The sequence below is a fragment of the Amborella trichopoda genome, chromosome 5 (assembly GCF_054954075.1).
Source record: "Amborella trichopoda isolate Santa Cruz 75 chromosome 5, AtrichopodaSantaCruz75HAP2 v2.0, whole genome shotgun sequence".
Lineage (NCBI taxonomy): Eukaryota > Viridiplantae > Streptophyta > Magnoliopsida > Amborellales > Amborellaceae > Amborella > Amborella trichopoda.
The window spans coordinates 24300514-24444692 of record NC_142340.1 but is presented as its reverse complement, the minus strand read 5'-3'; the positions used below and the strand labels follow the sequence as shown (position 1 = coordinate 24444692).

Genomic DNA, 144179 nt, shown 5'->3' with positions numbered 1-144179 from the left:
CAGCTAAAGATTAAAAGTGAAGATGTTCCCAAGATAGCTTTCAGAACAAGGTATGGCTATTATGAATTTTTAGTCATGCCTTTTGGATTAACCATTGCACCGGCTGCATTTATGGATTTGATGAATCGGATCTTTAAGCCCTTTTTGGATAAATTTATTGTGGTATTCATCGATGATATTTTAATTTATTCCAAGAATCAAAAGGAACATGAGCAGCATGTAAGAATGGTATTGCAAATATTAAGAGAAAATAAATTGTATGCCAAACTTAGTAAATGTGAATTTTGGTTTGAACAAGTGACATTTTTAGGACATGTCATATCAAAGGAAGGTCTATCAGTTGATCCTTCAAAGATTGAAGTCGTTGTTAAATAGAAACAACCAAGTAATGTGACTGAACTTCGAAGCTTTTTGGGATTGGCAGGATATTACAGAAAATTTTTAGAAGGATTTTCTCTAATCGCAACCCCATTGACTCAATTGACACAGAAAAATGTCAAATTTGAGTGGACAAGTGAATGTGAGGAGAGTTTTCAAAAATGAAAAGTTCGATTAACTTCAGCACCTATTTTAACTATTCCTGAGGGGAGTGGGGGATTTGTGATTTATAGTGATGCTTCACATAAAGGTTTGGGCTGTGTATTAATGCAATATGGGAAAGTAGTGGCATATGCATCCAGACAGTTGAAAGAATGTGAGAAAAAATATCCAATTCATGACTTGGAGCTAGCTGCAATAGTATTCGCTTTGAAAATATGGAGGCATTGTCTATATGGTGAGCAATTCGAAATATACATGGATCATAAGAGTCTGAAATACCGCTTCTCTCAGAAGGATTTAAATATGCGGCAGATAAGATGGATGGATTTCTTAAAAGATTATGATTGTACAATCCATTATCATTCAAAAAAAGTTAACGTTGTGGCCGATGCTCTACGTAGAAAGTCTACTGGAGTCTTAGCTCATCTAATGATCCAAGAAATGAGATTGTTAGAGGAAATAGTGGATTGGCATCCAACTACGTCCATTAATGGTGTGGTAAGTATGATTGCCAACATTAAGGCGGAACCCCAATTAATCCAATAGATTCGATTGGCACAAAAGAAAGACCATCAGCTTATAACAATTATAGAAGAGGTGAAGCAAGGAAAGAGAGATGAACTCTCTATATGTAGTGAGGATTTGTTAAGATTCAAAGGTCGGGTTTGTGTCTCGAATGATGAGAGTGTGAAGAAAGCTATCTTAGAAGAAGCACATCATTCTCATTATACGATACATCCCGGAAGTATTAAAATATATCAGGACCTAAAGAAAACCTTTTGGTGGAATAATATGAAAAAAGAGGTAGCACTATTTGTGTCTAAATGCCTAACATGCCAGCAAGTAAAAGCTGAACATCAAAGGCCCGCTGGGATGTTGCAGCCTTTACCCGTGCCATAATGGAAGTAGGAGCACATCTCTATGAATTTTGTCTCTGGCGTGCCTAGAACAAATTCAGGACATGATAGCATTTGGGTCATTGTGGACCGGTGACCAAAGCTGCCCACTTTCTATCCATTTGCACGACGTACACTTTGGATCGACTGACCCAGTTGTACATTAAGGAAATAGTGTGGTTGCATGGCGTTCCTGTCAATATTGTATCGGACAGGGATACTCAGTTTACTTCTAAATTTTGGGCTAGACTACAGTCGGCCATGGGGACAAGACTCACCTTTAGTACTGCCTTTCACCCCCAAACTGATGGACAATCGGAGAGGACCATCCAAACCTTGGAAGATATGTTGAGGGCCTGTGTTATTGACTTTACAGGAAGCTGGGATGACCATTTACCCCTGATTGAGTTTGCTTATAATAATAGCTTCCAAGCCAGTATTCAGATGGCACCATATGAAGCCCTGTATGGAAGGAAATGCAGGTCACCCATATGTTGGGACGAGGTTGATGAAAGAAAGCTTTTGGGGCCAGAAATTGTTCAGATAACCACAGATAAAATAGCATTAATTCGTGAAAGGCTCAAGACAGCTCAGTGTCGGCAAAAGAGTTATGCCGATAATCGAAGGAGAGATCTTGAATTTGAAGAAGGTGATCGAGTTTTCCTAAAAATCTCACCAATAAAGGGCATTATGAGATTCGGCAAGAAAGGAAAGTTGAGCCCACGTTACATTAAACCATTTGAAATCTTGGAAAGAATCGGAGGTGTAGCTTATAGACTTGCCTTACCACCCGAATTGGCAAACGTCTATAATGTCTTTCATGTATCTTCACTACGAAAATATCAGCCCGACCCATCCCATATCTTGAAATATGAACCTTTACCAATCAGGAAGGACCTATCCTTCATTGAGCAGTCAATTTTGATACTGGATAGAAGGGTGCAAGTGTTACACAAGAAGGAGATTCCTTTGGTCCGTGTAGTATGGCAGTACCATTCAAGACAAGAGTCGACTTGGGAACGAGAAGACGATATCAGAGAAAAATATCCCTATCTTTTTCAGTAATCAGGTACATAAATTTAGAGGACTAAATTTCTTTAAGGGGGGAAGAATGTAACAATCCTAAACTTTCAAAAATAAAAATAAAAAATAAAAAACTATTAATACATGACAATTCGTTTGAACATGATGGTCCTTAGGGACCATTGTTACTTTTAAAAGCTTTTGTTTTAAAAGCTTTGTGTTTCCTTGCTCTTGCCATGTCCACTAAAGGACGTGGGCTTTAAGTGTTTAAAGCGTAAACTAACGCTCACACCTGTAACGTAATAAAAGCTTTAGGTGTTTAAAGCGTAAACTAACGCTCACACCTGTAACGTAATAAAAGAATAAAAGAATATGTTAGTAGAATTTAAATTCAGAGAGGTGAAGACTCCTACCTTAGAAAACTTATGAGATTTTTCTCTCTGGTCGAAACACAGTGAACTCCTCTTTCGAGCCGAATTTTTATCGGAAGCTCCCTCTCAAATATTTGTATGTAAGTGACATCATCTTCTTGAAAAATAGTATGTTATTAATAAATAGTGATATTTCCATCCAGGATCTTTATTTTATAAGTATTGTGTGTAAGTGACCTCATTGTCTCGAAAAATAATCCATTCTTTTTAAAAATGAAATAAAATAATTATTTTTGCTTATTATCATGAATTTTAGGCGCGATAAATTTTATGCGCACGTGACCTCATTATCTTGAAAAATAATCTTTTTAATAAAAATTGTGATATTTTATCTATATTAGTAATTTTGAATGCTGTAAATTATGAAAAATAAATTTATTTTTTTTTCTTGTCTATTGTTAGAAATAAATGTGATATTTCTGCTTTTAGTAAAATTGTGATATTTCTTTCTACTGTTTTGAATATTTAGACATTGTAAAATTCATGTGCAAATGACTGCCTTATTGTTTAAAAATTGACATTTTTGCAATTGATTTATAGTATTGTTGTGAAATGTTTAATTGTGGATTGATATCCCATAAATTGTGATAATTCCGTATTCTTGAATTTCTATAAGAGTTTTTTTTATACATATTAAATTGGAAATTATGCTAGAATGCCTTTAAAAACTGCTACCTTTCTAAATTTGAGCCCAAAATATTTGATTGGTTATTTTTGAAATGTTATAGAGAGTGACTGTTATTAATGGTTTAAGTGAAATTCATATTAATGATTTCAGTGATATGTTGAGTACATGATATTGCTGCTTTCAAATGTTTAAAGAGATTTAGAAATAATTTAAGTATGCAAGTGGACTCATCTGGTTCGCCGGTGAGGTATAAGTGAACCTACCCGGGACGCCGGTAGGGATTAAGTGGACTCATCTGGTACGCCGGTGAGATATAAGTGGACCTGCAGGGATTAAGTGGACCTATCTGAGACACCGATAGGGATTAAGTGGACCCATCAGGACGCTGATGGGGTATATAGGTGACCTACTTGGGACGCCAGTAGGGTATTTTGTGAAATCCTTTGAATTATGCACTGCCCTTAAAGTGTTATGTGCATTTCAATTATTCGTATTATACTTAATTATGCATTTATTGAAAGTGAAATTATTGATGCATTTCTGTTAATAGATCTTCTTTTTGAAAATATTGATATCTTTTAACCATGATTATTTTTTAGGATTATGATGATCACTTACTGAGTAGCCAAACTCATCAAACGATAAACATTTTTTCAGGATAACTGCGGATTCATTTTGAGTGCTAGTCAAGATCAACCTTGGAAGATACTGTTGTTGTGCTAGCTTTCTTTATTTACTTTGTAAGACCTCGCCACTGTAAATTTGTCCTATCAATAGATGTATATATGTTTTGTCTGTCACATCTCAGGAATAACAGTATTGTAAATTCTTGGGGTGTGACAATACCCCCCAACATTTCCGCACCATTTCTCTTTATCCCTAGAGGCTCATCACGTCGAGGTGGAAACCCCACGGTCTCCACCCCTCACATACACCGCAAGGCTCATGGATTACCCACTCGAGCCACACCTCGGGGCAACCCTCCTATTACTTGGAGACCATGTCAAAGATCGAACCTTTTAAGGCCAGATCCTTCGCGCACTACTCATATGCAACGCACTGCTCAGGGCAACGCGATTGCCATGTCAACCCGAGTACACAGGAGACGACCTTCTCATCCTCCTACTCTGCACACACAAGCACACCCTGGAAGGGGCAGGCATCTACCTCTTCCCTTGTAGACACTTTCTCAAGCCCAGGTTGACCCCCAGGACTCTCGGAACCCTTCTTCAAGGGGCACACACCCGTCACCATCACAGATGCCCTCCCGCCATCGACTTAGGTCTCCTCATGAGTCAACCTTGCTCTGGCCTGCTCCTTATTCATCGAGCAAGCCCCTTCAGCCTTGGTACTCGAAGGTTTTCCCTAAGAGTACCATCCTGAACCAGCCCCGTCACTTTGGTTGTGTCTCTCGAGCCCACAAGAGACCTCGGGGCATCGGCTTGATGGAAGATCGAGTCCTTCATCCTCCCCGGTCCAAGATGATTCCAGTTCTTGGCCCTCATCTATTATCGCACTTGATGGAGACAGATCTCTCATGTGCAAGAAGAGCTGGCCAACCGCGACTTAGATCACAGTTTTAGTGCGAGGTCCATCAGAACCTCAAGGCTAAATGTGATAGGGGTCTATAAATTTTCACTAGTGAGGTGACCAAGGCAGTCAAAACAAATAATTCTAACGACCCGCTTTGCCTGATTCCCTTCTACCCCGTTCAGGCGATGAAACTTGAAGAAGAGCTCCATGAATCCTATGTTGTGGTTACTATTGTAGAAAAAGACCTAGCCGCTCAGTAGCCACGATCTCAAGACCATCGAGAACCAATCCAAACATGATTGGCATACAAGAGTCGAGTTCAGTCAAGGCATGCTGGCCCCCTGCTGATTGACCTACCACGTACAACCCATCAGGTTCACACGCCCTCTATAGTGAAACGGTCAATGCAATAGTCATAAGCGAGCCCGGTGATACGCAAGAAGAGCGAATGAACAAGTTCAAGGATATGGTGTGCACAATGATGGAAAAGATCGATCGTATCGATACTGCACGATAGTCGGCTAACCATGAGGCCAATTCCCATCACTTTGATGGTGCACCTCCAAGCCAGCCCCCTCCTTCTACCTCATAGGACAATTCTGCCCCCCATCCCGTCTCTCAGATAGACATTGATGCTATGGTCACCCATAGCCTAAAAAATAGACAAATCTCGAGGATACAGGGTGCAATGCCTTATCAAAGGCCATACCCCTCGTATATTGATCAGGTCATGTTTCCCTCAGATTATAAGAAAGGGAAGTTTCCTTTATTCAATGGAACCACGTCCCCGAACCAGCATATTGCCCACTACCAGGAAGCATGTTGAGAAACAGCGGCAGACGGGAGACTTATTCCCCGATAGTTCATTAAGACCCTCGATGGCCCAGCATTTCAATGGAATGCCTTACTCCCTCCAAACTCAGTTCATACGTGGGAGGAGATGGAGAAGTTGCTCTATCAACGCTTCTATGAGGTCTAGAGAGAGGTTCAAACCATCGAACTTCTCACCCTGACTCAAGACCTCGATGAGCTCGTGGATCAATTCATATCAAGATAGAGAAACTTGGCTTCCTACCATCCTAACCTATGCCTCAGAAGGAAGCAGTCCAAACTTGTGTGCGGAACATGTGACCTGAAATCGCTCTACATGTTGAGGCCTCTAATCCAACCTCCATTTCAGAGTTGATATCTAAATCAGTCCGCATAGAAAGTCTATCACGCCACCATGGTGCGACACAACAACCATCTACAAGTTCAGCAAACAACCGGGGCAATGGTAACTCTCAGAATAACACAAGGGGCAGCCAACAAAAAGGAGTAATCAGTGCGGCCGTACTGGTCACTGATTCAAAGAAGGCTCCCTCCGAAACTTTGGACCTCTCTAAAGGGGTAAGCACAGCGAAGAAAACACCAGAGGCTGGCAACCAACAACAATTGTACAATCGGGTACCCTCACCAACCAACTGTGATCGGGGTGATTATTTCACCAGGCACAGGAACAAGGTCTATCCCTTAGAGAAGGAATGGGTCCATGCGTTGTTCCGGTTATTATTAAAATAGAATATGATCCAGCTTCCAGAAACCAAATTCCCTGAGCATCCTGGCCTTGACACTTAGGCAAATTATTGTGCCTACCATCGAAGGATCAATCATCCTACAGATGACTGCTACACGCAGAAGGATATTATTGAGGCCCTGCTTCTGAAGGATATTATTGAGGCCCTGCTTCTGAAGGATATTATCGGGGCAGCCGAGACCTCTCATGTCGTAACCATCCAAGAGGAAGACGAAATGCTTGGTATCCTTTACACCTTCTTCATTATAATGCTTCGAGAAAGCATAATCACACTGAAGTAAGCAAGGCACCCTCGTCGCCTTGCTAAGGGGACTGAAGATCGTCGGTGCCCATACCATCAGATAAGAGGCCATTACCTATCAAAGTGCACAAACTTTCTTGATATATTCGAAAAGAAAATGCGGGACTGTTAGGATTTCTACAATCTCCTTGTAAGTGATCCCCAAGTCATTCCCCTATTGGGGCAAGAAGGTCTCACAGAGCAAGACCTTCCTATCAATGACTCGGACTCTGCGGAACACTCGATTCTCCAGCCATGGATAGTCTACCATGGTCAAAGCAGACTCAAGTCCTTAAGGCGAGAAGCACCATGCCATGCTAAGGTTGTTCGCCAGCCCAGCAAGATGAATCAAACATCACCCCAGAAAACCAGAAATATATGGGCACCAAGGGCTACTCGCCAAAGAAACAAGACAACTCAACCCACAGTTGAGCAAGAATTTCTCAAGCCCCTTCCTCCACTACCAACTTTACTATACTTCATCCCTAGCACAATCCTTCCTCCTCCTTCATCCTATCAAGAAAATGTCCATGTGCCATCTTCCACTTAGCATACGTCCAATGAGGGTGACGATGTTAAAAGCACTCACCAATGGGAAAGCACTCCCCAATGGTCTACACAAGGGCAAGACCTAAAAGACCCCTTGCATCTGTCCAACCCCGGTGATGACGTAAAAATCTACCCAGATCGGTCTGATGAGGGGAATGACCTTAAAATTCCCCCACCTTCTAACCCTTCTCCTCTTTCTTCGTCTCTTCTACAGGTACAACCTTTATATGCCCAGACTTCGAGGCTTGAACCGAGAACTTACAAAATCCAATATAAGTAGGACATAACAAAAACGATTGAGAAAGACCTTGGCATAGGCAGCAAGATTCCTAACAGTTGCCGATGCCCTGGCAGCTAAAGCCAAGGCAGAGCCACCTTCTCCAAAGAAGCACAAGAAGTTGAAGCCAAAGAAACCCCGATGGCCACCTTAGCTTGACTTTGAGCAGAGATTGAGAGAATCAAATGGGCAAAGCTCTTATTCTCAGGGAGCTTGCCACATGGTGCAAATTTCAGGAGCAATACCCACCATAGGGCAGATAAATCTCAGATCAAGGAGGACGCTGCCGCCTCCACTAAAGAAGTCGGGCACCTTGAACTACCACTGCCCCCTAATCCAAACCGGGGCTCCTTCCTAATCCTAATACTTCAAGCAGTCTACCTATTCTCCAATTTCCTGTGACTTCTTTTATCGCATACACCCAGTCTCTTCCAAAACCTCAAACTTCCATCAGTCAAATTAAGCCCGTTGTGCAATCAAGTCAGCCAGTCTGCCAAGATAAACCTTTTCTACTCAAAATTGCTCCTCAACCCAACATACCACCTAAATCAGTGGCAGGACCAGGAGCACAAGGTCTTGATTAGGAAAAGCTGAAATATGATGTGAAAGGGCATCTACGAAAGCTTACAGCCCTTCTCAGTGTCTACGATGCCCTCATGCTCTCTAAGGATTACCAGATGGCTTTGATTCAGGCTCTCTCTAACCTAGAAGTGTATGAAACCGAAGTAGAACCCATTGAGGTAGACCTGGCAATTCTACAAGGATGTATGACAATCACCTTTTAAGAGGACGATCTGCAACTAGGGGAAAATTTCCATAATCGCCCTCTCTTTGTTACTGGTGAATTACATGCATGTCCCATCAACGGAATTATGTTAGATGGAGGGTCAGCAGTCAACCTTATTCCAAGGAGGATCCTTACTCGATTAGGGTTGGGATCCGAAGATCTTACCTCGACCCACTTCATAGTTCAAGGGTTCAACCAATCAGGAGAGAAGCCAGCCGGCATAGTACGCCTTCGCTTTAAGATCAGTGAGCAGAACGATTACACCTAGTTTCATGTAATTGACACCGACACTTCTTACAATATTCTCCTCTGTTGGTCGTGGCTCCATGACCAGGGTTCTAGCAACATTGCATCAGTGCTTCAAATATAGTTGAGATGGGAGACAACATATGGTCTACACTAATAAGAGACCGTTCCCTGTGGCCGAAACTCACTATGCAGATGTTAAATATAATTTCATATATTTGGCCTCGCCTCAAAAACCGAATGATGAAGGTCACAAGTCTACGAGCAAGACTGCACCCTTATCTCATGAAGATGTTGAGGATGTTGGGAGGACGTTGGTGAACATGTTCAAAGAGAAAGAAAGGTAGGGTAGAATTTTACCCCTAACTATTCATTCTAACATCCCAACCATCATCCCTCAAGAAACTCCTTCTTCACCCGAAAAGGAGTCTTCGCTCTCTACCCCCAGTTCTGAGCCACCTTGGCCGAAAGATGAACCAGAGGTCATTCTTGAGATTGAGCAAGCCATGGGGATAGATTTCCTGGCTCCAAGGATCACCAATTCGCCAGACCAGCAGAAAGTCTTATATATCCCCATTGGGCTCTTGAGAGCCGAAGCGGCGAGATAACCGTCGCGAAATATTGTTCAAAATCCAGTTGTTATAAGTATAGAGGATACTCCTCAGATCGGTGACCAGCTAAAAGTGTTACTTCTCCACGACCTCTCAGGAGAGCAGTTCAATAAAGAGTAACTTTCTTCCCCTCAAGGGCAAGATCCCTTAGCAAACTTAAGAACCAAAGTCCACAGTCTCCAGAGTCAATTGGAGGTCAAGCGTATCTCTTCAAAGCATTACAAAGAGTTTGTGCCGAAGACTAAAAGCTATGATGAGCTTGAGAAAAACGTGCCACTAATGGAGGCCGAGGCCCCTCCTGACTGGACTATCTATAGTGACCAGGCTCACCAAATCATGAGAAAAATGAACTATAAGCCCTTGACCAATCAGGCATTAAAAAGAGAAAAAGCAACAACTCCCCATTTTGAAGCTATCCAAGCCGCGACAACCCATCATGAGGCTAGACAAGGCCTAGGGTATTAGCCTCTTAGTGCAATGAACGTGTCGAGAGACATTCAAACAATAAATCACATGAAGTGCAGTAAAACTAATAAGAGATTGAAATCATGTAGCAAAGTCAAAAGAGAGAAGCACTTTATTCATCAGCTTAAAATTTTTACAAAGTACTGGCAAGAGGAAATGACATGTTCAAAAACGATCAATCATCTTATTGATCTCTATGTTGTGCGTTGTAAGAGAGGTCTCGTTGCCCCGGATACGCTCCTTCAGTTCTGCCACCGTTTGAGTTCCCTCTGTCATCGCCACAGTTTTCGACTCAATTGTGCCAGCGTGTTCGAACAAATCTTCGATCAATGAGGCCTCCATGGCCTTCCTCTGAACCATCTTTATTTCGAGGCCCTTGAATTCCTGCTTCAGTATTTGCATCGCGTCTCGGATTTCAATCATTCACTTGAAGCTTCCTTGCGCCTCCCTCTTGAGGTCCTGCTAACGGTCAGTTATCATGGCCATCTTCTCGATGCAAGCATCTATTTTCTCGCGACGACACCAGATCGACTCTTCCAAAGAGGCTAGCCTGCCATTTTCCTCATCATGATGAAGCGCTCCCAACTGCTAACTCTCCAACTCGTTTAGAGTTGCATTGAAATGACCAAGCACTTCTGGGGCACTCCCAGCTGCATTAGTCATGGCGAACTCCCTCAATTTTGCCAAGACTTCTCCCATCTCATCAAGGGGCAGCTACCTCATGCCCTAAAGACCTGCTCTAAGCATGCATGCAATCATGCTAGAAACACCACTAAAAATAGGCCTAGATGGTGCTGTTGAGACCGCGACTATTGAAGAAACCTCGACTGCAGGGACCGGGCTTGTTGAAGTAATAGCCATAATACCAATCTCACTGGCTTGACCTTCTCTTATGGGGACCTCTACTTCTTCTTCATTCACCTGAACCATCGGCTAAGCATTATCAGGTTCAAGAACTGCCTCTTCTCTTTGGCCTTTGTTAGTCAATTCATCCCTAGCCACTGTGTCTTCCATTTGGCTTCTGCCTTCAGTAGCTAGAACCTCGGCTATGAAGAGTTCAATTCCCTCATCTTCATGACCTATGTCCAGGGGGGCAGCAACCTCTTGGTGCTCAGACACGTGATCAACTGCACACTCTTCTCCTTGAGTCATAGCCCCTGCCTCTGTTGGGGCGCTAAGCTCCTGAGGAGTGGAGGCCACATCAACATCATAGCCCCTATCTGGAGCAGTGGTGACAGCGCCTTCAACCTCATCAGTCTCCATCCAAGCTGCCTCTGACTCTAAAACTATCTTTGGACTCAAGGGCACCACCCCAAGATCCAGAGTCATCTCTCGATCAGAAGCAATAACAATAAGCTCATAATGGTCAGAATCGTCTGCCTCGGTTTCTGAAGATAAAGAAAACAATTCAAGAGAAGCAGAAGGTGGTCCAGAGAGCGCAGAAGGTGATATCGGAGTAGTTCCTAAAAGATCAGAAGAGAAAGAGCTACCTTCTAATTATGGCAGTCTTGTGCCTCCGAATATGCCCACTAACTGAAGGCAGGGCATGAGTATCGGCAGCAGTCGAGCTCTTTCTTTTCTTTCCCCCTCCTGAACTAAGAGCTGCAGCTTCAGTTCCACCTCCTTAAGAAGGCCCTCCAGCTAATTTTCTCTAGGGACCACTCCTAATGAGGGCATTCAAATCCTGTGGGGGATGCTAGTCATAACAAGGAACTCGTTGCCCGTCATCCTATTGGAAGATGGAACTGAGATTGTTGAAAATGCTCCCAGTCTTCGTCTTTATTGCAAGGAATTCTAGCGAGGCCACATCAGCTGTTATTTCACGCGGAAGCCCCAAAGCCAGCAAGTTGGAGGGATAATCCAAGACAAAGTCTCCTTTGCCTGGTATCCTACCACCAGTTACCGTTCACCCCTTTCCAGAGATGATCGTGATCCCAATATCCCCTACTGGTGATTCTCCACCAGTTTACATACCCTTCTGCCGAAGTGAGGTATGACGTACTTGCTGGTTTCTGTCATCTCTAAACACATGGACCAAGAGGTCTGTATATGCTCTGACAGCCAGCACTCACAGAAACTTCCCAAATCTTCCATCTTCCTGTTGATCACCTTACTCCGGCGAATACTGAGAAGGGGCAGCCTTGATCAAGCCCGTGCTGACAGGCGAAGCGATGAGGGAAATACCCTTCGAACCTGGCATTGTGCGGAGTCCGATAGGGTAAGACTCCCTCTCTAATACTCTGGATGAACATGAGTTCCTTAATAGTTATTGGAGCACCGTCTAGCTCCTTCCCCAACTCATCAATGAAAGTACGGTTGGTGAAGCTCCTGATCGAAAAATGGACCCAACCGAAAATAGACAAGATGCTTCAAACAAAAAAACGAGTTAAAAAAAGCCCATTACTAGGGAGGTTACAAGGCTCTTACATTTGAGGATAAGACAACAGTTTCAAACCAAAACTTGTACTTTCGCTCTTGCATCGGAGGATAAAAGAACGGTTATAGATCAAAACAAATGCCTGCCCCACGAAAAAGAAGCAAACCCACGAAAGAAGGGCTTTCCTCATGAAGAAGAAGCAAAACCACTTAGAGAGTTAGTTTTAATTCATCTGACGAGTAAGACGATGGTTACAGGCTAGAAGACAAAGCAGAGCCACTCCAAGGAGCTAGCCTCAGTCCACTTGACGTGTATGTCAAACATACAAGTCAGGTATCTCACTTGACTTGTACATCAAATATACAACGAAGGATTCATTCGACGCTTGTATCAAACATACAAAGCGGGCTGCCCTGACAAGGAACTGGCCTATGACGGAAAGCGTACTCTATTTACAGTGGATGCCCTCGCATAGAACAATATGGACCTCACTGTTGTGTTGAAGGATTTGGCTTCCAACAGGACCCACAAGCCACACCTTACCATCATTCACTACTTTTGCCCGGCCCATGAACATTGCCATATGTAGCTCATCACCGAGCGCCGCAAATCTTGCACATAACTTACTGTCATAAGCGAGCATCACTCTCCACACCATGATAAGCCACACGTGCTAATGAGAACTAGTTGTGTCCTCCAAAGGTCAGTGTCGGTTGTGCTCCTTACCCATACCGCCGATCGCCTTTCTTGAGGTTCAGTGCCGGTTGAGTCAACACTCCAAAGGTCAGCACCGGTTGCGCTCCTTACCCCTAGTACCAGTTGCCTTTCTTGAGGTCTAGCGCCGGTTGAGTCAGCACTCCAAATCATCAGCGTCGGTTGCCCCAACGCCGACTGCACTTCTGTTAGCGCTGGCCCTGTCGCACTATTTTGTTCTCTTCTTGAGACTCCTTGTTTTCAAAGCCTAAGTTTTCATACTTACATAATGGTCGCACAATTTTAGAAGGTAAGCGTACGCCTCCCCTGCGACATTCACCTCCTGCAAACTGTACACCTTTCACGACGGTCCACCTCCCGTAACTGTTGGTCTCCTGTCGAAACCTCTGCTACACGGCCGAAAAACCTACTGAAAAACTTTCCTGCCTATGTTTTTGGCCTGGACCGCACCAATACCTCACAAAAAATTTCTGCAAACTTCTTTAAGTTCCCGAAAACCTCTGCAACACTACTAACAGTGTCGGAAAGTGGGGACAATCCCCTGGAAATTACTTAAAAACACCTTGAAAAACTCCCAAAATGCACAAAAATGATCACAGTTTCACTTCTCGCCATTTCTATCAAAAAACCGCTACATCGAAACCTCTTCCCCTCATCGAAAAATTCTTGTGCTAAAAACCTTTCCCCGTAACTACACCAAATTCTTGGCAAAAACTTCGCCGAGAACCTTCCCTGCAAAAACCACCTGGAATCCCATTGTTGGCCGAAAACCTTCCCTACAGAACATTGCTGAAGTCCCACTGCGTGCCGGAACTTCAACCAAACACTCTCTCCTCATGGTTAAAGAAAACTTGTGCTTAATTTTTTTTGCCACTGGTGAAAAATGAGAGAAAATGGGATTTTACCCCCCTTATATAGCCTGCACTACCCTCGAATGCCCCTCACAAACTGCAAATTCTAATCGCATCTAATGGAAGCCAAGCAATGATGAGCCGAGTCGTGCTTTGGCTCGAGGGTCGAGGTAACTCTCATTGACCCAACCCTAGCGTCGGTTGACTTAGCACCGGGTACCTTTCAAACAACCCTAGCGCTAGTTAACTTAGCACCGGGTGTTTCTTCAAAACAATTCTAGCGCCGGTTGATATAGTGCTGCGTGTGTTTCCAAACGACCCCAGCATCGATTAACTTAGCGCCAGTTGTCTTCAAACGATATCACAGGTTGTTCACAGCGTCAGTTGAGTCATTAACAATCTAGCGCCGATTGTGTCTTTGAGAACTTAGCGCCGGTTGAAAATTCGCAAGAAGTCAGGCGACGGCCGTATTTCTAGTACCCTATTATCATATACTTCAGGTTGAAGTCTTGTGCGTCTTACCACTTATCCTTAGTGAGGTTGCACCCAAGCCGTGACCTGTCATCCCCAATGATGTTGTACGCAGTCTTGTGCACCCAAACTGTGACCTATCTTCCCTAATGGAGTTAAGAGCTATCCATCATCCCTATAGGAGTCACACCCATACTACAACCTATTATCCCCATTGTAGTTAAGGTCATTCTTACCTCTTCAATTCTCGGCAAGTCTGTTTCACACCAAACTATCTTATCCTCAGGGAGTAAGCTTGTCCCCCTAAGCCCTAGTGAAGGCTGCCTCTGTTGGCCATCCTTCACCAAGTTACCATTTCCATCTAAGCCCTCTACTTGTGTATGGCGTTAACCATTTTATCCCCAGACAGTCAGATTGTCATCCACGGACCTATTCCCCATAGAGCTCCACCTACATGGTGACCCACACAATGGTCTAGCTGCATGACCTTAAACAACATTACCGTGGTCCAAACTATATGACTTTAAACTGTAGCGGAGGTCTAGTTGCACGAACTTAAACTACATCGTCCTAGTTGTATGACTTTAAACTACATGACCACGGTCCAGCTGTATGACCTTAAACCATAGAACACATCCTACCCGTATAATGTTAAAAGGCTTAGCCCCAGGGTCTAAACTATATGATCTTAAACTGTAGCGATGGTCTAGTTGCACGACCTTAAACTGCATAGCTATGGTCCAAACTATATGACCTTAAACTGTAGCAGAGGTCTAGTTATACGACCTTAAACTGCACGATCTTAGTTGTATGACTTTAAACTACATAACCATTGGTCCAGCTATATGACCATAAACCATAGTGTGCGTCCTGGCCGCATGACGATAAACTGCTTTACATAGGTCCAGGAGGCATGACCATAAACTCGCCCCCACATACGTGCACATGCTTTTACGTGCACTTTCACGCATGCCTTCCCTAACCTACTTGTTAGTGTGCACGCACCACCTTCATTACTTCCCTAGTGAGTTCATTCACTTTATCACCACACCTCACTCCCCAGTGAGTCTCACCTGCGTCTCGCTATCCATATTCGTTGTAAGTTAGTGGATCACCATCATCCACTCACACTTCATACATCATAGGTAGCCTCGTGTCGTTTCCCCAAGTGAGTCAAACCACCACCATACTCATTCCAGGGCCTCCACAGACTGCCTTCCATCTTTATTGTGGTCTTAATTGCATGACCCTAAACTGCACAGCCATGGTCCGAACTATATGACCCTTAAACTGTAGCGGAGGTCTAGTTGAACGACCTTAAATTGTATGGTCCTAGTTGTATGACTTTAAACTGTATAACCGCGATCCAGTTGTATGACCTTAAACCATAATGCACGTCCAGGCCGCATGACATTAAACTGTTTCGCACAGGCACAAAAAGCATGACCTTAAATACAACTTCACATAAAAAAAATATGAAAAAAAAACGGCCATGGTGTATACCTGAATAAGGGAACACCATGAGTAAAAATGACAGACGGGCATGGTCATGAAACCATAAGTAAAAGAGTTCCGTGAATAAAAATCGGGCACGGTGAAAATCCGAAAGGGCATCGTGAGCAAACATGGATGAAAAGGGTGGACATAGCCGAAAGGTTATGGGTAAAAGAGCCCCAAAATAAAAAGAAGTTGGTGAAAACCATCACTGCGGTGCCGCTTCCCAAGTTCAAGTGAAAATCCACAGAGGACGCTTGGACTAATAAACAGGTTGATGCAGCACTCGTCTCAATAGGCGGCTTTAGCCCTCACTCAAAAGAAGAAAAATCCTTGATATCATAATACTGGGACTCCAAAAATTTGAGCTTCAAGGAAAAGATTCTGACAACCTGATTCTAGTTGCAAAAAGGACTCGAAAGATAGAAGACTCGCCAAGACGGCAAGACGAGTCTCATGAGGAAGAACATTATTCCCACGAGGTCACTTTAAAAACAAATACTCCAAAGGCAAGAGACAGGAGAACCTATCAGAGACGCCAGCTCGTCTAATCGGCACGACTAAACCTTCAGGATCAGCTAATAGAACCTGTCCTCGACTAGACTCGGTAGACGAGACCCATAGTGGTACTCTGAGCGTCAAAAAAAAATCTGGGGTAGCAACAAACAGTGCCAACCAAAGCAAACCAATGAACCCAGACCAAATGGGAACAATGCCCTTCTACATGGCTCTCAATTGCCAAACGGGCATGATTCTGACTGACAAGGTCCGTACAAAATCCTCACATTCAGAATCACAAATAGTCCACATGAGGGTGAGGACTTCGATAAGATCCTTCAAAAAAGTCTCTTCTCCCCCTAAAGTCTTCACGGCCGGACCCACGAACAATACATCCCTACTTCTGAGCAACCTAGTTCCACCATTACGTTGATCTCCTCGGCATTCACGTAGTCCTGTGGCTAGGAAGGAAAAAAGTAAAATTCGAACAAATTTTTCTGAATGATTGTCCTTCTCTCTTCTCTTGAAGAACAACATTCGGTGAGGCAAGTTGTTTGAGCGTATTTTTCAACACCTTAGTCCCTCGAAAGCAGGTCAATAAAGCCTACTAAAATAATGGAAATTCTCGACAATCTCAGAATGGCCTAGAACTGGTTAGGATCTTCATTAGCACTTCAAAAGGCCACCTACCGAGTTTCATCATAATCTGACATGTCTAAGGCAGTGAACACAAAAAACTAATTTCAGCAAAATCGGTCTATACTCTGAAATTGACCCAGTAACTAGAGCTATATTTTTGGTGTGTCAAACAGCTATGGGACCACCGTCATTAGATCTGACACGATCGAAAACCCCTATGGGCCAAGTTTCGGCTTAATCGGGCACTTCAAGACAAAGATATGGGTAAAATACTAAAAAGGGGTAGGCCACATACTGTTCACATGTGGCCTCACTACACCAAAACACCATTAAAGGTGGCTATTTTAAAAGTCATGGGTAGTCACTTTAAGAGCCTATAGCTCACGCGTCTCCAGTCGGATCATTCCCAAATTTGGTGAGCCTATTCGTCTTATCAAGACGAACAATTCAATATGTGGTGCGCCATGTGACGACACCCAAGCAGAGAGAAAAACTAAATGAAAGTCGTTGATCCATGAAGGAAGTTGCAAAAAATTCAGCAACAGCACACCTCATTCGAGCAGCAAGATCACGACGCTCGCTTACCCGATCGGCACAAAACGAATTGCATTATGTGCATGAGGTCCAACTATCTTTAGTACGAACCTCGCGTACGATGAATGGTTTGATTTCATACACGAAGTCATCAAAGATGCTATAAATTCCGACCACCAGACTTTAAGATTCCGGCTAAAAACTCGAGACGACAAAATCTTCATCCGGACATGAAATCAAGCTACGTTCGTTGCAACATGATCATGACGGAATGCTCAATGTGATTCAGCAAAGAAATCACAAAGAAACATCATGGAACGAGCTCACAATTGATCTGAAGTTTTCAAGATTCATCAAAGATTCAAGTCTCATGATCGTGCCTCAAAAACATGATTCATAGCTCGAAGTTGGTGGCAAAATGATAGTCATGCCGAGCCCTACAAGAAAACAATAATCTTTCGATCAAACAGGTATCAGAACGACCTCGGTTCAACCACGAAAGATCACACAAGTTCTCGTGCAGCAGCAGAGACTGTTCTGAAATTCCACACATTGTTAGGCAGGGGCCAAACAGTCCTTTTGCACCCATTTTTAGAATTTCTTTAAATTTAATTAAATTGTAATTATCTTCAATTCTAACTAGTTTTTTAGCGTACACCCATGTTTTAGCCCAATTCTATATAAACATGCAAGGCTAAATTGTAAGGGCCTTCAGTTCATTTTTTGATTGATTCAATAAAATTTCTATTCCTACTTGAGTTTGTGAGTACGTTTGGAGAGGAAGAGATGAGAGAGAAGAAAAGGGCCAATACCCTTTGAACATGTAACTTTCTCTCTCCTCCCCCCTTTCTCTCTCTTCTTTCTCTCTCCTCTCTTCTCATCTCTCTCTTTCTCTCTCCCCCTCTCGTCTCATCGTTATCTCCTTCTCATCTCTATATCTTTCGCTCTCCTTCTCTCTTTCTCTCTCCTTCTCTCTTTCTCTCTCCTCTCTTCTCATCTCTATCTCCTTCTCTTTCTTCTTCTCATATCTATCTCCATCTGTCCTCTTCTAATACAAACAGTGAGGCTTATCGCCAGTTGGTTTTCTCCTTCGGTCATAACTGACGAGATTTAGTGCTGGTTGGTTTTCTCTTATCACAACGGACAAGGCTTTGAGCCGGTTGGTTTTCTCCTTCCTCTATTAGTCGGTGAAACTTAATGTTGGTTGGTTTTCTCTCTCCTCTCCTGTTAGTCGAAGAAGCATCGCACCGACTGGTCTTCTCTCTACTCTTCGATCAGTCGACAAGACCTAGCACCAACTGGTTTTCTCTCTCCTCTCCTATCAATCGATGAAGCCTAGCATCGATTGGTCTTCTCTCTCCTCTTCTATCAGTCACTGAGACCTAATGTCGACTGGTTTTCTCTCTCCTTCTATTTGTCAGTCGGTGAGACCTAACGGTGATAGTTTTCTCTCTCTTCTTCTGCCAGTCGGTGAACCTAACACCGACTAGTCATCTCTCTCCTCTCCTATCAATCGGTGAGACCTAACGTCGATGGGTTTTCTCTCCCTTCCTCTATCAGTCGACGAGATCTAACACTAACTGGTTTTCTCTCTCTTCTTCTGTCAGTCGACGAGACCTAGCGCCGACTAGTTCTCTCTCTTCCTGTCAGTCGGTGAGACCTAGCACTGACTAGTTTCTCTCTTCGTCTGTCAATCGGCGAGATCAAGCACCGGCTGGTTTTCTCTTTCTTCTCCTGTCGGTCGGCAAAGCCTAGTGCCAACTGGATTTCTCTCACTTCCTTTTAAACACAGTCGGCAATGCTTAACCCCGACTGCACCTTCCTTCCCCCTCTCTCCTTTATTCTCTCGTCTTTCGTACTCTTCTCCTCCTTTCTTCCCCCTTCTTTCTTTCCCTTCTTCTCTTCTTATTCTCTCCTCGTATCCTTAATTCTACTACTCTTTCGTTCGACTAAGAGGGATTGAGATTAGCCTCTCATGGTAGTCTTGTTGTCTAACCGTAATGTTGTTGTGTAAGGGATACTTGGCCTCCGTTATTGCCATGACAGACTGACCATCGTGCCTAGCTAGTCGGTATTGGTAATGACATATAGTAGTAATCATGTGAGTCGGTGTTAGTTACCAACCCATTTTACTACCACGTCAGCCCAATTATCCATGTACCTAGTCACCGCTCTGATCCTCTTGCTTAATAAAATTCTTCTCTCCCATGTCTTTCTTCTCTTCTTCTTTTTGAATGCGCATGCTTGTATACGTTCATCAAACAGGAAAAGGGTGAGGTCTGACCCACCTGTTTTATAACTTTTTCCATATATGTGTTTGATTGCAAAACAACAGAAAATAAGAAGAATACAAGCCAAGGGAGGTGATTCCAAACCAGTTTTATTATTGGGGAGCTTTCTTCGTAATCTAAGAGGGCGCCCATGCGAGTCAGCACGAGTAAGTCCCGAACCCACATTTAAATTCCAAGTCCTGAACCCACATTTAAATTCCTCTCTCACAGGTTGGTAACACCTACCCCTGTTTTTGAACGAGGTTCCCGAGCGAGCGATGGCAAAAACGTCCCGGATCTTCTCTCGAAACCCGAGACGCATGTCACCCGATCCCAAAAGGATCTATAGGGTGAGATCGAGGCACCTAACCAGTCGGTAATTCTATGAGCCTTGCCATAAGCAACTTCTTCATGACATTGGTCATTGACTCATCAATAGGAGTGAATTCCCTTGGTCTAGAAGTTTGCATTCTCCATGTGGTAGAATGAATTTTAGTCTTTTCCTGTGAATAATTTGTAGGATTACTTCTCTTGATAATGTTCACTTCTCCTTCTTGACAGGGTTTTTCGACTGCGGCCTTATCTTCCTTGGCTCGCTCATACCACGATACTCTTTCAAGAATATCATTAAATGAGTAAGGGACTGCCCCCATACTGAAGAACGTGACATATTATGGAGTCATGTTCTCTAATGTCAGGCTTACCTTCGAGGCTTCAGGGGGTGGAGTTTCAATAACCCGCATAGCGGCCTCTCTGAATCTAGTTATAAACAGGGAAGGAGACTCACCCGACTTCTATTTGGTGGATGGTTAACTCACCAAGGGTGACGGGTCTTGGTCTTCCTTTGCTATAGTGGGAGGAAAATTGCCTAAACATTTCGTTAGGAGTTGCTTGAGGGTCATTCTTCATGAATCTTCGATGCCACATCATGGGTTCTTCTGATAAGCAATGCGAGAACATGACCTTAAGTTGGTTCGGTCGATCTCGCAGTGTGTGGACCATCAATAAGTAGGTGTTGATGTGTGCCTCAGGATCCTCTTTCCCTATAAATTTTTTTCTGAACTGTGGCATCACAAATCCCACTGGTAGATCTTTTAAGTGTCATAGAATTTATTGTACATAAGCTTTAGGAGATGAGAAAACCCATATTCCAAATTTCTCTAAAGAGTCTTGAAGGTGTTTCATACGAGCGAATTGAGTCGTCATTATGGCTGTGAGCTGGCTCAGTTGTATGGTCTGCTGAACCTGACTTTGTGGTATGTGGCTCGTATAAACTAGTTGTTGGGTCCATGTAGCTGGTTGCCCCAAGGACTGAGCCTGAGGTTGAACTTGAAGTGTCAATTGTCAGCTTGTAGACTCACTCAAGCTGAGTTGGGTTAGAGCATACCCATTAGTCCTAGGTTGCACAACTTGGCCACGCAAGGAGGCCTACGGGATAGGATCACAACTTAACTGGGATGCACGACTCAAGCTGCTATGACGATTAGACCTCTGACCTCAGGTGGCTAGGTATACTTGTCCCTGACCTTGATTGGATGATCTATCCCTAGGGTTAGGGTATTCTCTTGCCCTAACACTGGACTAAAAGAGTGAAGAGATGCCATAGCTACTGTCAGATGGAATCTGTCCTCTAGGTACTCTTGGCTCGAGTGATGATTATAACTAGACCTCTGGCCCATAGTGGATTGGATTGGCAGGCTAATAGCGTTAGGATTATCCTGGTTTAAGCCAAAATGTTGGACTTGGCCTAAGGCTTGAGCTTTTGACCTGACTTTCATGGATTTAGTGCGCTGGATGGTGTCTCCTCTATTGAGCAGGTCTTGAAAGTAAGCATGCACTTTAGGATTGTCTTTTTATCGAGTAAGGTCAAAACCCTGATCTTCACTAGTGATGGGTTGCTTGGGTAGACTTTCTCTAGTTGTATATGAACCCACTCGCCCACTAACTGGCTGATTGCCAATACTAAAATGTTGGGATGCTAATTGACCATCGGGGTTCACACGGCAGAGCTCGGCTAACTCAGAGATTTGGTTCGGGGCCTTGTTGCGCCGACTGGATTTGAGGTTAACCCCTATGTCTTAGAGGATTGCCCCTGGCCTGACCCCTTAACTATTCAGGGTATTACGATCCTTATCAACCTGTTGGCTCATGACTTGTAAAGAGTGGTCTTAAAGGTGGCTTAGACGGCTAGATTTGGTTCTATGTGGGTCGAGAGTCGGCTCACTGACATGAGTGCTATGGATGATTTATGAGGGAGCATTGTGATGGTGCCTCTCAGTCTGACTAGGTTTTCTGGATCTAGACTGAGCTAGGGCCATAGGATTAGACCTTGGTCTGCTATGATCTTGGGTCATGATTCCTAGACTCGGTGAGATTTAGACTTGACACCTCTGGGTAGACCTAGTCTGACTCTAGGGGCAAAAACCCTAACTAAGACCTAGGCTAAGACTAGACTGGAACCTAAATTTGCTAGACTCAATGGATTTTGGTTTAGGCTCTGAACTAGGGAAGCCTAGTCTAGCTCTAGAGGCAACTCTATGCATAGACCTATGCTAAAACCTAGACTAGATGGTGCACGAGTCTCGGCTCGGATCAAGAATGGGTCTAAGTTTGGAGGGGTAAACAACCCTAATGTATTTTTTTTATTATTTTAATATTTTTTTATCTTGTGAATATTGATGAAATATGCTAATTTAACCTTGTAAGAAGCAATAAATAAAAATATTTATCTTGAAATAAATTAAAATAAAGTAAAAACAGAAAGCCTAAATTGAATTGAAAAATATATATTTTTTGTATTTTAAAAATTTTATTTTGGACTAAAGGCTTTTGTACAGTCACAAAAGAGACCCTGGAACAGATCCACAAAGTTTCAGAGGTTTCTGAGACCTTTGAATTTGGACGACACTAGAAGTGTCGCCCAAAAAAAGCAGGGTTTTGGAGCACTGAAATCCTGGATTCTAGTCACAGACGGCTTTTTAGGATATTTTGTGACTGAAAACAGTGAAAAATAGTGAATAAAAATTGTATTTTGATGCTTGGATCAAGCTTGAAATAGCCCCCCTGTTGGCGCCAAACTATTTATGACCAAAATCTGATAGATCTTAAGATGAAGATTTGTCAAATTTTAACACCTTAAACTAATGAAATAGATAAAATAAAGTGGTAGAGAAAAGTGGGACTAATCAAATTCTGATTTGAGGTCAGATCTGCCCGAAAACGAGCAGATATACTCTCAAATCTGTGGCAGAGCAAACATGATCTAAAGCATTGAAATACGATTTTAAGACAAAGTTAACAAATCAAATTAAATAAAAACATAAATAAAACAATAAAAGAATAGAAAAGAGAGAGGAAAAAATAATACCAAACCAGGTCAGATGGCCCGGGGTTCCCCAAGCCTTCAAGGGCACGCCCGTATTAGAACCGGTCCTCTTTGCCTCTCTGATTTAGATGTTGACTAGCAGATCTCTGGTGTAGAAGGGTTAGGTCTAGAGTTTTTGTGCCCTAAGTCTAGTTTTAATCTAGGGTTGTTGTGTCCTAAGGCTAGGTTTTTTCAAGCTTGGGGGTTAGAGTCTCAAGAGGTTAGGGTTTCTGTCTTTCTGAAGCTTTAAGGTTTTAATCTCTATATATTTATCTATGTTTCTCTATCTGGAGGAGAATTTCCTTAGTTTTCTAAGAGTTTTGTGATCTCCAGAGGTTGAACATGAATTATTAAATTTTCTCTAATTTTTTGGGATTTTTCCTAAATTTTTAGGAATTTTCTAAGGGTTTTTCCTATTTTTGGTATTTTTGGGTAATTTTCATAATTTCGAGAATTTTTAGGGAATTTTTAAGGTTTTTTTTTGTCTCTTTTTCTCTCTTCTTTTGGGTTAGGGAGAGGGGGTATTTACAAAATTCAATTGATGATTTTTCCTTACTTTTTTGAAAAATTTTCAGAATTTTTTAGATTTATCTTGAAGTTTTAGCCTTATCTAATTAAAAAAAGCATGTTTGTTGCATCATCAGATGCGTTGATTGCATCAGCAGCCCGCGTCTGGGCCTGTCGGGCTCATTATAGCCCGGCCCGTGGCCCCACAGTTGGATCTTACAGGGACTAAATTGTTATTTGTTATATCTTTTTATTCGTAGGTCTGATTCAGACGATTCTTGGACCGTTGGAAAGCTCTTGGGCTCTAGTTTATATTAAGTAGGATTTGGGTAGTTTTGGATTAATTAAATAGGATCTACTAGGATAATATGGTCCTAAGGGTTCAGAAAACCATAGAATTTGTCATATTTAAAATCAGGTGTCTACACCATGCCACGTAGTTTAAGGTCTTGCAGCTTGGGCCCAATACCACACAGTTTAAGGTCTTGTGGCTTGAACCAATGCCACGTAGTTTAAGATCTTGCGGCTTAGACCAATGGTTATGGGTAATATTTCTTTAGAATCACTCATTAATTGGGGGTATGACTTCTTCTCCATTAAGATGAATCAGTATGTATGATCCATTGGGGACGACTTTCTTGACCCCAAATAGCCCATCCCATTTTGGTTGGAATTTTCCCTTCATGAGTCACAATGGAGCGTCTCATTGCCAAGACTGGCTCTCTCTGCGTAAACAAGTGTACTCGCATTACTTCGTGAAAGGCTCGTTGCATGTGGCCTTGGTGAATTTCAAGGCTTCGCTGAGCTCTGAATCTTCTTTCATTAAGGGCATCTTGCTCTTGATAGCAAAGTGTTGTTTGCGCCTTTATCAATCATCCCATGATGGATGGCTACATAGAGCAAGGAAAGTTGGATTTATAGAAGCAGGACTGCTTCGCTCCCATAGACCAAGGAGTATGGAGTTGCTTCGGTGGGACCATGCATGGTGGTGCGGTAGGCCCATAAAACTTCATGAAGTTTCTCATGTCAAATTTTCTTTGTTTTGGAGACTGACTTTAGCAAGGCAGTGCAGAGGGTCTTGTTGAAAGCCTTAGTTAGGTTGTTGACTCGAGGGTGGTACATTGTCGAATACTTCCAATCAAAGCCAAACTAATTGACCAAGCGGTCTATAAGATGGCTGCGAAATTGTGGACCATTATCTGAAGTGATCCAATCAGGGACACCAAATTTGTAGATGATGTGATGACAAACAAAGCTAGCCACTGTAGGTCCTGAGACTTGTTTAAGGGGGATACCTTTGTCCCACTTGGAGAAGTAATTAGTAGCAGTGATAATAAATACATGGCCCAAAGCAAATAGTGGGTCTATGGGTCCCACTATGTCATACCCCATTGTGAAAAGGGCCATGATGCCATTGTGGGGTGAAGAGGTTCAGGAGCCTAGTGGACGATGCTTGTATGTATTTTACAAACTTGGTACATTTTGGCATAGATAAGAGAATCCGCGATCATGGTCAACCAATGATAGCCTAAACTTAATATCTGATCATAAAGCTTGGGACCGAATTGATGCAACTCGTAGATTCGAGCATGAATCTCCTTGAGTACAGAATTTGCCCTCTTTGGTCAAAGCACCTAAGTAGTAAGTCATTAAAGAAGTGTCGGAATAGGATACCATCACGACATTCATATCTGGTGGTTGATCTTCATATCTTGTTTTGCTCGATATGATTGTCAGGGAGATGAGTATATGCGTCCGCTAATCCTTGACTTGCTCAATTTCGGCACACAATGGGGTCTGAGACTCCGGCTCTTCATCGTTTATCTCAGTTATGCAAGGCTCTTAAGAACTGATTGAGGCTTTAAGGGCATCCTTGGCTGTGGGTAATGCCTCGAATGGGTAGGGTGGACATTCTTGGAACATATGTCATTCATCGCTGCAATCAAGTTCATCTATGAGCTCGACATGCCTCCATTCGTCGACCCATATTGGTGTGGGCTCCTTCATCGGGATTTGGATGGTCACACCAAGTTTGGCGAGCGCATCGACTTGTGAATTGGGCTTTCACTAAATATGCTCGAGGGCGACCTCTTCGAGTTCTGGCAGTGTTATGGTAAGCTTTGAGGCCATCCTTCCTTACATCATACACCCCTTTGAGCTGTCATATCACTAGCTCAAAATATTCGAAGATGGCTAGGTATTTTAGGCTCACGTGAGAAGTAATTGCCAGTCCTATAATGAGTGCTTAGTACTCGAGCACATTATGGGACTCCACCCCTTGGAGATAAAAGGATAGGGGGACAAGACCATTCTTGGGGGTGGAAAATACCCCTCCATCAAAATTCATCTTCCAATCATGCTTCATATGGGAGGTCATCAGACAGGGGAGAATTTGCCTGGAGGGGATACGCAACCAAGAAGTATGCGAGTGCTTGTTTGACAGCTTTTTGGGGCACATTGGTTAATAGACAGGGGCATGTCATGAGAAACTTAATAGGGTCAACTCGTAAAATGAGCCAGACTGGGTGTGCCAACAAATAGTATTGAAGCTTTTATATTGCAAATATCAAGGCCTGACACATCTTTTCAATTAGAGAATAGTTCTATTCGACTACTTACATCCTTCAACTGTGGTAGTACAATGTTGTCTCCTTTTCCTCCTCAATATTTTGTGCGAACAAAGTACTAAGTGACTCACCAAGAGCCGTCACATAGAGAATGAGAGGCTTCCCAAGGGGTAGAGAGCATGGAGGGGTCCATGGTTAGGCAAGCTTGCATTGGAGAGATCTGATCTCTCGAAGATTCCTTAGAGATGGTATTTCTTAAATAACCTTGGTTTTGATAGGTTCAACTTCTAGGCCTCAATACCTGACAATGAATCCCATGAAGTTCCTCGACTGCGAGCCGCAGGCGCACTTTAGGGGATTCATCTTGAGTTGATGAAGGTGAAGCCGCTCGAAGACCTGCTCAAGATTCTGTATGTGGGTACTTCTTTCGCCTAATTTTACCACGAGATCATCCACGTAGCATTCCGCTTCTTCGTGCAACATGCGAAAATTTCATGATGTTCAGTCACCAACAACGTAATTTTCTATTTTAAAGAAAAAACTTGAAATTTGGAGTTTCAAAGTCTGAACATTTGATATTTTTGGATATTGAAATGCATAAAATTTAATTAATTCAATTACTCAAAATATGATAATTTGAATTCTTCGGTTATTGAAAAATTAAAAAGGGCAGTTCCATCATTTTTAAAAAGATTGTTATGAAGGTAAAAAGATGGGTATGGATGTAATAGTAGAAACTTTGTGGTATTTTTGTAATAATGCTAAAAATAATATATATATGGAAACGTCTTTCCAATGCCTATAGGAGAAAATGAATAGTGATTTCGCTTACCCTCATCATCGTCTAAATTTTATCACGCAATCACAATTGTCTGGTAGTATTTTATTTTTCATTTTTTTTTTCCAAATCAGAATGAGCTGAAATTTGGAGGGTGTGTACATCTTATTGAGGTGCATCTAATAAAAATACAAAAAAAATTTTCCGTGAAAAATAAATTGACTACAATACCCCCAAAATTTTTGGGGGTATTTTGGTCTAAGTTTTTCATGTAAATTTTTTTTTTATAATTTTCGAAGATTCCCCTATTTTTGATGATACACGTTCCAAATTTCAGGTCATTCTGATTTTTAGAAAAAAAATGAAAAATGAAACACTACAGGATAATCGTGACCGCACGATGAACTTTCGATGGTGATGGGAGGAGGCAAAATCACTGTTCATTTTCGCCTATAAGTGTTGCGTAGTGTTTTCCTATATATATATATATATATATATATATAGAGAGAGAGAGAGAGAGAAAGAGATAGAGAGAGATGGGTGAAGTTCTACAATACTTCATCGCCGTTCAATGAAGTTTATAGTACTTCACCTATACTTCATCACTGTTAAAAGTTTATTAAACAGTCACGGTTGTTTGATAGTATTTGAGTTTTATTAATTATTTTACAAATCATATTTATTTAAAATTTGAGACGTATTTACATATGACCAAGTCTCACCAAAATAAAATATTAAAAAATAGTATTTATAAAATAAAATGACAAAAATACCTATGAAATTTTATACGGGTATTTTATGTTATTTTTATCATCTAAATTATTTTTTTATATTTTATTCTGGTGCGTCTCACTAAGTCCTATATATCTATAAAATTTTAAATCATTATAATTTATAAAAAAAATTAAAAAATTAAAATTTAAATGTTATCAAATACTTACTTATGTGTGATGAACATTAGACCGTGACAAAGGCGCGGTGATAAAGCTGCTGATGAAATAATGGCGAACTTTATGTATAGAGGATTTGTAGTGTTTTTCTAATCAACCTTTTCCGTGGATCTTTTCAGTGCGCCTTGCTGGTCCACGGTCGACACCTAATGTAAACTCCACTAAAATGAATGAAGAGGCCCAATTAGCGACGCCATTCTGGGGTTGTCCCTTTGCTGTTGTTTCTTCCCAAATTAATTTGACTTGGAATCTGTTTCTCCCTCTTTTCCATATTCGAATGAATATTTTATCCGTGTCTAAAATTCATAGGCTTTAAACATCAAATGAGGAAAGAAAGTGCTTTGGCCAAAATCTTCATGATGCTTCGAATGAGAAGTTTCTTACGGCTGTTTATCTTGGGCGCAGTGATTATGTGGGCTTTCATGCCAGCTTTGTTCCCCATTCCCACTCTTTCTGCTTCCCCCCACCAACAATCCCTAGAGGTATTCTCTATTCTCCATTACGTATGACTTTTATCTCTTCTTCTTCTGTTTCACTGCTTAATTCTGATTCTCTGAATGAAATTCTATGAGCAAAATTGATACTATGTAATTACTAGCCTCTATTGTCCACTACATATGAATTTTATCTCTTCTTCTTCTGTTTCACAGCTTAATTCTGATTCTCTGAATGAAATTCTATGAGCAAAAGTGATACTATGTAATTACCCAACAAAAAAAAAAATTGATACTATGTCATTGTATTGTTGATCCGGTTTCCTCAAAAAAGAAATTGTAGATCTAGAAAATACATATCACATCACATTTATTGTCTCTGTCTATGAGAATTGTGATTGATTGTTTCTTGCTTTTAATTTTTTTTCTGTTGGTGTTTTTGAAATTCTGTGTGGGTTCTTAATGTTTGAAATTTTGAATGGTACAAGCGTGTAAATGGAGCAGCGTTTTTGGACTCAGGCCCAGTCGGGTCGGATTCTGTCGGTTAACTTGGCTTTGCCCTGGTGGCGAGGCACCTTGGGCAACTAAGTTGCTGGCCACCAAAAACTCCTGAAAATTATTCAATTAAAATATAGAAAAATAAGAAAACACCAATATATCGGTTAGAAATATTGTTTAGATGATTTTACTAGTTTTAAGATGATCTGGGAACTTTCGTATATATATATATATATATATATATATTTTAAATTCTTAGAAATATTCAGGGTATAAATCAAAATTTTCAATAGTCCATCTTTTATAGATTGTTTTTCATCTTCTTTAGTCTTCTAGTAATTTCTATTAACGCTTTCTTTTTCTATTTTTAAGTATTTGTTGGAAGTTTTTACTTTTTTTTTTTTGAATTTTTTGCATTTATTGGGTTGTATATAACTTGACCAAGTCCACTCAAACTCAGCCGAGTTACTCGCCTCGGCCAAGGGCCGTTCATCTTGGCCGAGGTGATCTTTAAAACATTGAAATGCAGTGATGGGTCTTTGTATTTAATTGATTTTATTATGGGGAAATTTCCAGTTAAACATTAAATAAAAGAAATGGTGGTTGTTTTTTCTTGTTATTTTTACTATTTCTGGTGGATAGCAGGTCAAATGTGATTTTGGAGGTTGGAAAAGAAATTGTTAAAACTGATATTTCTCCCTACTTTTATCAATTTTGATAGGTTTGTGCCCCTCACCCATTCAGCGGTTGGTCCTCATTGTGGGTTTGTTGATGAGGCAGGTCAACACTTGGTAGGCTTCCAAAAGCAAAGGGAGTCAAGCCAGGTTTGGACCCAAGTCTTGGCCTGTTTGGCTGGGCAGCCCTTGACCATAGGCTCAATTCATAACTAGCCTAGGCTCAGGCCTAACTGGCTTAGCACGTCAGAATCTAATATGGCTGGCCTGTCCCCCACCCCATTGAATTTCTTAATGAAGAATATCCTCTTTGAAAACAATGGCCAAAGGAAGAATTGGATGGTGGCTGGTTTATAAAAGTAATAACCAACAGATTAAATCCCACTGTATGCATTTAAATTGCCATGAATTTACATCCCCTAATACATTGGGATATTCTTCTTTTGGTAATTGACACCAATTTTTCTCCATTCCTTTTTTCTTATACTTTAAGAGGATCACCGGTAAAATTTTAAAAGTTCTAGAAAATGGAAAAATACAAATAGATTGAAAAAAGATAAATATAGAAGAAAGCCTGAAAAACTAGAAAAAAATTGAAAAATTTCGGAAAGTTATTATGAACAATAAGAAAATTAGAAGTTCATAAATGTACAGGACTAGAAGCAAAAATTACAAAATAGCACACCATTTCGCATAAAGCGCTCCATTAAGGCACTGATTCATTGAACATAAGTAATTAGAAAATGAATTTGAATGTATTGAGCTACAAAAATTATTTTTAAATAGTGAAGTTAATTATATCATAATGCTCATACCCATAATTAAGCATTATAGAGCCCCATGCTAGTACACTCTCATTCTCATTCTCATAAAGTCAGAAAGAGTCAAATACCTAAACCATGAAGATATAAAGCATAGAAGCACCCAAATGCCATAACTAGATCGTTACATAAATGATAGAAGTAATAAATCCGAGTCATATGTAATCTCCATCTTCTTCATCTTCATTGCTTTCTTCTTTCTATTCACTTCTACCTTCATCATCATCAGCATTGGTGTCCCCTCCACCGAACCCTCTATATCATGTGCTCCATGAGAAAAATTGTATATAACTAAGATACTATTTATTAACAAACCACTGGATCCTACAAATTTAAAGTCCTAAAATGTCCAAATTTCCAAATCAATTGCTTAGTTAAAACTGAAAACTTAATATTTACCTTCTTGTGGTGGTTCCATCTCCATCTAGTATGTAATTGCTCTTCAATGCTTTGAGAATTGGGTATTCTTGCTTCAAAACCTATTCTTCCTCAATATTAATCTTGTCTAAGTCATTTGGGTCTAAGCACCTGCATCTTTGAATGGTCCCACATTACACTAGCTTAGAACCTTGAGAAGCACAAACTGTACTTAGTATACTGTTTACAATTACGAACTAGAAAAATGGTATAAGCGTCTATTATCTTTGCCTCAACCTCAAGTTTTATTGCTCAAAGACTGTCCTTGAGGCTTTTATTCTCCAATCCATTTCACCTATCTGTACGGATGCATTGGAATATACTTCATTTCCTCTTGCAATCATTTGCATTGCAAGAATGCTAAAGGACACATGCGGTGAACTTTTGAAAGATAGGAGCATCCCCACCAAATCATTCCCACCATTCAATTAAAAATGAACAACAAATAAAATTAGAAAAGCACGAGATATTATACTTCATATTAAACTTTAAGAGGGTAAAAATAAAACGAGTTATTCAGGAAGATATCATCGCAAGTGGTCAATGCCATTTTTGCCCAAATCTCACTAGACCTTCGTGTACAAACTCATTTCCTTCCCACTCCTCACGTGCATATGCCTATCAGGATACAAGATCTCAATCATGTTTTCAAGCTCTTTGAAATCATAGGATGTGTTAGAAATGTGGCGCTGTTGTAGAAGAATTTTGGATTGAGTCAAAAAGCAATTGGATGTAAAAAATGATGCAATTTCCTATTCCATATCTATAATCTCCTAAAATGGCTTGTGCTTGGACTTCCTATACTTAAATGTTGCAGAAATATCCTATTTGGCCCCATCCATTGCATCGTAAATATTATCCACGACATGCCTAGTGTCGCTGCCATCAATTCTCTGTACTTTCACCAAGTGCTCTACTACTCTAATTACATTGGCACCTGCATTAAAAAGTTGACTACTCAAAATCAAGTCTACCATGTCCCTCTGACCTCTTTCTTGCCCATATAGAATCCAAACCACCCGACGTGATCATCTCTCTCAAGCCTTCCTTTTGATGCAACATATTTCGAAATGTGATAAAATTTGTGGCAAACTATGTCATTGTTGGCCTCACTAGCTGTCTTTTATTTATGTGCTTCCTCATTAGATTGAGGACAAATGAGTGGTTCTATGTACGTTTTGTAAGATTTTATTCACAACTAATGATACATTCTTCTTCTTTCCAATACCATCAAGCATTAAATATGTATATTGAATAGTACACGAAGTCCAAAAATGGTGGGGAAATACCCTTACAACAGCTGCATGCCAATGGAGTAGTTGGCTGATTATCAGATGTAAATTAGGCCACATTTCGTGACCTCACATTCTGTGACCCCACATTCTAACAGATGAAAGAGTATAAGAAAGATTAATATCTAGGAAGAGAGAGAAAGTTAGATAGAAAGATAGGTGAGATAGAGAGAGTCACATGAAGAAGAAAAGGAGAGAGGGGTCACGGTTTGGTCCCACTGCCCCCACCGCCTACTTATGTTCTTTTATATTAATAATTAGAAGTCAGTACAAAATTGCCCTTAAGGGACAAGACAAAAAAACTCCTTATGGAATACAAGAAGAAATTGATATAACCTTAGTCATTCACAACACTACTGATGCAGATAAAAATTTAGAAAGTTCGCATAGATAAGGTAGGGCATAAGTTTTAATAGGATTGGGGATATGGTTGTTTTAATATTGGGCAAAAGATTTTGTCTCTCCTATTTTGATGGATTTGGGAGATTTACTTAGAGATTTATAGGAGATTTAGATAGAGATGGATTTATGGGGAAGATAAAGATTGGAAAATTTTGGTGTGTGAGGATTTAGAAAAATAGGGAGGAGAGAGAAAATAAGGGGGAGAGAGAAAATAGGGAGGGAGAGGTGGCATATGAGGTTCAGAGAGAAGATAAGGGAAGTACGGATTTTTTAGAGAGCCTTATTTTATTTGGATTTTTTTTTTAGTTATTTATTTATTTTATTTGAAGTGTATTTAGAGGGAAGAGGTCCCTCATTGTAAACAGATCAGAGAATGAGAGTTGAATAAAGTTGATCTTGTGATAAGATCTTTTTGGGGTGGATTCCCTTATAGACCTTATTTTTCTGGTGGATTCTCTTGTTGATCTTGTTTTTAGGTTGTTGGGATGGATTCATTTGCAGGCCTTGTTTTTAGGTTGTTTTTAGGGTAGATTCCCTCGCAGACCTGAGAGAGGGTATATTCTCTTGTTGGGGTGGATTCCCTTGCAGACCCTTATAGAGAGAGTATATTCTCTCACCCTTTGTTTTATTTTTATTTAGTTGATTGTTTTTCTCTCTACAATTGAATAAAAATAAAACAAAGGGTGAGAGAATATACTCTCTCTCAGGGTCTGCGAGGGAATCCACCCCAAAAACAACCTAAAAACTAGCTCTGCACGGGAATCCACCCCAACAACCTAAAAACAAGGTTTGCAAGGGAATCCACTCCAAAAAGATCTTATAACAAGATCAACTTTATTCAACTCTCATTCTCTGATCTGTTTACAATGAGGGACCTCTTCCCTTTAAATACACTTCAAATAAAATAAATAAATAACTAAAAAAACTCAAAATAAAATAAAGCTCTCTAAAAAATCTGTACTTACCCTATCTTCTTTCTCTTAACCTCACTTGCCACCTCTCCCTCCCGATTTTCTCTCTCCCCTTATTTTCTCTATCCTCCCTATTTTCCTATATCCTCACGGACCAAAATTTCCCAATCTTTATCTTCCCTATAAATTCATCTCTATCAAAATCTCCTATAAATCTCTAGGTAAATCTCCCAAATCCATCAAAATAGGAGGCCTAAATCCTTTGCCCAATATTAACCATATCCCCGATCCTACTAATACTCACGCCCTACCTTATCTATGTGAACTTTCTAAATTTTTATCTGCATCAACTGCCCCTTAAGTTAGTGCATAGATATTTATCATTGCCCAACTTGCTTAAGATCATTTGTAGTTAATGTCTCCCTGCAGCCTTGGTAAGAATTTATGCTAGTTGGCCTTTTAATTTAACTATTGGCTATGTGGCCTTTCAAGGCCTTAAAGCCAAGATTCTTTCGCTCAGTTGGAGTTAGAGAGAGAGATTCAATCTGAGTGCTTTGCGAACTAGGACCCAGATTCATATACCCCTAGAACATCAGGCAATGAGTGTTTGTGTTTTGAGCAAGCAATCTTGCGGAGGTGTGAAGGTCACCGACGAGTCAAGGCTTTTTAGATTTAGGAATGCCTCATGATTTGTGTGAATGGCTAGGGTTAGGAGAACCAATCAAGTACATAAGAACCTGAGTAACTTCTTAGTATCGGCTTTGTATGAAATGATCATGACTTATGAGACATAAGTCCGTACCCTGACACGAGACCATTCCATGGCATGTGCATTTACATTCGCATGGGAAGCCACTCTTTTATAGTGAAATCTGACTTAAAAGGGTCAGTGCACATGTGCCTTGAGAGGACCCCTGTTTTAGAGCACTTACATGTCCCACGAGGGTGCACTTGTAATCCATTGAGAACCCGATGATGGTAAGCTTAGTTAGGGTGACTTTGATTTGACTAATTATGTGTCCCTGCCATAGACTGTAGAGCATATGTCTATTAGGTCACCTTGAAACAATGTCGACCATCATTTAGGACCATAGTTAAGGGAACCATGGGCGTAGGGTGGCGTTTTTGCTCCGGAACCTCGATCCCACGGTTCCTCCAAAGGATCTCATAGGGACCCCGGTTTTTCAATTTTGGGATCTCGCTCCCAAAATTTCGAGATTTCGGTCCCAAAATTTTGGAATCTTGGTCCCAAATAAAGAGGATCACGTTCCAACCACTAGTGGATTCCAGTATTATTTCAAAATAGATTCCTGCCCCCATCAAACATGGTCCAATGTTTTGGATTATTATAATCTTGGGTTCCATATATGTGGAATCTACTTTAAAAAACTGATGAATCTAGTTCCACAGTATTCTTACACGTCTCTCTCTCAATTCCTACACCTTTCTCTCTCCCCTTTTTATATAAGTGGCAATTTCTAGAACAGAGCAACAAATTTAGTATTCATGCAAATGGCAAGTTTTATAACAGAGCAACAAATTCAGTATTCATGCTCTGAACAAAGACCAGATTATCCAATAAAATGTCAAATCAAGACAAAGTAACCAACACAACATTCATATTCTGATCCTAAATCCAAATTTATCACATAAATCTTAGAAATTCAATGCATTGAAACCCATGAAACATTTGTGTTTCAATCCAAATACTTGATTATGGTATAAATCACAAAATATATACACGAAAAGCAACAAAAAAGCATTCATCTCGTCACTATCTCTCCACTCTCACTCTCTCTCCTTCCCTTTCACTCACTTCCTATGCATACCTCTCTCTACTGCACACAACTCTCTCTCTACTGCGCGCACACACAACTCTCTCTACTATGCACACACACACAACTCCATCTACTGCACACACACAACTCTCTCTCTACTGCGAAGACACGCACACACCTCTCTCTCCCTCTCTCTACTGCGCACACACACACTCAACTCTCCCTCTCTCTTATACACATACAAGAGTCACAGAAATACACAGGGAAAGAACACAAGCGCACATACCTATAGTGTGGGAGAGTTGGGAGGAGCGACCATATTTACCAGAATGATCACCACAAGATAATGGCGAAAGAGCCGTGTGGGCTGGTTTTGGGTCCAAGGGTTAATATAGAGGGAGGGGGAATTGGGTCCAAGGGTTAATATAGAGGGAGGGGGAATTGGGTCCAAGGCTTATTTTTTGGATTTTGTGTAAGGAATCTCTTGGTGGTCCCATGGACTATGTTATTAAAGTTATACCTCTAATAGGATTTGGAGTATATATAGGAATGGAGTACATAATTATACTATGGACTATCTAGAGTGATCTATACTTTTGGCATTTATCAAGTAGCCTATAGGCACCTGATGTATCAAATTTTAGTAATATGCATTTAATTAAATAGGGTATGTCATACACATTAGAGACTAAGGACCATAGACTAAGTAGCAAAATAATCCATACTCTTTAGATTTATCAAGCATATAGGCATGTGTTGCATAAGAATATGGTTTGATGGACTTATTTAAACATAGGATGTCATACATATTACATTTTGGACTATGGACCATAGATTATATATTTCATCAGTTAGCATGTATGCATCAAGTAGCATGTATGCTTAGAAATAGGGCACTATGGATTTATTTTATTAGAGGTTGTCATACGCTCATGTGTACATATTGGATTTTGAAGCATGGACTATGTATATATGTAGTAAAGTGTTAAGTAGTATTTTGCATTTATCAAGTAGCATATAAGCGTGTGATGTATAGAAATGGGGCACTATAGATTTATTTAACTAGAGGATAGCATACATATTGGACTCGTTCCCTTAACCAATGGTAGTTGCGGACCTTGGGGCCAATCAACTGAGAACCTTAATTCCTATACTTGAAGAATCTCGATATTAGAATAAGAGGAACCCTGTTTATGATGAACGGAAACCTCGATCCCTTAACCAAGGGAACCCGTACTAGCTCTACTTGACAACCTCGTTTAATGTGTAGTGGAGCTTAGATTCTTACTAGTCAAAATCTCGAACTCATCGATATGGGATCTCGCTCCCATAAACCTAAAGATCTCGTTCCCTCTCTTGTTGATTGTACGGACGTCGATCCCAAACCAAAGGAACTTACACAATAGTGTGGTTCGACGATTCCCGAATCGATCCCTCTCCCGATCCCACTTCCGTAGCCAACAACTATGTTCAGGACTAGCCCAATGGAGTACTCCAATACCTAGTGTTAAACCTAGAGATCTCATTACTTTTGGTTCATTTAATTTATTTTTGACCATAAAAGGTGTGTTAATGATTAAAAATCACTGTTGATTTTTTTTAGGTTTTTTTGGATTTTTTAAAACCCCAAATATGATCCATATGTATTTGTTTCACCCAAGTGACCATTAAGGACATCCCTTGGGAATGCCACATGGGTCCCAAATGGCCATAGGGATGCCACGTGGCACCCCCACAATCCCTTTGGAGGCTGATGTGAGGCCCATTGCGTTGGGGCATTTTTGACCTTATGTCATTTGTTTGAATTAAGCCATGTGTTGTTCAATGTCACATTTTGAAATGTGATATCATATGGTTTTTAATTTTCATTTTGTCACATGCTCCATTACCACACTTGTGACATATCTTAGCATGTGTGATGCCAATTTATTTGAATAATAATTTGAATTAAAAGCCTTTTTCCACATAGGATATTAAGGCATGTGTGGGTTCTTCACATGGCTTTATCCCATAGGTTGGAGCCATGTGAAGAACATGTGAGGAACATGTGATTAGAGAAATTTTATTGATGGTGTAATAAGCTTTTTCCTTCCCCATGTGAGATTTTACTTATTACCAAAATGGACATGCCCTTGTCCATTAAATAGTCTCGTGATTTTATAAAAAATAACTAGGTTTCAAAAAGCGCTAGGCGGTCCCTAAACGGCTTGCTTGGTGTCAGAACCTCGGGTGCCCGTGCCCGATAGTTTTAAAAAAACGAGAAACGCCTTACATCCTTGGGCGCTCGCCTAGGTGCCCGCCTGGGCGCCCGCCCAGGTACATCCGCTTGTGTAGGGCCGACTGGGTCTAGGAGGGCAGATTTTTGGTCCAGGCCGCCTAGGCGCCAGGCGGACCGTTTTTTAAAACATTGAAAAATAAGGGCTTTTATGAAATCTCTACATTGGACCTCTGTGAAAATAAACCATGGGACATGGACCAAAGTCTAAATGATTTAAATTAAGGTTAAATGGGTGATAAAGGTGATTAAATCTTGTCCCTACATTTTGGTGGTTGGATGTGGATGAGTGGCTAGAATTATAGCTTCTCATGTGCCATAGATCTAGAATACTGAACACCAAGGGCTAAAATCACTTCACACGTTACAATCAAACATAAATATCACTTAAAGGTTCAGTTCAACTCTAACTTAATACAACAATTTTAAATTTAGAGTGAGAAAGAGAGAGCCCATCTAGAGCCTCACGAACCTCCCTTTTGGCTGAACCAATCCACTCGAAAGCTTGAGATAGAAGTTCGCATGGTGTCTCATCTTCATCTTGAAGTTCAATAGCTTCTTCTCGCATATCAAGGTATTTACTTTAATCAAGTCCGATTTTCATTTTATCTTACTTTGTTCTAAAAAGCTTGCTATAAGTCAGATTTTGCAGAAGCTTTTGCATCCTTATGCTCAAATTGAATAGTATATAGTCTATACCTTGATTGTGGGTTGTGTAGTTTGAACACTCTTTGATCTACACTTCTTATTCTCTAGTCGTTCTTTATCTGAATTCTCTAAGTATCCTATTGAGCTAATACATCTATGATTTTGAATATCATATTTGAGTAAGAAAAATGGGGTTTGTGAATGCCATTTATCATTGAGAAATGTTTTGGTGATCCCTTGGTCCACATTGTGTGGTATGCTTATAGTTTGCTAGTTTTGTGTTGGATCTCTCGCGAACTTTGGAAACCTGATCTCAGACTTATTTCTCTCTCTAATTGAACCTTGTTAAGTGAATTTAAAGTGATTTTGAACTGATATTAAGCTTCCCAAGTGAAGTGATCTCCTTGAGCTTTAAAACCATCTATGTTCTAGATTATGGGACAAAATTAAGTCTCTAAAAGATTTGCCTTATGACAGGGGCACAAAGGGTTCAAAATTTTGGCTTTGCCACTTTGGTTTGGCATTTTACTCACTGTTATTGTCTTTATGTATGATCTATAATTGTGTTGAATTGAGTTGTGTTATATATTTGAAAGTGAATTAAAGTACAAGTGCTGTCCACGTAAAAATGTCATCATAAAGTGACATAGTTTGGATGTTTTGAGTATGTAATGGTTACGAGCTTGTAATTGGGACTCCATAGAATTGTAATCTTCATTTTAGAGTTGATATTAGAGTCTTGTGGAGTTCAATTTGGTTATTTAAGTGGCTGTAATTGTGAATTTGCACTTGCATGTGCAAAATTTTTTTGCAAGGTTTTGTAATTGTGTTCATTCTAGTCATTGCCATTGACCACACCCGAAACTCGACATCACATCAATTGGTATCAGAGCAAAGGCTCTTTGGCAGTCCTTTTTTATATGTTTTTGTGTCATAAGTGAGTACATAGAGTGCCAAATTAGGGAACCATGGCTACTAGGTCGATTTTGACCGAATTGTTTAAAGAAGAACGGTTTAATGGTTCTAATTACCCGGAGTGGAGAAGGAAAAGCTATTTGTTTCATGAAGATGAACTCACACCCCTCTTGACCTCAAGACCCCCAAACCAGCCATCCATTAATGCTTCCCAAGTTGTTAAAGATGCTTATGACACTTGGCATCGAGAGAACCAAGTGGCATGAACATAATACTTGCTACTATGAATAAGACTTATGTTAAAGAATATGAGGAATATACTTATGTAAAAGAAATCATGGATGACATGATGAAAAAGTTTGATTCTCCTAATGAAGCCAAAAGGATAATGAGGATGAGGAACCTCCCAACATGTAAGCTAGATGATCATACCAAGGTCGGTGATCATCTAAGGGAGTTTAAGCAATGCATGACGGAGAGTGAGAGGGCCGGCCTTGCATTTGACCAAACCACACTCAAGACCCTCTTCATCCTCTCGATTTCTCTATCATGGGAGAGTTTTGTGGCGAATTTGGTTGCTAAAGATGCTCCTTCTTCCATTGACGAGATAACATAATTAATGGAGGCCGTAGAAGATAGGAGGATGGCGATGGATAGACCAAAGGACTTGGTCCATATGGTAAATCCTCAACTCTCTTCTTCTTTAATTCCCGTACTTCTTACTCGTCTCTCTTCTTTCTTCTCTCTCCTCTACTTCCAAAGCTATTGCACATAATGTGGGTGTTAGTGGGAGTGCACCACCTAATCTATTGCATGTAATGTGGGCATTAGGAATAATACTCATGAAATAAATATAAAAATACAAAACTGGAATTCTTAAAAAACTAAAAGACCCTAGAAATAAACCCTAACACTAAAACTATACCTTGAAACTAAAAAACATGTGCAGTGGCCCAAAATTTATGAAAGATGGTAATGAGGAAGCCATCAGGTTCGATGGCTCCTTCTCGGCCTAATTTGGTGATACACTTCCACACTTTTTTTCCTCGAAATGCCTTCCGAGGTAAGTTCGTTTTTCTTTCAAATGGACAGAAAAGGATATGGTCTTTCTTGGAGGTCTGTGAAGTGGAGTTGTTCTAAACAAATTTCTTAAGAATCTGTTGATGACCCTGTCAATGCATTCTTGATTGATTTAATGCTTTCCTTTGACCTCATTACTACACATCAGTTGTTAACTGGCTACGAAAGAAACAAATTATTCTTTCTCGTTCCTTTAGTCACTTATATCTTGACCACTGGTGCAATGTGATTTCCTCTCGTCTTAGTGCATACTGATCCTTCCTTTTCACTTCTGTTCTTATGTTTTTTGTCATCTAGAAGATCCCTTAACTTCTTCATTTTTTGTAAGCTCTGGAGTTTTCAAATGCAATGGCTGTTTCTCTATCGTAGATGCTCAAATTTTTCTTTATTTAGGATTGCAATTTTCCTTAAAGAAGTTGCAATATTTTCAATTTTGGAAGCAGGTGCATTTTGGAGTTAAGCGAGTGCTACCATTTTCGGGTACTGTGTAGGCTCTTATCTTGTAGCCATATCCGCTCAAAATGGAAACTTTTGGTATTCAGAATTGACTGAATATGGTTCTAAGAGAATGAGAAGGCGCTCTAGTATGAGCTCAGGGAGGACTCTGGAGTGGTTGCGTAGGAAAGCAGCTCCGCAATTGGAGAGACAAGAATGCCTTGAGTTTGTTCCGGGCAGTGCTTTCACTGTTGTTAATTGATACACCTGGTGGATTTGACTCTATGGAGGGAGAATTCCATCATGTTTCTCTCCTTGTGAAAGCAAAAGGCCTTCATTCTAGGAGTGACTTGGTCTCCCCTTCTAGGAGTGACTTGGTCTCCCCTTCTTTTCAGAAGACAATCTGGTAGCATTGAGATCTCCCCATATGCAACATGGGGGTAGATCGAAATCTCTAATTCTATCAAGCTCGTACCAAAGCTAGTCTCTTAGGGCGGTCTATCGGGGCTCTATAATGCTTTGTATATCCACTGTGACTGTGGAATGCAGGTGATGGTACGGGAGTATCTATTTGTCGCCTTTGGTGTGTTCTAATTCATAAAATGGTCTTTATCTATGTTGATTTTATACCTTCAATAAAGGTTTTCTTTTATTAATGATGTTGACCGGTTGTTTGAATGTGCTGGCTTGTTATATACTTTATTTTTTTTGACAAGGATACATAGGAATGGAACTTGAGACGTAGTGCTATGAAAACCCAGCTACTACCGCCTTGACCCAAGCCCGATTCCTTCTTGTTATATACTGTTTCATACTCTCTCTCTTTGTTGTCATGCATTGGTTTTACCTTGTTACCAATCTCTCGGGCTTGTAATTTATTGAGACCTGGATAATGTAGCAAGTGTAGTCATATTCATTTGTAGATATCTTTTTTGGTTTCTGTTGCATTTTTTAAATTTCTAGCTGGAGTTAAATGACTGGTGAGCGGATGCAACATCAGTTCTCTAATGGTGGATCTTTGACTTTGGAGTGAGTTATCTTTTTAAGCAGTTAAAAGAAGGCAACATCTTGCATGAACTGAAAATGCTGGCTCGTATTGTGATACCTTATTGAAGACTTCAACTGAACCTTGATAATTGGTGGGCTGTTGAAACTTCCCAGGTGCTGGTTTAGTTCTTTGGTTGGGAATAAAGCATCATTTATCTATTTAGCAGTGAAGACTGTCATTCTTGATCTGGAAGTTTCAGCTGTTTTTTTTCCTACCACCCGCAGTTCATGTGCATGGGTGTTGATGTTCTTGCACTTTTTGTTTTGGTTGTTACGCGTATTAGTTCAAATTTCCCAATCTTTCTTGGTGAGTTGCACACGCACTCACAATTAATGCATGAGCAATTGCACTTTCAAATAAAGTCATGGCTGAGTGGGTAGTGATCTCAAGCTTTTCATGCTTATTTGTCAATCAACCAATCTTATAAAATTGTATACAAAAGTGAAACTTCATGTACATTTATCATCTTTAGATACGTGTTTCACTGGTGTTTTATATGCAGGTCAGCAGAAAAGGTTTCTGGATTTCCAATGATATGTTCTGGAAGGATAATGTGCCATATCGTATAATCGGTGGTGATGTACATTATTTTCGAGTTCTTCCAGAGGTTAGAATGTTCAGATCTGGATATAATTTTATATGGGCTTATTTACTCTTTGAGCACGCATGCTTAGCTCTCTATTGCTTTATCTGTTGTTCATACTTTAGATAGCCCTGCTGTTATAAATGGTTGTTGAAGTGTCAGTTTAGGATGATCAAATTGTCCACTTGCCATCTCTATCCAACTTGATTCAATTTGCATTTCAGAGTCAAATTTCTAGTCCAATTGCTTTTCTTGTTTCCTAATTTCTAATTTATCCACTCAATGGAATCCTAGTGATTCTCTAGACTGAATTTTGGTTCAGTAGCTACACTTTGATTCATTATCTTTTTTGAGATTCTGGTGGGAATTGCTGGAATTTACGATGTTGCTGTTCTATATATTGTTAAAAAAACTCTAACTCGTCCCAGGACTCACCAAGGGCCTGAGGCTTGTTGACTTGCCGATTCCTGAGTTGTATTTGCCGATTCCTGAGTTGTATTGGTATATCTTTCCTACTTTTTTTTACATCAATTTTAAGAAAATTAAAAATAAGAAAAATTCATGAGAAATCAGGAAAAATGGGAGAGAAAAAGGATAAAATGTGAGTTTCCATGTACAATGATTTTTGAATCAAATAATAAATATTTAAAATTCTAGATTTTTCCTTCTCCATTTTTTGGATATTTGTTTTAAAATATTATGAAATTAGTAAATTGCCAAAAAAAATAAAAATATTAGATTTGAGAAAAAAACCTGAGATCTCTATAGATCTAGTGCACTTTGTGAAAAATAGCATTTTTTGGTGAAAAATAATATAGTGGAAAATCAATTGAAGATCTACCTAAAGTAACATACGTGGAATTCTAATGTCAAAAGTGGTAGCTGATTCTGCAATTCAGAAGTGTTCTTAGCTTCGATATTTCAGGGAGTTGTCTAAAGTACTCGAATGGTTCCCCTCTCAGCTTTCCAAATTACTGGTTTTTGAAGCTGGAAGATCTGATGCTCACAAATGTTTATTTGGGAAAAACACGAAATTTAAAATCTTCTTCGCATGGCCTATTTGTTTGCTTTATCATTGTTATAGTTGTTTATTGAAATGTTATATTTCCATGTTTCTTTATATGTGGTGTTTTACTCCTTAGCAGTACTGGGAAGATAGACTATTGAGGGCAAAGGCTCTTGGGTTGAATACTATACAGACCTACGTGCCTTGGAATTTGCATGAGCCTCAGCCTGGGAAATGGGTATTTGAGGGTGTTGCAGATCTTGAATCCTATCTCAAGCTGGCTAATGAGATGGGATTTATTGTCATGCTTCGTGTAGGACCATATATATGTGCAGGTGAGCAGTGGTATGTCTTGTGGAAATTATTTACTGTGCAGCTATCTAACATTTTAGAGCTTCCCAATTCTTTTTGGTCTCCTTTCCTTCTCAGGAATATATCTATTGTTGGCAATGGTACTAATTCTTTTGCTGTTAAAAACAACAGATACATGATTTGGTGTTTTACAGCTAGCGGAATTCCATTTAAATATTTAAAAGAAATTAGTATATATATTGTTTGTTTCCTTTAAAACGTCTGCAATAAATACAAAGCACTAAGAAACCATATTATCATGACTGCTTGATATAAGCTGCAAAAACCTAGAGAAATTCTAAGCACTGTGCTTGACATCAGATATGCTTCATATGACATTAGACGAATGATTAGTCCTTTCTGAAGGGGAGTCTTGGAAGGTGATTATGTTTTAATAGTAGAAAGACATATACTTAGTTCCATGGCATCTATTGGGTGCTGTGAAAAAATATTTTCTCTGGAATTATTGGTATTTTATGGGTAGTGGAATCATTGGTATCATGGTTGTCACTCCTCAATTGTTGCCATGAAAATTCAGGAAAAGGTAATTTAGCTGATTAAGGAATGGTTCAGTGATTTAACTCCAGAATTCAAGAGTTCATATGTTTTTTGTCAACTCATGGAATCTTGTTTATTGCTTCTTTGTCTTATTTTCCTCACTTCTATCTGACGATGGGAACTCAACTAAATCTAACTTCTTTTACAGAGTGGGATTTTGGAGGCTTTCCCGCTTGGTTACTCTCTGTGGAACCTCCTCTCAGATTAAGATCATCTGATCTTGCATATCTGCTCTTGGTGGGTTTTAAAAAGTTCCTTAGTTTTAGAAACAAATGTAGCTATGTGCCCCGTAACAATTGGAGTTATTACAGGTTGAAAGATGGTGGAATTATCTCCTTCCTAAGCTAGTTCCACTACTTTATAATAATGGTGGACCTATTATTATGGTTCAGGTTAGTAGTGAAAATGTCTATATATTGTTGATTTGCTTTTATAGACCTTTAGTTATTGAAATTCTTTACCTATATTTTTACTTATTTAAAAAATTTGTTGTGTCCTGTTAATACCTGGGTAACTGAAAGTCCATGATTATTTGGACAGGTTGAAAATGAATACGGATCATTTGGAGATGACAAAAAGTATCTTCATCACCTAGTTGCTTTGGCTCGAGTACATCTTGGAGAAGATGTTATTTTGTGAGTAGTTCTTTATCCCACAGCGGTCTTTATTTCACTAACTTATTGTGTAGATAAATGATGATCAATATGCTTTTTAAGTTACCAAACTACAAATGATGGGCTCAAATTTTGTTAAATTCTTTCCTTGTGCAATGTACTTTTTAGTTGTAAATCCCAATTGTGTTGTAGAATCTTTACCAGCCAAGTCTCTTGATTTATTGGGTGAAACTTGTCAAATGGTTTTGGAAGATCATACTTTGTTTACCTAAGTGGTTTGGAACTTAGAATTGATTTATTGGGTGAATTATGTCAGAACTGATTTGGAAGATCATATTTTCTTTACCTAAGTGGTTTGGAACTTAGAATTGACAGTTTCCTGGACATGAGGTCTCTTGGATAAAATCTTTGGGGATAGAGTTACTAGATCACTGCTTGTTGGGATATTTTGTTGGGGGAATGTGAATAGAAATTCTACATTTTCAAATAGATTTTGTAAGTAGCACTCTACTATGTTTAAAATCAGTGGGAAGCATAAGGCAAACTTGAAAACTCCGAACTATTTCCATCAGAATAGAATAAAATGGAATGTTTGCTGAGAATTCTATTTAGTGAAAGTTAACAATTTTTCTTACTCGAATCAAATGTAACAAAAAATTTGGTTTCTGCTCCATATGACATCCGGTGCTACTCACTCTTTTGTGGGTCGTCTTCAATATGACTCATCGTCATTTGATTTTTTCTGGTTAAAATTTTCTCTAAGCTCCATTTCTTCGGTGTTGCATGGTGGGGAAGGCTGATCTTCTGCTGCCTTTTATCAATTATATTATTATCTCACCCCGATAATGTAACCTGCTCTTCAATGCAGTGAAGAATCTATGGCAAGTAAGGGGTTAATTAGAGATTGCTATAGTTCTTTGATGGGCTATTTCCTGAGGACTCCTCAGTTCTCAAGTTGCATGCATGGTACCTATCTTTAATTCATCCAATGTTATGATGGTCATCCTTACTACCCATATTTCTGTGGGTGATTTTGGCATATTTTATGGCCAGAAAAAACTATTTCAGGGCTCAGGTAAAAATAGGGACAAATAATGCCCAAGTTCAGGCTTTACTTTGATTTCATCGATTGTGATACCATGCCCATATTCTAATGCATGGATTTCTCTAATTTCTTCCATTCAGGTCTTCTTTTATGTTTCAGATGTTCTTTTACTCTTAGAAATGGAAAGATTTTTCTCTTTTCCAAGGTTAATTTTCTTTGATCAGACGTGTGTTTTTCTCGCATATGATACCTGAAGTCTAGACAAAACCACATGTGATTAGCGTGGTAGATTTGTGCTCTTTGTAGGAGTCTGGTGTTTACTTTATGTATGGTTCCCTGTTAGGAATTCTTGTATATCAAGTTGCTAGCTCTTTTTGGGATCATTATTTGGTTCTTATTAGGATGTTCTTTAGACTTCATAAATGCTCTTTATCTTTTTTGATGATTGAAATAAATGCTTTTTCAAATTATCAAGGAAAAAAAACCATATTTCTGGTTCTGTTCTTTTTAATCTATTGAGAGAAATTAAGGTAAAATCTTGTTTTATTGGTGATTTACTAGGCTCCTCATTGTTTGCATACTTTTGACAAAAAGAAAACTTCACTTACAATACTTCGAATTCTTATAGCCTTCTTTTAGTAGTTATGTCAATATTCGAGAAACCCTGAATACCAAGAGTTTCTAGTTAACTCCAAATAAAAAATGTTGGAAATAAAACTTAAGTTAGCGTCTTCATCATCATTATCGTAACCTTTTCCCAACTATTTGGGGTCGGCCATACGAATCCTGGTCCACCATTCTATTCTATCAAGGACCAACGCTCTGGCATAAGCATATAGCTTAGATTCAGGATTCATGAAAAGTTTTGGCAAAGTTTTACGGTTGCTGCCTACCTAACACAGCCCACCTCTTTTACCCAGGCCTAAAGATGGGTTAAGGGAAAGTTTAAGTTAGCGTCCTGTATCTCCATAATGAAAACAATGTGCTGCAAATATTTTGTTATAGTGTCACATCATATCTACAATTTTTCACTTACCATTACATACTTTTCCTTCCACTACAAATAGATTCCCTCTTTCTAATCTCAGTGGATGCATCTTAATTGAATGAAACTTGGGGCAGTTGGACCCATTTCCATAGTCACATTTAACAATGGAGCAACATCGAACCAAGACTGTCTTAAAAAATATCATACAATAATAACATGATTACATACAGAGCTATCTGTTATATTCAAATCATATTCACATTATAAAGCTGAAAGTTTGCCCGAAACTGAAATTTTCAATTTTAAACTTGTGCTAACTCAAGTTGTACTTGGGGGATCAACTTGATTCTTTATGAAATTTTTTCATTGTTTGGATTTGTCGATTTCTTGACTTCTTGATATTCTTTTCTGGATCACTTTAGAAATTGATGATCTTTTGCTTTGGTTAAAAATTTATTGCAGTAAAAAATCTATCAATGTATTAATGGCTGGTATTGCATGGGTTTCTAGGTATACTACCGATGGAGGATCTCGAGATACTCTTGATAAAGGAACTGTACTTAGGAAAGATGTATTTGCAGGTAATAAACTATGCATATTAATTTTCAAATAATGTTGTTAAGAAGTGGAAAAATCAAGTATGCTAGGGTTTACCATGCTGTAGTTTCAATTTTAATTCCTAATTTCAGATCTTGCTCTTAAAATAATTCCCACAAGAAATGTTGCACTGAAACTATGCTTTCAAAACCAACTGATGTTAACTGGATGTACAAAGTGATGAATGCTCAGTGTGAACTCCTACCATAAAATATCTTAAATTTGAAATTGAGCGTAAGTCTAAAATGGCTTTTGGAGCTATAATGTAGCTTAAGTTTTGTAATATGCTATTATTTCCTTAATAGAGACTTGCAGCATTTATGATTGAATGACTCTATTTGGAGGTTTTCAACTTCCAACACTTGTAAATATCTGATGAAGCAAGTTTCATGAGAAAATTTCTCATGTGAAGCACAAGGAGAGTGAGAAAAACTCTCATGTGAAGCACAAAGAGAGCGCTAATCTTATGCAAGTAAGGGAAGAACTTCAACTAACTAAACCATTGCCAAAATATAACTTGAGGGGGTTTCATGGGATGATATTGAGGCACTAAAGATATGGATGCGGTGGAGTCAGTCTCTTCCAGAAATATACATGTTGAAGTAGACAGGTTGCACATGTTGTGTGGCGACTCTCTGCTTTCTCTGTTGTAGTGATTCTTTTGTTCTATTTGCCGATAATGTTGGAGGTGTAAGTGCGGGAGCAATGACTGACAAATCCATGAGAAGGCAATCCAATCTTCATAGTCGTCGGAGAGTTCTTCCTGTTTGAGTCTCTGTGACTCATGTGAATCTCACATCAACTCTTGGTGTTATGGTAGTCATACTTAAAGTCAGTTTGAAAGCAGTAGTGCGGGAGCAATGATGGACAAATCCATGAGAAGGCAATCCCATCTTGATAGTCGTTGGAGACTTCTTCCTGTTTGAGTCTCTGGTGAGCGATTTGAATCTCACATGACATCAACTCTTGGTGTTATGATTAGTCATTCTTAAGTTCAGTTTGAAAGCACTTACCTCCTAGAGCTTAGATTAGAAGTCTTAAGCCACTGGTGGCCCTCAAGATGCTGCAGGGTCTTCGTATGGCTTCTGTTTGGATCTAAGATGCCAGAGGGTCTTAGTATGGCTTCCATTTGGATCTTTCTATGATGTGTGACAGCATCAGTCAGTGTGCTAAGATAATGGGAATCATTAAGTTAGGACTTGCTTGATTCCATGGGAAGCAACCTTTCTAACTTTTGACCTCTCCTAGTAAGCTACTGTTTTGACTAAACATATATCTTGAAACTAGACATACTAAATTGATATCACATGCTTACACACATAAGTACAAGTTGTAGGGTTATCAAAGGCATATGCTCTAAGTGTTACAATGTTTAATTTTCAACTCAAAGACTTCAAAATTAGAACCTTAGACTGAGATTACAGCAATATTCAAGCCACTTTAACTCACAAATAGGCAATTAAAAAAATACTAAAAGAACATACAAGATTCCGAATCAGCCCCCTTATTAGTTCCACTTAAAAGAACATAGAGATTGGCCATAATCCCACAAATTACTTACAAACAGCCCTTAACATGAGATCATGAATAATACAAATTACATGGCCCAATCTGAAATTACATAAACATCCCCAAAGTAGTGCACATAGTCTCATTAACATGTTTTTTCTTTTTTTGAAGGAAAAGTTTAACTCATAGCCTCATTAACATGGGGAGCCTTTTTCAAAACCCGTTTGCCGGTTAAGGATTTAGCAACAACCCATTTGATTGCTAAATCCGATAATGAGATGTATATGGTCTAATCTCAATCCAAATTATAGGGAAGCATGAAATATGTAGGTAAAACTCAAGCAATCATCGAGATATCAAATGGAGCAATAGTGTGTAAGAGATAGTGACACGTGGAACATATTATAGTCTATGGCATAATTACCCTAATCTCTAACTGAAGGTTGAGATTCTGATTTAGAACCCTGATTCTGTAATTCCGACTAGGAATCTTCACAGAACCTGTTTCTGTGAAGTCTAGAATCTCGATTCCTTATTTTAAGAATCTTGATTCCAACGCTTATAGAATATGGTTTTCAATATTTACTGATTCTCGATACCACAATTGGTGAATCTTGATGCTACACTCGTTGAAACTGGTTTCCATATTTACCAGAATTCTACCACTTCCCCTTTTATTTTTCTCTTTGCTTTTATCTGAGAAGTGATGTTTAAAAGTTTTCAAGGCATCAAACTACTCGAGCTAGATCCTCAATCTCAAGCTACAAGGTGTAGTCATCTTTTTTGGCATAAAATGACCAATAGAAACTAAAGTGGTGGTTCATGTTCGCTACATAATTCTTTAAGTATGCATTGTGTTGATCCAATGGAGAGATTGCAACTCTAATATATTAGGAATAATGTAATACACAATTACATTAATTGTGCATGTATGGCATTTGGTCAATGAATGACCTTGAGGCATGTATTATTTCACCTCTTGGTTCCCTCTCGATTCCAATGGTATCACACTCTCAATTCCCTAAATGAAGGCATCTCGATTCCATTTCGGTCTACCAACTAGGTCGGAAACTTGATTTCGAAGAGCTAAGAATATCGATTTGATCTATGTAGGGTTCTCAATTATATTTTGGTGGAATCTCGATTCCTAAAACTAGGAATCTCGTCCCCCATGATTCATATTGTATGGATGTCGATTCCGAAATTAGGAATCTTCCAGATGGCGGCAATTCCGCGCTTCCGATCCCTAAATCAATTTGGTTTATGAATCGCATTGGGTAACTATGGTCTATGGAGCACGAAAATTTTAATGGGATTCAAGAGGAAATTTGGGCATTATGACCCCATGTAAAAACTAACTTTTAAGATGGTGGTAACGCAATTATCTTGTTGTTAGTGGATCAAAAAGTGCAGGAAAGTTCAGCAAGGAAAAACTGGGCCGAATGATAAGAAAATGTGCTCATTTCAATGCATGAAAGGCGAGGCAATTGAACCAAGGGAAGGGTATTCCGGAGACATGTTACCTTGCTGTAAAATGGCTGGAACAGCAAGAAAGTATGTGCTAAAGATCACCCAAAGGGCTCCTCTTAAGCTCTAAGACCAACCCTCATGCTATGCTCCATAGCAGTAGTAGTATAGAACTTGGAAATGGGGGGGCGTGCTTACTTTGGCTCTCTTTCTCTCTCCAGACGTTGGGGTCTTTCTTACTCTAAACATGTTTTTGGGCTTAGGTAATGAGAGGTATTTATAGAGAGAGGCAAGGGTTTTTTGAGCTTCCATTATTTTCGATTGAATTTAGACCCTTTAATTTGAGCATCAAGGGCTTGGAATGAGGCAAGATCCTAGCCACCCAACCCACAAATAGCTATTATAGATGTTGTGTTGTGATTTTTCTACCCTTATCCCCACATGTGTGAAAACCACTCAAAATTTCTCAAATTAATTAAATCCATAACTAAATAATAACTAATCTCATAATTGCCTTTGCTTTTTGAAGAAAGAGTGAAGAAAAAACCATATGAGGGCATAGCCCTCAAATATCTAGAAACATGTAAGCAATGAGCGATAAACACCACAATAAAGTTTTTGGATCTAGTTTTGTGAATTGTCCTAAAACCCTTAATCATGGAAAAGGACATCCCATAAAATATCTACCCTACATTTGCAAGAGCACACACACCTGTGGGTGGAGACAACAAACCCACTAATTCTAAAATGGTCATCAAAACAAAGAAGAGGGGACGTCCCAACCTAGCTTGATGTCACCCACACGTCAGCCTTAATGTTGACATGTGGCTGACATCAATAGCCATCTGGACTGCCCATTTGGGCCTCCTGGAGGATATCTTTAGGTGAGATTTTACAAACGAAGCTGTATGGGGGAATTTATGCCTTTAAATTTTTTTTTGAAAAAATAGAAAAATCTCATAAATATTTTTAGCATTTTTCATTGCTTTTTAATAATCCTAGGATATGGAAAAATCATTTTGGGAAATTACGATCCTTAAGGAGTTTGTTTTCAACCATTTAGGCACTCTAGTTAGCTAGGTTTGGAACTCCGGTTGTTTTCTCAAAACCAACCTAATGGGACCCATGACCTGCACTCTCTTGCGGGGCTTCATGTTTGGCTCGTCAAAGCTGACCCAATAGACGGCTAGGTCCTAGACTTATAGTGGATTGCAGGTGGTCTTCCCAGTAATACACTTTCGAGATGTGGGGGAACTCACATGTGCATGTCTGTTGTTAGTGGATCATTCTGAGTGAGAATGGCTTCCCATTATGTGACTGTAATATACACATTTTGTGAGTAGGATTATTGTCAGGGATTTGGCTTATGTCCCCTTTGAGTTGATACTTCTCACACATGGCTTAACTCATAGAAACACATACACATACACATACACATGATATCATAATACCCTAGCTCATATTGATCATGAGGTGATCTCACCAATCTTGATTCCGACAACCCTCAAATCCTTCCAGTGTAATGCTTTTAAACCGAGCCTCATGATTTGGGATTTAGTGACTCTATGGACACCAACTCTAGATCCCTATTTGCATAGATCCAACGGGTCACACGTCCTCAGTCACTCCCACTATGACCAAGAACCATGGAAGATCTTAGTATCATAGCCTTGAAAGGCCGCAACAACACAAATATCATTACATGTCATGTGTCATAAAAATGCAGTTACTATGCAGTTATGAAAAGCATAATATGTTGCAAGGTACGAAAAGTGCATTGTGAAGAACTTCTTGAGATTAGAGAGTTATGCGCATAAGAGTTAACATCATCCTACAATCATCAAATTTATCTATCCTTGCATTTAAAAAAGTAACTCTGTATTTTTAATTGTTCATGAAGCAGAGTACTAATCTAATCTGTATGGAAAAATGGAAAGTTAAAATTGGTTTCTTTGTAATGATGCTCGTACAAGAAATAGAGTTCCTTTTTCATTCTATATTCAATATTGAAACTTGCTCCCTAATCTTTAATAAGATCTAGCAAATAAGTACTTTATCAAAAAAAAAAAAAGAGCACCTAATAAATAAGGTCCATTGCAGTATAATTGTTCTTTGTTCACCCAGATATTGGTTTATCAAAAGAATCAGTGTTGCACATCACTGTTGGGATATGCTAAATGGTGTTGTGATAGTACGCTGTTGTGATATGCTTAATGGTGTTGTGATAGCCTAAATGGTGATGCCCTTTTAGCATTGCTTGTTTAGAGGATCCTCACATGGTTCAAAACCATCATACTGAAAATCTTTTGCTTGAACAAATAAATATTTAAGAAAAATATTCAATTGTAAACTAACTAATTTTTAGAGGATGGTAATTAGAGATGAAATTTTCACACGCTGTTGTGATATGCTTAATGGTGTTGTGATAGCCTAAATGGTGGTCCTTTCAGCATTGCGCGGTTAGAGGATCCTCACATGGTTCAAAACCATCATGCTGAAAATCTTTTGCTTGAACAAATAAATATTTAAGAAGAATATTCAATTGCAAACTAAATAATTTTTTAGAGGATGGTAACTAGACCAGGCAATTAGAAATGTAGCCTTCAAATGTCCTTCTCTATGAAATTTTCAACTTAAACTAAAAAAGCTTATATCTTGGTTGTTCTACAATTTAAAATTGTCTTTGCTTAGAAACTGTACTTGGCATTTTTATCTAATGCAATATCTTGGAAAAAAATTGACCTGTTTATGAAAAGATAAAGGATAAAGACAATCTTTATTATTAGAATATCATAGCTACACTGGTGATCAGGATGGTTTTGTGCAAATTACATATGGTCCTTTGGATGAGCTGGTTATGAGTGAAGAGGAACCCTTATGCTCCAATGGACCTCTACTTTTTACATAGGACCCCATTGAATAATAGGGAATATGTTGCAATAATAAATGCACATGAACATAGGAGTTGCACTTTCTGCAGACACTATTAGGTAATCAATTTTACTTGACCATTTAGAAACAAATCAAATATGTATTTATGAAGCCTGGGTAATTTTAAAATGTTTAACTACATGTGCTTGCTTTTTTAATTGCATTTGTGTAAAGAATTATGATCGTATGACAATGTTAACGATTAGGTAATCTCTCTTTAAATCTCACAAAAATGAATTCTCTCTACCTCACAATTTGTTTTGTCTTGAAGATATTGGTAACATTTTAATGACAGGTGCAAACATGCTATTATACTAGAAATTTTGATGTATTTCCTCTCCATGTAAGTGCTAGGCGATTAATAAGGTGTTAGTTCTCTTCCTCCAGTGAAATATTAGAGACACCTTAAATTAACTATCTTTTCTATTCAATATTGCCCAAATTACTTACTGGATATACATTCTATATTCACTTAAAAGGCGTGAGAAGATTGGAACTGTTCCTCTCCCAACAAAATAGAAGAGAGATGCACCTAAACAATATATCACCTTTTCATCAACAACTATCTTTTCAAATTTAACTTGCACAAATTTTAATCTCAATACAATTAGCACCAAAATAATGGTGTTGTTTCTCACTTAATATAGTTTAGATTGATACACAAGACTTGATGACATAATGTCATTGGTGTGAAATTAAGTTCTAGATTCAGCACATTTGTCTGCTAGCTAGGGATTTCTGCTGTCTCCTATGTGTAATAACTCCGATGTTATATGCATAGGCCAACTGCACTTTTCATGTTGATAGAGTGTTGTTGAATAGCTATCCTGTTTCTTGGGTGGTACTTGTACCTCTTGGACGACTGGAAGTTAGATGGTGATTCTATGTTCTTTGATGACCTACTTCTAACGTAAATATTTAAAGCCCCAAGTATTTACGATGTGTCCCAGAAGCCATTGCAAAGAAGGATCAACTTGGGTCTCAAGTTCATCGGAGCATTTAAAGCCTTAATAGGTTCTCATAGTGAAAGGGAGTTTGACGTGTGGTTAAAACACCCAAATTTACATATCGAACTATTTTTTTAGTTACCTTATATAGTCATTGCCAACATGCAAAGTTACGCTATATGCAAGTTGTAGCCATGGATTGCAAATTTGTATTGTGTCTCTCCCATAGTGAGCAAAATAACCCTAAACATTGGGCTTTAAGCTACTCTACGTTTGATAAGATATTGCACCTAGTCGTTCAACACCTTTATGTTCCACCCTATTAATGTAGCAATTACGTTGCATTGCTAGTTTATGCTGCTGTGTTGAGGGCCCCAAATTTTGTATGTTTATGGGTCGTTTGACTCCCTGAGTAAACAAACCTAGGTTTTGAATCATAACCTAAGTATGCTAATCCTTGATTCTGCTAAGACCTGGTTACTGGGACAAGACTATTTGGATGGCTTTCGAATGGAAACTAGTTGATGCAATTCCCATGTTTTTTGAGAGCTTATGCAAATCCCATGTCGGGGTTGTCTTTTTGTATATCTTGGGCTTTCAGATTTATTAGTTAGTATTACTTATTGAATTTTTTATCATATATTATTCTGAAAATAATAATTATAATAATTGGACAACAACGACTCTATTATTATTATATTATATTGTTATTATATAATATTAGAATGTTCTGTTATGAGTGTTAATATTAATATTATTATACAAATTATTTTAACAAGTAAAAGGCTAAAATAACTCTTAGGATTTATGGGAAAAAAGTAAAGCCTCACCTTAAAACTCACCAAAAATTATAGTTCTAGCATCGGGAGACCTTCAAATCGATCATCTCGACTATGATCATCGTAGTTGTGGAAAAAATTAGGATTTCAAACCATAAAAATAGTATGTTGTAATATATTGTCTAGACCATCCATTTTCAAGTGTTCATTGTTCCACAAGAGTTGTTCCAATTTTTGAGCTAGAAATTTCCTTATCGGGGGTGGAAATGGAAATTAGAACCATCTTAGGAATTTCCTATGCCCGAAGTGTTTTCTAGACAAGATTTTGAGGTGAGGCTTCACCTTTTTTATAAGGCCTAGACCTTATAGAAATTGCATCCTTTTTAATTTTATAATAATGTTATCGCTGTCGTCGTCATCATCATTATCATCATCATCATTGTCATCATTATCATTACTATTATAATATATTACTATTATGCATACGATTTTATTATTATGATATACTAATTAATAATACACAATATTTAAAAAATGAATCGGTGACGGATCATCCATCTCAAAAGCTGCTCCTCATTGGTGGATTGGTGGTTCGAGATCGGTGAATTTGCTGGATTGACCGGATCTAGCCTTAATGTTTTTAAGAAAGTACTAAAAATAATTATAAATGATGTTTTTGGGGGTTTTCAAGAAAAATTGGGGTTGCGCATTATGAATTTTCATTATCTTGCGAAAATCCATGAATATTAAGATATTGTTTATTGTTTGAATGTCTGTTGACTATTGAATATTTTAGGATTTTCAAAATCGAAAATTCCCATTGAAGATAACTTCCTTTTCGAAAAATATGATATGGAAATTGAAAGGCTTTGCGCCTCTCGCCAAGGAATAGTGGCGGTCTGTGGAGAAGGTCTCCTTGCATCGAGGAAGAACACAAATACCAATTTTTCCATTTTATTTCTATTCTCAAGTAAATCAAAGAATGACTCACTTCCTTAATATTTTGTATTGTTAATTATAAATTTTCATAATTGAAATAGTTAGGCTTCTGTAAAATAAGGGGTCAATTTTTTTTCAATTACAGAATTATTTTATTAAATATCCTTAATAGACTGTTCATAAGGTTTCATACAATTTTCTTTTTTTTTTTTTTGAAATTTTTTTGTTTTCAAGTAAAGAAACCTTCCTCAATTTCTATTTTTCCATTATGGGTTTTTTACTATTTAAAAACAATTTATGCGAGAGGGAGGTTGTTTCATTTAATTTCTTTGGAATATTTATTTTTAAATTAAAAAGAGATAAGTAGTGGGTGTTTGATAAGTGTGTTTTTGTTTGCATTTTTAAAATATGCGAATACATGGTCATGTGAACGTGTGTATCTATAGTTTGATTTTTCTTCTCTGAACATCGGCTAGCATTATTTGGTCTTGCGTATTTGTAGTTTGTACAATCACTAAAAAAGAAACTTGTATGATTATGTTCTTGTATATAAGAGAAGAGAGAGAGAGAGAGAGAGAGAGAGAGATGTTAATAGATATGTTTAAAAAGATTAAATGTTCATAACTTAGATGTGAGAGAGAGAGTGATCAAATGTTATTAGACATGCTTAAGCTGAAATATAAGCTCCATATGGGGCTTTGTCCATGGCATTAAGTTGTTTTCAACAGCAAAGAAAGTCCCACATTGGGGAATGGAAACACAAAAGGTGGGATCCTTGTATGAGAAGGTGATATGGGAATGAAGGAATGGGGTCTTCGGCTGCCTCCATTGGGTGGGATGGTAGTGGGCCCTCTCTAAAGGATGTTTTTATGTTATAAATATAAAGAATAAATATTGAAAAAAGTAGTTATAGAAAACATGAAAATTAAAAAAGCAGGTTGGACCACTCCACCACCCCTCTATTTAGAAGAAAAATTCAAAATTCAAAATTTTTTACGTGAAAAATTAAAACAATAAAAAAGTGGGAACCCCCCGGTTCATTGATTGAGCCAAACGGTTCAGTCCTTTCTTTGGAAACGGCCCTTTCTTGATATTTTTTGGGAATTTGCACGCTTATACCATTTTTCGATCCATATCGGGCAATTCCTATCCTGATTGGCATCTTTTAACTAGTGGCTAGTGCCCCAAGTGAAACAACGTTTGCTTCTGCATAGTCATGTTATTCATAATGCGTTTTTTTTTTGGTTCTTTGCTTTGAGATAGTCAGGTTTTGAGGTACTTTTCTTAGTGGTAATCTGATTTTGGGGAGAAAACTTTGCTCAAAACCTTTTTTGTCCAATAACTTGAGTATGAAAAACCTGAGTTTGCGTACTTAGGGATCCAACCGACCCATTCGTAACCTAGAAAAAAGTGTATGATGTGGTAATGCACCATAGGATGGGATTTTTATTGCAACCTTTTTCTTTTATGATGGCATTATCCTAGCATGGAGCTGTTTTAACATGTGGCGTGCACAAAATTGAACCCACGTTTGGCCTCAAAACCAATTTGTTGGAAAGGAGTGAAAATATGGATTTGCATTCGAAAGTGAATGGTTGCATTTGTAAATTCATCTAAATAGACACGACACATACTGATAAAACTAAACTGAATCTATACATTTGTGAGTCGTTCTTCTTTTTCTTTCATCATGTGTAAGTCATTCTTCGAATTTTACAGCTGTTGACTTTTCAACTGGTGAAAACCCAATCCCTATATTTGAACTGCAGAAGAAATATAATGCTCCAGGGAGATCTCCTGCTCTTTCAACGTAAGTTTATACTCTTTTAATGCATGGATACCTTAAACAATGTTGCTAGAGTCGCTTTAGTAGGACAAAGTGGTGGAACATTCAGCCTTGGGCTTTAAACTGAAAACAACCAATAATTTTAAAATGTCAGCAACATATCGGAGGCATCCTCTAAATAAATATCTCAAAAATATGAAAATATGGGCAACAGATTGCCATTATTGTGAAAGTATCAAGGATATTTCAAAATTGTAGAAAAATCTCACAGAAAGCCTAATTTATTTATGTAATCTTTTGAAAGTTTTTATGTTTCTATTTTAGGGAAAAAACCTGACGGTTTTCCCAAATGGCCCAAAGTGCCCAATTGCTTCTCTTCCCTAGCAAAAAAGAAGAGCTTTTTGATGCAAATTTAAAATTGATATTAATTACTATTCAACCAACAAATGTTTGTCTTCAGGGAGTTCTACACTGGGTGGCTTACACATTGGGATGAGAGAATTGCAAAGACGGATGCTAGTTCGACTGCTGTTGCACTAGACACCATTTTATCTCAAAACGCATCTGTGGTGCTTTATGTCTGTATCCTGTGTATTGCTACATAAGAAGTACTATTATCTTTTTTCTGTTTTATATTTCTCTGCATTTTCAGATGGCACATGGTGGAACGAACTTTGGTTTTTTCAATGGTGCGAATACTGGTCAAAGTGCATTTGACTACAAGCCTGATCTCACGTCATATGATTATGTGAGATATTCACCTTGGTGACCTTTACACCTCAGTTTCTTCGATTTGAAAGTACTGATTTTGATCTTGGAGAAAATACTTGAATTTCTCAGGATGCTCCGATAAAAGAATTTGGAGACGTGGAGAACCCGAAATTCAAAGGTGTGTTGTGGTTGTTACTGCTATATTCATATCTGAGGGATGATATATCCAGTTGCTTTATTTTTCTAACATAAAAATTTGGCATTGTGAAAATTTTTGGTGGTTTTTCTCGCTATTGAAGTTTTATTCTCCCAAGGTCATTATGTTCCTGTTCCCAAGGTTGGCACTTAGTTAGATCTACTCCCTCCACGTTTTCGGATTCCAAGGTTTGAAACTTGGGACATTCAAAGCCCAAATCTTTTCTGGAGCTGCTGTTTGTCTAACTAGTGTACTTTATAAAATTTGTGGTGATTTTTGTCAGGAATAGAGAGCAACTGTAGGGAGGTGGAGTATGCAAGCCATGATTTTCATGAGATATTTCGTTTCAAGTTGTCTTGGGGTTTTGAAGAATTTTCCTTTTCTGTATGCTTCTTTGAGCTTATGGTTGTGGATCAGACCACTAAGATGGCTAATATAGTATTGGGGTTTGTGGCATTGAAATAATGTGTACTTGGTTCTTTGATTAAAACCTGAACTTTTACAAACCATAAACTTCAAAAACCCTAGAAATAGCTGTGGAGACCCTTTGGAATTATTTTAAAGTCAATCTACAACCCCCTTTCCTCTCTGGGCAGTAGGCAAATTTAAATTTGATCTGAACCAATTTTATTCATCAGATTTTGGTAAAGGATAGATTTCAATGTATTGTCGATTTGAAATCCCATCTCCAAGGCATTCAAGCAAATTTCTGAATCACATGTTAATTTACACATGTTTTTTATTTATTTTTGTTGATTATTACCTCTGAACAACCTTGTTTGAACTTAAAAGTGTTCTTCAAATGTGTTTCAGGGTCTTGTAGAGTAGTAAGTGCTGATCTTAAGCTGCATCAAAAAATGTTTTGTATTTAGTGCTTTTTGTTAATGTGGCTAATGGCTTTTCCTCTTTTTATGTATGATACCTCAGACAAGTCAACCTTCAATAAACGCAAAATGTTACGTTTTCCTTGTCTAACTTGAATGTTTTCATCGAAGAATGGTGTCTTACCATCAGATTTATCCAAAGAAATTCTATATGTATATATTTTGCCTGTGCATGCAGCACTACGGGCTGTTATTCAAAAACATAGCACTGGACAACTGCCTCCCATACCATTAAATAAAGGAAGCAGAGCATATGGGCAAGTTAAAGTGAAGAAAATTGGTTCTTTGTTTGAGTTACTTGATTTTATTACTGAACCAACAAAAGTGGTCAAGACACATCAGCCAATGCCCATGGAAAAATTAGGGCAGGTATTGTTTTCATGGTATCATCATGGTTTCATGGATGGTTATTGCACCTAGTTATCAAATGGATTGAGAATGTCTTAAGCATTGATACAACTGTTTATTTCTTTAGTACTTATTAGTAGTTTGAGGTCTGTTCTGATGCTTCTTCCTTGTTTTCTTGTTTTTTCAGTTTTATGGATTTATGCTCTATGTATCAGAATATCCATCTAAGGAATTTGGAAGAGTCCTTTCTATAAAACAGGCAAGTCTTTATAACTACTCAATGTTTTGCGGTGGATTGGGGTTTCAAGTATTTGCCGTTTGCAGGTCAAGGATAGAGCTCAAGTGTTTGTTGCATGCAAGTCAACGAAAATCTTACATTCTCCAATATATGTCGGCAAAATTGAGAGATGGTCAAGTGTGGATCTTCATCTTCCAAGCCTCATTTGTCCTGATAACATCAGTATACTTATTTTGGTACTCGTCTTCTTCCTTTATTTTCTTATAATTACTTATTCACTATTAGGGGTGATGTGTCTGCATAGTTTTTCTTCACAATCTCCTATCATTTATTGGATTCTGGTATGATGATAATTATTTCTTTTACATCGATCATGGGATGACTATCCTAGTATCTGATTTGGGAACAACGATGCTTCAATTGGTCAGAATATGTCATGGTATCCAAATATCATGTAGAAAGGTTTATAAGATGCACACTTGGTTTCTTCAGAAATGTTATAGCCGTGTCTGATTCTATGCATGTTAGTTTCATCCTCGTCTCTGATGAGCATGTGTTATTTCAGTTACACATTGCCATTTGAGATATGGACTTGGAGCAAGTCGTGCAACAATTATTAGTGCTAACCATGCCTTTCTCCAAAAAGTTCCTAATTCTCTCTCTCTCTTTTTTTTTTTTTTAATTCTTAGTCTAAGATTAAGTTGTAAGTATTTGTTGCTGGAGATATAAACAATGCTTGCACATTCCTAAAAGAAGTGGACAAGGGACATCATGTAAATGTCATATAGCGAATTTTCTTCATTTTCTATGCATAGTATACAAGTTCTATTTCAAGCATGAATAGTTTCCAATGCTTAGCATACAATTCTGAGCAAGAATTGCTGAGAATGCTTAGGGAGTATTTTTCCTAGAAACTTTTGTTGTCTGGGGCTTCTTCCTAGGACATTGAACTTAGAGATTTTTGATGAATTGGAGAAAATTGAAAGGAATTGCAAGCATTAGGATTTTCATGGGATGTTTTTTTCTAGGGTTTTGAACGATCTAAAATTAGGGATGAATTCTAGGGTTTCTCAAGTTCCTAGGGTTACTTTAACGTAAGGGGAAAACTAGGGTTTCTCTCTTAAGAGATTTTCTCTAAATTCTTTTTTTTTTTTTTTAGGATTTTTAGTTATAGGGGTTTCAGTTATTGATGTTGGAAGAACTTGAAGATTCAGAGAAAATTAGCAAGAAGCACACAATTTTAGGGAAACCCTAAGGCTTTCTTCCATCTAGTGCTCAAAACCTTAGGCTTCTTTTACAAGACAAAGTCTTTCTTTCTTTTCTTAAAGAGGAATACATGAATGAATCTCCAGCACATCCATGCCCTTAATTATATTGAAAAATTATTGTTTTGGACAATATTTGTCCATACAATTTAACTTTTGACCAAAAGATCCTAACTTAAATATAACTTCAAAATAAACTCCCTATCTTTAATTAATTAATATCTAAAAAGTCCCTAATTGGTCCAACAATGAAATAAATAAATAAGTTGAAAACATCTGTAATAGCCTTAAAAAACTAAAACAACACTAAAACTATTTCCTTCTCTTCTTGTTCTTCTTGGAAGCCCTCCTAGGGTTTTCATCCTCCAAATATAAGCAATAATTAGGAGGAATCTCTTGCTCTCATAGAAGATACTCATGGCCACGTGTGTTCTGATTTCCATCATTTATTTTTTTAGTATTTTCTATGGATTTTAGGTTATTTTTATAAATTTTCCATGGATTATGGAAAGCTAGAAGAAGGTTTATATAGGCTCCAATGAGGTATCAATTTAATTGAGATTAGGACTTCTATTTAGTTTAGGATTACAACTCACATGGTCAAACCCGGTCAAAGATCCAAAATGGTCAAAACAATGCCTTAAGATCTCTAGAATCTTCTGGAATTTTTAGAGGATTTCAAAAACTGAAAGAGGGTAGCGACATGCCCCTTTGGTAGTCCAGACCCTCCACTGGCTCAAATGGGAAATCCAGTTGAGTCCAGTGGTGGTGGTCTGGTCCGGTGCTGATGCATTTTGGCATTCGAGTTTGGCAATTTTTCAATCTCAATCTAGACATATTTTGACCAGATTTGTTATTTTTGGTAAATTGGTAGTTTTGGTCTGAAATGAGGATTTTGTAAGGATTATAGCCAACTGGATATGATAGACTAAGATTTGCTGTACTAGTATGGTCTCTAAGGGTTTAGAGCTTCTGGTTTCTTGGAATTCCCTAAGCCAAAATTCCAAGGGGGTGTCTACAACATGAAAACAATCAAACACTTAAATCCACAAATACAAATTAACTCAATCTCCAAATTACAAGACTGAATCAAATGTGTGCATAGAAGACTTAGATCAGGGGAAGCCAAAATGATAATCTTGGGTTGCCAGGTTTACGGTCAAGGACTTAGTTACACCCCATAAAATGTTTACTACTGATAGCACAAGATCTTAGGTCCAAATTGATCTCAACATAGAAGCAATAATCCAGAAGCTTTTCTATACTAAGGATGCTCGAAATAGTCAAGTAATTTCAATGAAGGATCTGATTCATAAATACATGAGAGGGAGAGAGTGTGTGGGAAACAAAGAGCATCGAATATGTGATATGATCACATGTGGAATAGAAAATTTTGGTACAGCGAGGACTTTATCAAATCACCATAAACTCACTAGAAACACAAATAGCTTGCTGATGTGACTTGGAAGAATTTCAGAAACATTCGGCAAGAAAATCAAGTGAAAATCACAAGGAAATTATGCCAAAGTGATGCAAATTGAGCTAGGTACCAAGTTGATCAAACTAGGCATCAAGGGTCCATGAATGAATGGAAGAAATGGTACCAAGAGAGGTGATTACGTTGATGATTTTCCTCCAAACTGCAGCCAAAGAACATGGAGAAGTGGTTCTTGGAGACTCCTTGGGTTAATGCGTGAGGACTACACAAACTAAGGTACCTCATGGGTCCTCAATTGGTGCAGAATATGCAAGCTAAGGTACACCAAGGGGCCTCCATTGAAAAACTCACTCTATGCTTCAGGAAGAATGAGTTGATATTTTATTTTTGGCTCTCTCAAAGTGGCGTTGTCCCTTTTCATTAACATCTATTTCTGGTTGTCAGGTATTTTATTTCTTTTGTGGACGGTTTCCTAATAACTTCAAGGTCTTTCATGAGATCATCCACACTCAGTTTGATATTAAAACTAAGGTACTGAGATCTGATCAAGGCGGGTATTGTAATACAGAGTTGCTGTCCTATTTGTAAGAACATAGTTTCTAACATAAAAAATTTTGTTCTTACGCACCAAAACAAATTGTGGTTGCTGAGAGAGAGAATGGGCGCCTCTTAGAGGTTGGCGTCTCTCTTAGAGGTTGGCGTCTCTCTTAAGTTTGTGTTTAAATTACAAATCTCCTTGTAAACTTCACCGACTTGATTGACACTGTTTTGTGTTCCCCCTAAAGTCTTTGGTTGTATTTGCTTTGCTCGTGTTTTTGTTCCATACCATACAAAGTTAGATCCCAAATCGGGAAAAAGTGTTTCCTTGGTTATCCGTCTTCTCAAAAGTATTACAGTCCTTGTCAGGGAAATTTTTTTTTTGACGGTTGTGACCTTTTAGTCCACTCCTTTTTCACCACTCTTCAAGGGCGGCGTAGTGTGGAAGAGAAGTCTTTTGTTCCTTTTTTCTTGATTCTAGAACTCGGGAGCATAGTTGGGAGCAATCTCATGATGGTAAAGAAAAGAATTAAAAGTGTATGATCTATTGAAATAGAAAGACGTTGATAACACCACAGCTGACAGGTCTTCAAGCCAATTGCATACCTCTGATCCAAGTAATCGCATCAGATTTCAATGTGATAATCCTAATCTGCCCATTGCTGTAGGAAAAGGTAAACCAAACTATACTATACACTCAATTAGCAACTTTGTTTCTTATGAGTTCTGGACTCCTTCCCATCATGCTTTTGTATGTTATTTGTCTTATGTTTCTATTTCACCATTATTTCTGAAACTTTAGCTCATCCCATGTGGAAAGAGGCTATGTCCGAGGAGATGAGAACACTAATCAAGAATGGTACTTTGGAGGCCCTCCTAAAGAAAGAGGTTGGTTGGTTACAAATGGCTTTATACTGCAAAGCACAAAGCTTATTGGTACAGGAACATATACAAGGCACGATTAATTAACAAGGAGTTCACTCAGACCTATGGAATAGGCTATTAGGAGAAATTTTCTCCTTTGGCTAGGGTGAACTCCATTTGTGTCCTTTTGGGTCTGGCGGTAGACTTGGAGAGGCTACTGCACCAACTGGATGTCAAGAATGCACACCTTCATGGAAACTACAGGAAGAGTATGCATGGTACCTTCAGCTAGATGTAGGGCTCCTGGATGTAAAGGAAAAGTTTGTAAAGTGAGAAAGGTTATTTATGGACAAAATCAGTCTCCCCGAGCTTGGTTTTAGAGATTTAGTAATGTTGTTCAAAAGAATTTGGTATGCAAGGACTCCTGCAATCTGTGCCTTTTTGTAGCCAGTACCACTACCTTGACTATATATGTGGATGATACCATTGTAATAGGTAATTGTTCTTAGGGAAACCACCAACTTAGGAGTCGTTTGGCAAGGAAATTCGAAATTAAAGATCTAGATCCATTGAAGTGCTTTCTTGGTAGAAAAGTGGCCAGGTCTAAGAGGGGATTCTTTATATCTAAATGAAGTATGTGCTGGACCTTCTTAAGGAAATAGGAAAGCTTTGGTCCAAACCAACTGCGTATGGAACAAAATTACAAACTAGATGGCCAAAGGGTTGAAGATATCAAAGATGTGGGAATCTCTGTTGCTTGTCTATGTTGCTGATCTGGCATTCAAGTAATGTTGTGGAAGGTATTCAAGACTAAATATTGAACTTGGGTCTCCATTGTGCACGGATAGTGTTCATTTTCTTGAGGGTCTATATTTATATGCTCTCATCAGTCCATCTCATTGATTAGAAGCCAATTGAAACTCCCAAAACTAGCATCAAGTTTTAAGCAGATATGATGGTTTGTTCTGGACAAGCTATGCCAATCACCTGTTGATTTGAGAAGCATTTTGAAGTATGAGACTTTCAATGGAATGTGTTTGCTCAATTTTACCTTCTAGTTTGTTTCCTGTTATGTTTAAGCTATAGTCACTGTATTTGATAAACGACCTAGGTTTTATTTTTACCCTTAAGTTCATAAAATTAAGTATGTAGCAAAGAATCATCAGTTATCATAACTCAAACCTCTGAAACTCCTATCGTTACCAACTTAGTCAATGAGTGTTTGTTTACTTTTTGCATACAACATTCACATAATTCAGTCTATGTTTGGGAATCATTATTTTTAATGAAATCTGAACATTTAGCTCAAAGTGGGGATACTGAATTGGCTATGCTGTATGTCTTTGCTGATCTCTCTGTGGACTTGGCAAACTCTTAGGATGATGATGGAATACAATGGTCCATGATCACCCTAAAGAGCATAAATTTATAAGCAACCTTTATACCTTAGTTATGCGCTCAACAACTGTATTGCTGCACTTTGAATGAATGAAATTAGTAACATTTAGAAGAGTAATTTGAATATTCAAATTGTTTAGAATGTTATTTCGTTCGTCATGTATGTTTGGTTCATAATTGTGATGAAAATATCTAGTATTCATTCATAACTAATTGATAACTTGTTCATCACAGGTTGAGAACATGGGTCGTGTAAATTATGGGCCTTTCATTTATGACAGGAAGGTGCGAGGTTCTCTATCGAGCCGGATCTCTTTTCTGAAGCTACTCATGATCTAGCAAAAGTTCATGCATAAATTAATAACATGCAATCTAGATGTATTTTAGCTTTCTTTAATTTTGTTAGATACTGTAAATAAACTTTGTTTTGGCTTGTTTTATGTTTGACTTGAGTTTAGTTGAAAGAATTCTCACCTCTAATGACACACTTCACTATACCACCTTTTGCAAGGAATTTTTATGTTCTTGTAAAATAAAATTGTAATGCATTAACTTATACAATAAGATTTGTACGCTATCTAGTAATCAAGTTCTTTTTTTTTTGTTATGTAAGGGAATTTTTGTGTAACCAAGTGACCGATACCTCTTAGATGGATTAATTGATGTTCCATATTTTATGTCACTTCTGCCTTGTCTTAATCTTGGCAAGGGAAAACAAGTTTAATATTGGATCTCTTCATTCCGTAAGAAATGTTGTTCATAATTTGAAGAAAGTCCTGTAATCTTAAATCATTCTTAAGAGAAATATAAGGGCAATTGGAATGTTCCTTGACTTTAGGGCTAAAATTGGAACTTATTGTCCCCATATTTAGGATACATTTAACTATGATGACTGTGCATGACATGTACCTAGGTGCTTCAATAATTATTGCTCCTTCATTGTGCTTAGTCCATAACCATTACAAAATCATAACATAACATAACATAACGAATTCTATTGTCTCGAATGAGTGGGACATCTAAATTTTGTAGCACAAGATGTATGCATTTGTAAACGACATCTCTATCCACGAAAATGTAGTTAGCACATACCTTGGTTTTGTTCCACTATGTAAGACCGATCACCAAAATAGTTTTAGATCAGACAAAAGAATCTAGGGGCCCAAAACTGATCTAACCATTAAAGAACCAAGATAATTGAGTGGAGAGGTTTTTGTCTTTGTCTATGTCTCCTCGGCATGCTCGACTCTTCTGATGGGTCTAGTCTCAGAAAAGGGTTGGTGGAGGGTGAGGTGTCCTTTTGAGGCTTCGGGGTCAAACAAGTATTTAGGGTTAAAAAAAAGGGGGCTCTGATTGCCCTTTGAAGTGTAATGCCCTTCATCACAAAAAATTGGTTCAGGGCACCAGTGGAGCACGTGGCGTCGTAGGAGGAGCTTGATTTGACCTTTAGCCATCTGCATTAATAGCCATGTCATTTCATCCTCACATGGAATGCTCTGGATGTTGAAGGTTCTGATTGGACGTGCACACTTCCATCAAGGTTTTATAGCCAGTCCTGCATGAATTCATCAGGCACTGCAAGGGGGAGACAATTGACCCTCATTAGTTAAGAAAGTTGGCTGGTCTTCAGTGGGCAAGGTCTCTAGCAGACATGTGGCAGAAGGGGGGAGAGTGGGTAGGGATTGGGGGTGGAAAATAGTGATGGGCCGGGTCACAAGTTAAGGGAATGGGGGTGGAAAATAGTGATGGCCGGTTCAGAAGTTTAGGGGCTAGATATGATTGAGTTTATTTCCAGGTATTTGAGGGTAGGGCATTCTAAAGTGACAGGATTGTGATTAGCCAAGGGGGCCTTAGGTTTAGGTAGCTAGGGAAGGGTATGGTAGTGTACCAAAGAGGTCTGAGGTGTCACATGGTGGGAAGATGGGAAATGGGATGTGGCGACTGCTAGGTTCTGTCATTAGTGTGGGCGATGGTGGTTGGGCAGTTCGGGCGCCACATTTAAGGGATCAATTAATGCATTGGGCTCCGAGTACAACCTATGTTGGGGGAATCAATGTGGGGAGGTAGAGTAAGGGTGCTGCTGAGGATTCAATGGGCAAGAGAAATGTGATGTCCATGTCTCGAACTTTGGCAGAAGCTTGCGCCTTGCATCAAAGGGCAAGAGAGTCCTGCTTTCGAATGACTCAAAACGACCAACTTTATTTTCTTTGAGTTGGCCTTACTACTTGTGTACGTGTGTTGTTTGTTAACAATGGTTCGTACCTCATGTTCCCCAGTCCCCATGGTCCCTTTTTCGTGGGGTTTATATAAGTTCTTCTAGCATCGTCTTGCAATTTGATGGATATTGAATACTTAAATCCCTGTGCCACTATAGTAATGGAATTAGGGATTGCAGCCAGAGACCTGGTTTTGATGAGTAGGCTGACAAAGCTCAAGGGGAGGGCTCCAAAGGATTTCTAGCACACTGAGATGAAACATCTCCATCAATCACTTATTTGTTTGAAGGTATATTGGTTCCAAAGATGCATCAGAATTCCATAAGCAGAAATCCACTATTTGGTTTTGTGGGAGCTAGATGCTTTTGTATTTGACATGTAACTCCACTTATTTGAAGGTAATTGTAGGACATGGCTCTCTGTATAGTTTCCACTGAGGGGAAAGAAGGTAACCTCCCTTGGCAAGAGCCCTACATAGAATATTTTTCTCTAGTAAGACAGTCAACCATTTTTTCATAACTAGGTCATGTATTGGACAGAAGGAGTGGCTATGAGGGCCTTCTATGAGGTGTTAAGTTTTTTCAGGACAGATGTGGTCCTTTATTTTATTTTTCACATTTTGTCAGCAGGCATCGAGTTTTCAGGTAGCGTTCTTTAGTGAGCTAGTTATGGGTACTTGAGGGTTTAGGTTTTTGGTTAGGAGGGCTATCCAGTAGGAGGATTTGGAGTTGGGTGGAGGCATGAGCGGTGGGGGTTGCAGGACAGGTGGTTTGGGGTGGTCTAATAAGGTGGTGGTCGTTGTAGTAAAGAGGTGGGGGTGTTAGGTAGGGGTTTGAGTACCTGTAATTACTTACTACCCCCCTCATACCGAAGTTTATTATGTCAATATTCTTCGGGTGAGTAGACTAAGTTTGGAAAGAGCATGGCTAACTGAGGGATTGGGAAGTACATGGGTGTAACACTCTACACCCTCACAAGTAGGAGAGAGTGAGGGAATAGAGAGCAAATGCGTAGCCTAAGTTAAGATGGAAGTTGCAAAGGGGTGGGAGATGAATTAAAAGTTATGTAATGGGGAAGCTTGGGTGCCATGGGCGTGGGCCTGTGTTTGTTTGTTCTATCTTTCAATTCTCATTAAATTCTAATGATAATTAAATTCCGATTGAATTCGAAACCTCATAGAATTGCAAATATAATCCAACTTGGACTTTTAAAAAATATTTTCCAATAAAAATTGATCTTTTTAGTCGCCTATGACCATTTTAGAGTTACATATCTAAGGAGTCATATTAGGATACTATTCATGCTGCAGGAGTCTTTAACTCTTTTATTTTTATTCTTTCTCCTCATGGATAGCATGTTGCATGGCACCCCAAGACAAGTGAGGTCCAGGTGTTCTCCTAAGAAAGATGTGTAGCCTACAAAGCTCAACAAAACCGTGTCTCTCTAGTTATCCTACATGTTTTTCTAATCACCCTAATTTCCCTTCTAAAGAAACAATGTATTGATTCCAAAATAGTCATTGTTTCAGAACAAATTATTATTCTAAGAATAGCCTTTATTTTAAAACAAAAATCACTTAATATAATACAATTGACTAAATTGAGAAAATAAAATTGTTTTATTTCCTTTGAAAACTCCTAAAGAAAAACTTGGAAGGATTTTAATGGAAGATTGAGCATACCATGAGAGAAAATGTTCCTATACTAGGCACTCTAAGATAACACTCATAGACACTGCCTAACCTCAAACTAGGTGATCGGCCGTGCCTACAAGTCTCATGCAAGAGGTTAATGACTGGCCCATCAAAGGTGGCTAAGGAACAAATAGGTATAAATTTATGTAGGATTGTAAGTGTATCCTTCAAGGACAAGTCTTGTGCAGCCGACGACGACTTTTACCCACTAATCTCATGTATCATTAAAGGTAGTGGCGGACCTTTGTCTAGCACATGCACACGAAGGGATATGTCAGAGAAGGACAATCTATTCTACATCTTGGATGGCTTACAATTGTGGGCGGAGGTGGAGCTAGGTGGCAAGTTCAAACCAACTATGCTCTTTAAGGGGAAGGGTCATCCTTTGGGGGAGGGACAACCACTCGTCCTATTGAATAAGCAGGAGAGGGCTTTCTCCCTCGACCGCAGGCTGCCCCTGGAATTCGTTGGTTTGTTTGCCTGGGCGGTGAACCATCAATCAAAACAAGGCAAGTTGTTCATTTAGTGGATTACGCAACCGGACACGGATTGAAGTCAAAACAGCAAAACAGAGGCAAAACAAGTAAGATTGGAGCAGTCAGAACTTTGACCAGTACCAGATCAATAAGGTCTTCATGCTTGCATACTGTGAATAATGATAATGTTGAGGTTAAGGCCCCTGTTTTTACAAGCCTCATTCTTCACACAAGGGCCTTTGCATCACCTGGCTGATAAACCACCAATGCTCAACCTAATTCAATTGGGTGTCCATGGAACCCACTCCATAAGATACATCTTAGGAATAACAGCTTTATAAACTGGCCCAGTGGGGCAGATCCGACTCTCTAAGCCAAGGCCCTAGATTGCAAAACCAAGACTAGAGTCCTGGAGTGCATTAAGTCACCAGGCTCTATGTCACAGAGAGCCTGCTGATTAAGCCTGTCCAGGCATGGCGTGTCATATACAGTTCTAAATCACATGTAACCCATTATGTCCACTACTGCAGGAATAATGAAAAACATGAGTATTGAAAATCTCCGGGGTGCATAATACAACCAAGAGCTTATGGTCTTTAAATAGCCACAAATCCCAACATCCTCTTATAAGATTTGGATAAAACCCTAGTTTCTTTCTTAAATCTAAAATCAGTTCTAGATCGTAATGTGCCTATCTCAGTACCCCCAGAAAATCTTGTTCTCTCTATCTCCGTCTCTCGAAATCTTAGCCAAAATTGTCTCTTTCAAAAATCTGAAAATTTGATAATCGCTTTTCTACTAAAACCTTAACCAAAACTCTCTCTATTTCTTCCATAAAACCCTAATCGAAACTCTCTTTTCCCTAATTTTGAAACCGTAATCTTGTGATCTTCTTTCCTTGCTCACATTTCTTCTTCTTTCAACTTCTATTAACCCATCAGTCTTAACCCAACTCATTCCAAACAAACTTGATTCCACTAAGTTACTAGAATCCTAGTTTGGAAAATATATTGTTTTGTCTATTGAAGAAATTGAACTTAGGGCACACCTCGACAGATTAGATTCTATGATGTTGGAACTTACCTTTTAAAGAAAAAGATGAGAATGATGACGGCAGGATAGTGGCATTTAGAACTGTTTCTCGTGGATTAAGAATGATCAACCTTTTGGCTGTGTATGTCACCTCCATGCTTTCATAGGAGATGCTGCTTCAACTACCCAATAGTGGCACTGCTTGAAATTGTGGGTGCTCTTACACAAGTCCTATTCACAAGTTTCCAATGTATGAGTATGTCAATTAAAGGTTGATTTTCAAAATACCAAGAGTACCTCATCCTCCATCACTAAGCATTTTAACATGATTAAGGTGCTCACAAACTACTGGAAATCCTGTGTCCAACCGGGATAATGTATTGCAAAGAGCCCATGTTAGCTAAACTTGGACCGGAGTGCAACAAGTGTATCACATAGATCACCACTTGTATTTCAGCGCCCACCTTTGATGAAATTAGAACTTTATTACTTCAGCATGAGACAATGTTTTTCTCTTCCTAACTATATCTTAAGAAGGATATGCCATCAGACACTAACGAGGCATTGGATCTTTCATAAGGAATATTCATGGCCTAGGTTGTGCAAGAAAAATCAAAGAAGGAGACAGGAATGTCAAGGTATTGTGGATGGTTGTGGACTTTTGCCTCATCCTCCAGAAAATTTTCAACTTACTGCAAGTGGTCTTTTGATTTACTGCATGGCAAATGGAATCATGCAGCAGCAACGTGTTGGTATCTTTTGACCATAAATTCAATGATATATCTATGGTATAACAAAGTGCTTCATCCTCCAACCATGGCTAGCATAAAGCTTTAACCATTATTATGTCACAACTCATTGTCCACCTTCTCAATGATGATTCTTGGATCCTAGATTCCTGCACGACAAACCATCTCTTGGGTGATGCATCTAAGCTATCTAATTTATCCCCTCCATGAGAAAAAAAGTAACTCGAGATACTAGTGATGGTAAGATCCACCGTACCACCCATGCAGGAGATCTTTCCACACTTGGGTGCTTATGTCTGCCTGACATTTTTTTTATGCCTCATATCCAACATGATTTAATTTCTTTGCCAAAACTTGCTTATCAGTCAAAACTTTGTCACGTTTTATCTGTTATTTGTTTTTGTGAAAGATCTTCACACAAATACAATGTAATATAAAGGGAAGAGACATGAGGTTCTCGGATGAAGCTTAGGATCTATCGAAGATGTTGAAGCTGGTTTTGTTGTCGAGTGTTGATGTCTCTAAAAATAAAATGACTGCTTTGTGGCATTGCTGTTTGGGTCATTGTCATTTGGTTTACTTGTTAATGTACATGTAAAAGGACTATTGCCGCCCATGAAAAACTCCTCAACTAAAGGCCCTTTGTGTCTGCATTGTTGAGTATGTATGAGTCACAAACTCCCATTCCTTATTCATAGTAAAATAACTTTTATGAATGAGAATGTGATGAACAGGCCCTTTGTCTTTTATGTTGTAACATTGCTCACTTTTTTGTTATTTTTCCTTACTTTTTTGTTACTTTTATCGATGACTACAGTTGTTGTTTGCGGATATATTTTTTTTAAGTCTAAATATCTTTTCCCAATTTTAAGCTTATCGTGGGGAAACCTATTTTTCTCAAAAAATTCATTCATCTTCAATGTGATTGTGTGGGTGAATAAACTTCCAATGCCTTTACTATAGTTACCAGTATCACCTACTTGGGTAGGCGATTCCTTCTAGGATCTCGATTTTGTCCCTCCCGGAAAGGATCTCTGAAGGATCTCGATTTTTATTCTGGGATCTCGATCCCCACTGTTAAGGATCTTGATTCCTGCTGTTAGGAATCTGGATCCCAACCTTAAAGACTAAGATAACAACCAAACTAATATTTTTTTTTTAATGGCCGGCAGGCAGTACAACTATACTTTTAATATAGTAGCATTGGTTACTTGCCACAAATGATGAGACCCTTACTTTAAAGATTAAATATAATTTGAGATTATCATACACTTTAAGGTTGGTGGCAAGATACCAAAAAAGTTGGGATCAAGATTCCAAAAGTTTAGGATCAAGGTCCCCAAAAGGTTGGAATCTCACTCCCTAACAATTTGGGTTCTCGATCGCTAACATGTGCAGTACAGATGGCGCTCCTAACCATATGGATCTTCTAGTGTTTCACGATCTGCTGCTCCTTGTCCGAATCCCGTTCCCGCTCTCGACCCCAACAACTATGACCTTTACCAATATCTCCTTGATAACAGTATACCATACAAAAAATGGTATTGTTGAACGAAACACAGTCATATTTCCTGAACTAACCATGACGGATTTGAGTGGAATGAGGGCATGCCTATGGACCGAGGAGTTTCCTCTAGCTGTTTACTTGATTAACAAGCTGCCATCCTTGACACTTGGCGGGGATACCCCATTGTTTACATTGCATTAAGCACTTCCTGGTTGTTCGTGTTTAATAACTTTTAGATGCATATATTATGCTCATATTGACAAATTTCTACGAAATAAATTTCACCAAAAGCTGAAATTTGCAAGTTTGTTAGTGATGAGGGGCAATCAGCTCGCAATGCCAATTATCTATCCATCATATCTAATCTACAAATAGTGTCCACTGAACATACTGCTGCTGACTCCCACATGACTGATGCAAGCTATGTTGATACTTCTCCTCCATCATCATCGTCAAGCATATCAATTGCATTCTTCCATTTGCATCGGTACACATGTTAAGGTTTGTGGCCTTTATAATATAGTGATTTATGCACTTTAGTAGGAGTGTATGTTGGTTGACTGACCTAGGGTTGGGCACTCTATGGCCCAAGTCATCTCCAAAACCCTTTCCCCTGGGCATAGACACTATTGTTGAGGGTTTCCCAGAGGGGCATCCCCTCTTGAGATTGGGGAGATGCCCAGGGACGATGTTCGTAGGCCATGTGAGTTTCATAGTCTCTTGTGTGCAGCTGTAGGCTTGTAAGAGCGAGGGCCAAATCTTCAACAAGCTTCTATATGGCATTGTACATATGACAACCGCATTTGAGAAGCAACCTATAGAGGGATACTTGTACATGTACATGGAGATTTTCCCCCTTGCACTAGAGTGATATGTGCATGTGACTTGCTCTTAGGGGAAAACTTGTGATCTCAGTGTTTCAAATAGCGCTAAGCGTGTCCTTGGCGGTCTGCGGGGTCTAGGCCGCCCAGCGCCTAGGGGGGCGCCCAGAACCTGGGCGGCCCAGTTGAATCCAAATACGGATTCTGCAGTGCAGTTATGTCAGTATCAGTTATATGTATTGCAGTACATAATTCAAATTATACTACATATTAGCATTTAACACACACTCCATAAACATAACCATAATCTATAAGTCGGTTCATACTCCATATCCAATTAAAATTTCAAATTTACAACCAACCAAATTATTAAACCAAGTTATCAAATAGTATCACAACAGTACTGCAGTACACCATCATGAGGAAGAAAACAAAATTGAATTATGAAAATGTGAAAGTAATACTAGAAGACTCAAAAGAATCTTCAATAGTTCAATACACAATACTTCAATCAAAGTTCAAAGTTCAAACTTCAAAGTTTAATAATTATTCAACAATCAACATGCATCATTCATTCATCATCAGAAAATCTTGGGTCAGCTACATTGGTATCAAATTCATCGGAGTCGACGGAGTCGTCACCCTCCTCGACATATTGGTTGTCCCTGTCCTCCTCCGTCTCTCCTGAATCAGCCTCTTCTTCCTCCTCTTCCTCCATCCTTGTTCTCTGTGCAGAAGATCTAGTGGCCCTAGGAGGGTCAACTAAAGTCCCTGAAGCATCCATAACCATATCCCATGTCAATCCTTCATGCCCCTCGACCATCATCATCAACTAACCACTCAATAGCATGGTCCATATTTTTTGATTTGATGTGGTCTCTCTTATGTCTCTTAGCAAACCTGTCTTTCAACAATCGGTTGTAAATGAAACTAATTAAAATCTAATATTTATGGCTCATGTAATATTTATAAAATTATACAAATTACCCTTATGGCCTTACGCCTTCAAAAGTACTCCAATTGCACTCACAACCGAATGAAGAAGTGGTTAGGTTTAAGATTCGAATGGTGAACTTTTGTAAATTTTGAGAACTAAACCCATGTGGGCTCCACCAATGGGCTGCAAAGATATATAATAAAATCATAAATAAATAATAGAATTACTTGATTACTTGAACTTGATGAACTTAAGAATATTATTAGTACTTGGTTCAATTTTGGCCCTTTGCCTCATTGCCATTGGACTTCCAAAAGACTTTAATGAGCACTTGTAATTTATCAACTCATCAATGCATATAATATCCTGCATATTAGGATTAGGGACTAGCATCTCTACGCACTCATTAAATCCATTTGTAATTGTGTCATTTGTTTGTATATCCTTGTCAATATAAAAAAAAGCTAGGTTCAAATAATAACCAGTTGCATGTAATGGCCGATGTAGCTGCCTATCGCACTTCTCATCAATAATCTGAAAAATAGGTCTGTAGCGGGATCATTAAAATTTTGGGCTCTCTCTTTTTTGCATTTCTCCATAGCGTCATATATGTAGCCCATAGAAGGCTTGTCACTATCAACCATGCGAAGGACATTGATGAGAGAAAAAAATACCTTAAGAGCGCCCTTCACCTCTCTCCAAAAAGGCTTAGAAACTATAATATCTCTCACCTTCTTTCCAACCTGATCCTTAGGCTACTTGCATACTCTCCACTTATCTGAGATAAACATTTGCCTCAACTGCACTCTCCTTGAATGTATGTTATCTAGGTATAAGTATTAGGTCACAAATCTCGTGACCCCAGGCCACACAATCTCTTTCTTCTTTGTAAAGGTACGCATCATGCTGAGGGTGAGATAGTGGCTATAAATGCAATTTATAACTAACTTGGCCTTCTTCACTGCACCTGATATCTCGGTTAAACCGTCAAGAGCCTCAAGCATGAGGTCTATACAATGTGCTGCACATGGTGTCCGAAAGATTCTAGGATAAGCTATGCGTAACAAATTAGATGCAACAACATTAGGAGCAGCATTGTCTGTGACAACCTGTACAACAAGATGCTCTCCAACCTCCTTGATTCCATTCTCTATCGCTTGAAATATGTAATGGGCATCATGGATATGATCTGAGGCATCAATAGACCTTAAAAAGACAGTACCTCTAGGACAATTCACAAGAAAATTCATCTGACTTCTTTTCTTCCTCTCACTCTAAGCAGTAGTCATAATAGAAACCCCATACTGAGCCCATGCATCCTTCTTAAGTTCTATAGCTTTCTTTGTGGCACTCACTGCCTTTTTTAAAAGAGGCTTTGAAAGCTCATATGGCCAAATTGTCCAACTGTCTCTATCGCAGCATAGAAGCTACTTAAGCGAGCGGTATTGAAAGGAATGCACGGATCATAAAACCATGTAGCAAGATAATATGCAGCTCTATTTCTCTCTTCCTTCTTGATTCTATTTCCAATGGTGGTTTGCTTTTTTGTTTCTCCTGCAACCTCAGGGTCAGGCCGAGGTAAAAAACTATCCATAGGGCCTCTAACCCAAGGCTTCTTAGTCCCAGAACCAGAAAATATTACAACTCCTTTCCACTTTTCCGTAATAATGGATTGTTCAACCTCTTGACATCCCTCCCTTTCCTCATCACTATCATCATCATCATCAAAATTGACCCGATCCCCATACCTGATCTGTGCTATAGAGGCAAATCTCTCATCTTTTTTCAATTTCACCATATTCATAAAATTGTTTATTTCCTCTTTAACAGCATCAAGAGTCTTTTTACATGGGGCAACATCCCCCTTGATACTGGCAAGATATTTCTTGAACTGGTTTATGCCCCCTTTTGTATCCTTTTCAAAAAACTTGCATCTTATGCAAGTTTTATCATTAGGATCAGGGTTATAGCCATATTTTCAACCGGGATCACTACTCTTATTAGATCTCGAAGAAGATATCTAAAAAATATTGCAAACTACTAAAGCAATAAAAAAAAATCACTTACTTTGGGTTTGATTGCTCAATCTTCAAACTTCCACCTCAAAGATGCTTCTAAATACTCAAAATCTTCAAAAAAAATCCCTAATAACTTTGCAAAACATCAAAAAGTAAATCTAATATCAGTGGGTGATGTTTTGATCAATTTTTGTTAACTTTGAGAAACCTTTCGATCCTAAAACATTCACCAAAAACTATATTTTTGGGGGCTTTCTCTCTCTAAAATTGGCTCCAACAAGTTTTAAGGTTCAAATGAATCTAAAACCCTAATTTTTGGCCCTTAAAAATAAAAATAAATGACCAAAATTGCCCCTGCCAAAATCAATTTTTGCCCTGGGCGCTCGCCTAGGCGGCCACCCAAGGATCGACCGCCCAGATTGGCTGCCTAGTCCTCGGCGATGCGCCCAGGCCTTTCGGACCGCCTAGGTGCTGGGCGGTCCGCTTTTTGAATCATTGTGTGATCTACATACTAGGACAATGTTTCCACCATTTATTTTTCTGCTTTGACAGGCCAAATCATGAGCCTTTGTGAGCAGCTGTGGACTGTGAGTCATGGGTCCATTTGAGTTGGTTTGAGAAGATAGTCGTGGTTCACGGTTTCCAGGACAGGTGGAGTGCTTGACAGTCACTTTTCTTGACCCATTGGTACCAATCTACTTCCATAAGTATTTTCGAGCATTCTTGGAGCTTTCAAGAACTTCAGAAATATTGTTTTTTGGATTTTATTTATGCTTCTATAATATTTAACTAATTTGCAGAATTTTTATAGATTATTTTATTAATAATAATTCTTATAATGGTATTTTGGATATTTTGCAATTTTCTAAGGGCTTAATTTTTGAGTGAGACCCATGTGGGTAGTTTTGGGGGGGGGGGGTGGGGGGTGCTGGGGATCAAGGCCCCAGCCCCGACGTGGGAGGGTCCCACATGGGGTGGATGTGGGTCCCAACGCATAATGTGATGCCACATATTTTTCACATAAAATAGGGAGTTAATAAAGGAATATTTTGTGTAAGTTTAGTTGGTTATGATTTTGAGTTAAAGTTAACTAAGTACTTCATTATTGGCTTGGATTTCTTCAGTTATTAGAAGTTATTTCTATGTGAGTAAAGCGACCAAATTTTATGGGCTATGGAAGATCGAATAGTCTAAGTGTTGATATGGGTCAAAAATTCAAAGGATAATTCTTAAGGTTCCTCCCTAATCATGATGGATGATTTCATGGTTGGGTGTCTCTGATTTGTTTCCTCACCCCTCACAAAATACCGGAGACTCCTAAGGTCCTAGGAATGGATGATACTTCTCAGAAATGTGCTCATTGACACATGCAAAAGACATTACTGTCGTACTTCACTGGAAAATCAATAAATCTGGAAATTTGCATTTGGATCTTGATTTCGTGTTATTAGAACTTCGACTTCATGTTTGATCGAAACATTGTTTTGTGAATCAATGAACCCTGCGTTTTGACGTTGTAGATCTAGCTTCCAAAAAACATTGATTCGCTACTTTTGAAAATTGGGATGAAGATCTCATATACATTCAACCCTAGTGTTGTGCACCTATGAATCACAAATTGTGCGATGGAATCTAGATTACCAAATCCCAGCTTCCAGGAATCAAGATTCAACAGAAAATATTTGGATTGAGATTCGAGCAATTTGGAGTTGTGATTCCTATATTCTGAAAATCGCGATTCATCCTTGGGAAACGCAGAACCGAACTGGAATCGTGACCTTGGTACACGATTTGGGTAAGCATGTTTAATCCTAATTTAAGTTGGAATAACTTAGGGCCTTGAGGTCTGTATAAGGAGGGTCCTCCCGCATTTCTCTTCACCTTAATTTCAAATCTCTCTAGTTCCCTCTCTCTCCCCTTCACACCATGCCTCTCTCTCTCTAGCCTTCTCTCTCCTCTCTAGGGTGGCACATATCTCCCATAGGAGCCTAGGGTGGCATGTCGTACCTAGGTCATGGAGAGGGGGCACACCCAACTTTGTCTTGTTAAGGGGAGGTAAGGATTAAAAGGAGTCGGTGAAACACTAATTTCCTAGCCTAGGCTCTAGAGGTGCTTCCCAATTCAAAAGATTCTCCTAGATCGAAGGATCAGAATGCGCCATCGGTTTGGTAATCGGATGTGGGGTATGCTAAGTCGTAAGGAGGTAACTCTAGGCAAAGGTTCTGTAAGTATTCTTAGTTTTATTTTTCAGTTTTTCTTTTTCTTTTTTAGTTCTTGATTCATATTTTTTTTGGGAGTCTAATCGTATTAGAAGTCCTATATGGATCTTACTTAGACTAGGACTCCTACCTAGATTAGAATTCCTAATTGTATTCGAATTCATATTATAAGTTTGAATTTACGTTTCTTTGAAGAAATTTTTTTATTTTGGCAGTTAAAAGTTAAAGATCTTAGCATTGTTCTAAAAAGCGGACTGCTCAGCGCCTAGGTGGCCGCCTAGGCGGCCAAAATGGGCAACAGTCCCTGGGTGGCCGCTTGGGCGGCCGCCTAGGCAAGCGCCTAACGCCCTGCCTAGGGGTGGAACTTTTTTTTTTGTATTGATTTAAATATAAAGGGTTTCAACGATGGGTTTTAGGTTCATTTGAAGCTTCAACCCACAAGAACCCATTTTAGAGAGAAAGAAACCTCAAGGAAACTAAATTTTGTGACTTTCATTGTATCAAAGTGTTTCTCAAAGTAACGAAAAACGGATCCAAACGTCACCCAGGTAGATTTGATTAAGTTTTGGAGTTTGTAATCCTATTAGAGGGTGTTTTTAATTATTTTAGCACCAGAAAACATCTCAAAGGTGGGAGTTTGGTGTTCAAGCAATAAAAGTAAGTGCAAAACTTTATTTTTTAGATTGCTTGTTTTATTTTGAGATGTCTTCTTTAGGATCTAATTGAAGTGGAGATTCGGGTTGGAAATATGGATATAACCCAAATCCAAATGACAAAAATTGCATTAAATGCAATTTTTGTGAAAAAGATACAAAAGGGGCCATAAATCAGCTTAAGAAACATCTTGTCGGTATTAAGGGGGATATTGCCCCTTGTAAAAAAGTTCCTGAAGCTATTAGAGAGGAGATTAAGCAATATATGAGTTTTGTAAAACAAAAACAGGAACAAAATCCTTGTCATTTGAATAGATCTACTTCTGTTACTTCTAGAAGAAGTGATCCGGGTTGAAAGTATGATTATAACCCAAAACCAAGCGACAAAAATTGTATAAGGTGTAATTTTTGTGAAAAAGATACCAATGGGGTATTAACCGATTCAAGAAACACTTTACTGGTATTAAAGGGAATGTTGCTTCTTGTAAAAAGGTTCTTGAAGCTATCTGGGATGAGATTAGACAACTTCTGAATTTAAAAGAACCACAAAATGATGAAAATGAGCCTTGTTCTATGGAAATATCTTCCTCAGATTCTTCTAGAAGTGGTGATCTGGGTTGGAAGTATGGTTATAATTAGAATCCGAATGACAAAAATCATATTAAATGTAATTACTGTGGAAATGATACTAATGGGGGCATTTGCCTGTTAAAAAACCATCTTGCTGGTAATAAAGATGATGTTGCTCTGTGTAAAAATGTTCTTGATGTTATCAGGGAGGAAATTATACAATATTTGAGGTCAGTGAAGCACAAAAAGAGAACAGGGTAGAACAACCAAGACTCCTATGGCCTCATCTGCACATACTAGTAAGAGGGAGGTAGAAGAAGAGGAGGAAGAGATAAATTAAGAAGAAACAGAGGAGGACGAACGTTATACTGAAGAGGGAGATGACCCTGATGATGATGACCTCGATTCTTATGCATATGATGAAGCTTATCCTATTTCTTTTGACGATGACTGAAGACTCTTGGTGTTGAGTGTTGACTAATATGTCATAGATTGTATATTTTCTGAATTTTTGTATATTTTCTCTCTCTTATTTTTTGTTCATACTTTCTAATTTCTAGTTCTACTAACTTTTGTGTGTACAGTCTACAGTGTATCAGACTATCAGTGTACGGTTGTATGGTTTTACTGTTTTAGCATTGTATGAAAATGGATTATCAAAAATTCAAAATTCTCTTCTCGACTTCTATCTTCTTTTTTTTAACAGGGATCATGGTCTTATGGATTATCCAAATTCTTATGGATTATGGTCTTATGGATTATCAAAATACTAATGGGCGTCAGTTTTTTTTTCAACCAGGTTGCCCGGGCCGCCTAGGCGCTGAGCGGCCTGGACCCCCATGGTCGCCTGGGTGCCGCCTAACACTTTTTGAAACACTGGATCTTGGACTATAGGAGGTTAAACACTGGATCTTGGACTATAGGAGGTTTACTTTTGCATTGTATAATGGCAGTTGTAAGTGGAAATTCTAGTTATTAATGAAGAAAAAGAGTTTTTTTTTTTTTTCAATTTATACTTTTGAATTCTACGTAGCAACACCTTTCAACACATACTACTATTGCTCCATAATCCTTGGCTCAAAGCTCTTCACCAAGTATAACATGTGCAAACAACTCAAGCCCAAGCCTGATTCCTACCACTTTCTAATACTCAAAAGCAACAACCACTAATCACCTGTCAACACAGGTCTGCATTGACAAGTTCAACTTTTGAAGTGGCTTTTATTGATAACACATCACAAACTTTTTCATTGGCCTAAAAGATTAAAAAAAATAAAAATTTTGTTTGAAAGGAAAACTAAACTACAAGCATCATTAATGAGAAGAAAAACTCACAAATCCTCATAAAAATCATTAAAATTATATATAAAAATATGTATAAATTGATTTCACAAATTAATACATTTTTGTGATTTTCTATTTTTTTTTTTAATTTCCCTAAGTTTTACATGAGTACTCTGCAAGTGGCCTGGTCTGGGTGGACTCGACCGAATTTTCGATCACTGGTATGAACAAGTGCTCATTGAATTTGTTGCTTGCTTGAATACTTCTAGGTTGAAACTGCAATCACAAATGCTTAAGATTTGATGAATGTATTAACATGTCAAATATCAAATACGGCAATAAAGGAAGGGACTGCCCGATTTATAATTTATGTTACTTTCCAGGGGATACTTTCTGATGTTATGTTGGATGGCTCTCCTCTTTATGGATGGAGGATATTTCCGATCTCCTTTGATGGAATCAGCAATATTTCAAATGTTAATCTTATTAAGCAGGCTCCGATATCAAGAACTTTGAAGAAAATTATTCAAAATGACTCTATGTCCCATTGTGAGTTCCTGCATCTCATACGAAGAGTTTGGTGAGCAAGAAACTTATCAGTTTGATCTGCTTGATTCGTTTCTACACCTATCAGTTTTATTGCTAGATATAAACTGGAGCTTACAATTTTGTCTCGAAGGTTTGATAAATGATTCATAATCACCTGTATTTCAATCATGGAATGTTTCTGCGAATACACTTCGGTTTTTCAGTGAAATATGATACCAACTCAGCCTGATTCAGCAGTACTTGGTATAGATTTTTGTGTACTTTTAAGTGTAGTTCTTGACAAGACTCGCCAATCTGATTTATATTAGGGGGTTGACTCAATTTGATACATGGATGACATTTAAAACAAATTGGTGCATGTTTATGTGTGCATATATCTGTGCAAAACATATTACTACTTACAGACTTCTCTCTAAAGACATGGCATTATTGTCAAACAAAAATGCTAACGTTGCCAATTTACCTGGGGAATTTGCACCCAAAATATAAGTGCATGATGTATATGTAAATACGTTCACATATTTGGATGTGTATTCTTATACCATTGCTACTTTTTTTTCGCTAAGCATGTTTTCCAAACCTATAATGTAGGAGATAAGGCAACATGCCTGTTTGGATGCTCCAGATGCAGTGGATAGGTTGCATTTAGGATAGTTGTTTTTCTGGAACACCTACATATTATTTGGTTGTGGTGCATTTGAAAGTCTTTGGAATCGACTTGCAAGTTGTTTCCCATAGACGTGTATACTATAGAGAGCAGTTTTATGTCTTTTCCTTGTAAGGCTGCATGAACCCTCTGTCTCCTACTGGGTAGAGGTCTCTCTCTCATCATCTCGCTAGGTTTCCTCTCTGCAACTCCACTAATCCCATCAGTCCACCAGTTAACTAGGCTTCAAATGCCTTCTTTTCACTGATAATAAGCAATTGCCATTGTACATTGCATTTCTGAAAACCCTAATTTCTTCATCTCCATCCCCAAAAAACTCTAATATCCTTTGTATTCCACTTGGTATTGGATCTCTTCAACAAATGATCCCTTGATTGTAATTATCATGCTAATTGCCGTCACATAAGCTCCTACAAAACATCATCATTGAATTGAACCAGAGTGGCTGTGGTAGAGGCCGCTTGGTCCCCGATGCAAGGAAAATTGAGGACACAGTAAAATCAACATAAAACAAAGCCAAACACCAGTACAATTAAGAGAAACCTAGGGTTTCTTCTCCACACCCAAGCTAGGGCTGTAAAAGCCTGAGCTTTTCTTTCAATTTGAATTTCTAAAAATCATGTGGAATGACACCCTCAAGGTGCCACACACCTCATATGTTATAATTAAATGTACAAAATGTGTCAAACAAATAATACATTGACCTATATATATCTTAACTTAAACTTAAATTTCATAATGACAATTTTACGCCTGTGAACAATACCTGTGAAAAGTACTCATGAACAGTACATGTGAATAGTGCCATGAAGTAAATAAAAAATATAAAAACCCTAGAATCCCTAAAAAACTAAAGAACCTTACAAATAACCCTTTGAAATTAAATAAAAATAAAAATAATTTTGCCCTCCACCATTCTTCTCTGGTTGGAGAAAGCCCGTCCTCCAGTTATGAAGTGTGCTAAGATGAATTCTACGTCAAAACTACCTTCTTTCGTCAAAACTACCTTCTTTAACCTTCTTTCTCGTTGTTGGCTCAAATGTTATTTGTGGTAAAAATAATTCTTCAAGAAACGAATCTTGATATGCAAATTTATCAAATGTAGATGTCCTTGAACTTCCATTGAAAATTGTGTAGGGAACTTCAAACTCAATTTTCTGTCCTTTAGAGGCTTTCTCCACATCTATTTCATTACTCTTTGAATATAAGGCCACAATTCCAGATTTATCAGTAGATCACACTTCCACTGCGCTACTCTGATTCCAATGCCCTACATCTCATGAATGGTCCACCTTGTCAATATTAATGAGATATTCAAAGACTATGATTTGGTTGAGTCCTCTTGCTGCCTTTTCTCCATATTCTTTACCCTCTTCCAAAATATCTTCAATATTATCTTGATCCTTATCATAGATTAGATCTCCTAAGAGATCTTGTTGTTTATCGGAGTATATATCGAAGATTGGTGGTGAATCCCAATTTCTAACTTGCTCATTTTTTATGCAATCTGTGTCAAAATCAGTAATCTCGTCCCTCAAATCAAAATTCCCAGAGTTATATTCCGAACGTCTAGGTTTTCTGTCACTTTCTTCATCATTCGACTTCTCACGTGGAACGCAAAAGTGAAAAGGCTTGTACTTAAGACCCTCTTGAGCTGAAAGATTGCCGTCTTGCCTATTATTGAGGCTCGCGACTGTTGCATCAACTTCTAAACTTGCCTTTCAAATTCCTCAATTCTCTCATCTCTTGGATTATGGAGCAGGTCTACGAAAATCCCTCTTTTATAATCCCTTCTCGTTGCTGTGGGTTCGCCGAAATCGCAAACCCGAAGCAAATAATCAACAAAAAACTACTCAAATCAGCAAGATCTAGGTTATTTTGGCAAAGCTTGGGCCAAAATCAACAAACCCTAGATTTGAATATAGTTCCTTAACCTTGTTGCTGAAGAAAACCTGAGCCCTGGTGCCAATTTGATGTAGGAAATCTGAGGATGCAATAAAATCAGTAAGAAACAAAATCAAACACAAGCGCAATTAAAAAAAACCTAAGGTTCCTTCTCTACACCCACGCTAGGGTTGCAAAAGCTTGTGCTTTCTCTTTCAATTTTTAAAAATCATATAAACTGACCTTCTCAAGGCCCAACAGACCTCTTATATATTATAATTTAATGTTTCAAGTACAAAAAGTGTCCGTAGAAGTAATATATTAACTTGTATGTCCTAACTTAAACTTAAATTTTGTAATGATAGTTTTACCCCTATGAACAATGCCTATGAATAATACTCATTAATAGTACTTATGAATGGGTGAAGTAAGTAGAAATTATAAAAACCCCGAGAATCCCTAAAAAATCAAAGAACCCTAAAAATAAACTCAAACTATAACTAAAATATACATCCTTTGAAATTGAATAAAAATAAAGTATAACAGTGATTTTGCCCTCGATCAGTCCCTAACCCTAATCTTAAGCTTCTAGTTGCATGGTGTTGATTTGAATATTCTGAAAATCCATGATCTCATAATAAAGTCATGTAACTCTTGATCAAGCCCCTGAGAAACCTTGGACTCAAAGCCCTCCAAGTGCTACATCTGCTCATCTAAGGTTCAACGTCGTGGATTTTTGGTGAGCTCACTTAGGGATTTGCAATCAATCTAAGCTTGGATCTTAAACTGCACCAAAGAGTTGAATCAAGTACAAGGCTCTGAGCACTTGGGTTTAATCATGATCAATTTCTCTACTACATGTAGTGTGTATGCATATGGACTTGGAAGAGATGTGATATTTTGTCCTGCCAAACGACATTATAACCTCACGTATGTATTTGTGCCAACAATTCCACTACAAGAGTCATGTTGTTCGAAAATATACTTATTCGATGTTTTGAAACATAGACTTGGTTTAGACTTGCTGGGCTCCCAAGCCCAAGTCAAGGTGAATCAACTCAGCTAAACACTCCCATAGAAATGGTACTATGAATTCTGGTTGTATTCTCGTAAATGAAACTTTGATCAAGTCGTCTGTCAACGTGGGGTCTTAATCAGCTCCAATGAATTTTCTCCTTCTGTCCCAACAAGTCCACTACAAGTTTCCTTGTCGTTGAGTGAGGGAATTCTCATTAGGTAGTGATAGAGGGAAAAATTATACTTATTTTTAATTTCTATTCAATCTTAAAGGATGTTTACTTTGATTTTAGTTTTAAGATTTATTTTTTGGACTTTTAGCTTTTTAGGAATTCTAGGATTTTTACAATCTTTATTTATTTCATAAGTACTATTCACAGGTATTATTCATGAGTACTGTTCATAGGGGTAAAACCATCATTACGAAATTTAAGTTTAAGGTAGGGTATATAGGCCATTTTAATCATTGTATGGACATGTAAAGTATGTGAACATTGAATTATGATATATAAGAGGTGTGTGGGGCTTTGACAGCACCCGTTCCACATGATTTTAGAAGTTGAAAGAGAGAAAAGCTCAGGCTTTTGGAACCCTAGCTTGGGGTATGGTGAAGAAACCTAGGGTTTCTTCAAATTGTGCTTGTGCTTGACTTTTCCCCTAGTTATTTTTATTGTTCCTTCAAATTCTCCTGCATCAAATTGGTATCAAATCCATGATCTATTAGAAAATCACTGTAGCAGTGTATGGAGTCAATATGTACAGAGTTACTGTAGCACCACGTTTTTGGTACCTTAAGTCAACAAAGATGGGAAGTTACAGTGGGGTCTAGGGTTTGCTGATTTTGGCAAAAGTTTTGTCAAAACAACCTAGATTTTGCATGGCAGCGAGAAGGGCATAGAAGGGGGATTTTTGTAGATCCCCTTTGTGATCCCATAGATGACAGAATCGAGGAACTTGAAAGGCACGTTCAACAGCTGACGCAGCAGTTTGCGAGCCTTAATAATGGGCAAGATAGTGATCTTTCAGCCTAAGAGGATCTCAAGTACAAGCCTTTTCACTTTTGCGCTCTGCGTGGGGAGTCGTGTGATGAGGATAGTGACAGAAAACCCAGATGTTCGGAACCTAGCTCTAGGTTTCCGATTTCGAGGATGAGATTGTTGATTTTGACATAGATTGCAGCGAAAATCAGCAAGTTGTAGATTGGGATTCACTTACAATCTTCGACGCATACTTATATGAGGAACAAGATCATGTAGGAGATCCAATCTATGATGAAAGATGATGCTCAAGATTTCGTATTTTAATTGTATTTGATGAGGAAAAAAATGAAGGACTCAAAGGAGAATTGAAAGGTGAAGTTGTTGGTTTAATCGCTGATCTCAAAGATGCACTCGTGGTGTGTTCTAGAGCTGAGCCTGAACAAATTCAGCAAGATTACATGGCTGAAGTGATGCAAGTTCGACAAGTTGATGTGATTAAAAATATTCTATAGACATACAATGATCCTTTCCTCCAGGATTTCTTAGTTCCAATACATAATCGTCGTGTTTTGATCAGTGCAGCAACCCACAAGTCCCAGGATCATGATTGCAATATTCGTGTTGAAGAATGTTGTCGGACTAACGCCAATTTCATCTTAGCACACTCAAAACTCAAGGACGAGTTTTCTTCAACCAGGGGAGAATGATGGAGGGGAAAATTATACTTATTTTTAATTTCTATTCCATTTTAAAGGATGTAAACTTTGATTTTAGTTATAGGATTTTTTTTTAGGATTTTTAATTTTTTAGGAATTCTAGGGATTTTATAGTTCTTTATTTATTTTATAAATACTATTCACACGTATTATTCATGAGTGCTATTCATAAGGGTAAAATTGTCATTACGAAATTTAAGTTTAAGTTAGGAAAATAAGGCAATTTTAATCATTGTATGGATATGTAATGTCTTTGAACGTTGAATTATAATATGTAAGAGGTGTGTAGGCCTTGAGAGGGTCTATTCCACATGATTTTAAAAATTGAAAGAGAGAAGCTTAGGCTTTTGCCTAATCTTCGGGTATGGAGAAGAAATCCTAGGTCTATTGAAATTGTGCTTGTGTTTGGCTTTGTTCTTTGTTGTTTTTATTGTTCCCTCAAATTCTCATGCATCAGGTAGCCCATATATATTGCAAAAAAGGAAATATGAGAATATTATTTTAATTTGGATATCGCATTACATTTTATGCAGAACTATAGGAGATGAGGACTCTCCTTCCCCGTCTACAAATAATGTAGGAGTTTAATTGGACAAAAAAGATTAAATACATGGAGAAAAAGAGAGAAAAGAGGTACACACTATTCCACCATGGAAACATACATAAAGGCAATGCCTTAATTCTTGTATTGTAACATGTATAATATTACATCTGGAGTACCGACAAAGTTGCCCATATAGATTACCACAAATGAGCTTATAATATATAAACTGCTCAAAATACGCACAAATGACAAAACTGCCTTTCATTACATTCCGTTAAAGATGTGATTATTTTTCTATTACAAGATTTTACTGTGGGTTGTGGGAGTGGAGCTTTCTTGTCCTTTTTATAAACTTAAGAACATTATTTTCATTAGGCTGCTTATAAGGGCATTGTTGTAATTTGAATTATTCTATATTATTTTAAATAACAAAAAGTGGTGCGTGGAGGCTATCTTAAACCTAAGAAGAAAAGATCTCCTCCAGCCACCTCTCCTAATTCTCTCCAACAAACACTCCTGTCTTTCTCTTATCTCTCGTCTTTCATGTCTCGTGCTCATGTTTCTTTCTCACTCTCTCTCTTCCTTTTGTAGTAACATTCTGAACATGGTATTAGAGCAATATCCTTATATCTGAACTGATCTTCTCATATACTCCTTTTTTTTTTCCCAAATAAAAAAGGGGGAACCCTAATTTTGCTAGTGCTGATCTTACCAAGGAACAACTAGGTTTTCTTCTCTTCTATGCGCAGAACGAATATGGTCGTTTGCGTTTACTATGAATATGCGTGTTTTTGATGTTTCCTCTCTTGGAGATGGAAACCAAGCGGAGTGGTTTCTGAAAAGTGTTAAAAAGTGTCCAAGGCTATAGGAATCCTATGCTGGTTCATCTGCAAGTTCTAGCAGAGCGATTCTTGTTCGTTGATGTTTGTATGATAAGTGTTCTCTTCATAAATTATATCTGTTGCCTTGCAATCTACTGGTTTTTGGTGGTCTTTTGGATCTATAAGGCTCAAATGAGTGTTTGAGGCTTCTAATATTTGGGGAGTTTGGAGTCTGTTGGGTTATAGTTATTTTTTAATTTTTATTGGATGATTTTTCTCGAATGACATGGTTATATTTAATGAAAGACAGATCTGGGGCATTATCTTTTTTTTTTAGTTATTTCGTAAAGAAATTCAAAATCAGTTTGCAAAGAATGTTTTTATTTTTTCTCCTTTTTTTTATTCGATAATGCTAAAGAATACTTGTCTTTAAGATTTTCACATATATTGAGCACAACATGGCATTTTGCATCAAACATCATATGCACAAACTCTTAAAAAAAACTGGGTTGTAGAGAGGAAAATTCATCATATAATAGAAGTATCTCGTGCTTTGTTGTTAAATATGCGTGTGCCAAAAATTTATGGGGAGATGCTGTATTGACTACTTGTTATTTGATAAATTACATGCCTTCTCTGTTTTGGATGGAAAATATTCACCACACTCTGTACTTCTTCCTAATATTCCTCTTTTTACAATTTTTCCTCAAGTTTTGAGATAGATCCAAATCATGAGTGTTTTTATAGAGATTGGCGTGAACCAGAGTCATAGTCTAAATGGGAACGAACTGATAACATGTCTAGTTATGTATATGGGTTTGATGAGCGATGATTTCGATAGGAGCATAATTTTGAAAGAGAACAACAAGGATCGAATCTTCGATTGGATTCTTGAAATAGAACAACATGGATCCATTGTGGACATGCGCAGGTAAAGAAGCTAGTCCAAGAGAGTAGTATCCGTATAACCACTTGGAATTTAGGAACACTGACAGGGGAGTGTATGGAATTAGTGGATAAAATGAGACGAAGGCGAGTTAACATAGCGAGTTAATATAGCTTGTCTTTAGGAAACTAAATGGAAGGGGGAAAAGCTAAGGAAATTGATAGATATAAATTTTGGTATAGAGTAAAAGATAATAATAAAAATGGCATGGGAATAATAATAGACAAAAAGTTAAAAGATAAAGTAGTTAATGTCAAGAGAGTAGGTGGTAGGGCTTCCATTAATCAAACTCGTGGTAGGGGAGGAGATAATTAATGTAATTAGTGCTTATCTGCTACAGGTAGGACTAGATGATAGAATTAAGAGAGTTTTAATAGGACATGGATGGGCTAGTCAAGCAATACCAAGAGGAGAGAGGACCGTTTTAGGAGGGGACTTAAATGGTCATGTAGGAAAAGATAGTATATGATGTTAATGGGTACATGGGGATCTGGTTTTGGAGAAAGAAATGAGATGGGTGAGGCTATCCTAGATTTTGCTACGGCGTACAACCTAACAATAGCAAACACCTACTTTAAAAAGCGAGATGAACATTAAATAACTTATAAAAGTGGACCATATAAAAGCGAAATAGACTTCTTTCTAGTTAAGAAAATAGATCGACCAACATGTAAAGATTGCGAGGTTATCTTAGGAGAGAGTTTGACCACGCAACATATGCCCTGATTATGGATATCTACCTAAAGAGATGGAAGAGAAAGAGTGAAACTAATAGGTATCCAAGAACTAGGTGGTGGAATTTAAAAAAGAAGAACATAGGCTTATTTAGGGATAAATTGATAAAAAAAGGAAAATGGAATTTTGAGCACGACATTAATATTATGTGGAATGAGATGGTCGATTGTATTGAGAAAGTTGGAAAATATGTTTTAGAAGAAACTATAAGGAAAAAAAATTTGATAACGAAACCTGGTGGTAGAGTGAGGAGGTTCATAAAGCTATTAACGAAAAATGATTATGTTATAAAGCTTGGCAATGTAATAAAAATAATCAAAACTTAAAAGAATATAAAAATACTAAGCAAAACGCTGAGAAAATAGTAAGGCTTAACTTAAAGCATTTGATTATCTATACAATAAATCAGGGGCAAGAGCAGGTGAAAAAGATGTCTTCAAATTAGCAAAAATGAGCGAGAGGAAGTATAAGGATCTAAATCATATTAGATGCATTAAAAATGAGGATCAAAGCATTCCGGTGAAAGATGGCATGGTTAACGAAAGGTGGAGACTTTATTTTGTTAAATGATGAACACTATGAGAACGCAACGCTAGGAAGAACATTTGACATAAATGAGGGAAGAGGTCATAGTTACATTCGTAGGATTAGGATATCTAAAGTAAAACAAGCTTTGAGAAAGATTAAGATAAGAAAGGCTTTAGGAGCAGATGGTATTCCGATAGAGATTTAGAAGTACATGGGGGAGATTGGCATGTGCTGGCTTATAAAGTTGTTCAACAAGGAGTTGAGAACAAGAAAAATACCATACAAATGGAGATAAAATATTATGGTATTTATTTACAAGAGCAATGGAGACATACAAAATTATACGAACTATCAAGGGATCAAACTTCTGAGCGACGCTATGAAGCTGTGGGAGAGAGTGGTTGAGCAACGGCTAAGGCGTGAAATGAGCGTATCAGAAAATCAGTTCGGTCTTATGTCAGGGAGGTCAACTATCAAAGGCATTTGCTACATAGGCAATTGATTGAGAAGTTTAGGGTCAAGGAAAAAGATGGAAAAGACCTTCACATGGTCTTTATTAATTCCGAAAGCATGGTCTTATTTAGAGAAAGCAATAGATATGATAACTAGAAACCTAATTTGGTGGATATTGAAAAAGAAAGGAGTCACTAAAGCCTATATTGACATAGTGAGAGGTATGTATGATGGAGCGTTTACTAGTGTGTGGATAATTAGTGGAGTGACCATTGAGTTTTCAGTGACAATAGGCCTACATCACAGGTCAGCACTGAGCCTATATCTCTTCGTTTTGGTTATGGACAAGATGAGCTACCGTGGTGCATGTTCGTAGATGGTATAGTTTTGATTGATGAGATTAGAGGCGCAATGAACACGAACTTAGAATGTGGAGTGATGCTCTAGAATCTAAAGATTTTAAAATTAGCCACACTAAGATAAAATATATGAAACGCAAGTTTAGTAATAATTAAGATTGATGATCAAGAAATACCTAAAAGAGATTATTTCAGATATTTACAGTCGATAATCCAAGAGAATAGAGAATGTTGCATATATAATTAGAGCTAGGTGGGCGAAGTGGAGATGTACATTCGGCGTTTTTTGTGATACGCCGCATACATTGAGACTAAAGAGGAAATTTTATAGGATGGCTGTAAAACTAACCATGCTTTATGGGACGGAATGTTGGGTCGCCAAGAAATGACATATCCATAGGATGAGAATTTTGAGGTGGTTTGGCAAAACAAGAAATGATAGGATTCAGAATGAATACATATGAGGTATTGCTTTGATATGGTATAAGATGAGGAAAAATAGCCTTAGGTGGGCTGGTTATGTGCAACATAGACCTAATACAACACTAGTTAGGAAGTACCATTTGGTTCAAGTAGAAGTCTCTAAAAGGGCAAGGGAAGACCTAAAATGACATGGATAGTAGTCATAAGAAAGGATATGGAGACTTTTGGCCTTACTGAGGCATGACTATTGATAAAGAAGAATGGAGGAACAAGATTCATGTAGCTAACCCTAATGAATAGGAATAAGGCTTGTATGGTGATGATGATGATTCTTTGAATCTATGGATGGTCCTATCTTTGAATGTGTTCTTATCTGTGATAATTATCTTATTTTAATAAAGGACTAAGTAATCCTATCTTTGATGGTGATCCTCTTTTTGACGAACCGTTCAATGAAAACAAAGAACTTGGAGTTCCTATCAATGACAAAGAATAAGGGGAAAATATCTTTGTACACTCTCTTTTTAAGTTTTATTTCTCAACAGACCTAAGGTTTCAAAACATATCTTGCGGCATAAAAGTTTAATGTATTATATCTTCTAACCCTCTAGACCAACTTTATCTCATCTTTTTAGCCCAAACAAAAGTTCAGAAGACATCTTTTTTTCTATTCCTTTCTAAACCCCCTCTTCTCTCTCTTCCTGTGTTTATCCCCAAACTTCTCTCCTTTTTTTTTTCTCAATATTAAAAAAATATATATTTTCAAAAGATTTCAATATTAAAAAAAAAGAGAGCGGTTTGGGGAGAAACATGAGAAGAGAGAGAGAAAGGGGTTTAGAAAGGAATAAAAAAAAGGATGTCTTTTTTTGTTTGGGTTGAAAAGTGGGTGAAGTTGATTTAGGGGCTTAGAAGATATAATATATTGGATCTCTATGCTGCAAGATATGTTTTCAAAACCTTGGGTTTGTTTCGAAATGAAACTTAAAACGAGGGTGTACAAAGATATTTTCTTAAGAATAAGTTCTAGGTGATGGTGATGTTCGTCCCAATGATAAATCTTTCCAAGTAAAATACTTTTGAGAAAATGAATTTAATAGGAATGTATTGAAGATTAGGAAGTCCCATTGAATAGTTAGAATACAAGGAGGCCATCATTAACATAATAAGTAAGAGCAAGAGAGAAAGAGATTTCATGAAAGGAAGAAAATAAAGAAACAACAATTAAGTTTGGATATGCAAGAGACAGAAAAGTAGTGAAGATTTTGGACTAGATTTCGAGAACCAAGAAGGCAAATAACGGTTAGAGTGCTTTTTTTTCTTGAAGAGAAAAAAATATGTTATGAAGAAAAATGTTATAGATTTTAAACGAGATTTGGGGTTATTTATGTTGCGGTATCTGGCCTTTAAGCCTTGAGTGCATGCATAAACTATGATTATGGTAATACTGTACTCCAGTTGAAGTTTGTGGTCCATGTGGGACCAGATAGGCTGCCTTGGTGTGCCCTTTGACTCACCCGTATTTGGTCATTTAGGCTCGGGAGTTGAGTCGAAAATCCTTTAGCTCTAGGTATAAAGCACAACCATAGAGGATTTGTAGGGTTAGCCCTTGTTAAAGTCGGAGAGATGCCCGGGGTGGATTAGCTAGGAGGATGTCAGTGTCTTGTGTGCAATTGGTGGCTTGTAAGGGAAGGGTTTAAATTCTCAACTTTACCATCAAACGACATCTATGTATTATAGCTTCATCTATGGGAGGCGACCCAATGGGGCAAGACATGTGCATGTGCGGAAGAGATGCCCCCTGCACCATTGCGATGGTGTGCACATGGGGACATGGCTTGTCCTTAGGGCGAAGCCTGTAATACCACAAAATAGACTTGTGTTCTCTCCATCTATTGGTTAGCTTTGATGAACCAAGTATGAGCTCCTGTTAGGCACCTTGACTATAGACATTTTTCTTTTTACTGGGCTGCTCAGGTTTTGGGTATCCGCCTAGGTGCTCTCCTAAGCACTAAGCAGCCTGGACCCCTCCCGACGGACTAGGTGCTGCCTACCTTGTTTTAAAGCACTGGTTTCAGCTAGGTTTTGTTGCCTCTCTACCTTAGGTTTGTGATTTCGGCCAACCAATGGCAACAATAAGAAGTCAAGATAGGGGTATACATATCGATCCAATTCGTGATAAACAAGATCCAGAGATAAGGGATCTAAGTTGAGAAGTTCAAGAACTTACAAGGCGGTTTGTAGGAATCGATCGTGGGCAAGATGAAGTTTTGTCTGTCCAAAATGATGTTGAGTACAACCCCTTGCATTATCGTGCTCCGCATGATGAGTATAGTGAAGAGTAATATGTTGAAGGTATTGCTGGCACTGAAAATCCATAAAGCATATTCCTAATTTTGAAGGGAAGTCACAGTCTGACGACTTCACAAACTGGTTAAACAAAGTAGAGAGGGTCCTTGATTACAAGGATGTGCTAGAGAATAAAAATGGTTAAAATTATTACAATTAAATTGAAGAAACATTCTTTGGTATGGGGAACAACTGAGAGCAAGGCGAGAAAGAATTAGAAAACCTAAAATTGTGTCATGTGAGAAGGTGAGGAATAAGATGAAGGAAAAATATCTCCCTAAATGTTAGTTACAATCATTATATCAAAAGATGCATGTGTTGCGCTAAGGAGATAGGTCGGTAGATGAATATACAGATGAGTTTCACCTTTGGACTGCCCTTAGTGATGCGATTGAGCTGGAGGAGTAGTCCATTGCCAAATATGTGAAGGGATTGTGCCAATCAATTCAGAAAATGATTGTTTTGCAATGGTATTGTACCCTTGATGTGGTCTATAACCTTGCAAAGACAGTTGAAACTAAGCAGAAATGATCCTCGAATAGGTGGGGTGGGTGCGAATAATGAGGGAACTAGGGCAGCAGCATGTGGTGGTGATTTTGGAAGAAAAGACAGTGTGATGGATGCTAGTTCGACATCTCCCACTGCTGGAACGACCAACCAGCAAGGTGCCTGCGCCAAAAAGAGGTTGTTTCAGGAGTCAGGCGATCTGAAAGGGGTATTTGTGGCAACATCAAGTGCTACAAGTGTTTGGGAATTGGGCATGTCTCATCACAACATCCAAATCGCCAGTTCGTTGACCTTTCTGAGGAGTTTTTTTGATGAGGACAACATGCACTCTTTTGAATCCGATCCCAACAATGATGAGTCGGTTGATGAAGAGGACCCTGAAGTGACATTTAGTGATCATTGGGAGGCTTTGGTGATTCGATGCAGCATGATTACACCCCAAGTAATAAATGAGGAACTGAGAATGGACTTTCTTCCCCAAATCCTTGATGATCCATGTGATTTCATGGGTGATGCAATCTTTGACAAGAGATCTTTTGATGGAGATGTTCATCCTGTCTTTGATAGTGATCCCATCTTTAATGATGGTCCTATCTTGGATGATGCTTGGTGGGTGACATCATCTATGGAGAGCGACAAAGTGAAGATGAGGAAGATCAAGGAGGTGACGGTGGTAGTAAGGATATTGTTTCTCTTGATGTCTTGCCCAAATATGGGGTATCATGTGAGGCACGGCCCTAGGGTTAGGTGATATTTTTCTATGAGCTTTTTGCTTGTGAGTTCAATATAGAAGGTGGCCATTGAATGATTAATTATGTGATTCCTGATGTTAGTGATCAACTTCAGCCCTTTGTTTTGTTTTGAGTGGAGAACCCATAAATTTAATTACTGTGTGCGAGTTGAAGGAAATCATAGGGACAACGTACCATTAATCTTTCGCTGTTTCAAAATTTGTGGTCTAATATTCTCTTATGCACCCAGGACCAAGTTTATTGTACTTATGTAAGCATGGCGGTTCGCCAATTCCCAATGGACCAAGACATGGTTGATTTTATGTCCATGGGAGGTGCAATAAATGGCAAGCCTTGATCTCAAGTCTTGTTAATGTGGGATATTTGATGCTGGTTTATCTACGCAAATATAGGCATCCTGTGGGCAAATACAACAAGTTGAATAACAGGAAGATCAAATCATTTTAGGTACTGAAGAAGCTGAGGAGTAATGCCTATAAGATTGACCTTCCAGCTTAGGTTGAGACCTCGAATGTGTTTAATATTGTTGAGCTTTTTTTAGTATTGCAGATCGAAAGGCGAACTCAACTTGAGATCATGTTATTCTCAACTAGAGGAGAATGATGCATTGGACAGTCCTTAGACTAGTCAAGACAGTTCTCATTGGCCTTTTGACAAAATCAATTGATCATCTGACAATCCCCTTATGATGATCCACATTCCAAGATCACAAAGACATTTAGGAGGGGAAGGCGGACTTTCTGAAGGTGTTTATTTTTAGTTTGTTGCTGACCTTTTATGTTTTAATTTGAGTGAAGGGACTTATGGGGTATTCTTATAATGTTTTAACTTAAGTAGGGTAGTTTTGGTCGTTGTTTATTTTAATGTAATAAAAGGACCTAGTGTATTAAGGTTTCTAGCACTTTTTGGGCATGAACAGTAATAAGAAGGTGTATACACGAGGCCATATATACGGTTTTGGAGTCTCTTTTTTGTGCAAGGAAAGCCAGATCCACTCAAATCTAACCTGTTTTTGCCTCTTTTCTCTATTTTCCAGCATCAGATTTTCAAATATTTGAAGTTAAATTCTCTTAGCACGTTCTTAAGGGACTTGAGGGGTTGTGTACCCCTAAAACCTTTGCCTCTTTCAAGGGGAAAATGATGAAATAGCTCTGCTCATCGGCATTTTTTCTGGCTATAAGTTGGGTGTCAAGTTGCAAGTGGATGCAACCGCATAGGTGCATCACGTAAACACCTCTACATTGGCCAATGAGGTGCAGCCAGGGACCACATTGTTTTGATGTGGCTGCATTATGCATTGCACACCCGCATTTGATAACCATCTTGTGAAGCTTACGACCTCAGTTTCTGTGTATCTTAGAGCATTAAACCAATATATCATCCCTAAAATGGATATGGATGATGCAAGGCCACATGGAAGAGGTGTCCCCTTGACAGATAATCTTCCACAGGAAGCTCTTGTGAGAATATACCCCTTTCGAAGGGTTGTACAAGTTGCATAAAACCCAGGAGTTTTCTTTCATACAAGAAGCATTTCCGAATTTTTCACTTATCTGCAATCCACTATTTTTGCATAGCACATACTTCTGACATGTCTCACCAGCTCGTGGAGATGATATACTGATTAATATATTAAATTATTTTCTTTTATTATTTTGAATTTTTTTTTTTTTTGGAGATGTACTGATTAACATAGTGAATTAATTTTCTTTTATTTTGTTCATTGGTTGAATTATTGTTCTAGTGTGATATGCTTTTGCAGAGAAATAATGCCAAGAGAACATGCAACTTCCATAGTCTGTGATGATATCAGAACCTTAAATTTGTACATTAATCATAGTTAGCTTTCTCAATGTGTTTCTTCTGTGGCTGCCACTTGTTACATTAAACTCTTCCTTGTTACTTATGTTGGTATTAAATGTAGGAAATTGGTTTAGTTGCACTGGCGATGCTATAGCAAAAGTTCCGTGTTATGATAATTTATTTACTGAAAGGAGGTATAATAATCATACTTGGATAATAGGAATCAACCACAGCCTTTGGCATCATCAGATAAAATTGGACGGTGCAAGATGCGTCAATACTGACAGGGTGTCAGCACATCCTGTGCTGTCCATTTTTATTGGATGTCACAAAAGGCCGTGGCTGAATGCACCTGCAAACGTGTCAAAACCCCACCCATGGATATGTGCTTCACATGTAGATGCTACATTGGTAAAGACATTACTAACAGACCTGTGAAAAGCTATATATGAGTATACTGTCGCAACTCAGATGAAAAGAAATACTTGTGACCAATTGTTATGTCATTTTGGGTCCCAATGAAGCTCACCATTTTCTGGAAGTAATTATTGCAATTTTAATTGTCATCATTGACTTCTATCGACTAATCAAGAGGATAGATTAATGCTGAAGATAGATTTCTTTGTAACTCTCATTTTGCAGTGAAGTTATCCAAAGGACCAGGAGTCTTTGAAGGCCATCTTTCAATTGACTCATCAGATGAAGTTAAAGATACATTTATATCATTGAAAGGTTGGAACAAGGGTGTTCTCTTTGTTAACAACTTTAACATTGGAAGGTTCTGGGTGGTAAATTTTCTTACATTATAACCTATGTGATGTAGCCTGTGAAAGGATTTTTCTTGAAAAATTCTAAAATTGACCTTGCAGTTGTGCAAATTTGCACTAGCAGTTGTGCAAATTTGCACTGTCATAACTTGTCTTTTCACCTACTGATCCGCTGCACAATCTTGTGTGTAATGCAGTCTGTTGGACCCCAATGCACCCTTTATCTTCCTGCTCCACTGCTGCATTATGGAGAAAATGTTGTGGTATGTAAGATTATCTCATGTTTATGAATTTATTCCTTATTCACATTGGATGGTGTTTACCCTCATGCCCAATTACATCTGCTTTGAGCAATTCACTAGATTCAATTGTTTTCTGAACATAATATCAGGAACTTTATGAGTCATATGCATATGTTCATGTTCAAGCTAATACCACTTATCATGATTGGCTTGATAATAAACATGCTAGTGGAAATCCTTAATCTCTTTGACAACGGAAAATTAAGACTGGCAAAAGAAGTTGCATTAGTGGAGTTCGCGATCCTGGTGCCAATCCTTACGTTATTTGTCCTCCAGATTGCAACGTTTGGCTTATCACTAGGTTTTTGGATTACAAGAATCATTATGCCCATGCAAGTATTTTCCCAGTCAGAAACTACTGGAAGTGGAAATTGATGGCAAGGGAAATCAAATAACTAAAGTGATAGGCAGAGAAAAAACTATAAGTGATTCACAAAACCGATCTATACATTATTTGCCCTCCAGTTTGCAACATTGTTATTATCATAGGTTTTGAAAAGACCAATCATTATGTCCACATATTGACTCACTGGAAACTTCTGGAAGTGAAAAGTGGTAGAAAGGGAAACATAGATGAAGTAAATAGCGGAGAGGAGGAAAACATGATGTTCGGACAAACTTCGAGAAATTATGTTGTTGTATATTAGGATATGCTAGAGACCCTCTTTTCTAAGCTTTAGATTATACAATATGGCATGCCTTTAGTTTCCTTTATGTTGTTTTATATTAGGATGCTAGAGACTTATTTTCTAAGCTTTAGACTATACAATATGGCATGCCTTTAGTTTCCTTTGCAATTACATGCATGGATACCAATAACAATAAATTAATTAAATGTATAAACATGCAAATCCAGCTGACCAAGCTATGCATATCCTGGTTGACTAAGCTATTCAACTAGATTTTGAGAATAAAAAAAATACCAGAGGAATGGAAAAGAAGTACGTGGGTACCTATTTACCAGAGAAAAAGAGACATGCAGAATTATACGAATTGAGGTATCAAACTTAAGAGCCACACTATGAAGCCGTAGGAGAGTGTGATTTAACAATGACTGCAATATGAAACATATGTATTATAAATCAGTTCGGTTTTATGCCTGGGAGGTCAACAATTGAGACTATGTTTTTACTTGGGCAATTGATTAAGAAGTTCAGGGAGAAGAGAAAGGACCTCAACGTGGTATTTATTGATTTGAAAAAGCATGCAATAGTGTACTTAGAGAGTTATTTTGGTGTACCTAGAGAGTTATTTTCGTGGGTATTAGAAAAGAAATGAGTCTCAGGAGGATACATTAACATGGTCAGAGATATATATGCGGGAGTGCTAACTAGTGTGAGGACAACTAGTGGAGACAAGTGAATTTTAGTGACAATAGGACTATATCAAGGGTTAGCTTTGATCTCATATCTTTTTGTTTTGTTTATGGATGAGTTAGCTAGGCATCTGCAAGATGAGGGACCATGGTGTATTTTGTTTGTGGATGACATAGCTTAGATTGATGAGACTAGAGATGGTGTCAACGTAAAGTTAGGACTTTGGCAAGATTCTTTAGAATCAAAAGGTTTTAAAAGTAGTTGGACTAAGACGGTTTATATGGTATGTAAGGTTAGTAACAATATGAGTTGAAACGAGGAACTAGTTAAGATTGATGGCCAAGAAATATCGCAAAAGGAGATTATTTTCAATATTTTGGGTCTATTATCCATGAGAATGGAGAGATTGAGGAAGATGTCATGTACAGAATTGGACCTGTGTGGATGAAGTGAATATGTGCTTTCGAAGTCTTATGTGATCTTCACATACTAATGAAATTGAAGGGGAAGTTCTATAGGACGGCTACGAGACCAGCAATGCTTTATGGGACGGAATGTTGGGCGATCAAGAAACAATATATGCATACAATAAGTATAGTTGAGATGAGGATGTTGAGATGGGTGAGTGGCAAGACAAGAATGGACAAAAGACTTAGGGTGGCTCCAATAGGTGATAGATGAGAGAAAGAATACTCTTAGGTGGTCTGGGCTCACACCACGTCAACCTAGAACACCACCAGTTAGAAGGGGATTTGGTTTAAGTAGAAAGCCTTAAAAGGCCAAGGTAAAGGCCCAAAAGGATATAGATAGAAGTAGTGAGAAGAGATATGGTGACCTATAGTCTGATTGAGGGTATTGCCCTTGATAAAACAGAATGGTGGAATATGATTTATGTAGTCGATCTCAAGAGTTGGGATAAGGCTCAAATGATGATGACGATGGTGAAACATGCAAACCTGGTACATAGTTAAGGTAATATACGAACATGGGTAGCAATTTACCCATTAGCTTGCTCAACAGTCCCTGTACTCTCACCTCAATGTTACCCGGACTGATGTAGTGGAATCCACAAACATAAGTTTGCCTACCTTGATGGTTTGTTCTTACCATTATCTTGCTAAATAAGTCAGCGAATTGAAACTCAAAAAGATGAAAAGACATATGCCCACAACTATCTCTCTTTGATGATGGTTATAGTCCACTCAAATATTCTTACTGTCTATGTTAAAGACTTTGCTCAGGGCAAGCTGGATAGCACTAGTATCATTAGCATGTAATGGAGGCGGTATGGAAAGTATAGTTATCAGGAATATAGTCAGCCAACAAACTGTTCAAAGGTGAACGTAGAATTTACTATTACAAAATGTTTTTATCATAAAATGTCCTAATATATTCAAAAATGATTTTTAACTATAAATAATTTACGTATTTTAGGAAGGGTATTTTTGTCTTTTAAAAATCCCTCCAAACCTCAATTTCAAAATTAAAAGCACTCCTTTGACATTTTGACTGATACTGAATTTTAAAAGCAATTAAAATTATAAATATGCCTTATTTTCTTAATATAAATAATTTATTATTAATGCAATTTTATTGTCAAAAGTTTTTTAGTAGTAAATTCTAGATTCATTATTAGTGTGGTGTATCCTAGAGTAACCCATATATATATATATATATATATGGAAAAGTTTTAAAAATGCCTATAGGCGAATTGCTACAGTGTTTTGCCCCTCGTCATGGACATGCAATGTCCATGACGGTTTTGCCTAAAAACCGCCACATACTTACGGGAGCCGTGGCGGTCCGTGTATACTTTTTGTGTCAAATTTGCGTGAAAAAAATCCTGTCACAAATATGCTATATCCATGACGGTCTTTAATCCATGTCGTCCGAAGGCATTAGGTAGTGGCTTCATATATATATATATATATATATATATATATAGGAAGGGGCCATCACTTAGTGTGATAGTAAAAGGCTTGTGTAGCTAGCACGGATTCGACTCCTGAGAGCGGCCACTTTGTACATAAGCCAAAGGTTAGGACCATTTCCAGGCCACCCCTCTTGAGACCCTGCTTAGGCAGAACCAGCACCGGGTTACGGCCTTTTTTTTTACATATAGACAAATGGGAAATACTTGATACTCTCATGAACTAGTTTCTACGAGACTACGACATTAGGTACACCCTAAGAACTCCTGAAAACCTATTTAAGAAGATTTGATTGACCTAATATCCTATCAAATCTTGTAAGTTACATTTAGAAAGGGGTGTGAATGGTAAAAATATTTCTTAAATTACCCCTTCTTTATTGCATGATAATGCCATAAATAAGATCATTTTTATCATAAGGAAGAGTATTGATGATATTTTTTACTAAAAGACAGGTTATGTTTGTCATCTAAAGAAGGGAATTTTTGAAATATTTAGTAAAACACAAGGGCAATTGTATTAATAAAGTACCTAGAGTTTCACTCCATAATTACCTTTGTCTTTTAGTGTAAATATCAACAATACTCCTTAATGACAAAAGTGCCCTTACTCATTTAATAACCTTAGAATAAAGAAATGGACAACTAATGTAATATTAATAATACACATCCTTTTCTAAATGTAATATATAGAATTTCATGGGGTATGAGAATGTTATTCATAAACTCTCTGACAACAAATACTAAATACTAAAAACAGTGGATTGTATTCACTGAACCAATACCAGGAGTAAAATAAGAGAAACTGGTAATGAAGACGATGCAGTTAATACACTGCTATATTCTATTATCCTACACTTTGTAGGAAGTACTGTCCTACAGTCTGATAAGACTTAGGGCCAATTATCAAAACTCGTATGTCCCATTTTGTCCCATTATAAATGGTACAAAGATGTGTTTTGGTCGAGACTACTTACTAGAGAAGACGCCGGAGCCGATTATTGGAAGGAACAGTTTATAGCAGAACTTCCTAACTTATTTGCTGAAAAGGTTAGGACAAGTTTAAGAAACAAACATAATGGGAGAATACCATATAACCAATATACCATAGGAGAATTATCTACAGAAATCTGTGTAGAAGGGTTAGATTTATGCATAGATCTCAAGCAAAGAAAATAGCTTGAAAAAGATAGAATGACTGGTAAAAAGGAACTAGGAGACTTTTGGGAACAATTTGGTTATGAGCCCTTAAAAGCAGGGTATTTGACAAGACAAAAGTCTAAAGACAAATTAAGAAACAAGTTCTATAAAAGAAAATCAAATAAACCTTTTAAAAAGAATAAAAGGTCTATCCTTAAGAAGGGAATAAGAGGAAGATTACAGTCTGTTATAACTGTAACAAATTAGGGCACATAAAAAATAAATGCAGGGTCAAGAAGAAAATCAACTCTTTAAATATTGAGGACAGTTTGAAAGAACAACTTTGCCAAATATTTGTAAAAACTGATCTGTTTGAAGAAACATCTGACGAGGAACGCATAATAGGTAACATTGAAGATGAAAACTTGATAGTTTCTAGCACATATGAGGAATCCTTTGAAACAGAGGAAGAAAGTGAGGATAAAATGGATTGTGATTGTAATTACTACAGAGCTATTCTCAATATGAATGGGTTAGAAATAAATGTCCTAACTAATGAGCAAAATCTTATATTAGAAATAATAGATAAAATTGAGGATCAGCAGGCTAAGAAAGAAGCTTTGCATAGGTATATTCAGATGGCCACGGAAAATCCTAAGCCAAAGCCGCTGATTCAAAATCAACAGGAGCCATATAATTTCAAGGATATATTAAATAAGGTTCACCGAAAACCTAATATCTATAAAAAACCTACTATCCAAAACCTTGAGCATGAACTTAATGAAGTCAAACAGGAATTGATAAGTCTTAAAAACAGAGTACAAATGCTTGAATTGGCTAATACCCATCCTCAGAAAAGGGGAGACGATGATTTAAGGAGTGAAAGGTCCTTTGAGGACTTGATAGAAAACCTTCAACCAAAACTTGCAGACCAAATAGATGATCCCCAAGTATCAGGGACAAAGGAAACTAGATCAAATGTTAACACTCTACAAAATTTAACATATATTAATATGGGTGATAGAGTAGTGACCCAAAAATAGTATACTCTGGTAACCACAGTAGTTAGTAAAGAATATAGTTTTCAATCAGTTGCCCTTATCGATTTAGGTGTAGATTTAATTTGCATTAATGAAGGGTTAGTCCCTACAAAATATTTTGATAAAACGACCCAAATATTGAATACTACTTACAGAAGCGGAATGATTATTAAATATAAACTTTCAGAAGCAGCAATATGTAACAATGGATATCATTAATAATGAGTTCTTTAGTTATCTTGAACTCCTGTTTAGTTAGAACATAAATTCCTAGATTCATATCAGATAAAGTAGGAGATGTAGGGGCTTTGGCTTATTGGTTTGAGGACCCTAAAGTTTCTACCCTATAGTAAGGTCTTTGGACCTTTTCCGGGGTAGTTCTAACTCCTTCCAGAATAATATTATTATGTTCTTTTTTATAATCAGTTTGGGCAACTGAGGAATATGAAGCCTTAGCTGGTATTTTAGGGGGCACATCTGCTAGATTAATCCTTGTCCATCTTAAGGGTTTAAAATGTATTTCTACTTCTCCATTGGAATAGTCAATTATTTGTTCTACCTTTTTTATTTTCAACTGGCTGAGGAGGAACCTCTTCCTGCAGGTTCCACCTTTCAGGTAGTCTAATCTCATTCCAAGAGATAGTTTTAGGAACTATCAGGATGGATTTGTCAACATTTGTTTGGAAAAAGGCTGTATGTCCTTTTTCATCTATCCTTTTTGCATCAGGACAAACAGTTATCATGGCTTTATAACAAATCCTGTATACAATAACTAGATTCTGTGAACCAGTTTCCATATTAAATCCTTGGGTTTTAAGACTTAAAGTCAAAACCTTCAGGATATTTTTATCAGTTAGTGAGACTGAGAAATTAGGTAAGCAGTTAAAATATATTGGCCCGTCACTCAAGCTGGACTGGACTCAACGATTCCTAATAAGGAGTCTGCAAACCTTTTATGCCTGCAATCTCTTAGGCATAAGAAGACTGAATTATTGAGACCCGTCCTTACTAATGGTTTGATACCCACTTGTATTAATCCTATATGAATATAGTGATGTTTTTTCTTATGTGTTTGTTTAGCATATGTTTTGATAATAACTCAAACCTAGTCAGAGTCTCATTCACGGGTATTGTTTTTTCCACAGTTTTTAAGACATAATCGATCTTAAAACTAAAAGTACCTTTGTGATATACATCTTTAATTGTACCTTTGGTATATTGCAATTGTTTAATCGTTTTTCAATATCTTCGATAATTACCTCAACACTATTATTAACCCGCAACGCAACAAATTAGTAGAAGATGATGATGATGTGGTACAACTAGAGGCATGAGACAAAGATCTCAAAACATTTGTCATTTGGATAGTAGCTACTTCTTAACTCAGCCTTGTAACAAGTCAGCAGGAAGACAAGTCAACAGGACACAACCCCTACCTTGCCTCTTCTGAGCCTTACTGGTTTTTAGGCTCTCTGCGACTTTGTCTCTGAGACTTTGTCACTTAACTTCCTTAAGCTAAGTTACTATACCAAACAACTCTAACTTCCCTTGATCTTTGGCTCTGATACCAAAATAAACCCAAACTTAAATAAGCACAAACTAAATGCAAACACATGGCATACATAGAAATAAAAAAAACTTACATAACAAGGAAGAGTGAACCGTAGAAGATATAACATAGACAATAATTGGTGACACAGTACCAGATATAACATAGACAATAACTGGTGACACACTACCAGATATAACATAGACAATAACTGGTGACACACTACCAGATATACAGGACACTTTTCAAAGAGAGAGCAAGAGAAAGAGAAAGTAGAGGACTCAGAGAGAAAGAATAGAGAACTCAGAGAGAGAGGGAAGCTAAGGGGTAAGCTGCGAGGTTCCTTCATGGGAGGGTTTTCATGCCTTTTATAGGCCTTAGATGCCTCGGGTGTCGATGGACTTCAAACCCTATTAAGTTCACCAAAGGTGTCGGTGGACTTCAAACCCTACTAAGTCCACAGATTCTCCACTGTACTTTCACGTGATAGTTGCTACAGTAGATTATTTGGTCAGCTACCTGGCCATGTCTTATACCTTTTTTGGGACACGTGTCCTGGATATTTTGGACTCGGCCCATCCCATTATTTACTCGTACGGTCTATTCCTACGGATGAGAAAAAGGTGACATTTCTCTGTTTGGCCCTTCATCATCGTATTCTTTTACTGATCCGACTGAGGTAGACATATCTTTTGTTTCTTCTGCCATTAGGTTATTAGAAGCTGTGTTTTTAGCTCTTGTTTCGACAATTTAGAGTTTTGCTTTGGTAAATCTGCTCCATATTTACAAGATCATTTTGTGATTCTTTTGCTTCAGGACTAAGTTCCTTGGTTTCAAGATCATCGGGTTTTGGGACTCTTTTAGGAGTTAGTTTATTTGGTTTAGGAGAAATATTTTCCGTTGCAATTCTGGGATATAATCCCATGTATCATTGCTATCATCTGAGATCTCATAAGACCATTTCATATATTGACAGTACCGTTTTTGGAGAATGTTAATAAATTCCAAAATCCATTTCGTCGTCCAGTAGCTACAACAGTCTTTTTGTTAGGTACCGCAGTAAGTCTTTGGTTAGGTATTGGAGCAACATTACCTAGCTGGACCGAACACGAACATGATCACTAAGTAACTCGCAATATCTTACTCAACTGGTTCACTTCACCAGTTCTATTGCCTAGTATAGCCCCCAATTCAGGGTGCATATGGTCTTTAAGATATATGGCAGCAATTTCAGATGATGTTTTAGTCTAATGATCATTCTCTATTATAATAAGAGAGATATTATATGTTTCTATAAATGGTGAATTTTGGGGGCTATAAGCCTTTTGAGTATCTTGGGGACTACTAAGTCCTTAAAGGAGTATTTGGGTAAGATATTACTATTTCTTTATTTGGAGTCCTAGATAAGGACGAAGGTCTTGTTTCTTTGGGTACTATTTCCCTTGAGGCTCCAATTTCAGCCAAGGTCTTCTTTCCTTTATTAGCCCTGCAAAAATTCTCTAATGAAAAAATCAGTTAGAGAATTTTAATATTCATTAATATGTTCTATTTCAAAATCGAAAGCGGGGAGTATAGCTTGTTATCTAGCAAATATCTGCTTGGATGCCAAGTTTTTAACATCTTTTATTAAAATCTCTTTGACTGACTTACAGTCTGTTCTAATAAGAAATTTTTTGTTTAATACATCACTTTCGAATTTAGCGACGCAATGGTCTATGGCTAGCATTTCCTTGTTTACAGTAGAGTAGTTTTGCTGTGCTGGCTTCCAGACCAATGAGGTGTATCGAACCAATTGCTCCTTATTTTGTCCTAGCATTCTTTTTTTTTGGACACCACCAAGACCTACCTCAGAAGCATCTGTTTCAATTATCTTATATGCTTCTGGTTGAGGTATGGCCAAACACGACAAATCTTTGGCTTTTAATTTTAATTTCCTGACTGCCAGAGTGTGTTCCTGTGTCCATTCAGGAGGATTTTTTCTTAACCTTTCATATAAGGGTATACTATCAAGGGCTAAATTTTTATAAAAATCATCAATATAATTCAGGCTCCCTAAGAATCTTTGCAATTGAGTTTTATCTTTAATTTGATCAGGAAACTTGCTAGCAAATTCAATAGCCTTTTCAATTGGAACAATATTTCCCTAATATATATTGTGACTGAGAAATCTTACCTTGGTTTGAAAGGGTGTAATTTTCTTCACGGACAAAACTAATCCTGCATCCTTAAATAACTTTTAAGAAAATGTTAAGGTGTTTCCAGTGCTGCTCTATTGTTTCGGAGAATATTAACAATATATACAATGGAAAAATGCGTATATGGATAGAAAATGCTATTCATAAACTTTTAGAAGCAGAATGATTATTAAATACCAGGAGTATGCACTGGATTGAAGCAGAATGATTATTAAATGATTATTGAATACGATCCACTGGATTGAAGTAGAATGATTATTAAATATAAACTTTCAGAAGAAGCAATATGTAACAACGGAAAGTGTTTTATAATGTCATTCATTATGGTTAAAAATTTATGTCAACCAATAATACTTGGAACACCCTTTCTAAATATGTTGTATCCTATCATAAAACTCGACGAAATAGGAATTGAAGAAAAAATAGATGGATATAAGCTTAACTTCAAATTTATTGATAAACCTAAAATCCATGACGTAAACCTTATTAAAAATCGAATAGAAGACAAAGAAAAGTTTTTGTTATCACTGAAACAAGACATTAACTACAAAAGTATTGAGGAAAAATTAAAAAATCCAAAGCATGAAAAGGAAATAAGCAATTTCCAAAGAAAATTAAAACAGGAAGTATGCTCTGAAACCGAGGAACTTTGTCCTGAAGCAAAGGAATCACAAAATGATCTCGTAAAATATGGGGCAGATTTACAAAAGCAAAACCCTAAATTGTCTAAACAAGAGCTAAAAAGACAGCTTCTAATAACCTAACGGCAGAAGAAACAAAAGATAAGTCTACCTCAATCGGATCAGTAAAAGAGTACAATGATGAAGGGCCAAAGAAAAAAGTGTCGCCTTTTTCTCATCCGTAGGAATAGACCGTACGAGTAAATAATGGGATGGACCAAGTCCAAAATATCCAGGACACGTGTCCCAAAAAAGGTATAAGACATGGCCAGGTGGCCTACCAGAATAATCTACTGTAGCAACTATCACGTGAAAGTACAGTGGAGAATCTGTGGACTTAATAGGGTTTGAAGTCCACCGACACCTTTGGCGGACTTAATAGGGTTTGAAGTCCATCGACACCCGAGGCATCCAAGGCTTATAAAAGGCATGAAAACCGTCCCATGAAGGCACCTCGCTGCTTACCCCTTATCTTCCCTCTCTCTCTGAGTTCTCTATTCTCTCTCTGAGTCCTCTACTTCTCTTTCTCTCGCTCTCTCTTTGAAAAGTGTCCTGTATATCTGGTAGTGTCACCAGTTATTATCTATGTTATATTTGGTAGTGTGTCACCAGTTATTGTTTACAATCCGTCTTCTACAGTTCACTCTTCCTTGTTATGTAAGTTTTTTTTATTTCTATGTATGTCATGTGTTTGTGTTTAGTTTTTGCTTATTTAAGTTTGGGTTTATTTTGGTATCAGTGCCAAAGATCAAGGGAAGTTAGACTTGTTTGGTATAGTAACTTAGCTTAAGGAAGCTAAGTGACAAAGTCTCAGAGACAAAGTCGCAGAGAGCCTAGAAACCTGTAAGGCTCAGAAGAGGCAAGGTAGGGGCTATGTCCTGTTGACTCGTCTTTCTGCTGACTTGTTACAAGGCTGAATTAAGAAGTAGCTACTATCTAAATGACAAATGTTTTGAGATCTTTGTCTCATGCCTCTAGTTGTACCACATCATCATCATCTTCTACTAATTTGTTGCGGGTTAATGATAGTGCTGAGGTAATTATCGAAGATATTGAAAAACGATTGGAATATACCACAGGTACAATTAAAGATGTATATCATAAAGGTACTTTTAGTTTTAAGATCGATTATGTCATAAAAAAAAAACCGTGGAAAAAATCTCTGACTAGGTTTGAGTTATTATCAAAACATATGCTAAACGAAGTCATAAAGAAAAAACATAGCTATATTCATATAGGATTAATACAAGTGGGTATCAAACCATTAGTAAGGACGGGACTGAATAATTCAGTCTTCTTATGCCTAAGAGATTGCAGGCATAAAAGGTTTGTAGATTCCTTATTAGGACTCGTTGAGTCCAGCTTGAGTGACGGGCCAATATATTTTAACTGCTTTCCAAATTTCTCAGTCTCACTAACTGATAAAAATATCTTGAAGGTTTTGACCTTAAGTCTTAAAACCCAAGGATTTAATATGGAAACTGGTTCATAGAATCTATCTATTATATATAGGATTTGTTATAGAGCCTTGCTAATTATCTGTCCTGATGCAAAAAGGACAGATGAAAAGGACATACAGTCTTTTGCAGACAAATATTGAGAAATCCAACTTGATGGTTCCTAGAACTATTTCTTAGAATGAGATTAGGCTACCTGAAAGGCGGAACATGCAAGAGGAGGTTCTTCCTCAGCCTCTTGAAAATAAAGAGGGAGAACAAATAATTGAATATTCTAATGGAGAAGTACAAATATATTTTAACCCCTTAAGACGGACAAGGATTAATCTAGCAGATATGCCCCTTAAGATACCGGCTAGAGCTTCATATTCCTCAGTTGCCCATACTGATTATAAAAAAGAACATAATAATATTATTCTGGAAGGAGTTAGAACTACCCCTAGAACAGGTCCAAAGACCTTACTATAGGGTAGAAATTTAGGGTCCTCAAACTAGGAACCCACAGCCGCTACATCTCCTACTTTCTCTGATATGAATCTAGGAATTTATGTTCTAACTAAAGAAGAGTTTAGAATAAATAAAGAACTCATTATTAATGATTTCCATTCAGAACACAATAAGGCAATAAAAAATTGGTTTATAAAAAAGTTTGATGAAAAATCTAGAAGGGAAATTCATAAACAACACTACGACTTGATGAAAGAAAAAATAAGCTTTTTCAAATGGTTGGAATATTATTGCGAAAAAATAAACATAAAAATTCTTGAATATGAAAGGCAGATATATACTCTTGATAAGCATATCAATCTTTTAGTACTAAAGGAGTAATAGTAGTACAATCCATCCATCCAGCAGATGAATCTCTGGATGTCAAAGGGATTAAAGCATGTCCTTATAAATATGAATCCAAGAAGCTGGATGTTCCCCTTATAGTAGAGTGTATAAACCATCTAATGAAACAAAATAAATATACAAATATTTACCTGAGATCATTAGGTAATCAAACAACCCGAATAGAAAACTTGATTAAAAAAGAAGGATCAAGTAAAGACGGGGAAAATACCCTAAAAATAGAAAAACCAGAGTCTAATAAGACTGCTGTGATGTTTAAACCGCCTCCAGAATTATCAAAAACCTTTTAATTGAATCCTGTATCAAATGAATTCTTGCATGAACTCACCAAAAGGGTGTCTAGATTAACCTTAAACGAAAATAATCTAAATACCCTAGCGAAAGAAACCTTTAACTAATTTGAGGAAGAAATTACAACTTTCCACAATTTAAATAGTATTGCCTATGGGACTAAACCAACCCCAACTACCTCCACTAAAGCCTATTATCCTAGGCCCTCCCCTGTGGATCTCCAATTTGAGGATACCTTGGGAAATAATAACGCTGAATATAGTGGTAGGACGATAGTTGAATGGAACATAGATCGAATGTCCGAATATCAGATAATAAACCTTATGAAATACATGACCATGTATGCAATGGCCTATAAAAACCATTGTAACCGAGATCCGGAAATTACTAAAGCCTTAATAACCGGATTTACTGGTCAACAAAGAGGTTGGTGGGATTTTTTTTTTAGATGAGACAATAAGACAACAAATACTAAATGCTAAAAAACAGAGAATTGTATGCACTGAACCAACACCAGGAGTAAAACAAAAGGTACATGAAGATGATGCGGTTAATATATTGCTCTATACTATTACCCTACACTTTGTAGGAAGTACTGTTCTGCAGTCTGATAAGACTAAGGACCAATTATCAAAACTCAGATGTCCCACTTTGTCCATATGGTACAAAGATGTGTTTTGGTCGAGGCTACTTATTAGAGAAGACACCGGAGCCGATTATTGGAAGGAACAGTTTATAGCAGGACTTCCTAACTTATTTACTGAAAAGTTTAGGACAAGATTAAGAAACAAACATAATAGAATAATACCATATAGCCAATATACCCTAGGAGAATTATTTGCAGAAATATGTGCAGAAGGGTTAGCTCTATGCACAGATCTCAAGCTAAGAAAACAACTTGAAAAAGATAGAATGACTGGTAAAAAGGAACTAGGAGACTTCTGTGAACAATTTGGGCATGAGCCCATAAAAGCAGGGTATCTGACAAGACAAAAGTCTGAAGACAAATTAAGAAACAAATTCTATAAAAGAAAATCAAATAAACCTTTTAAAAAGAATAAAAGGTCTAGGTTTCCTAAAGAAGGGAATAAGAGGAAGATTCCAGTCTGTTATAAGGGTGGCAAATTAGGGCACTTCAAAAATAAATGCAGGGTCAAGAAGAAAATCAACTCTTTAGATATTGAGGACAGTTTGAAAGAACAACTTTGCCAAATATTTCGAAAAAATGATTTGTTTGGAGAAACATATGACGAGGAACCCATAATAGGTAACATTGAAGATGAAAACTTCATAGTTTCTAGCACAGATGAGGAATCTTTTGAAAGAGGAAGAAAATGAGGATAAAATGGATTGTGATTGTAATTACTATAAAGCTATTCTCAATATGAATGGGTTAGGAATAAATGTCCTAACAAATGAGCAAAATCTTATATTAGAAATAATAGATAAAATGGAGGATCAACAGGCTAAAAAAGAAGCTTGCATAGATATATCCAGATGGCCATGGAAAATCCTAAGCCAAAGCCTCTGATTCAAAACCAACAGGAGCCATATAATTTCAATGATATATTAAGTAGGGTTCACCAAAAACCTAATATCTATAAGAAACCTACTATCCAAGACCTTAAGCATGAACTCGATGAAGTACAAATGTTTGAATTGGCTAATATCCATCCTCAAAAAGGGGGAGAGGATGATTTAAGGAGTGAAAATTCCTTTGAGGACTTGATAGAAAACCTTCAACGAGAGCTTCCAGACCATTGGAATATACCAAACATTGAAATATCATACCTCTAGTACTTCATCATCATCATATATATATATATATATATATATATATATATATAGTAATATCTTAAAAATGCCTATAGGCGATTTTAAATAGTTTTTCACCCTGCCACGAACTTGCTGTGTTTGTGGCGGTTTATTGAACGGAGCCACAATGGATGGCACGTGGTCCGTGGAGGTTTCTACGTATTTTTTGACAGCCACGGACATGCTATGTTTGTGACGGGGTACCGTCGCCATGGACAAACTCTGTTCGTAGGGATCCTCGTCGTCCAAAAGTCTATGGGCAAACACACTATTAATTTTCGCCCGTAGGCATTGCGTTGTTGCTTCCATATATATATATATATATATATATATATATATATATATATATATATATATATATATATATATATATAGGGATTGTATATAAGACCATTTACCTTTGATACAAGGTGGTCACAATTACTTACAACCATTGGATGTGAAATTTGATAGGTTGGATGTGTTACAAAGTTTAAAAGATTTTTTTTTGAAGTTTGAGTTGGGTTAATAGAATAATTGCAGCCGCCCAGTTTCACATCCAATGGTCAAGATTAATGTGACCACCTTGTACTAAAAACAAATGGTCTCACTCTCTCTCTCTCTCTCTCTCTCTCTCTCTCTATATATATATATATATATGGGAGTGGATTCTCTCAGCCCACGAGATGACTGCTACAGTGTCAGCCAATGGCCCAGATTCAATCTAGGCTGATCTGACGATTACAATCTCGTTTCGTATTTGAATCTTTATTTCTTTTCTACGAATCCAAATCACTTGAAATTTTAGGTATTCATTCTTCTCATCAAGGAGCACCTAATAAAAATATAAAAAAAAAAAATTCATAAAATATAAATTGACCAAAATACCTCTGAAATATTTCGGGAGTATTTTGGTCAATTTATATTTTACGAATTAGTTTTTTTACATTTTTATTAAATTCTTCTTTTTTTTTGAAGAATAGACGCTCTAAATTTCAAGTGATTTGGATTTGTAGAAAAAAATGAAAATTGAAACATGAAATAAGGTTGTGACCGTCAGATCGGCCCAGATTCAATTTGGGCCATTGGTTGACACTGTAGCTATCAGCCCATGACTTGACAGGATCTTTTCCCTATATATATATATATATATATATATAGATAAGGGATATTCTAGGATATACCATACTAATGGTGAACTTAGAGTTTACTATTCCAAAATGTTTTGGCCTTATATGTTCAAAAATACCATACTAATGGTGGAATTAGTTTTTATAGGGATTCTAGGTTTTTTTTTCTTTTTTTTTTATTTACTTCATAAGTGTTATTCACACGTACTATGCACGAATACTGTTCATGAGTACTGTTGACAGGGTGAAATTGTCATTATGAAATTTATGTTTAAGTTAGGATATATAGGTGTCATTTTAATCATTGTATGAAAATGTAGTATATTTGAACATTGAATTACAATATTTGAGAGGTGTGGGAGCGTTGAGGGTCAATTTCACATGATCTTTAGAAATTGAAAGAGAGAAATGCTTAGGCTTTTGGAACCCCTAGCTAGGTGTATGGAGAAGAAAATCTAGTTTCTTTGAATTATAATTTTGTTTAGCTTTGTTTCTTACTGATTTTACTATTCCTTCAAAGTTCCCTACATCAAATTGCTATCAGCGCTTGCGATCTACACGGAAAAGTATTGTAGCATTGCCTGGAGTTACTTTAGCATCAATGTTTTGGTGCCCTAGGTCAACAACAAAGCGGGGAAGTTATAGTGGGGTCTAGGGTTTGCGGATTTTTATTAAAGTTTTGCTAAAACAACCTAGATCTTGCTGATTTCAGCAGTTTTTTTGTTGATTATTTTCCTAAGGTTTGTGATTTTGGCGAATTCATGACAACGAGACGGGGGCCGTAGAAGGGGGATTAATGTAGATCCACTCCGTGATCCCATAAATGAACTTGAAAGACAAATGCAGTAGCTGGCACATAGGGGTGAGAATTTTTCTGATCAGGTCCGGATCCACCCTGATCCAGATCCAAATCTTAATACTATACATCGGATCTGGATCCGAATCCGAATCCTTATCTGATTGGATCCTTAATATCCAGATCTGGATCAGAATCCAAAATTATATATAGTATCCGAATCCAGATTTACTTCCATACATGAAGCATAATTTTCAAAGAATAAAGGAATAATTGACTCACTATGTGGTTTTGACTTCTCGCTGCCTTTCGCTTTTTGGAGCTCTTTTGCAGCGCTGGACTACCATCAAACTCCATTAGAAGCCGATAGATCAGAAACAAGAGAGAGTTTAGCTGAAAGCCTAAAATCTAGACGGTAAACTGTGTGTACACGAAACCCTTATATTTGCACACTCTGTGAAGTTGAGGCGGTTAAACCCTAGTTTGAAGACTGCCGAATAATGATAGATGTGTGAAGCTCGAGCTGCAAATTCAAACCTTTGGGCAGGGTTGGCATGACGCCTCTGCCTTTTCTCTCTCTACCTCATCCCTTGCATCTTCTTTCTCATGTTCGTCTCTCTCCTCATCTTCTCTCTCTTCATCACCTTCCTCTTCTCTTTCCTCATTTTGGTCTTCTCCCTCTTGTTCATCATCTTCTGTTGTTTCTCTCTCTAGATCCTCCTCTTCATCCTCCTCTTCTTCTTCTTCATACTCCTCTTCTTCTTGATGATATTGGCTGTGGCGAGAATGGAGAGATCGATGGCCATGGCCATTGGTTGTTGAGAGAGAAGGGTTTCATAGAGGAAGTTTGGGGCGATGGAAGGGAGGGAAGGACAAGGAGGAGGATTGGAAATTGAAGGGGTAGTAAGGGTTTGGTTGGTACTTCGCATCATTTTGGGGGGTCATCTGTGTATGTGTGTGAGAGAGAGATAGGATTCCACACGAGAGAGAGAGAGTGACTGGTTGAAGGATTTGATTCATTTGAAGAAAACTTCATGGATTTGTTTTCAGAAGAGAGAGAAAGAAGGGGGAGAGGGTTAATGGACTTGATGAAAAATCTATGGATTTGTTTCTTTTGAGAGAGAGAGAGAGGAAAGCAATATTAAGCAAGGCCATGGATTCAAAAACAGAGAAATTCCTCAGCCGAGAGAGAAAATATTGGGGTAGCAAAAGTCATAATTGATGTGGTATAGAATCTAGGGTGTTCTTATAGCAAAACCAAAATGAGAATACAAGTCGAAATTTTCAATAAGCGGTCATTGCTTAAACAAGCAAGAAAAACAGTTGCAGCCACTCAAATCAAAAGTAAGAACACTTTAAGATATGAATACCACTTACAAATGAATTTTTAACAGTCCCCTTATGGGGCACAATACATATCTTTGCCCACAAAACAAAACTAAGTCACAAAGTATGACATTTTTACAAGAAATGAGCTTGTGCTCTTATATAACCAAATCCCATAACATAAACACTTGGAACAAAATTTACAGAACTTTTCTAGACTTTGTAACAGTGAGTTGAGTGCCAATATAAGGTGGGGAAGCCAATGGATTCGAGTCCTTATGCTCAGGTCACAATCGGACCTTTTGAGGACTTAGTATTATCCCAAGATGAGTGCAAGAGTGGTTTTATAATCACAAGGTGATCAATTCAAATTGGAAGCTTGAAACACTTTTAAAATAATAAATAAGGCCCAATGAGAGAAATTAAAATGATGGATATCAGTTTGCAAAAAAGAACGAGAGAGATCGTACTCAAAACGAGTCAAATTTGAAGAAACTACTCCATATGGTCCACCGGTTCACCAAAGTTTTTCTCAATGTAAAAAGAGGAACTCCAACTGAACAAATGGACTTTTAAAAAGGGTATTAATTCTCTGAACTTGAATATTAATAAAGATGACTCAAGAAAATTTGGATGGAAAGAATCTATGAGAAACTAGACATGATTTATAAAGCAATGATGGTATTGAACTCATGATCAAGGTTATGGGACACACCATATATCTCTAACTTAAAGATGTTTCAAAAGTAATGAACAAGGAAACTTAAACTTTTGTAAACATGAATTAACACAAGTTTAGATCATGAGGAAATGAAGCAATGAATGAAAGACACAAAAACATGATACCTTGATGGTGACATATGATGGACTTGACCTTGTGGAAGGAAGGGTCTCCATTAAAGGTCATCTTCTAACCAAAAACATGAAGCCAAAGGGGCTGAACGTGGAGGCTTGGTTTTGATCTCTTTTATCTCTCTTTGATTCAATAAAAGTGTTTTCTTAGTGTTTGAATTTGGGCCTTAAGTGTATTTATATGAATTGTATAAGTTATGAATTGATCATGACCCTTGATGTATTTCATCAATGGCACATGAGAGACTAATTATTTTAGCCATTCATCCCCATCTAACCACTAGGATGAAGGATGAGATTTAAGCACCTTATCACCTCATAAACCCTAAATCAAAGCCACATTACCCTTTTGTCCTTGTCCCCATATATTAATTCCAGTCAAATCCAAAAGGGCTTTACATAAAGACCGTTGAGTTTTAAGTAAATCTAAGTGTAGAGAATGCTCAACGGTAAGGACATTTTGGTAAAAGGTGTCAATCACATTGGTGGGTTATGACACCACCAATAGAATTAACTCAACCCACACCCTTTACTTGCACCTTACACAATTCACATGGGTCACACCAATAGGGCACATCCACATGGAATGTTTGCATGGCATATATCCCATGTGGATAACGATATTTTAAAGCATTATTTTATTTGAATAAGTGCTTTGGCTCTACACAAGCCAAGCATGTCACATGTGTGACATTTAAATGTGTGACAAAAATCCAAGATTAAGTTATAACCATAAATAACAATATAACCTAAGGTTGAAATAAATAATAGGTGACCATGTGCCATATGTTCTCCCATGCATGGGAATTTTGCCCAATCAAGGCGGGCCCAACGTGAGGGGTCCATGGTTCGACATGGCCACCCTATGGCCACTCAGGTGCCACATGTCATCCACATGGACTCCCTTACATAAGCCCAAATAATTTTGAAAATCACATTTGGTGATTTAAAAGATCCAAAAAATTCTAAAATTTTTTTTAATAAATATTTAAATCATATTTAAACATCATTTCTCATTAAAACAAAAAGGTATGAGAGATCTTGAGGCTTTGACTCGACATATTGAAGTACTCAATTTGATTAGTCCCGAATGATGTTTCGCCGTGTCTCAAGTTGACCCAATGCACCTATGCTCCACAGTTTATGACAGGGACACATAATTGGATACATCAAGGTCATTGAAGTAGAGCTTCCCATCATCAGGGTCTCAATGGATTACAGGCACACTCCTGTGGGACATATTCCTACTTAAATACAGGGGTCCTTCAAAGCACGTGTGCATTGCCTCTTCTAAGTCGGATAAAACTTAAGAAGAGTGACTTTCCTTGCGAGTGAAAGTGCACATGCCATGGAATGGTCTCGTGTCAGGCTATGGATTCATGTCCCATGAGTCTTGACCGTTCCATACAGGGCCAATTCTCAACAAATACTCGGGCTCTATACTACTTGAATGGATTATCCAAGCTCTGGCTTATCGCAACTAATCATGAGGCATTCTAATTGAAATTTCTGACTAGGTGGTGACCCTCACACCTCCTTAAAATGATTTCTCAAAACATAAGCTCTCCGTGCCTCATGTACTTGGGTTAAGAGAATCTGGGCCCCAGTTTGCAATGTACCCAGATTCTTTCTCTCTCACTCATTCCCACTAAGCGAAAGACTCTTGGCATTAAGGCTTTGAAAGGCCATCTTACTAACATTCTCCCACTTAGCCTTTTGAGGCCTTAATCGAATCTCACTCTCATTATCTCACAAAATAAAGCATTCATACACATCTATAAGATAAATACTCATAATCAAGGAAGAATGTAATAACAACTATGTTAACCTCCTTGGCCCCATTGCATGCACATGCCTCATGAAAGCACTAGCAACGAAGCCTTTAGTCAATGGGTCAGCATGCATAGCCTCCGATGGAATATTCCCCACTTCTACCTCACCAGCTGCAATTTCTTCTCTCACACGATGATATCGAGCTCTTATATGTCTTGATTTGCTATGGAACCTTGGTTCTACAACCAGGGCTATGGCAGCTTGATTATCACACATGATTCTAATTGTTTCATGCTTGAGTGGGTTGTAAAACAAATGATTCAAAAACTTCTTAATCCATATGGCTTCTTTAACTGCAGAACTCAAAGCCATGTACTCGGCTTCCATGGTGGATAGGGCTACTGTATCTTGCTTCTTAGTGCACATGAAATGGCCCCACCTCTATAGAGAAATAGGAAACCCGATGTGGATCTTGTGTCATCCGGGTCCTCTTGATAGTCGGAGTCCGTATATTCCAAAACTCTAATCTCACTCACATTCCCATAGGCTAATCCATAATCAATTGTTCTTTTTAGATATCTCATGATTCTTTTAACGGCTTTCCAAAACGACCTATCAAACTTTGAGCTAAAGCTAGGTCGGGCCTTGTTCCCATAATTAAATACATTAGTGACCCCACGACACTTCTATACGGGAACCTTTCCATTTCACTTCTCTGAAGATCATCACTCGGTTTCATATTGATACTCAATTTCATTCTCTTTTCCATTGGTGTATCAATAGGGTTTGCACTCAGTCATACCGAACCTCTCAAGAACCTTCTTACAATATGTGGATTGTGTCAAATGAATTGTACAGGCTGATTTATTTCTCACAATTTGGATTCCCAACACATAAGAGGCTTCTCCTAAATCCGTCATGTTAAAGCATTAGATAGCCATGCCTTTGTATCCCTTATTTGGTCTAAGGTGCTACTAGCTATTAGAATGTCATCCACATACTGGGTCATAAAAGTGATGCCACTTCCACTAGTCTTGTAATAGATACAATGATCATCCTCATTTGCATTAAATCCATTGCTTTTGGTGGAATTTGAGGAACTATTTTCTTGAAGCTTGTTTGAGGCCATATAGTTATTAAGTTTGTATACTAATTTCCCCTTACCTTTTACCACAAATCCCTCGGGTTGGTTCATAAAGATTTCTTCTTCAAGCTCACCATTCAAGAAAGCGGTTCTTACATCCATTTGGTGCAATTCTAGGTCAAGGTATGCAGTAATGGAAAGGACTATTCTAATTGAAGGCATTTTGGCAATTGGTGAATAGGCATCAAAATAATCTACCCCTTCCTTTTGAGTATAACCCTTTGCTACAAGACTTGCCGTATATTTTTCAATACGCCATTCGGAGTTAAGTTTTTTTTTTAATATCCACTTACACCCAATGGATTTATGGTTAGATGGTAGGTGGACTAACTCCCACACACGATTCTTTATGATAGAGTTCATCTCATCTTCCATGGCCTCCCTCCATAATTTATGATCAGGACAAGACATGGCATGTAGGTAAGAAATAGGTTCATTATCGAATTCCTCACTAATTCTCTCATAGGTTTCTCCAAGGTAGGTGAAAAACTCGGGTGGCTCTCTCACTTCGCCTAAGTGGAAGGGTTTCAATTTCTTTGTTTGGCTCAAGTTCATGGAAATCTACTCTCTTTTGGGTCTTATCTCTCTCAAGTTATTCATCTTCAAGGAAGTGGGCATCAAGGCTTTCAATCACATTTCTATTTGTTGGGTTATAGAAACCTAAATCGTTTTCCATGAGATGGGTATCCTATGAAAATGCACTTTATGGTTTTAGTATCAAGTTTGGATCTATTGTAGTGGGTATGAGAACATGGGTTGAACATCCCCAAACCTTGAGGTGTCTAATTGAGGGAGGTCGACCCATGAAAAGTTGATATGGAGTTGATGAGACCGCTTTAGTGGGAGTCTGATTAAGGACATATGTGGCAGTTAGAATAGCCTCCCCCCAAAACTCTAAACCAAGATTGGCGGTACTCGTCATGCTTCGCACCATCTCAATTAGGGTCCTATTCCTTCTTTCAGCTACCCCATTTTGTTCGGGTGAATAAGGCATGGTTGTTTGGTGAATAATGCCATATTGAACACAAAGATCATGGAAGGCTTGTGATGTGTATTCTCCAACTCTATCTGACCTAAGGTTCTTAATTGTTTGACCTAATAGGTTCGCAACTTCGGCTTTATATTCTTGTAATTTGCTTAAGGCCTCATTCTTGTTCCACATAAGATAGTTGTGCCGGAATCGGGAATGGTCATCGATGAATGTAATAAAGTACCGCATGTGCACCCTTTGGTTGGCACACTCATCATAGGCCCACATACATCGGTGTGGATTAGTTCTAAAACCCTAGTGACCCTTTCGACCTTTTTATGGGATTTCTTTACCATTTTTCCTTCTAGGCATGCTTCACATTTATTTTGTAAATCACCATTTATTTTGTAAAGAAGTCCGTCTCTCATCATAATATGGGCTAATGTGGCCTAGTCTCAAATGCCAAAAAAGGAAATTTTGAAAATCATCACCCAAATAAGTGAACTCCATTTTCATTTCAATTTGATAAAACCCTTGAACTAGATCAGCTATAAAAACAAGATCTCCTTGAATAGATCCATTATGCACATAAACGTTTTCTCCCTTAAACATAAGCACAAAACTGGCCTTACTCATCTTTGAAACCGAAATGAGATTCTTCCTCATTCTAAGGGTATAGAGGGTTTCCTTAATGATTAGAGTCTCCCCATTAGCAAGCTCCAACACATATTCCCCCTTTCCTAAAACCTTTTCCACGTGATTTGCACCATATAAAGATTATGGGCACCGGGTTGGACTTCAATAAAGGATCTAAAACCTTTCATCGAGTTGGCCACATGAACGGTAGCACCGGAATCAAGCACCCATACATCAACCTCTTCATTAGTAATTAGAGTCTCATAAATCACACAAATCCTCTCTTTCCTTGATCCACTACCAGCATAAGCATTTGGCTTACCGACAGTTGGCTTAGGAGAAAAGGGAGGGTTTTGTGGTGGAGGAGGAGGGTATCTACAAAATGTTTGCGTGTGCCCAAACTTCTTACACTTAAAGCATTGCACTTTTGAGAAGTCTTGGTTAGAGGGCCATGCTGGCCTCCCAAAAACCATCATTGGTGTGGGCGGCGGCTTAGCTTGAAAAGACCCATGACTTGCTTGGTTAGGATGGAGGCCATGGGGTTTAGGAGGATAAGGGTTAAATGGATAAGGGGGATATGGTTTTTCTCTTTGATTTTGCTTACCCTTCCCCTTCTATTTTCCTTTTCCTTTCTTTTTCTTATTTTGAATGTGAGCACTCCCACTCACCCCAACATTACATGCATTCACGATAGAAGAAGAAGGAAGAGAAGAAGAAATGGGGGTGAGAAGAAGGGGAGTAGAAGAAGAGGGTGGGTTTTGAGTTTATACCATATGGACCATAGCCAAGGGTCCATCTATTGCCATTCTTTTTTGCTCTTCTACCTCCATGAAAGAAGCTATATCATCGATCGTCCTTGGTGCATCTTTCGCCATTAGGTTCACCACGAAACTCTCCCATGAGGGAGAAATGGAGAGTACAAAGAGTTTGTTAATAGTAACTCGGTCAAAGTGGAGATCGGTTTTCTCTCCTTAACAGAATTCTTAAACTCTCCTAAATGATCACTTACTTTTGTGTGATTGTCCATCTTGCAAGTAACAAGGCCTCTCAGTCTCAAAATTCTCTTGGCCGCATTGGGAGTGTCAAAACTTCTTTTTCATGTCATCTATAATGTCTTTTACACAAATAAAATCTTCATCATCCTTAACGTAGGTTTCATTCATTGTGGCAAGCATAATGTTCATGGCACATTGATTTTTTCGGTGCCAAGTTTCATAAGCATCCTTAATAACTTGAGGGGCATTAAGGGCTGGCTGATTTGGTGGTCTAGATGTAAGAAGAGGTATGAGATCTTCTTCATGAAAGACAACCTATTTTTCTCCTCCATTCCAAAAAATTGGTTCCATTGAACCACTGCTCTTTGAGCAATTCGGTCAAAATCGACTTGGCTGCCATTGGTCCCTAACTTGGCACTCTAGACACTCACTTAAGACTCAAAAAGGGGGCTGCTGAAGAGCCCTAGCTCTGATACCAATAGAATCTAAGGTGTTGTTATAGCAAAACCAAAATGAGAATACAACTCAAAATTTTCAATAAGCAGTCTTGCTTAAACAAGCAAGATAAACAGTTACAGCCACTCAAATAAAAAACAATAACACTTTAAGATATGAATACCACTTACAAATGACTCTATAACAGTCGCCTTATGGGGCACAATACATATCTTTGCCCATAAAACAAAATTCTGTCACAAAGTATGACATTTTTACAAGAAATGAGCTTATGCTCTTACATAACCAAATCACATAACATACACACTTGAAGCAAAATTTACAGAACTTTTCTAGACTTTGTAACAGTGAATTGAGTGCTAATATAAGGTGGGGAAGCCAATGGATTCGAGACCTTATTCCCGGGACACAATCGGACCTTTTGAGGACTTAGTATTGTCCCAAAGATGAGTGCAAGAGTGGTTTTATAATCATAAGGTAATCAATTCAAATGGGAAGCTTGAAACACTTTTAAAATAACAACTAAGACCCACCGAGAGAGATTAAAATGATGGATATCAGTTTGCAAAAGAGAATGAGAGAGATCGTATTCAAAACGAGTCAAATATGAACAAACTACTCCATATGGTCCACCGGTCCACCAAAGTTTTTCTCAACGTAAGAAAGAGGAACTCTAACTCAACAAATGGACTTTTAAAAAGGGTACTAATTCTCTGAACTTGAATATTAATAAAGATGTAGTCGAGAAAATTTGGATGGAAAGGATCTATGAGAAACTATGCATGATTTATAAAGCAATGATGGTATTGAACTCACGATCAAGGTTAAGGGACACACCATATATCTCTAACTTAAAGATCTTTCAAAAGTAAGGAAGAAGGGAACTTAAACTTCTGTAAACATGAATTTACAGCAAGTTTAGATCTTGAGGAAATGAAGCAATGAACGAAAGACACAAAAACATAATACCTTGATGGTGACATATGATGGACTTGACCTTGTGGAAGGAAGGGGCTCCATTAAAGGCCATCTTCTAACAAAAAACATGAAGCCAAAGGGGCTGAACGTGGAGGCCTGGTTTTGATCTCTTTTATCTCTCTTTGATTCAAGAAAAGTGTTTTCTTAGAGTTTGAATTTGGGCCTTAAGTGTATTTAGATGAAGTGTATAAGTTATGAATCGATCATGACGCTTGATGCACTTCATCAATGGTACATAAGAGGCTAATTATCCTAACTACTCATCCCCATCCAACCACTAGGATGAGGGGATGAGATTTAAGCATCTTATCACCTTATAAACCCTAAATCAAAGCCACATTACCCTTTTGTCCTTGTCCCCATAAATTAATTCTAATCAAATCTAAAATGGCTTTACATAAAGACCCTTGAGTTTTTAATAAATCCAAGTGTAGAGAATGCTCAGTGTAAGGACATTTTGGTAAAAGGTGTCAATCACATGGGCGGGTTATGACACCACCAATAGAATTAACTCAACCCACACCCTTCACATGCACCTTACACAATTCACATGGATCACACCAATAGGGCACATCCACATGGAATGTTCACATGACATATATCCCATGTGGATAACAATATTTTAAATATTATATGGGTTGAAATAAATAATGAGTGACCATGTGCCATAGGGTCTCCCATATATGGGAATTGCGCCCAAACAAGGGGGCCCAACGTGAGGAGTCCATGGTTCCACATGGTCACCCTATGGCCACTCAGGTGTCACGTGGCACCCACATGGACGCCCTTACTTAAGCCTGAATAATTTTGAAAATCACATTTTTGGTGATTTAAAAACTCCAAAAAATTCTCAAAAAAATTCTAATAGATATTTAGATCATATTTAAACATCATTTCTCATTAAAACAAAATGGTATGTGAGATCTTGAGGCTTTGATTCTAGGTATTGAAGTACTCCATTTGACTAGTCCTGAATGATGTTTCGTCGTGTCTCAAGTTGACCCAATGTACCTATGTTCCACAGTATATGGCAGAGACACATAATTGGATACATCAAGGTCATTGAGGTAGAGCTTCCCATCATCGAGGTCTCAATAGATTACAGATGCATCCCTGTAGGACATATTCGTACTTAAATACAATGGTCCTCTCAAAGCACATGTGCACTGCCTCTTCTAAGTCGGATAAAACCTAAGAAGAGTCGCTTCCCTTGCGAGTGAAAGTTCACATGCCATGGAATGGTCCCGTGTCAGACTATGGACTCATATCCCATGAGTCTTGACCATTCCTTACAGGGCCAATTCTGAACAAATACTCGGGCTCTATACTACTCAATTGGTTTCTCCAAGCCCTGGCTTATTGTAACTAATCGTGATGAGGCGTTCTAATTGAAATTCCTGACTAAGAGGTGACCCTCACACCTGTTTAAAATGATTTCTCAAAGCATAAACTCTCAGTGCCTCATGTACTCGGGGTAAGAGAATCTGGGCCCCAGTTCACAAAGTGCCCAGATTCTATCTCTTGCTCACTCCCACTAAGCGAAACACTCTTGACATTAAGGCCTTGAAAGGCCATCTTGCCAACAATAATTACAGAAAATATATATAAAAAGTTATATATATAAATAAAAATTAATATATTTTTAAGAACCGGGATGGATCCACCTACACTCAGATCAGATCCGAATATTAATTAGGCTCTTAATTTTAGATTTGGATCCGAATTTCGGATCCCAATTTTGGATCCATACCCAGATCCGAATTCCGGGTTTCGGATCCGGATTGGATAAATTCTCAGCCCTACTGGCACAGTAGTTCGCGAGCCTCAATAATGGGCAAGATGGTGATCTTTCAGCCCAAGAGGATTTCAAGTACAATCCTTTTCACTTTTGCACTTTGCATGGGGAGCCAAGTAATGGGGACAGTGACAAAAGACCTAAATGTGGGGAACATCACTCTAGGGTTTTTGATTTGGATGATGAGATTCTTGATTTTGACACTTACTGTATCGAAAATCAGCAGGATGTAGATTGGGATCTGCCATGAATCTTCCACACATACTAGATGAAGAACAAAATCATGTAGGAGATCCAATCTATGATGATGATCAAGATTTCATGGTTGAATTGGTATTTGACGACGAAAAAGATGAAGGACTCAAAGGAGAATTGATAGGTGAAGTTGTTGGTTTAGTCGTTGATCTCAAAGATGCAACCGTGGTGTCTTCAAGGGCTGAGTCTGGGCAACTTCAGCAGGGTAACATGGCTGAAATGTGCAATTTCAACAAATTTACTTTCAACTTATTTTTTAACCTAAAAAATTGTGAGAAAGACATGCTCTCTCTAAACCCAATCCCTTCTCACTCTTCATTTATATACCCCAAACTTCTCTCTTTCTCTCTCTGTTTATCCCAACACCTCTCTCTCTCTTCCTGTTTTTACCCAAACGCTTCTCTCTCTCTCCTCCTGATAACCTCTCACCACTAAGTATCTCTCTCCTCCCGTGTTTATCCAAACACCTTTCTCTCTTCTTTTATTTATCCAAACACATCTCTCTTTCTCCTCTCGGTAACCTTTCACCACCAAACACCTCTCTTTTCCTGTGTTTATCCAAACACCTCTCTTTCTCTCCGTATACTTACTGTGTATTTGGGAAGAGAGATAGTGAGGGGAAAGAGATGGTAAACGTGAAGAGAGAGAGTGAGGAGTTAGGGATGGGAAAGATGGAGAGAGAGAGAAGGGGTGCTAGGACAGAAAAAGAGAGAACTTTGAGAGGATGGCTTTTAGAAAAGGCATGTCTTCTTAAATTTGTTTAGCCTAAAAAAAACAGGTTTAAAGTAGCTCAGGGAGTTAGTAGAAATAAAATGTAATTTTTATGCCCGAAGATATCTTTTAAAACCTTGGGTCTATTGTGTAATGAAACCTAAAAATAGGGGGTATCGAGATATTTTCCCTTACTAACATACAATGACCCTTTTCTCGAGGGTTTCTCAGTTTTAATGCACTATCATTGTGTTTTTTATTAGTGCAATAACCCACATGTCCCAGGATCATGTTCACAATATTCAAGTTGAAGAATATTCCCGGACTAACTCCAATTTCATCTTACAACAATTCAAAACTCGTGCATGAGTTTTCTTCAACCAAAGGAGAATGATGTAGGGAAAAATTATTCTTATTTTTTATTTTTATTCCACTTTAAAATGATGTATATTATAGTTTTAGTTTCAAGGTTTATTTCTTGGGTTTTTTAGCTTTTATAGGGATTTTAGGGTTTTTATTTTTTTATTTACTTCATAAGTATTATTCACGAGTATTGTTCATAGGTACTGTTCACAGGGGTAAAATTGTCATTACGAAATTTAAGTTTAAGATAAGATGTATAGATGTTGTTTTAATCATTGTATGGACATGTGGTGTCTTTGAACATTAAATTATAATGTATAATAGGTGTCAATTCCACATGATCTTTAGAAATTAACAGAGAGTGCGTAGGCTTTTGGAACCCTAGCTTGGGGTATGGAGAAGAAACCCGAGGTTTTTTTGAATTATGCTCGTGTTTATCTTTGTTGCTTGCTTATTTTATTGTTCCCTCAAGGTTCAGTACATCACAATTTTAAAATTTAAAATATTCATTTGACTTTTGAATGATGGTTTAATTTGAAAAGCAAATACTGCCCATTTTGAAATTTTCGAAAATAGGTTATTGTTAATGTAATTTTTATACTTGTAAAAGTATTTTGTTTCAATAGTTTTGGAGTAGTAAATTCATAGTTCATTATTAGTGTGGTGTACCCTTGAATAACCCATTTGTATATAAAAATGCTTGCATACTCCATGAACTAGTTTCTACAACTTTAGGTACATCCAAGGAACTCTTGGCAAAACCTATCTTGGATGATTTGTTTGATTTTGTAGAAACTCACATTCATCCCAATTATGATGTAGGACAAGATGACTCTTACCTTTGAATTTTTCTAATTGAATTTTGGGAATGATTTTCTTGGTTTTCCTCCTCTTATTTTTGTCGAGATTTTCTTTTGTTTTTAATAGATTTTTGAAGAGTTTAGCAGTTATTTAGGAAAGTAGTTAGAGTGCTTATTGAATTAGTTGTTTTATCAGCGAAAAATTTGTCATTATGAATTTTATTTTAATTAGGACTTCCATTATAATTTAGAGTTAAGTTTTAGTAGGAAAGGACGAAGCAAAACACATGTGGGCATGGCACATGAGAAGCCCAGATGGCAAATGGAACTGACAGGGGCCATATAAGCTCATAACAGGGCCCATATGGGATCCACATGTCCCAAAAGGGAGGGCCAAGCCTTGATAATTTCATGATGACATCGTCAATCAGTCCCTTTCTACTCTTTCCCCTCGATCACTTTCTTGGCCTTGAAAATTGCAGGGACTAAGTGGGAAATTTGGTAAAAAGGATTTTTTTCCATTATTATAAAACTTGGCAATGTAATAGAAATGCTCAAAACTTCGAAGATTATAAAAATGCTAAATAAATAGTAAGGCTAAATTTAAGGCATCCACGACCTGGTTGATCTATCCAGTCCAGGCTTATACCCAAGCACCATATCAAACTCTGCCAAAACGTTTTGCCACCGTGCCTGCTTTGGCGTGAGCTTCTTCTAGGTCATGTCGTCGCCACCCGTCTTGACCAAGAATCGTGACCCAAGCAAGTAGTGCGTGCGTCCAAGTTCTCAAGCTAAGGCTAAATTTATGGCATATGATAATCTATTAAGTACATTGAGAATAAGAAAAGGTGACAAAGATGTTTTCAAGTAAGCAAAAATGAGAGAGAAAAAGTGTAGGGATTTAGACCATATTAAATGCATTAAGAGTAAGGATCAAAGGGTTAAGGATCAAAGGGTCCTAGAGAAGGATGAAGATGTCAATGAAAGGTGGGGAGTTTATTTTCAAATATTATTGAATGACAAAAACAATTGAAATAGAGCACTAGAAGGAACCGTTAACATAAATAGTCATAGATACATTCGTAGCATTAGGCTAGTAGACATGAAAGAAGGTTCAAAAAGGCTAAAGATAGGAAAGGCTTTAGGACAATATTGGCAATGATTGGCTGACCAAGTTGTTCAACAAGGTGCTAAGAACAAAAAAAACACCGGACGAATGGAGAAAAAGTACTGTGGTACCTATTTACAAGAACAAAAGAGACATATAGAATTGTGCGAACTATCGAGGTATCAAACTTATCATCCACATGATGAAGCTATGAGAGAGAGTGATTGAGCAACGACTAAAGCATGAAATGAGTATATCTGAAAACCAATTCAGTTTTATGCCAGGGACGTCAACAACCAAGGCTACTTTTCTCCTTATGCACCTGATTGGGAAGTTTGATCTAGAGAAAGCTTGTGATAGTACCTTGAGATTTGATTTGGTGGGTGATGGCAAAGAAAGGATTCGCCAAACACTACATCGACTTGGTGAGAGATATGTATGATGGAGCACTAAGTAGTGTACAAATAACTAGTGGAGAGATGAGTGAGTTATCCGTGACAATTAGTCTACATCAGGGCTTAGCATTGAGCCTATACTTGTTTGTCTTAGTTACGAACGACTTAACTAGGCACCTACACGATGAGGTACTGTGGTGTATATTGTTCGTGGATGACATAGTTTTTATCAATGGGGACCCGAAACAGTGATAACACAAAGTTAGAACTTTGGAGGGGATGCTTTAGAATCTATAGGTTTTAAAAGTAGCCGGATTAAGGCGGAGTATATGGAATGCAAGTTTAGTAATAATAAGAGAAGGGACTAAGAAGTAGTTAAGATTGATGGCTAGGAAATACCAAAAAGAATGCACTTTCGATATCTTGGGTCGATAACTTAAGAAAATGGAGAGATTTAGGATGATGTCACACATAGAATTAGAGCTGTGTGGGTGAAGTGGAGTTGTGCAAAGGGAGTTTTATGTGATCGCCGCATTCCAATGAAGCTAAAGGGCAAGTTATATAGGACAGTGAGACTAGCTTTGCTTTATAAGGCAAAATGTTGGGTGGTCAAAAAACATTGTACCCATGGAATGAGTGTAGTGGAGATGAGGATATTGAGATGGATGAGGGGAAAAGACAAGAACAGATAGAATTCGAAATGAATACATTTGAAAAAATTTAGGGTGGCACCAATAGACAATAAGATGAAAGACTAGACTTAGGTGCTGGCCATGAGTAGTGCAGACCCAGTATAGCACTTGTTAGGAGGTGCGAGTTAGTTCAAGTGGAAGGCTCGAAAAGAGCATGAGGTAGGCTCAAATGGACATAGTTGAAAGTAGTGAGAAAAGATATGGGAGATTTATTGCCTCACTGAGGGTATGACCTTTAATAGAGCAGAATGGCGGATCAGGATTCATGTAGCCCACCCTAATTAGTCGAGAAAATGCTCTGACGATGATGCCTTTCTTTCCATCCTTGGGATTTATGGAATATATGATTGGTATTTGATGATTGGTTGCAAGGGGGGACACATAACTTGATCTCTTGTTGGGATCACATCTCACTTACACATTTGAACATGTGGTAGTTAGTTGAGGAAGTCATAGGATATTGTCTCTCTCTTGTTCACAAGAAAGGAGAGAGAGTGAGGAAGCCAGAGAAACCCTAGGATGAGTGAAATGTCACTTGTGCCTTTTGGTCACTCTCTTGACTAAAGATCATGGGTTTTGGTTAAATCTTATGGTTCAAATTCATACTAACGTTGTACTTTTACAAAAAAGTGGACAAGGGTGTGATATGTATTATTGATCTATGATTGTTAGTCAAATGATGGAAGGTCAAATTGAAATCTTCTCTTCAGTCCACAAAGACAAATGGCTAATCCAACTATATATAGAGGCCCTGGGCACCAGATTTTAATCACTCACCAAAGTGTTGTTATGCTGCCAAAATTGCCTTAACCTCCTCCATTAGTTTCCATGCCACCCTGGGTCTCAACTTGGTCCATGGCGTGTTGCGCCCTTGAGACTTGGTTTGTCATAAACTAGCCCACACTACACCCTACCATCATACCCTTTGTGCATAGTTCGTCCTAACAACCACCATGAACATCCACGCCACCTCTAATTAACTGAAACCAGCCACATATTGCCCCAACTATCGTGACATTTGGTGCTGCTTGGTCTTGATCGTGTTGGTTCTGTGAGTGTGCTTGAGTGTGTTGGTTTTAGAGCACCAATCCCTCTTGTTTTGGCATACCAAGTGAGGACAGTTGCAGACAAGAAGAGAGAGAATTTGAAACGAATACATTTGAGAGAACTTAGGTACGGGTCTAGTAGGCAATAAGATGAGAGAAAGTAGACTTAGGTGGGCATGCCACATATAACATCTGTTAGGAGGTACGAGTTGGTTCAAGTAGAAGTAGTGAAAAAAGATGTGGGTGGGCCACATATAGCGTAGACCTAGTACAACACCTGTTAGGAGGTGCGACTTGGTTCAAGTAGAAGTATTGAGAAAAGATGTGGGAATATATGGCATCACTGGGGGTATGACCCTTGATAGAGCATAATGACGGACTAGAATTCATGTAGCTGACCTTAAATGGTTGGGAAGAGGCTTTGATGATGATGATGATGATGAAGTAAGGATCTTTGCAGCCCTTTTTCCCCACATTTGCTCAGTTCTTCGGAGAGACCTTTGAGTGGATTTAGGAATTCTTGGTGCTTGCCACAATTTTAGCACGAGGGGGCCTGATCCAAGCGCTACCATAGGAAGTGATCTGGTATGGGGTGTTTCAAAGTCCATTTGAGGTAACCTTAGGGCATTTGGTTGCATTTCTTGGCTTCCCGTGCTTCCATAATCTTGTTGTTCATATCTTTATGTTTGGATCTAAATGAGATTGCAAGTGGTGTCATGTGATGAAGTTGTGGTTGTTTGTTGGGGTTGAATCTAGGTAACACGTGTAGATTTTTGTATAGTTCACAATCTTGTACATTGCAATCTCTATTATGTTAATGAAGGGAAAGTGAATTGGGGGCATGCTAGTCTGACTCCCTGGGTCTTGTTTCAGTTGTAACCAAGTTTGTTTTGTGGCCTTTGTCTTGTGTTTCTTGCTGTAATTGTTTGCAATAGGCTATTATAAGTATCTTCCTAGTGTTTGGTCATAGAAAAATTTTAAAATTCCATATCGGGAAAGAGAGATCTAAAGCCTTTAGATTCTTTGCAACAAAGGGTCCTGATATTCTTTTGACAACCCAAAGCAATGCTTCTAGATTATGTTTTAAGGAGTCAAATACTCTATGATATCTATTGGAGACTTAATGTACGTTATAAAAGTACTATTTTTTAAAACATTAAGCAGTTTATGCAACATCACAAAAAGAGTGCCTTCCACTAAAACCCCTGTATCTTCCTGACCTTGCATGTACCTCCTCTTAGATTTTACAGTAAGAAACTAGACTCCAAAACAATAAAAATAAATATATAAAATTAGAACATGCCTCAAGAAAAATTGCTGCCACATCCCTAAACCGGCACTCAAAAACTGGGGATTTGTGTAGAAAACCTGAATTTGAAAAACTCTACCAAGAATCAGCTTCTAGGACATGGCACAACCTATCAAGTCTCCAGTAGGGGTGGCACCCCACTATAGCTAATTGATTCGCTTCTTTTCTTTTTGTTTTAGGTGAGTTTCAGCTACTAGAGGTCCCTGTTTGCAGGGTTCTCTCTCTCCCTCTCTCTACTTAGATCTCTCAGCAAGGAAAGTGGAGACATATAAGCCCTAGCCCTAGGTATTAGGCAACACCACTCTTCTCTCTCTCTTGAAATTCATAATCTAAAAAAGCCAAACTTCTAGGCACGCCTCTCTCTCTCTCTCTCTCATCCACATTGAACTTTCTATTTTGGGAGATGGATGTGATAGATAATGGGTGGGATATCTATAGGGGTACAAAAGAAAATAACTGAATTGGTCTGATATTAGATACAGGAGAATGATGATGTGAGGCCGTTGTTCTCAGCTGTCCATCCATGCCCAACCATCATGAATCAAGTGTGGATCTTGCACCCTTAGCCTTCGGTGGAGTTCTAGCTCCAAAGACCCTCCAAATCTATCTGGATTACATTTGGAAGCTTCCATGGGATCTCCCTATCCTAATTAGATCATTATGTCTCAAAGAGAGCCCAGCTCATTACTCATGCCCTGCTTTTGGTACCCAAGTGTGGCCATGCTGCCACTCAATCTAAGAGAAATCCATAAAGCATAATAAGTATGAGGACAGACATTAGTTCACATAAAATGGAGCGTCAATCAAAACACCAAGTGTACAGGCATTTAAAGGCCACACCCCCTCTGTGGGATCATTTTCTGTCTTATCAAATATATATTTTTTAAGAAAAGGATGGGTCAAAATCCCATATCATTTGTGACAAAAATTGGACCCACATTCCATACATTAAATAGGATTTGGGATGCAATGAAGTCATAACTTTCCCTTTCCAATTAATGCAAATTAAAGAAACTCTTTCACTTTGAAAAATTTTCAGAACATGAATTTGAATGTTTTTTGCTTTTTTATTTTTATTAAGATGCATTTATTGCTCTAAGTTTAAGAAGCGTGAAGACCTTAAACTTTCCCTTAACCTGTCCCAAGCCTGGGTAAAGGCGGTGGGTTGTGTTGGATAGGTAACCAGTATAAAACTATGCCAAACTTCTCATGAATTTGGAATATACGCTATCTGATGATGATGCATTTGTTGCTTTCGTTTTTTGATTGACATGTATTTATCACATCTTGAATAATATAAAGAATACGGGTATGTGAGCTGTTTACTACCACTATTAAATTGGGGTTATGCTCCCTCCTACTTAGAGTCACGGTAATCCTTCTCTAGAACCGGTGGATCGAGTTTCTAGAACAGGATCACCACCCATGTTAGGAGATCCCTATAACTAAAGTTCATACTCTATCTGCGTTAGTGTTCACTCTTCCGATCGGTGATTTGTGACCTTTCAAGAGTCATGATGATGGATTTCCTGTAGCGCTACAGAGACTGTAGTGAATGCCTGTGGGCGGAGGTGAAACCTTAAAATACATAGCTTGTGTAACTACATGGTACCCATCCAAGAACCATGCTCATTGTCTATATTGACAGTTGAGGTTGAATGTTAGCCATTATAGACTCTTTTAAAAGTCCCTTGCACCCATGCGTGATCATGTTCATTGGGGCTTCCCCTCGCTTCCTATTTCTGTGAGGAAACGTTACATGCCTTTGTGGAAAGACATAATGGCTCCCTATTCCTGACTGCCATCATAAAACCTTTCCGCTGCCTTTAACAAGTATCATTCCCTTGTGTTGTTTGTGCATGAGCGTACTTTTACTGTACTTAAGTCCTTTTTCAAGCTCTCTATTGTTGACTGAACTTGAGGTCATACTTTTGTATGTATTTTAAAATCTGTTTAGTTTCAATCCAAGCATTTGTATCATTTTCAATGGTGTATATTATTTGCTACATCTTTGTAAATTTGGATAAGTCATTTCTCTTCTACTAGAGAGTCACTAATGATGAGGGAAAGTGTATTATGAGACCATACCTTTGGTACAAGGTCACAATCAGTCTGTCAGACATGAAATTGGGGAGCTGGGGTTGTCATTTCCTATAATTTCAAATTCAATTAACTGCTTGAGTTATTGGAATATTATGTTGATGGAACTAAATGAATGCAGAAATTAAACATTCAAACTGTTCACAGGTCATTTTGGAGCTTGAAGATCCGAATCCTGATCTCTTGTTGAACTTTGTAGATGGACCTGATTTTACATGCTACGCAAAATCACCAAAACCAAATCTTATTTAGGCTGTCATTACAGGTTAAGATGAGTGGAAGAAATTTTGGCCCATTTTCCATTATTTGTGAAACTTGCAGCACCAAACTTCTAAAGAAAGCCAGGGGGCTTTTTTCAAGAATGGTGAGCAACTTGGGTCATTTTAAGCTTGGTAAATTGTGTATCACGATACATGTAGATTATGAATGGTATGTTGCATATAACTTCAACCAGCTAGTTAGATGAACCAATGATTTAATTCTTGTCGATTCAGATCATGAGTCACTGATCCAGATCCATTTGGTAGGGGATTGACCTTGTTTCTATATGGAACCGGGAATTGTTTGGATTGGTGGGAATCACCTAGTCAGTGATCCAGATCCGTTTGGTAGGGGATTGACCTTGTTTCTTTATGGAACCGGAAATTTGTCAGATCGATGGGAATCTCCAGGTTATGTTAGAGACCCAGGTCTTTCTGTTAGTAGATTGTCAATCCGGGTTAGAGAACTAGGTGATTCCCACCTAATTTATTTTTGGAAAATTTATCAAGATGCGCGTAGGGATGAATAACATAACATTTTACCTGTATTTTTATTTAATTTCAAAAAGGCCATCAAAATACACATAACCATAAATTGGAATAGTTGAAAATGGGTAAAACATAAACTAGTTGATAAGTTGGGTGTATTTGGATAAATTTTCGTTTAGTTATTATTATTTTTCCTCTTAGAATTGGCTGGTCTAGATTGATATTTCTGATCTGAACCGGTATAACCGAGAGCCAATCTGACATTGGATTATGGGTTTTAGGACACTACATTTGACTTACGACGAGAATGGAGGAATACACATTGCCTCTTTTCTCTGTTGACAATTCACAAGAGAGGATAACTGTATCATATGTTGAATGTACAATTTATCTTAAATTCTTCAATATGTAGGATTTGTATTTATTCTTTGATCTGTAGGGTTTGGGAAAACCCTTCAAACGGGCGTGAAGGGAATAAGAGACGGAGATGGAAATAAGGATTTTAAAAGACACTTCCAAAGTATTTTTTTTCAGTTTTTCAATTGTAATCTTTATCTTACTAAAACCAATGATGACACAATTTGCTTCAACCTACGGTGCAATAATTTGTTTTTACTGAAGGCCAAAGCTTGCTTCCCACTAACCAAAAAAAAGAAAAAGACAAAAAAAAGAAAAAAAGACCAGGGGAATAGCCTTCTAAGTTGGGTAAATATATATGTGGGAATCTTGGTGACCGATACGCTACCTGTAGTTAGTTTTTACATACATATCTATTACAGTTTTCGTTATTACGGCTCTATTGAATAGTTTTCGTTATTATTATAGTATCCGTTTTTTTTGAGTCAAAACAAAATTGAAAAAAAAGATGATTTTACCATTTTTCAATTGTTCAACAATTGAATTCAAAGTATTTTCAAATGTTTAACAATTGAAAATACACCAATTTCTGTTGTTGAAGAACAGAAAAATGTTCTCTCTCTTGCAATGTATTTTTTCTACCTCTTCGAAGTCATAGTTATCCGATAAAATTAAAGGGGAGCAACTAGTTTGAGCACCTAAATTTAGGAGAAATTTTAGGGAGCATGAGATTAGAAAATTAGGAAAAATCTTGTGGTGCATTCTCTCTCTACCACTATGAAGTCGTGGTTATCCAATAAAATTTGGGGAAACCGCTAGTTTGAGTCCCTAAATTTAGGATAAATCTTAGAGATGATGAACTTTACTAAAACAAAAAGATGCTAGGTGAAGGGGAGAGAGTTTTTTACAAAAGAAAAACAACAAGAAAATCATTTTTACCCATGTAATGTAGAGAGGGAAATAGAGAGAGGATATCTAGACACAAGAAAAAAAAAATTCGGTTTTTGAAAAATCGAAAATTTTAAATTTTTGGTTATTCAAAAACCGAAATTGGCCTCATTTTGTGTTGTTGAATAATTGAAAATACTCTGAATTTGATTGTTTAATAATCGAAAAAGGGTAAAGTCATCTTTTTTAAAAAATTTTGTTTTGACATGAAAAAAACGGACACGGTAGTAATAATGAACTATTCAGTGGAGCCATAATAACGAAAGCTATAATGTATATGTATGTAATTATCCCTAGTTTTTATGTTTACCTCAAATATCGTAAGCACATTTTCCCATAAATGAAAGGAAATATTCTTTTTCTTATAGATATTCAAATAATATTAAAATTAAAGTAAATATTCTTTTTTAAGAAATATTTAAATAATTTATTCCTTCTATTTTTCTTTGGTACTCTATTCTAAATTGCGCTGAAGTTGGTTTTTGTGAAAATGATTTTTTGGTACTAAAATTGTATTATATATACTCGTACCTTTAAGAAAATATAATGCAAGAATACTGAACAAAAACATTTGTTTGGTACCTTAGTAATGAGAGGACTGAATATAACATGCAAACGAATAAAACTATTCAATAGTCCCAAGGAATTTAATTAAAGGCAGTACCGGAGAGTGTATCGGATCCTCATCAGACAGACGCAATGTTTTAGGTAGTACACAAAATTACATATACCACGATTCCTCTTTCTATCAATACCTACATGCATCGTACATACAACTAGATGCGTATGTGGGTGCATGTGTGTATATGTCTAGAAAAAAAGCTTATACAAGGTTGTGATTTTAAATTATAGAAGTAAAGTATACCTCAAAAATTCAATAGAAAAGAGTGTTCTTAAGTTGAAAAACCTTCCCTTTGATAATTTTTTACCTCGAGATATATGGATATAGAAACAAAAAAGAAATTTAAGTCTTAAAATGGTACATCTTGTAGCAAGTTATCTAGACCGTTTTATTTTCAAAATTTTGAAGTGTTTATAGAATTGCTTAATCTGCATTGTTTAAGTTTCATAACGTCGGTTGAACATTAATTTTTTAGCTATCATAAAGTTTCTGATACCGGATCTACATCTTCCAGCAAAATTTAGAGGTATCCCTTATTTGTAGATAATAAGGTAGGCATCTTATACATCCAAATAAAATATTGCATGATACACTAATTCAAAATCCATTTCCTTTTCACATTCATACAACTCGATATCAAGGTAATAAAATAAAAGGTTTTCTAACATCCAAACAATTTTTTATGATGAATTTTTTAGATGCACCTTTATTTATTTATTTTGGGTAATTCAATGGGGAAGATAGACCCCTATTCATTTTTTTTTAAGTAATTTAGGAATTGGTTTTTTAAAAATGTTAGTAAAATGTTCTACATTTGAAGGATGTAATCCTATATAAACCTTTTATTTTTTATTTTTTTTTTTCTTGTTGCACGAAGACATATCCGTTACAGCGGCGTTGGAGCGGGCTACTCTTGAACAAGACGAGTCTTCCCCCGTAGATGGTGCATAACAGGAGTGCGTAATAGGGGCACAATTCATTGAAGTTTAGTAGACTTAGATCGGCTACTTCGAAAGCCAAGTCAATTCAGTGGATCAGCGATTCGGATTGGAGAACTTATCGAATCGACAAGTCTTCGTCTCAAAAATTTTAAAAAATCATTATAATTTCTCAAAAATATAGTTTTTCAAGTTCCTAAAAAAATAGTGGCAATTGCAAATAGTTTTTCGTTGTTGTTATTATTATTATTATTATTATTATTATTATTATTATTATTATTATTATTATTATTATTATTATTATTATTATTATTATTATTATTATTATTATTATTATTATTATTATTATTATTATTATTATTATTATTATTATTATTATTATTATTATTATTATTATTATTATTATTATTATTATTATTATTATTATTATTATTATTATTATTATTATTATTATTATTATTATTATTATTATTATTATTATTATTATTATTATTATTATTATTATTATTATTATTATTATTATTATTATTATTATTATTATTATTATTATTATTATTATTATTATTATTATTATTATTATTATTATTATTATTATTATTATTATTATTATTATTATTATTATTATTATTATTATTATTATTATTATTATTATTATTATTATTATTATTATTATTATTATTATTATTATTATTATTATTATTATTATTATTATTATAAATAAAACCTTCCAATAGCTAGGCAACTATAATAAATAGTGATATAGGTGGAATCTCAGCCGTCTGATTTTTACGGAGCGGTTCAGAATACATATTACTATATTAATTTTAAATATTTTTTTTTAAATCTGATTAAGATCAAATTTTGGGTGTATATACCTAACACTGTTGCGCAGCATATAAAAATATAATAAAATTATTTTCAATAATTTAAAATGACCAAATTACCCCCATCATCTTTCAGAGGTATTTAGATCATTTTATATTTTGAGAAATATTTTTTTAATTGTGCGTCTTATTTTTTAATCCACACGTCTAAAATTTCATTATGATCCGATTTCTTTAAAAAACATATGAAAATTCATATAGTGATCTGCATTCTGAACCGCATGATGAAAATCTGACAGCTGAGAATCTACCTATATTACTAATAATTATAGCTGCTTAGCTATTGTTAGCCTTTTCTGACATATATATATATATATATATATATATATATATATATATATATATATATATATATATATATATATATATATATATATATATATATATATATATATATATATGGAAAAAGCTTTCGTTAGCCCATTGACTCATAGAACAGTGTAAAGCCTAACGGCCCAGAGAGAATCTGGATCAATCTAATGATCACAATTGTCTTTTGCAATTGAATTTTAATGGTTTTTTTACAAGTCCAAATTATCTGAAATTTGCATTATCTATTCTTCAAGAGTAGTCAAATCTAATAAAAATATCAAAAAAATAATTCGCATAATAAAATTGATCAAAATACCTCTGAAAATGTTTTGGGGGTATTTTGGTCAATTTATTTATGTGAATTATTATTTTAATATTTTTATTAGGTGCTCCAAATTTTATGCTATTTTGGATTTATATATAAAATATTAAAATTATATTACCAATATGCAGTCTTGACTATCAGAGAGAGATTATGAACTTTACTCAAACAAAAAGATGCTAGGAGAAGGGGAGAGAGTTTTTTACAAAAAAAAAAAAAATTAATCATTTTTACCCATGTAATGTAGAGAGAGAAGTAGAGAGAGGATATGTAGACCCACAAAAGAAAAAAAAAAAAATTTGGTTCTTGAAAATCAAAAATTTTAAATTTTCGGTTATTCAAAAACTGAAATTGGCCTCATTTTTTGTTGTTGAACAACTGAAAATACTTTGAATTTGATTGTTCAATAATCGAAAAACGTTAAAGTCATCTTTTTTATAAATTTCTGTTTTGACATGAAAAAAACGGACACGGTAGTAATAATGGAAACTATTCGGTGGAGCCATAATAACGAAAGCTATAATGGATATGTATGTAATTATCCCTAGTTTTTATGCTCACCCCAAATGTCGTAGGCACATTTTCCTGGAAATGAAAGGAAATATTCTTTTTCTTAGAGATATTTAAATAATTTTTAAATTAAAGTAAATATTCTTTTTTAAGAAATATTTAAATAATTTATTCCTTCTATTTTTCTTTGGTACTCTATTCTAATTTGTGCTGAAGTTGGTTTTTGTGAAAATGATTTTTTGGTACTAAAATTGTATTATATATACTCGTACCTTTAAGAAAATATAATGCAAGAATACTGAACAAAAACATTTGTTTGGTACCTTAGTAATGAGAGGAATGAATATAACATGTAAAAGAATAAAACTATTCAATAGTCCCAAGGAATTTAATTAAAGGCAGTACCCGAGAGTGTATTTGATCCTCATCAGACAGACGCAATGTTTTAGGTAGTACACAAAATTACATATACCACGATTCCTCTTTCTATCAATACCTACATGCATCGTACATACAACTAGATGCGTATGTGCGTGTGTATATGTCTAAAAAAAAAGCTCGTACAAGGTTGACTTTAAATTACAGAAGTAAAGTGTACCTCAAAAATTCAATAGAATTTGATCATTTTTTACCTCGAGATATATGGATATAGAAACAAAAAAGAATTTTAAGTCTTAAAATGGTACATCTTGTAACAAGTTATTTAGACCGTTTATTTTCAAAATTTTGAAGTGTTTATAGAATTGCTTAATCTGCATTGTTTAAGTTTCATAATGTCGGTTGAACATTGATTTTTTAGCTATCATAAAGTTTTTGATACCGGATCTACATCTTCCGGCAAAATTTAGAGGTATCTCTTATTTGTAGATAATAAGGTAGGCATCTTATACATCCAAATAAAGTATTGCAAGATACACTAATTCAAAATCCATTTCCTTTTTTATATTCATACAACTCGATATCAAGATAATAAATTAAAGGGTTTTCTAACATCGAAACAATTTTTTATGATGAATTTTTTAGATGCACCTTTATTTATTTATTTTGAGTAATTCAGTGGGAAAAATAGTCCCCTATTCATTTTTTTTGTAAGTAGTTTAGGAGTTGGTTTTTTAGAATCGTTAGTAAAATGTTCTACATTTGGAGGTTGTAACCTAATATAAACCTTTTATTTTTTATTTATTTTTGACTTGTTGCACGAATACATATCCGTTACAGCGGCGTTGGAGCGGGCCACTCTTGAACACGACGAGTCTTCCTCCGTAGATGGTGCATAACAGGATTGCGTAATAGGGGCACAATTCATTGAAGTTTAGTAGACTTAGATCGGCTACTTCGAAAGCCGTGTCAATTCGGTAGATCAACGATTCGGATTGGAGAATTTATCGAATCGATAAGTCTCGGCCTCAAAAATTTTAAAAAATCATTATTATTTTTCAAAAGTGCATTTTTTTAAGTTTCTAAAAGAATAGTGGCAATTGCAAATAGTTTTTCATTATTGTTATTGCTATTGTTATTGTTATTGCTATTGTTATTGCTATTGTTATTGTTATTGTTATTGTTATTGTTATTATTATTATTATTATTATTATTATTATTATTATTGTTATTATTATAAATAAAACCTTCCAATAGCTGAGCAACTATAATGAATAGTGATATAGGTGGAATCTCAGCCGTCAGATTTTTACGGAGTGGTTCAGAATACATATAGCTATTTTAATTTTAAATTTTGTTCTTTAAATCTGATTAAGATAAAATTTGGGTGTATATACCTAACACTATTGCGCACCATATAAAAATATAATAAAATTATTTTCAATAATTTTAATTGACCAAATTACCCCCATCATCTTTCAGAGGTATTTAGATCATTTTATATTTTGAGAAATATTTTTTTAATTGTGCGCCTTATTTTTTAATCCACACGTCTAAAATTCATTATGATCCGATTTCTATAAAAAAAATATGAAAATTTATATAGTGATATGCTTTCTGAATCGCATGATGAAAATCTTACAGCTGAGATTCTACCTATATTACTATTTATTATTGTTACTCAGCTATTGTTAGCCTTTTCTTATATATATATATATATATATATATATATATATATATATATATATATATATATATATATAGAAAAAGCTTTCGCTAGCCCATTTACCCATGGAACAGTGTAAAGCCTAATGGCTTAGAGAGAATCTGGACCAATCTAATGATGACAATTGTATTTTGCAATTGAATTTTAATGTTTTTTTTACAAGTCCAAATTATCTGAAATTTGGATTATCTATTATTCAAGAATAGTCAAATCTAATAAAAATGTTCAAAATAAAATACTCTGAGACGTCGAATAAGTGGCTCACTTGATCAAAATTGAACGGCTGGATGGTAGGGGAAACATAGATCTTCTATGATGTAGGGGAAGTATAAACCTTTCCCATGAGTTTAGGGCAAGCTTTTTATGTTTCCCCTAGAATTCAACAGTTTGAGGTTTCAACCCTACGAGTTCACAAAATTGGAAAATATTTTGATAGGGCTGCAGGCTTATCAAAATAAGTAAGGATGCAATTTCTATATGGCTTAGGTTTTATGAAAACAAAGTAAAGACTCACTTGGAATCCTCATCTAGAAAGTATTTTGGGCACTGGAAGTGTTCATGACAGTCTAAAGTCAATTTTTAACACCAATTATGAAATTTGAAGCTAAAAAAATTGTATAGATCTTGTCAATCCGTGAACACTTATTTTTTAGGTCAAAATGGACAGTCTAGATAATTTATTACAATATGCAATATTTTTAGGGCTTGAAATCCTTTTATCACAACCATAATAGTCAAAGGCGAGATGATCGATTTGAAGGTTTTTTTACGCTAGATTTGCAATTTTCAATGAGTTTTGAGTTGAGGTTTTACTTTTTTTGATAGGATTGTAGGCCTATCAAACCATATTTCGATAAGTAAACCATTTTTCGATGAGTAAAGCCACACCAAAAAACTCACTATAAATTGTAGTTTTTCCATTGGAAACCTTAAAATCTATCATCTCTAACTTTGATAGCTATGATTATGAAATAATTATCAAGTTTAGGGCGAGTAAGCCCAAAAACCTACACTCTCTATACAAAATTACGTCCATTAAAACCTAGGCAAAGAGACAATCCACCTGATATAGCTTAGAGAGAGTGAGAGAGAGAGAGTGATGGTGACAAGTGAGAGAGAGGGGTTTTGGGTCACGGAGGCAAAACCACTTGAGCCCTAGTTAAGGTTATGCTATCATTCTCACTTAAAGCATTCGAAAGCAATTAACTATTTCAAAAATGGGTACAAGTTCGTTATCCCCACTGTATTATTCCAAAAATAAAAAATAAAAGATAAAGAAAAAAAAAGAGGCAATTCCATCAGCACGATACACCTCTTTTCTAATTATTGAAAAAGGCTTTTACAGGACTACATATTAACCCCAAAAAAAAGAAGCCCACACATTTTCCAATTAAGTAGATCTATAATCAGGTTTAGCACAATACATAGTGACAACAAATAAAAAGTGGACTACATTTTATTTTTCTCGAAGGGCTTCTCAGAAGCACTAATGTGGCACTTCATTCTGACAAGATCATCATTCTCAGGTTTCTCCACACTAGTAGCTCTTTTGAACCCATTTCTTGAAATAATGCAAGTGTACTGAAATTTTGCAGCACAAACCATAACAAAACAGGAAGCAAAGAGACCCATGAAATCCACCTCAAATGTAAGGGAAGTATGACCCAAATAGCCAATCCAAACGCTATGCACAAAAATAGAACCCCATCTCCTCCATGATTTTCTCCCAAGTAAAGGAAAATAATGACTGAGCCTCGTACCAGTACCAGAGCTACCAAAAGTTAGCACTACAAGACTCACAAAGAGTGAACATGAGAAAGCT

General features: G+C 37.4%; 1 protein-coding gene across 50 annotated transcripts; it reads left to right on the top strand.

Annotated features, from left to right (window-relative positions):
* The first annotated feature begins 27865 nt into the window (after nt 1-27865).
* On the top strand, nt 27866-135104 carry BGAL17 (beta-galactosidase 17). Of its 50 annotated transcripts, none has more exons than XR_016055312.1 (21): nt 27866-28059; nt 28262-28338; nt 41987-42091; nt 43213-43408; nt 44131-44219; nt 44294-44374; nt 44523-44617; nt 47140-47210; nt 57518-57608; nt 58045-58162; nt 58237-58332; nt 58425-58473; nt 59554-59744; nt 59911-59982; nt 60048-60197; nt 65698-65748; nt 81154-81251; nt 82022-82187; nt 98311-98456; nt 98633-98698; nt 134759-135104. XR_016055312.1 is itself a non-coding variant. In XM_088866383.1 (20 exons), the coding sequence occupies exons 1-20, from the start codon at nt 28023-28025 to the stop codon at nt 134773-134775; spliced, it is 1908 nt and encodes a 635-aa protein (XP_088722509.1). In that variant the 5' UTR covers nt 27866-28022; the 3' UTR covers nt 134776-135104. The 50 variants fall into 50 exon arrangements, 12 of the variants coding, with proteins under 12 accessions (XP_088722509.1, XP_088722506.1, XP_020529546.1 ...); XR_016055303.1 differs by lacking the exon at nt 27866-28059 and adding an exon at nt 87985-88084 and having other exon boundaries at nt 28195-28338; nt 43210-43408; nt 98311-98400; XR_016055300.1 differs by lacking the exon at nt 27866-28059 and adding an exon at nt 87985-88084 and having other exon boundaries at nt 28195-28338; nt 43210-43408.
* The last annotated feature ends 9075 nt before the right edge of the window (nt 135105-144179 follow it).

Excerpts from the sequence above, each read along its gene's own strand:
- BGAL17 (XM_020673886.2), top strand. The coding sequence starts at position 28,180 with ATGAGGAAAGAAAGTGCTTTGGCCAAAATCTTCATGATGCTTCGAATG. Across the intron at positions 44,618-47,139 it reads CTTGGAGAAGATGTTATTTT|GTATACTACCGATGGAGGAT; the intron begins GTGAGTAGTTCT and ends ATGGGTTTCTAG. Across the intron at positions 58,163-58,236 it reads ACGCATCTGTGGTGCTTTAT|ATGGCACATGGTGGAACGAA; the intron begins GTCTGTATCCTG and ends CTGCATTTTCAG.